At 38.9% G+C, this 144,179-nt stretch overlaps 1 long non-coding RNA gene across 1 annotated transcript; it reads left to right on the top strand.

The window, feature by feature from the left end:
- The first annotated feature begins 26,400 nt into the window (after positions 1-26,400).
- On the top strand, positions 26,401-110,234 carry LOC131580433 (uncharacterized). The gene is made up of 7 exons (XR_009277871.1): positions 26,401-26,450; positions 54,861-55,045; positions 57,109-57,181; positions 57,509-57,705; positions 72,677-72,771; positions 107,348-107,472; positions 109,555-110,234. It is a non-coding gene; the product is annotated as an uncharacterized LOC131580433 (long non-coding RNA).
- The last annotated feature ends 33,945 nt before the right edge of the window (positions 110,235-144,179 follow it).

Genomic DNA, 144,179 nt, shown 5'->3' with positions numbered 1-144,179 from the left:
ATGTTATTATTTGTATCACCAGTTCCTGCAGTCTAACTGGAGGCCTTAGGCAAGGTTTGCTCCAAAAGCCACATGGGGTTAAAAATTACCTGTGCATCTGAAATGAAACATGTTAATGTAACTCTTTTAGAAATAGAGCCAGGAAGATTGAAATACTGCAAGTTAGGCAGAGAGTGTGAATAAGGATAGAGATGTTGGAAAATGTCTTTTGCAAGGGATTAGAGAAGTGGGAGACCTGAATCTGGAGAGAAGCTTTTGTGGAGAAAGGAATTAAGTTCTACACCCACTCAGGTCTTATCTTAGAAGTGCTTAAAATGTTATTGCCTCTCAGAGCTTGTCAAACTAATTGTGGCTTCAGTTTGTGGTGTAGCTACTTTTATTTTGTGAGCTGGGAGATGTTTAAGGTGATTGAGAGTCCTATGGGAATCCCATGATGTACCATCTTTAGGCCATCAAATTCTCTTTAAAATTGCCCCATAGTATATAAATTATGTGGGACAGAACTTCCAGTTTTAGCATTTTTCAGCCTGCAAATTCTATTGCTTTTAAATTTTTTATTTTCATGATCGCATTCCAATGATACCCTTTATCCACACCCATGACCTGCTTCCTGCCCAAGGCAGAATGAAGAAATTGCTCAGGAAACTCATCTCTCTGAGTAAACCCTGTGGACTGTGTATGTACTACCTTATTTTTAAATACTATGAATGCAGATGTAAGAGTGTTTTATCGATTCTTAATCCCTCCCCAGCACACTGCTCTATTAATAACAAATGCAACAATATGTTATAAATACTCAGAACACCAATGTGTTAGCATAAAACCAGAAGTAAATTCCCATCCTTCACATAAAGTGAAAATCCCTAATAGTGGACTCTGCATTTTACTCACACTAAGAGCAATGAAGAACCAGACAAAATGTAAAGGTACTGCTGCGAGTAGCCAAAACATACAACATATTTTCATTTTGTGTTCAGAAAAGCTGATGTTTGAAAAGGTCCCTAAAGAAATTCTGCTTGGCTGGGAGTAACTTAAAAGAACCTGCTACAGTTTAGTACTGCACCTTGGATATAATGGTGTGTTTCAGGGTAGAAACCAATAGTTATGACTGTGTTAATAGGTTTATACTTCTTCCATCTCATGCTAAGATACAGAATTTATCCTCTAGCCACATAAATAAATGTCTATGAAATGAAAGCAGACAGATGGAGTTGCACCAAACATTATAGTTTCTAATTTTAAATAAGGATGACATGGTTAAATTTAAGAACATCATTTCTGTAAGTGGATGATATTGGACAATTGAAAGTGGGAACAATGAAATTCAGGGTAATGCAACGATGCAATGGCAAACAGGTTTGGGGATTTTGCATTCCTTTGCCTATCTGGTGTAAAATGTCATTTGTTTCCCAGTCGAAAATACTCAGCTATCTACACCTCCCTGCTTTTGGCTGAGACTTGTGTGTTTGGCTGTTACAGTGCTCTCACCACTGCACTACAGCAGTTCAGTTGCTGTGTATACAATGAATTAATCCAGAGTGGGAGCAGTGTAAGAACTGAGTCAGCCAAATGCAACTCCTACACTTTGCAGTGTCTTGGACACCTCACTGTTTTTCTCAGTATCTGATTCCCTGGGATGCCCGTTGATGGTCTGGTGGTTGTGCTGTAACTGTAGCCTCTTTCTGTGGTCCCTCTCATTTTTCTGAAGTACCCCTTTCTGAGGTACCACGCTTTCCAGAGATGCGTATTAACTTTAATGTGGTCACTGCATCACAGAATCAGCCAGGCTGGGAGGACCCACAGTGGGTGAATCTGGTCCTACCTCCTTGTTTAAGCAGGGTTATTCTAGAGCCTATGGCACAGGAATGTGTCCAGACAGTTCTTGAATATCTCCGGTGAGGAAGACTCCACACCCACTCTGGGCAATCTGTTCCAGTAGGCAGTCACCCACATATATACTAAAGAAATTCTTTCTTGCCTTCAGGTGGAACTCTTGTGCATCAGTTTCTGCCCACTGCCTCTTGTCCTATTGCTTGGCATCACTGAGAAGAAGGCTCCATCCTCTTTACACTCTCCCTTTAGCTAGTTTTATACATTGATAAGATCTCCTCTGCACTGGTGAATTGGTTGGTGGCAGCACACTTTCTGATTTTGTTTGCATGTAACAAGATCCTGGCAGTATGCTCAAGAGATGGCCATTACAGAAGTAGAGTATTGTTACATGTAAGTCCTTTAAATTTGAAGGTATTGTTTGATTTCCCTGGAATATGTAGTATGGGGATGATGACAGTGTTAGAATTTGATGGCCTAATATCTGGTGTGTTTAGTTTTTATTCGAAATTTACCCCTCTCTGTGGTGCACATGTACATTCTCCATCCAGATGCGATGTCATCATGACAAAACTTTGGAGCCTTTTCTGTTCTTTAGAAATAGATTAAACCCCTTTTTCATTCTTTAGGTTAATTTCCTTTTTACAGGAAGCACAAAGCTGTTGTTTATTAGAGGTTGTGTAAATAGATGGTAACATTTCACCTTCAAACCCAGGCCTACTGTTGTTGTGTTGCCAAGGTACCTAAAAACACCCAAGAGATGCCCAGCCTAATTCTGCTCTTACTGGTCATGGCACTGGCACTGATGGAGCAGTTTTAATATGAAACTGGAAACCTTAATATGAAACTGGTCCCTTTCCTGTGGTCCTCTGTGCAGTATTCAGATAGAAGGAGAAGGGAAGCAATTTGCTGCATTTTGTGTTTACTAAACAAGTGGAACAGATAGACTTGAGAGCTGTGGTTGAACCAAATGAGTCAAGGAAGGGCATTATTACTACTTTTCAGGCAATAGCACTCTATGTCCTTAAAGTTACATGAGTTGAAAACTCATTCCCATGGGCTAGAAATGTTCTCTACACTATAGTGTGTACCTGAATTGCTGTTGTATAAAAATGCTGCAATAGAGTTACAGGAGCTAAAGATCCCCTGTGTCAGGAATGAAATCCAAGAGGAAATATATAAATACAAATAATTCCAGTTGTAAGCACACTATTTAAATGGAAATCCAGGTTTAGTTTTATTTTGTGTCTGGCCACCATTATTACTATGGCAGTTTCTGCAGCTCAAACAGTATACTTTTAATACAACATGCATTAGTTGTTAGTGGAATACTCTTAAAGCACTATACAATTTTCTCTTCTTTTTTGAATAAGTATTTTAATGTAGAAGTAGACTGATTCATAGTACTGTTATGCCAGTTTGTTTAGGACAAGTTTAGTGAAGACAGCCTTTGACTCAAACCGTTTCTGATGATATGTGAATGAGAAAGTCATCTTCTCAAACAGAAGCTATTACATGGTAATCTTTGCAAGATACCGTAGCAAAGGCACAGATATACCCAGACAGTATTGTAGAAGCATTTCTGGACATACTTAATGTATACCAGCAATGTCTGGGACTGTACCAGGCTGAGATGTTTGTGAGTATCTTTGTTTTGAGAACCGATGTCCCTCTTCTCATAAACCAGCATCCCTAGCTAATCTAACTTTTCTAAAAAGGTTCATAAATCTGAGTCCTTAGAAGTCAGCTGGCAATACCATAAAGCATAATCTTTTATTACAAGCAGGATAAGACTGTTGAAATTAGTCTGTTTCATTGTTAGCTTTCTAGAAATTGCTTGCCTTTAGACCAATAAACTGTGTGAAAATGGATCTCTAGTCAAAAGGTATCTGTTAGAAAAGAAAAGGTGAATCTGAAATTTTGCAAAACTCACCAGTAATACAATAGCTTTCATTGGGTGATTATATATATCTATTTTAATGTGTTATCTACTATTTAATATGGATAATAGCCAAGGTCATGTCTCATATTCCTACTTCTAAATATCAGTCACTTGTAGATTTGACAATGGTTAGGAAAAGGGAATCCAGGTGTGAAATGACTAAAGACAGTGATTCACGTTTCTGAAATATTGGCTACCTGTAAGTAATTGCAGAATATGTGAATGCAACTGCATTTTTTGCCGTGGTGATAAAAATGTTTAAGGTAGTAGCTGGAAATGCATTTTATCTTCCTTTTGCCTTCCCAGAGCTTCCTGGATTTTAGGTTGGTGGTGTTTTGTTTTATTTTGTTTTTAAATTTATTTGGTTGGAGTTTTTTGGTGCTTTTGGGTTTGGGTTTTTTGTGGGGTAGTAGTAGTGGTAGTTTCTTGTTTGTGGATTTTTGGGACTTTTTTTCAGTTTTGTTTGTAGATAGTGTGGCTGTTTTGACTTAAAATTCTGTGTGGTTATCTAACTTGTTGCATTATGTTGACAGTGAATTGCTCTCCTGGGAAGGCTGGGATACAAATTTTCTGTTGATTGACTTCAGTGCAGTTGAGAATACGGGTCTGGTATGCAAAGGTCCATCACATACACAAAGCCAGCAGGAAAAAAGAGCATCACATGCCACCATGGTGTGATCATCTTTATGCTTCAGCTGGTCCAACTGGCATTGGCAGTTCTGTCCTCTAATTAATGGGGATAGAACTTGCTCCGTGTATCTCTTTATTCTTCACCCTGACTGGTATAAGTGAGACAGGCTGCCTTTTCAGTGCTGAAAGATCTTGTTTAGCAAGATTGTGTTGAAAAGTCATTGTGTAATTGTTACAGAAATGTAAGAGAATATTGGATCACTTGGATATTGTCAGAGACGGGAGATATCTGAATCTCCACATCCCACTCATAGGACTGTACCACACTGCCAACATTCGTAAGTTGGTCTCCTCCTTTTTCTCTTTATTTCCTGGGTCAGATGTAAGTTTCTGTCATTTGTCTCTTGTAACTTGTCTTTTGCACTTCATGATAGTTAGAGGAAAAAATTCTTTTACCTCCTGATGCTTCAAACAATGGAGGAGAAAGCAGCTATGTCACACTGACTACAGTCTGGCACCTCTCAGTTTATCATGTACCTTTTTTCAGTTCAGTAGTCTCTGATTCTGTATCTGGGTAGATGCAGCATTCATTTTATGCTTCCAAATGAGGGGAGATAATCTTTACAGTTTAGTCAAGGGATCCGTAGCAAGTGGCTTGGATTATCACTCTTTAATTTGTTCTCAACCTGTTAGTGTGTGTTGGTGATAGTCACTGATGGCTTTGACAAGCTGGCATCCATTGCTATTCAGCCTGATTGTGACATTTGAAAAGCAATACGAGATGTATATTTACCTTGCTCTCTCTATTTCTAGTATCACTACAAAGCGTTCACTGCTATAACATTTAGACTATCAGATAAACTACTCATTGCAATTTTTAAGCCCTTCGGGTGTGTAAAAGAAATAGCAAGAAAAGAAATTGAAGCCCAGCAATAATATGTGACAATAGTTACGATGACTTCACATATAAATACTTTCTTCTTTTAAGGACCCATAGATTGCATCAAGATGATAACTGTATAGTCTCCTAACTGTCTTTTGCACAGTTTAGACTGAACACCAAGAAAGAAAAAGCAGCACAGGGTTAATACTGAAATGGTCTTTTAAAAAAATTATCCTTCCCAAATTTGCCTGAGTCTATATTCTATTAATTTAACTATCTTAAAATGTTTTGTGATATGCGCCATGCTTCTAAACTGTGTAAAGGGAGATGCTCCCCCAGGCTTTCATGGAAATCATGTTTATAGTACATGCTTCTGTTTTCTTCTCATTCCCTTAAGCAGAAAGGCCCTCACTGGTACATTTTCATTGGCAAAAATGTATACATCATTTAAGTCATTACAGGTCGACTGCTCATTTGTTACAATAAACTATATCATCCTCGCTAGGAGGCCAAAGAGAGCCTGTAGCCATGAATATACATCTTCCTGGGGTAACTCAATTCAAAGCAGCAGCATGCCACAGTAAAGTATTACTTAATTTATACTGCTAATGTTTAACATTGATTCTGTGTGGGAAAATAAAGCCCAACACATTTTGAGAACCTACATCATTAAGGTTTAATAATTTAGACCTAGTTAATGTGATAATGAATTTACTGACAACTAAAGTGTGGTTTCAGTACTTACATTTCTAGAAATAGTGACTCTGAAACTAGGTTTTTTAGGCAGAAAATGTATATTGTAGGATCGCTTCTGTAATTTACCCGTCCTCACTCTCTTAAACCAAAGCAAAAAAAATTATCTTTAGGTATGTTTACTAACTAGTGGGAGGCAATGCTTCTTTCATTCTGTACATCTAGAAAACTGTGCACTACTAATAGGGTTTAATAGGGTACTTGTGTGTTAAAAAACTTCTTAATTGATGGAAGCTAATTAATGTTTTTAAAACATAGCAGAAAGAAAGTTGTTATTGTGGCCCCAAGTACAACACTTTGCTGCTGTGAGCTCCACCTGCACATGGGGAAAAGCAAACTTTCTGTTGCACATTTGCATCTCCCCACTGCCCAGTCCAAATCAGGGCTGCTACTATTAGGTTGGCCTGTATCACCACTGAAACTATTTGACAGAATGATATGTAGGTTATTTCCAAAGCTCTGGTAGAGGGTATTTATTTTTTAAATCTGACTTAATGCAGCCCCCCTGCCTCTCCCTCTGACCTTCCTATGTCGCTGTGCAGACTGCAGCCATCTTCTACTGCCCCTGTGGGTGTCTTATATCAATCAGACCTCCTTTCAAATGGCTAAAATAATGGGTGTCCTCCATGCGTCCGAATGTGTCAAGGCTTCCGCAATATAACTGGAAGCAGGAGTCAGGGGCACTCAGCACCTTGTGGGAGGTACTTACTCAGCAGCTTGCTGGATTTGGCCTTGTTACAGGATGTTTTTGAATACCCTTTGCATAGTCACCTTGGTTTTCTTATACAGCACTGCTATAGGGAAGACAAAGGGAAACTGAGCGTTCTGTAGTAGGGTTTTCCCAGACCTCTTTTCTCTCCATTTTGCTAGCAGTGACAGCAGTGAGTGTGTTTGGTGTTTGTGTTGAGGGGGGTGGGGACTGTGTGTTACTGCTCTTTCAAGTTTCTGTAACTCTTGGATCTGTGATAGTCCGTCGCTTACTTGAAGTTTATAGCTCAAAAGCCATTATTATGAATTGCCATGATGGGATGGCTGATGCCTGAGGGTGTATTAGATCAGATTAGTGAGAGCATGGATCCTCACACGGTTTCACAGGGATGCCTGTAGTTCTGGGTGCTGGTCAGAGAATTCGTGTCCATCCTCAAAGAATTTCCAGGGGCTCAAAGTAGTGTTATGTTTTCTGGTGCATCACAGATGTGAAATCAAGTTAATTAGATATTTGAGTATTCCAGTTTTGTCCAGGAGAGGGCAGTTCACATTTGTCCTTGACAGATGATTATTTCATTTCTTAAGAATGTTATTATTATTAGCAGTATGATTGATCAGGATTAGAAAAAATGCACTTAATTTCCTTGAACAATTTTGTATTTCTTCAGACATATTCCTGATTTCAGATTAGGAACAGAAGGTAGCACAGACATGTGCATTTGTTTCCCTGGTGGTTCTTTTAATTTGCACCCTGCACAAGTGATTTTGTCTCTTGACATGCATTTCATCACCATTTTTTTTCCACTCTTTGTGTAATTGCTATATTAAGGTTTTTATCTCTTGGTAGAAGACTGTCCTGTAATGTGTTCATTGTGATACAGGCTCATTCTTAGTTCATAAAGCAATATAAATAATAAGAATAAAATTTGAAAGGAGAACCGTAGTCTTGCAAAACAGCCTTTTCATGGGAGCCTTTTGTCTTTAAACTGTGGAGCGAGAGGCCAAATGGATGTACAGACTATTTAGATAGGTGTGATCACAGAATCATTAAGGCTGGAGGTCTTTAAGACTGTATTCAACCATTACCCTAACACTATGCAGTCCATCACTAAGCAGTGTTCCTGAGGGCCACATTTACACATTTTTAAATGCCTTTTCTGCTGCAGTCACTCATGATCTGGTTGTTACTATAGAACACTGGGTGATGAATATTGTTGGTAAAGAGGAACACAATGTTTGCTTTTCTTGTTTGGGTGCTTACTCTCCATAGGATGGTGACACTTATTTGATACTTGTAACACTCTATTTTGTTTATAAAAATGTAGTTTGCTTTTGAAGACCAAATTTATGTCTGTTATCACTGTATATTGGAATCTACATCTTTGAAGGCAATTCACCTTTGGAAGTAGACTGGTGTGGAAGAGTGGGGCTGTCAGATTCCTTGGTGGCTCTCTGAGATTGCTCCAGATGTTGCTGATGTGTGGCTAAATGAATTTTACCTTTTTTCCTGAATTTGCTTCCTGATACTGCTGACAGCTGTTTTGTGACTAGTTAAAAAGTGAGCCTGAGACATCTTGCTAGAACAGATCAAGTATCATTACCATGTACAGTATTTGAAAAGGAGAAAAATTATACATTTATTTCATCTAATTTTATATATGAGATGAATGTGCTTTTCATAATGTTACACAATGTAACCATAATAACACAGCCAAGATGGTAAATTCATTTTAATTCCACAGAATTCATAATTGGTGACATCACCAGTGGGAGCAATTGATCTCTGCTTTCCATTTGTTCTTGACTGTTTCCACTTCAGTGAATTAAAAGAATGGGGCTGTTGGGACCCCACCCTCTGCATGTTCATACAGCATATTATGCAAGAGCAATAGCCTTCAGAAAATTGCTCGTAATAGACAATGCATGCATTAAATAAAAAAGGCAATAGTCCCCAGCCTGACTCAATATTTTAATCCTTTTCAGGTTTTTATTATACCTGATGTCTTTTTGTTCTGTGGTAGAGCTAAGGAACAGGTGTAATTCAGTGTAGTTAAATTGCATTATTTGAAATTAATGAGTTCTGTGTTTATTCTTGTAAATTAATACAGTTTCTAATAAATCAGAAGAGAATATGCACTTCTCTGTGTTGGCCTGCATATTACCTCAGTGGGAATAATTAACATCTTGTGATAGAGAAGTCATATGTCAAATCTGAGAACTTATTACCAGCCTAGTGAAAATGATGTTTCTAGTGACCTATATTGTGACCTTATTGATGCAGTTAAGTTCACTCATTCAAGATGCTCAAATGAAGCCTTGTCACTTCACAGTCCACCCTGTTCTTCAGGAAAGGAATAATATTAATGTATTTAAGATAAAAATTAAAAATTAGAGGTAGCTAATGGGGTAGACATCAGCATGTAAGAGATTCCTATCAGCACTTTCGAAGTGTGTATAGTTATTACTCTTCTGCTTTTCCCCCCGTTTTTTTTTTTTTAAAGAGTAACCAAGGAAATAGTGTTCTTTAGGTTTTTCTGCTATAATTTAGGCTAGGTTAAACCATTATTATCTGAAGGAGTAAAAAACCAAAAGGTTAAGACATGTTACCAGTAATTCTCAGTGGGTAGCACAAGTTTCTTGTGCCCAACTCCTTCCTCTTCAAGGAGTGTCACCAAGTTGTTTTCAAGTCTCAAGCATTCAACTAATTATTTTGCCAGCAAAAATCACAAAAATTGTGTGTTTTGGGTCAAAAAAAATGAGAAAAAAGTACTTTTCTTGTGTCTTCTTTATTGTTCCCCTAGTTTCATTAGGACTGGGAATACTACTGAATTAGGTGAAGCATTTAAAAATTCCGTCTTTTGATAGAAGTCTGTAAATTCATTAAAGCAACTTTTGGTTATCGTGGTTGAATTTTGCCCTTTGCTAATGTTTATGTTGATCCTAGTTCTAGATGTTGCAGGGCACGGGAGATGGACTCTTTCCTCTTTAAAGTGAGATTAATGAGCAAATACTCTAAGAGTTTTCTCATACCAGAGGAGGCTGTGAGTAGGTTTCTGCCCCCTGTGCACATTGTGTTGAAGTCATCCAAACCTGAAAGACATGGCAAGTTTTAGGCTCCTGTGAAATAAGACAAAGGTCTTAATGGGGGAAAAAATAAAAGCTCAAAAATGTCTTCAGTGGTAATCAGCAGAGTGGTTAGTCATGCCCAATAAATTCTCATGTGGATAACATCACCTCTCTAAATGGAGACAAAAGTGCCTTTGCTTGAAGTTGCCCATGTACCGAGAGTGTCCTTTGCATAAAGCCACTTTTGAAAAGTCTCAATCCCACTAGATTCATATACATGGTACTGTCTGTTTTTAAATTGCAGACATTTTCCTTTCTTTTTTAACTACTTCTGATTTTAAAAAAAAGTAAATAAATGTATGGGAAGCCTAAGGGGATGACCCGATTGTACTTAGTGTGTCCTGCCTGGCAGAGTTTGCATGTGGTCTCACACAGGAGCCACAAGGTGAGGATGATGTTAGTTAAAATGTTTGTGTAGCAACTGAAAGAATAGATTCTTTTAGTAACAACTTTGTAACATACTTAAATACTTATTACAGTACATAGGAATGGAAAAACACTGTTTATCATTTTAACTGAACTGTTCACTTTAAGTGTTGATGCCCCCAAGGCTGGAAAGGTGCAGTCGCTTGTATCTACCCAACTGCTATGAGCAACTGTGTCTACTCTTGTTGATGGAAAACTGGGCAAGAAGAGGCCACAGTGAAAGAGTCTGAGCACTAAATAGTGGAAGATGTTTTCATAAGGGCTTTATGAGTTACATTCATGTGATCTCTGCTAATTTTGTATTTGGAGATAAAGTACTAATTAGTGTTTCCTTTTTTCATCCTCACTTTGATGCCTTGACTTTTTGTAAAGTTGGACTCACATTATTGTGCTTGCTGAGCTTTCTAAAATTTTCCTTCTAAAAATACCTAATTTTACAGTGATGCACATGGAAAAAACATTTTATTGGCGCTGTATTTCTGCTTGCAAAAAAGTCTTCAAGTATTGCTTTGTGCAATTTAATGGCAGCAGGCCATATTCCAATCTCAGTTATACAAGCTGAAATCCAGAGTAGTGCTACTGAAACCTGGAAATCTTCATTTCCTGTTATACAGCTGATTACTGGGTACTTTTGGTGTAATATATTGGTTACTTTTTTTTATTATCATAATTTCTTAAGCATCTACAATTGGTGTCTCCTTCTGGTTTCATAAATGGAAGCAAATGTATTTTAATTTTTTTTCTGATTTCCCTTTCAGAAGTCTTTTTTTTAAAGTGGCCTTGGTGCTCTTGTTACCATGGACATCCATTGAATTCTGTGTCTTTTAATGCTTAATTAATTTCTTCATGTAAAAAAAAATGCAATCTGTTTGGTATCATCAGCTGGACACTACAAGCACCAGGCTGCAATTAGATCATGATCAAATATCCTAAGCAGGTGGATTGTGGCCTTGATTCTTAGCAGTGGAAGTCAGCCAGCTTTCATCCTTCAGGTCTCTTTCCAGCTATTTTTGAGATGCAGAAATAATTGGAAAGACTCTTTAGAGAACCCTTCACTTTTCAGAGAACTATGTCTTAAAGATACCACTACAAATATCTTTTAAAGGTCTCAGTCTCACAGTTATCCTTTGACTGGTGTCCTGACATACAGGCTGTGCACCCTTTGTTGTTCTCCAGGACAAAGTGACATTCTTTGATGAGAAATCATATAACATCATGGCCTAAGTTTCTTTGGAAATCAAGAATACGTGTTCCTAGAGCTGGACTTGGTTGGGTTTCATCTGAAATGGTGAATTTTTGCTTTTGTTTTTTAAACATCTCCATGCTGTTTGCAAGCCATCAGATTTATGATGGTTTTTGCTTTGCTTAACCCAGCCCTAGAATGACTCCAGATCCCATGTGGTAGTCCCACTGACATTAGAGATGTCCTTCAGTGGCCCCATATTTCTTCAACTAGGCTCCACGTGTTTTATTCAAAGTCACTAACTGAGCATAAAACAGAACTCAGAACCTGTGACTCCTAATTGTCCTCTACTCTTCTTTTAACTGGAACACTGCTGTTAGGCATAATTCCTCTTCACTTCATAACAACTCATCCCCACTAGTTTTCTAGCTTAAGTCCCTGGAAAATAATGTGGAAGGAGAAATCCCTGCCTCTTTCTTTTTTTTCCCCCCTTCCCCATTCTTAAAGACTTCACAGTATTACATCTGCTTTTCCATATGTGAAAATGAAGTGTCTGAAAAATTCATGTAAGTTTTTGTTCGATCATTGGTTTTTCTTGATCCTACAGCTGGTGTGTTTAATACAAATCCTACATACCTTCTAGGCTGAGAAAAAATACCCCTTTTAGTCACTTTAAGAGTGAAGAACTAGCATTTCCTGGCTGAAAAAAGAAAACTTCTGCAGTTTCAATTAAAGGAATTACTGGGATTAGGAAGAAAAGGCCCACTTCTGAAATCAGCTTTAGCAGCATTTATGAGGATCAAGTGATCACTTCAAGTTTCTCATTCTTTTCTAACTGGCTGCTTCTCATGCTCTGAAAATGTTGTGCTATGTTTGTACTGAGAATGGAAAAACAGGTTCAGACTATAGATGGTTGATGAAATGAACCTGATTGACCATATAGCTGGGGGAATGTATGTGTGCCTTTTATCCTTTGCAGCTGCATACAATGGTGTTCACTGAATTTGTATGAGCTTCAAATTAACTTCTGTTATTTTAAATGTATTTTGATACAGGGAATAACTTTGATTTCAGAGCCAAGGCAACTCTCCAGTACCTGCATCTCTTGCTATAATGGCTGGCTTTACTCAGATCGGTGGAGTCAGCATCATTCCAGTAGACACTAAGTTAAAGTCACAAGTCAGTCTGGTTAGCACAGGAGACAGGGAAAATTGATTTCTCGGGCTACAAACTGATTCCTGTAAGACCAGCTCACATCTTTACTGTGTTAGGAAGTTCTAATGCTGACCTTCATCTTGCATGAGCTTGCCTCTTCAGCACTGTGCAACCTAATCCTCCTAGAAACAGAATGGATGTTTGTTTGGGATTTAAAAATCATGGCAGATAGGTCTGTTAAGACTTGCAGCTGTGATGAGATTCAACATGCATAAGAAATAATAATAAAAAACCCAAAACAAAAAATCCCACAGCAACAAAAACCCAACACCTCATTTTTGTTACACAGGCTGGTAGTCACCAGCTGGAGATTTTATTAAGCAAGGATTCTGTCTGACTTGTTTCTAGCTCATCCTTTTGTGCAATTTAAGGTGTTTCCATGTACATCTGTCCACCCCATTTCCCTTGTTAAAGGTTCCTGCTTCTACAGCAGTTTTGGCAGGCTGTTGTGTGTAACTGCATGTTATTTGTTCCATTAGACAATTGATACAACTAAATTCAAGTGCTGTGTTTTGGCTAAGATAGCAGAAAGGAGTTGTCTGAGATATGGGCATCTGCTCCCTGCTGCTGACCATTCTCCAGGGCTGGTGATGGGCCAGGTGGGCAGCAGCCTGTGACCCTGGAGCAACCAAAGCCAGGCTGAGTGCAGCTGGAGTCAGGCATGAGCACAGCTTGATGTGGCATTGGGCACTGTAAGATCACAAGGCAGCAGCCAGGGGCCCCCAGACCTGCTCAGAGGGGAAGCTGAGTAACCTCAGGTATCTGCTGTCCAGCCATTAGAGTCTCACTCACTGCTGTTATTCCCTGATGTATTCTAATTCACACCTCTCACTGGCTTAACATTGACCAGGATACCACATTTTCTGTCTCTGCCTTCCTTTAAAGAAAGATCGTGCATATTGTTTGTAAATTTATAGTAGGAAAGGAAATGTGTTTTCTTATACATATCACAAATATTAATGATGCAAACAATGCTTTAGTATAAGGTATTAAGAGAGAATTTTTAGAGGGGAAGGCAGATTTGTAAGCTAGGCATGCTAAAGATTTCCAGAAAGGGGTAATACGCTCCCCATGCACACATTTGTGTTTGTTGAACTTGTGTTGTCCTCATTCTTGTATTAATATTCCTGTGTATGGTTTCAGGAGTAAAAGTACAAGAGTGTAAGTACTTCTTTTTTATTTAAATAGTGATTTGCAACCCCAAGACCTCTTAAACTGCAGGTTGATGGATCTTAATTTAGTGACACTAACATGGCACTCCCAGAGAAACGTGTTGTGTAATGCTTTAATCATTAATTACGATCATTCATCATGCAGCCTTCCTTTTAATGTCCATTAGCATCATATGCCACTCACAAATGCTTGTAAGTGTATAAATATGCTGGTAATCCAGCTGAGTAGGTTTACATTAACTGTAAATAATCTTTCTGACCAGTTGGTTGGCCTTCCTGGCTGATGGAGTCATCTTATTTGTAGCATTAGCAAGGAGTCTGGGAAATGAGATACACAGAAAATATGTGCAGGTTTGTCTTAAAAGCTAGGACCAGCTGCTGCTTGGGGATACGTTGTGAAGTGTCAGCTTGGTTGTGCCAGCATGCGTCAACATCTTTTGAGACAAAAACCTGCCGTCTGTGATCCACACGGCAACAGTCTTGTAGACATTGCCTAGCACCAGTTTGACTTATTTGAAGCCAGTCCACTTAACACTGCAAAACTGTTTTTTAAAAGACCTAAACAAATGTAAGTGTAGAAAAACTGTTTGGAAAAACACCCCAAAACAACAAAACACAAAGAAACAAATGAAAATAGGTAAATGCAAAGAAGCATGAGGGGCCCTTTCCCACAGCAGCTTGTGAAAGTCAAATAAGCTTGTGCCCATGCCCATTCTTTTCTCATTTTCCTTATATAACCATTATATGGGCACACTCTGTCTTCCAGGAGCATAATGTGGCTTCAGGAATGACATTATGTTCTGTATTGCTGCATTAATGATTTATGTGAAACATGCAAATCAAAATACTACACTTGACTACATGTCATTAGGGAGCAGTTGAGAGAACCATGACAAACAAATGCAGAAGTATCAATTTTTGTTGTGTATATGAAACATTTAGTGTGAAAGGTTGATCACTTCCTGCTGACAATCGACTCCTCTTGAATTAGCACCAATGTGATTTTTGTCACACAGTTCAAAACTGGACAGCCTTAAGAAATAACTTTCCACTACATACAGCAGTGCTTTCATGTAGTCATGCAAGATGCATTTGCTGGTTGGAACTGAATTTGACAGCTCACCAGGCAGCAGGAAATTTTCAACACAGTTCTTACCCTACTATCTTAGTTGGTTAGATGGGAGCATGTTTGCTTGCTCCAGGATCTGCTGTGGGGTGCAGCTAACCACCAAAGGCTAGATCCTGATTTCTCATGTGAATACCCAAGGCTTTCTATAAGAAATGAACTTACAGAGCAATTTAAATTGCTTTATCGACCATGAATGTACCAGGAAAATTGTTTGGTTCTTTGTTTCCTTTAAAAGTACTCAGTTTTTGGTGATTGCCTGCTGGCATAAGGCTAGATTTTCACCCATCTGCAGTGCAGCAGCGATTTTCACTTGACAGAATCTCTAGAAGACAAACTGACATGTTGTCACCAACACTCACAAATATTTGAGCAGTTTGATGTTTTGCTTGCATGCTGAGCATCAGGTTTTACATGGAATTCCACTAACTATGGGTCTGTGTCTCTCAGCTAGTGTCAAATCCTGGCCATATTAAAGCTGATCACAGGACCTAGAGGGAAAAACTGTGTGAGAATATCAGCTCCATTGAATAAGGGTTGTGAGTTCATCAGAAATTCAAAAGTTGCATCAGATGGGTTCTCATTCTCATAAGCAAAGTTCTTTGGGTTTCCATAGCCCTGTTTTTAACATGGATAACACGAAGAGCAGGGTCACTCATATTTGACTCCTGAGGCACCTGTATCATGACCTGCTTGAAAGGAAATTTTTTTTTCTCAGATCAACTCATCAGAGATCTGAGCCCATCCCCACCATTATTTCTGTGCTCTCTTTTTTGCTTTTTTTCCCCCCTGTGATCTGATAGTGCAGCTGAATCCTGGGGAAGGAAGAGAACTGCTCTTCCACCAGGTGCAGAGAGGAGGTTGTGTAAACTTTTTCTGCCAGAGCAGAAAACTTGTATCTCCTGTTTCATTGATATGGTAACTGTTACTATAATTAGATTCACTGACAGGGGGGAAACACACGTAAGTTGTTTTTTTTTTCTTCAGCGCAGAACAGCACCTGGTGTCTTCACAGAAGGCAGCAGTTTGTTGGAGGTAGAAATGCTAATTTGTTGTTTTCAGCACAAGTGGGACACAGGAAAAGACATGCTCTTCCTGAGCAGCTTTGTTTGTTCTGGGATTTCTGCCACCTGTCATGCTATGTCCCCACTGCTGTAGATCCTCTGTCATACCCCCACTGCATTCAGAACACAGAACCTAGAGCAGGGGTATGACTCTAGAAAAACGGCAGTATGGCCATGGAAAAACTATTTTTTTTTTTCCTAGAAGAGTCCTGTGCAGTCTGTTGAATTGGTGACTTCCTGCTCACCACCACTGATGGAATGAACCCACTCCCTTCCCTGTATGTGGTAGTTATGCTACACTGAACTTGGTAAGGGAATTGTTTTCCTTGCTATGGACTATGGAGACTTCCAATTCAACCAAATGCACAGTGCCAAGGAGTCTAACCACAGTCCCAGGAGCAGTGTTAATTAGTCATTTAATTCAGGGGTAGAAAGGTCCAACAATGAATTATGATGGTATCCAAATTCTAGTTTTCCAGTTGAAAGTGTAAGTGGGACCATGGGACTGTGTCAACAATTACCTTAAGAAAGAAAAAAAACCTGGAGTGTTCAACAGATGTCCTGACTATCCCCTTTTGGGAGAGAGCAATCCTTCCGCTTCTCTTTAGCAGGCTCTGACTATTTGTTCATGCCTCTCTGGGGACTTATATAGTGGTTCTGGAAATATTTTAAAAGACATTTAAAAGGAGTTGACAAATGTTTGACCTGTTTCAGTGTCTATGAGCTGAGTTAAATTATGATGGTATCCTTTACGTGCAACCCAGAGGCCTGGAGTTGAAAGCTGGGGAGGACTGTAGGAATGTTAAACCCATTTCAGTGACAGTATCCAACATATGGTTTATCTGGTTGAACCATAAGAGTGAGGAAGCAGTGGAGTTATGTGAAAGCTTTGGGTACAACCAAACCTTCCCAATAAATATGCTGTAGCTGCCACTGGGTTCCTGCTGATTCAAATGTAATCTTCCCAGCCACCTGAATCTCTCTGCTTGCAGTTTCCAGAAGGGAATGGAGGCCCTATCTCTACATATAGGGGGAAAATATGATGCTACTGCATCAGGTACTCTTTTTTATATAATACTACCCTGCTTGTTAAAATTATATATATTAAAAAAACTCAACAAAAATTGGTTATTGGTTAGGCTGAGGTGATTGATGTGCTTTGTCCTTGGCATTCTTGGTTGGAAATCTCTCTTTTTTGTGGCAGCATATGTAACTAGTGCCAAACTCTCTTCACTTGCCTGGCAGATTTGTTTATCTACCTCTTGACTTGTTCATCTCACTGCATCTAGACTGTCTTTGGGTCTGTGTTATGCTAGCTCTTTAAATTGTTTCTCCTCCTCTGCCTGCCAGCTATTCTGGCAGGCAGCATTATCTACAAGTATGTACCTCCATGTCTGAAAGCTCTGTACTTTCTTCAGTGTATTGTCTGCTCTGTTTTGACTTCATCTCATGATTCCTCTAGTCAAGAGTGTTCCTGAGCCTGTGTCTCCCATTTCCTTTCTATTTTCACTCACAACTTCTCTTCAGTTGGAGCTACCACTCACTGATGAACTTGGGGACATCATGAATAACAGGGAAGTAAGTCTTGAACTGGTGGATTTCCACAGGAGAATGTCATCAGTTTGCACATTGGTTAACCATTCCTGTCCAGCGGAGGTTTCTTAATCTATTTAACTGCAACTTTTTGGAGGAAAAAAAATCTGGTATGTAGTTAAATTAAGCCTATCTTTGCCTGCTTTGGCTTTATTTGCCTTAGTTTATAAATTTCTTCTGTGTAAGTGGAAGAATAAACGTTGTGTTAGTCAAAGCCTGAGACAGGCTGCAGTTGCTCATTATAGGTACCCAAGTTAAATTTGCTCAAATATGACTACCTGCAGTTAATGTAATAAAATTATACTTAAACATCTAAGTCTCCTGAATTTTTGGAAGGTTTGAGCAGTTGTAACTCCAGGTAGACATGTTATGAAATCATCTAAGGAAATCGGAACACTTTTATTTAAGCCTCTTATAAGAACTGGGGTTTTTATATTTTACCTTTTCAGCTTTTTTGGATGTTTCCTGCTGTGTGTAGGTTTCAGTCTGTGTTAATAACAGGAAAAAAAGTCACCTCTTACCACAATTCTCTGCCCTTCTCAGAACAAAACCATAGAATAATATTTGCCATGTCTGAATTGTCTCAATGTGTTGTTTCACTTCTTTGTTTCTTCCCAACATGGAGAACTGTGACTGAAAAAAGTGAAATGCTGCAAGATCAACTTTAGCACTACACTGCTAATTAATCAGTGTCAAAGTTTCACATTGTTTAGGAGAGGATCAGAAGATTATTATCTGTGACTGACCTAAACTGTGAACCTTTCAGATATGCCCTCAAAATTAAAAGTTCCCTTTCCCTCTTGGAGGCATTGAGCAGTAGCTTTTCTGAGGTGTGCACTTTTCCTTCCTAATACTTGAAGTAAAGATTTCTAATGTGAAAAATATTTTTGTCTTTTTTTTCCCCCACTGCTTCAGCTGTAACAACACTGGATGTTTGCTTGGCTTGGGTGGGAAGGTGGAAAATTCTTCCAAAATTTAGAAACAGAGAGCTTTCTGATGTGTGCAGTAATCTTAAGGCAGTAAATTCTTTTTATTTGATTTTAAATGCATAATTTAGTATACAATATAAAAATGTATCCAAGGGGGAAATGAATTTTTTTTAATAACATGCTTCCCAAGGCGAGTGGCAAAACGTGTGTGTTGATGGGAAAGGGAGGGGATAAATTTATATCCTAAAGGCATGACTTGTGGTTTTGAATAAAATTGAGATTGGTGCTGCTGTTGGCTTAGTTTCTTCTAGGCAAAGATGGGTTATGCTGTTCGCAGGGAATTCAAACACAGGCAAATTGAGTTCACTCACAAGACTTTGATGCAGGGGTTTACTCCACAGTTTACACTACAGAAGTTATTGACTTCTCTGCAGCCCAGAAAGAAAATCTATAGACTGGAGATAACCTTCCTCTTCTCAAGAAAATTTTGTGGTCCTGTTTAGTCACTCTTGTGCATGAGGCACCCCTTTAGCACCAGCGAGGTTCAGGGCACAATTTGGGGTCATACAAGGGTGACAGCTATTTAGTTTTCAGTCTGTTGCTACACAGCGTTTCTTAGACCCTGATTCATATGACAGTGATTAGCACTTTTCTTCAACATTAAAGAGACTTATTAAGAAAAAAGAAGCTAAGTATTTGTTTAAAACCGTGTTTGTACATCTTTCTGTGAGGAATGAATTGCTTGTATTCTGTCCATCTGGCAGTCTGCAAGAGCTTTAGAGAGTATGTTGATTTTCTCACACTTTGGGTCAATTAAAACATAAGATTACAAGTGTTTGCTTTGATTTTTATAGATACATTTTTAACTCATGGTGCAACAACCTGAGATAGTCACATTGATTTCAATTTAAGATTTATTTATGCTAATTTAATCTGAATCAGCAAATGGACTCTTAATTTGAAAGCAAGTTCATAATACATTTGACCTGCATGTCTTCCATTCATAATGAATTAAAAAGATGTCCACAAAATGGCCTTGATTGCCTGAACTTAAAAGAAAAATCTGAAATCTAGACCTGTCTATAAAGTATATGTGCTTCTTTCTAGTGTCAGTCCTCCTTTCTTGCTTTTCTGATTGTTTCTATGCCATTCATCTTTTAATGGAGTAAAAATAATTTTAAAACTCACTGTTTGTATATATGAAACAAAAAGGAACTTCACTTTACTTCTCTTGTGCATGTGTGAGGGATAAAAATTACTGAAGTTGATTTCCACAGTGCATGCACCTTAAAGCTTGCAGTTTTGGAGAGGTTGGCAATCTGTAACACAGCTTTGTGTGCTGTCTCCAGTATGCACTGGAGTCAGGGAAAATTTCAGCCTGTGCGGATTTGCTCAGAACAGAATTGAGTAATGGGATGGCTTTTTCTAAAATGAGTTAAATACAGCTGCTTCTGGCATTATTGGTCCTGTTTCAGAATGCAAAATGTAAAATATAATGAACAAATGATGAAGATAAGGCCTGCCTCCGGGGAAATGGGGCTGGAGAGCTAGTGGAACCATGCCTGGTGTAAAGGTGATTTCCCCAGTGGTTAAAGCCCACACAGAGACACAGGAGGAATGAGCTGTGAGTCATGCTGCCTTCTAGCTACTCTAGCCTGCTAAATGCTCTCATAGGAGGCTACTGCAACTAGCTCAAGATGTGGCATTGCCTGGGGGACTCCAGCTTGCCTTAGGGACAGCTTCAGTCAGGTGAGGTTCTGGGCAGGTGGAGCCATCTCCTTCCCTCTGGTTGCCTTTGGCTGGTGCCAAACCCAGCCCACCAAGATGGGATTTGCAGCCAGCCTGCCCTTCCTTAGCTTCCTGCACTCTACAGCATGAGTGCATGTTCCTCCTAGTGTGAAGTAAATTAATCCATGGACTGATGTTCTGTAATACTAGAGCTGACTATTGGGTCCACCTGTGAAATAAGACTAAGGTTTTAATTCCTCCCCTTTTGCATTATTGGACTTTCTTATGGGTTTTGCAATATTGCTGCAGTGGTATTACTGACCAAAGGCCAGGTGTGTAACTTCAAACTGTGGTGCCTGGGTAGCCTGATATTGCAAATACCAACTTATATGAATTACATGAAATAAGGATTAACTTGTCTGCTATTTTCATTGGTTTGCGAAATGGCTCTTTTCCAAGCAGTTCTTCTCTTTAAAATAACATAAAATGTGTTTTGGGCCTAATCCTGTCTGTAGGGCTCTCTGAGCTTTCAAAGTTAGCCATAGCAGGTGAGGGGGAAGCAGAGCCTTGTAAAACCAGATGTCTGAATTATTTTCTTTAAGACACATTGAATGTACCTTTGCTGTTTTGTTCTGTGATGTCAGCTGATTGGTTTATGCTGAGCTGTAATGATATCTTATAGCCTAAATGCTCTAAACAGTGCATCAGATGATGTGCTTCAGCCAAAGAAGGCACCACCAGTCCTGCTCTGCTGCTGGTGCATTGTGGGAATCTCATCAGATGCTGCCATGTAAATGCTCCTCACAGGTGCCAGCAGAGGGTGATGTTGGACAGTAGGTTGTAAATCTGTGTTGTAGCACCTCGCACAATTATTTGCAGCCATTCCTCAGGTTTTCATCATTTTAATCCACCCTTTAGAGCTATTACTTAAATGATATAGACATGGGTGATATAATTAGAATGTGCTGTATCTGCCATTAATTTATAACATATGATAGGCTTATAGATGTCATAAAAGTGTATCTTGAGAATGCTGTGAACTCTATTTAACCCTGATGTTTCAGAAAAGTTTGATTTTTATGGCTGAAGTGTTTAATCACTGAAACAAGCTCTTTCCTTCTCCTAGAAAATATGCTTAAAATGAAAATTCAATTTTCTCTCCAGGCTTGATATTCTGGAATTGTATGCAAATAAATACCATGTTGTAACTTCAAGCATCAATGCAGCCATCCTGACCTGGATGTCAGGATGACATCCTTTGAGTTCCACTAGATCCAGAGATCCTTGAAGTTTAGGGACAGGAAATTAATTGATAAGATGAAAGTTAAATTTGTGCCTGTTGACCACATCCATGTTTTCCATACCATTGTCACTGAAAGCTGTATATTATGTGAAATACTCTCCATTTGTGTATTTGTCTCCCTCTTGTGGCTAAACAATTTTTTAGGCCTCGTATTTTGAAACAGCTGGTTTTATTCTTTAGCTGAGATTACTGAAGTGATTTTTCTATACCTACTTGTTTCTCATGGGTATTTTTCTCATGTGCTTTCAACAGATGTGTACACCAAACTGTCTCAATAGTGCCCATCTTATTTACTGCCTATATTTTGACATTCTCTAAAACATAAAATATTGAGTCAAGAGTTACTGGTTTTCCAAAGAGAACTGTATTTACTTTTAGAATATTCCATGGACCCACTTTCATCTGGTGACCCAAAATGCCAGCTAGTAAACAGAAGGAATGAACTAGGTACTCCTGCACGTGCTTTGTGAGGAGGGAAGTGCTGAGTTTTAGAAGGGTCAGGGGTTTGGTAGATTGCTCTGCTGGGCAAGGATGTCTGCACTAGTATGGCTCTTAAACAGAGTAAAGTAAGTTGGGAATAAAACAAGTAGCAGTTTACCATCTCTGCTCCTGCAGATTTTGTATAACTTGCTTCTGAGCTTCCAGAAAATATTTTGTGACACACTTCTAAATTAAAAGGCCAGTAAAGCTGTCATGTCCTTGGGAATGGAATCACCTAACCTGAGTGAAGAAGGCTTTTTAAAAGCTGTTTTCCTGTAAATTTCCAGTGAAATTGGGCAGAGAGGATGTGATTGCATATCAGACAAAATAATTTTATCTTAAAAATGCTATAGTGTCTTGCAGAAAAATCCCTAGCCAAAAGACATCTAAGGTTTTAATATGTAGCACTTTAATTTACTCATTCACGAGAAGTTAGTTTTCTCTTAGGTGCTGAAACCACCTTACAGCTGCTCTTCAGCAGTTTTACAGTACAAGTGTCCTGCTTTGTGCCTTACTTTATACCGCAATTGCTGGTGGCAAGTCTTTCCTTGAACTTCTAGCATAGCCCATGTTATTTGTATTTGAAGAGTTAGAGATGAATTGGAAAAATGTTGTCTCTTTCAGGCCATTTGCAGCAAATGGTTTTGAGAGACTAAATCCTCAACTCCAGATTTTCTGCAGTCAGAGACAGAAACAATTCAAAACCTTTTGGATGCTACCTGTGATGACTGACTGATGAGGGCCAGGTGAAAGGACTTTTTTCTTTTTTTTCCAAAGCTGAAAGGACTTTTCTACACTGTAAAAGCAGTTCCTAGCTTCTACACCTTGAAATTAATATGTTTGCCCTGAAAAAAGAAAAGATGTCTCAGTGTGTGTGAGGAGGTTGTCAGCTCAGCACTAAGCCACAGCCCTCAGAGGTGTGGACACATCTTAGTGAGGCTCCTCTCCAGTATGATATTATATACTGAAACTGTCCCCAGTTGGCTGTGATGCCCGTGTTTTCATTAGTTGTGCAGTCAGGCACTTGAATGCATTGAGATTATACTTAAATCCAAGGCTTTGGAGAGAAAATTGGGTCCAGTTCCAGCTGCAGTTGGCTCTTGTGTAAATGAAGAGCTGTACCAAACCTCAGACAACTGAACAACTCCCTGCTTTGCACTGGTAAATTCCTGGCAATGAAGTTCCCGTTTCATTTAGTGAAATAGCTCATATCTCTGCACTTATCATGCTCTGTTGCTAAACTACTCTGGTTTTCCCCTACACTCCGCAGTTCCTTTTAAAGTGCAGTATTACTCAAGCTCTACAACAGCAGACAAGACATTTAACAAAAAAAATCTGATTTTATTTGTCTTCCTATCAAATTCTCCTAAATCAGACTGTGACCAGACGCAGAGCGGAAGCACCCCAACCTTTTATAGTACTTGCTCTGTGAGATAGGGAGGAGGCAAACTCCAGCTCTAAATCTTCCTGGTTGCCGCCCTTGATGACAAGGAGAACAGGGTGCCAAAGTCTATTATGAGCTGAAAGGCCCCCAAGTGTTATTGTAAAGGGCTTCTGCAAACCCACCATACATTTTCATCTGAAGATTTTTAGGCTTGCACTGCATCGGTAAAAGAACTGGTGGAGTATTTGTAGTGTGTATCTGCCACATTTTATAATAAAGGGTTCTTTCTGAGCAGCTCTCTTTTTTAATTATATCTTAAAATGGTATTAAATGTTGGCTCTCTTCATGCCAATTGCTGTTTGGTTGTAGTCACTGCAAGAGCTCTTGCTTGTTGGTACATCAATTTTCTTTTCATCGATGCTTTGCTTTTATGTTCGGACGGGAATTTGAAAGCATATAGGCTGAAGCAGAAAATATTGCTGAGGCACATGGAATGATAAATTTCCCTTCTGATACAGGAGAGTCTAAGGAGGAATATATGTTTTGTTCCTTTTAAAAAGTTTTCCTTTCTAGATGATGTTTTGAAGCAGGAGGGGGGGAACAAATTTTTACTTTTATGTGGTGAGGAGAGGAGGGTGTATGTGTGGGTTTGTTTTTTCTGCCTCTTAAAGTCTACCTTAAAGTGGATATTTTATTACCTGCTTCTCCTGACTTACGTATATTGGTAATTGAAGGAGAGTGCTGAACTGCTGGCCTAGTGCATTATTTGTGTTTTCTGAGTCTCTGGGATCTTGAAGGAGGTGATTATCCCAACAACTGCCTCTTGGGAAATGCAAGGGGAGAGGGGAAATTGCCTGGTTGGGTAGATGGGCTCACCTCTGAAAGGTTATGAAGAGAACGAAATGCTGATGTATTGATACCTTGTGGACCCTTTCTTCCTAGCTTGACACAAAAAGGAGCTTTAAATTGAAAGAAGACTGCGCCACTGCAGAAAATAGTTCACATGTATTTCTGATCTTCTTGCCAGCCAGCCAACATTTGCTTCTATAAATCACTTCATTTTTTTTTGATGTGACTCCTTTTCATTCTTTCTACAGATGTGCAAGAGGGAATGTCATTTGCTGTAATCAGCTTATCTTGCTTAGCCTTTAAGGATGTTAATTTTGTAATATTTAATCTGAACATTGTACTAGGATCACTCTTATTGATGACCTTTTGCCTCCTTGACTAACATAGATATCACAAAAGCTGCAGTGGAGACCTGTAACTCAGGGATGATAGCTTCTAATGGAGATTATAAAAGAGCTAATACATTTCTTGGTATATTTGGTGTTTCTGAGAGTGTCCTTCACAACATATTCAGTAATTTGCAGCCCAGTACCATTTGTTTTTCAGCTTGAATTATGAACTCATAATATGCCTTCAATCACAGAAACATTTTGGATTTATTTATATTTTTTAAGGTGTATGATTTAGTGGTTTTTACTTATTTTTGAGTATGGACAGTAAATTAAATAAATTCAGTTTGTTCTGAATTTAAGCAGGCTTGGTATGTGCACTGTAATAAAGTCTGCATCAGGATTTAGGTTTTAGGATTTAGGATTTTTTTACTTTAGATCTTTACTTGAAGGAGTCAAATCTTTGATACTTTAGTCAACAGTTTTAATTTACACTTGTGTTTTACCCTCTCCTGTCCCACTCAGGTGTGTGCCATGAAGTGTAGCCTATAACTTCATTTTGTTCAGATGCTTTGTTCTCTTGCCCCCTCCTGTGTGTTTGATTGCCCACTACTACACTTTCAGGAGGAGGTATGACCCCACTTAAGATGCTTCAACAGCCTGGTAGGCAGAACAGTCTCCTGGGGCAAGGTGTGGGTCTCAGCCCTGGGCTCTGACTGTGCTTTAGTGCAGCTATTGTATAAGCAGCTCTTTCAGGTGCTTGTGCTCAGGGTGGAAGGAAAGTGATGCCCAAGAGCCTTAGAGGTGAGATGATTTCTCCCTGGACCCCTGCTCCACTTAAAACACACATCTATGCTTCCTACTAGAGTGCAGTTGCAGGCCATTATCAGACTCAGGATGTGCATAAGTGTGTCACCTTGTGCTTTTGTCCTTATCCTCAAGACTTTACACCTCAAAGTCAAATGACAGTCCCCTCAAAACTGTGGGCTCAAATATATGAGTAAAAAAATATAGGACAAGGAAGGTGAAAGGAGGAAGAGACATGTCTTTTAAAAGGACATGATATTCCTATTTATTCAGAGAGACATGCATGTAGTCAAGATGTAGAGAAAACAATTTCCATATTATCACAGGGGCAGCCTCTAAACCACAACATTCAGGAATAATTACAAAGTTCAATGTCAGCTGTAGAAAAAACTTATTTTGACAGGTCATGCATTTAAACCAATATAGATTAAACTTTTTTCTTCCTCATGTATATTCTATAACTGAGGACATTTTAGAAAGGGGGTGTAGGGGTGTGTGAAGTATGATGGACCATAATGCATCTTAGGATTTCAGTAACTGATGATGAAAACAAATGTGATTGATGGAGTTACATGTCAACTGTAAGGCAGACTCTAAAGCACCTGCTGTAATTTGCTTGGAGACAGCCAGCTACAATGGACCTTGATCACATCTTGATAGCAGGTGGCCAGGAGTGAAGAAAACAGAAAGGTTTTTTTTTTTCCTCTTTTAAACAGCCCCCATTTATTCACAATTTTGTGCCTGGAATGGCTTTCATGTAAATAATTTCAGTATTTATTTCAGTTCAAGTTGATTAACAAGTTTACTGATTTTAAGGGCACACTTGACATTTAGCTGCAAAAATATGAGAAGCATGTTAAGTGCTGGTTGCTTGTTTCCATTAGCCCTCAGGAACACTGTAGGGATCTTGACGCTTTTTAGTGAAGTCAGTGTTTAGTGAGGACTACTTCCAGCAGAAAATGTTCTCTGGACTCTCAGCTGAGCAATTGTGTAAGATAAGTTGTTTTGTACATCTAATTTTAATAGAATCAATGGAGCTGTATATTTTAGAGTAAGGTAGGATTTGTCCAATTTGGTACCTGCAGTTACTTCTGCCCATCTTACATAAAAGCAGATTAAACACTTCCTAGAGTCCAGTAGATAGCTGTGAAACAATACAGTGATAAAGATGCTTTGAGGAAAAAGGAATCTTATTTTCTCCTTTAAATGCCTCCAAATTAAAAGAATACATTCCTACCTGTCATAAATGAAACCCAAAATCCTCTTGACTATTCCTACTTTATCTGTGGCACATTTTAAATTAGTTGTAAAACTTAAGGCTTTCAAGATTTCATCTCTGGTTTCTTGATACAGTTTGCTTAATGTCACCAAGAATTAGTGCTTCTTACACTGTGCAATTTGCATTGTAACTTTTTTGCAAATAAATTTAATTGTGAGGAATGGAAAGGGTTAAGAAAATTTGTGGGCTTATGGTAGAACAGAGAAATATAAGAAGTATTTGATTAGGATTTACAGGGGCTTCAGTGTGAAATATCTCCTTTGTTCTGATATTTTCCAGGTTTTAAATACTTCTCTAAAATGAGTACGTTGCAGCTGATGTGTATAATATTGGACTTGGTGCAAGCTTGCATCAGCAGAGAAGCTTTTTCTTTCATTTGTTGGCACTTTTTAATGATTCCAGTAATGTGTGAACTTTTGTGGCCAACAGCTGAAAATTTTTGGGAAGAAAAATACTTTGTCAGGTAATGAATGATTTTCCATTTCCGAAATAAAAAGGATATTTGAGACCTGTCATCCCTCTTCTCTCAGCTGTGAACCTCCACACAATACTGGGGTTTATTTAAAGCAGCATCAGTGCTGGGCCCTCTGCAGCCAGGTGCCAGTGACACCACACAGCAGCAGGGGCAGCAGCAATGCCTGCAGGCTGCACTGAGCCCTCCACTCAGTGTGTAACTTCTCTCACAGGACCAGGATGCTCTCCCAGCTTCTGGAGTCTGTCCTACATGTACCACAAAGTAGATGAGCTGTGTGAGGAAAAGGGGCTCCTTTATCTTAATCGTTTCCTTTGTGTGTTGTTATTATGGCATTACAATCTGTTTACAATTATAAAGTGTCATTTTTCCTCTATAAGACCCCACTTTATATAGCGTGTAGGGGTGAACGTGCAATATGGTATAATTCCATTTCTAGAAGTAGCTGTAAAACTGGTGTGTCCTGTCTCCAAGTGCTGATATAGAAACCTAAGTAATGGTCTCCTGTGCCTTGCTCTGGGTTTTGGATTTTTTTTCATGTTGTGTAAAGGTGTTAGCTATAAATCAGTAAGAACTATGGAAGCCAAAAGTGCACTACTGATTTACAGATAACTGCTTCCCAGGGCAAACTGGAAAGTAAATTGGCCTCCCAGCCTAAATCATCACCTCCCAGTAAATTTTGACAAGTGTGATAGGCAGTTTCTACGTGTTGCAACTCTGTTACTAACTCTACTACCAAAACTGCTTTTCTTGTATACAATTAGTATATACACATATGCCACTAATATACAGTTTGTGTACCAAAATCAATATATATATATATGGGAAAAATTATTCATATCACTGTAAAATAATTTGCTTAATAGTTGAGTATCGATATTGACATACAGTTCATACAGGAATTGATTGTATTTCAGGGTGAGGATGCAAACATTCCGAAAGCTTTCTAACTGTTTTCTCTTTGTTACTTGTAAAGTTCTCGTTGATTTGTGATTTAAATAATTCTGAAATCATTTAAATTATTAAATTACTCTTTTGAGCTTAGTCTAAATTTTGAATATGAGGATTTCAGAGTTTGGTTTAAAAAATTTGAGGGTAAGATGAGTGATGGAGAAGCAACCCTGCCATAGATTTGATGTGTGACCTTTGACTTTTCTGAACTTAAGTATTGTAAAATGTGAAATGGAACATTATCCATAGGTGTCCAGTGGCTCTGATATAAAATGTGACAAAGCTGAAGTATCCTTATCTGCATACTAGTTTTGTACACTTGCTGTAATATTCTTCTGAATTGTATTCTCTCTGAAGTCATATATACAATCAATTTTTATTTTCTTTGTCTTATTTTCTGATTTCAGATTGTTTTTATTTGTTACTTTGTATTAGCTTTTACTCCTTATAAATAATAGCATGCCAAGTTCTCATTCCATCCCAAAATGTCTCTGCTCTAGAAAGTATTTTACTACAAAGATACTATGCAAACTAGGAAAGTTCATTTGTAATGATGGTGGAGTGTAAGTGCTGGAGACTCAAACTGGTATTTAAGGCACACCAACATGTCAACAGAAGTGGCTCTAAATGGGTGACTTGGAGCATAAGGCAATACATTGTCAGGAAAGTATGGTCCTCTGTGATTAGTGATGGGCTTTTAATTAGTGGAGATTCCAGACAAGCCTGTTGTCATTATTGTGTGTCCAGCTGGATACAGTTTCAGACCATTCCTGCGGGGTCATGCCTTTCTTAAAAAGAAATTTAAATGAGTATGTGTCTTTTGCTATTACTTTTTCTAAAGATCTCCCTGGATCATGGCTTTGCTCAAGTGGAGAGTTTCAAGCACTATTTTTGGGGTGCCCTGGTCGATAAGCAGGGAGGCAGGACACAGACTTGGTGTGAGGTGTGGATCTGCGTGGCCAATTGAACCTGGCTCCCAAGTTTGTAGCTTACCCATATGAAAAGTGCCTGCAATGTGCTAGAAACCCATGTCAGGTTGATTTAACACAGAGAACAACCATAATGAACACTCGAAAAGCAAGAATGGGATCAAGCCAAATGTAGTGATATTTGGAAAGTATACACAGTCTAAAGCTGTGTAAAGTATCAAAGTTTCCATCCTGGTTCTGGGACAATAGGGCTGTGTTGCAGTCCCTGCCATCCATCAATCTTTTTGCCTTTCCTGAAAAGGAAATTTGCACTTCAACCACCTATAACGAGAGATAAAGTTACAATTCAGCCTATTGCTCTGTCGGTGTGGCTATGGCACTGTGCATTCATTCACTGACCACAGCTGGCCAGTTGTGTCCTGCTGGTGTGCTGCAGTCCCTCTAACTGGCTGTGATTTAAGTTTCTTAAATATGAAAGGAAAAATGCTAAAGTGTAGTATAAAATATATTACTTTCACAGTAGAAGACCTAGCTCTTCTTAGTGTATGTCTCACATGTATGCCAGTGTCTAGTCACAACAACTGTATGTTTTATAGAGTGAATTATTTATCCACAGATTGTGTTTTCAATATAAATATTTCTGTTTCCTATTCAGCTCCACAGTTGTTTGTGGTCTACTGTTCTTTGTGATGCCACTTGGCCAAAGATGTTTTGCTCACTATATAACTTCATGTGGAACAGATGAATGAACCACATCTATGACAAGTCAGTTGGTGTTTTTGTGGGAGCACTAATGTAAAGAGATGCTTTGTACAATAATTGGAAGTAGGAGAAACAGACGTGAGGCTGTCTCCAGCACGGATGGTATTTAGCTTCCTGCTAAGTTAATAGTCTGTCTGTGTAAGGGACTTGAGCCATTCCTTTATGTCCTATTGTTTTTCTCTTCTCTGTCATTTCTCTTGCTCTCATTTAGTCACCTAGTTAAATTAAGGATTAGCTATCAAAGTAAATTGTGTTTCCCTTCCAGAGTCCCTTCTATTTGCGTCTCCCATGCCCTACAAATGTAATCTGATGTTGCTTCCTGGTGTGTATTTCCATGCACTCTCACCTTCTTTCTATACTTAATGCGTCTACAGTATTTGCTTTACCAGGGAAATCCATCTTCCACGCTCACTTGTACCTGCAGAGGAAAAGGGATAGTGGTCATGCTTGTGTGTCCTTGTAACATTGACTTCACCTTTCCATTAAACTCTTCTAGGTACTGAAGATATGTATTGGCAACATTTAGCTCTCCTACCAGTGTCTCTTTCAAGAATCCCTTTTTTAAATTCAAATTTTTTAAGTTCACATGCACTTGCTGTAGGTGGGTATGGCATGTTTATAGTTTGATTTCTCCTGCTCTCTTCTTTGCTACATCTTGGTTTCATTCTACGACTCCTTCCTGACTCTTACTTCCACCTCTCTCCTAGGTTATACTTCCTTGTCTCTCCCTCTGGATTTCATTTGTATTCCATGGTTACCAAAGACAGGAGAAATAACAGCTTAGTGAGGTTAATAATGCCATAAAAAGGACAAATGTCCTGGTGTGCAGGAGGAGGGAGGTGTTTAAAGCTGCCTTCCTATAAGAAAGGCAGCTGGTATAAGAGGCATGTTGTATTGTCAGTTCAATCCTGTGTGATGCTGTAGACTTTAGCTTGTGCTTAAGCTCAACTCTGCTCCTTTTCTTTTTACATGTCTTATTGTCATTGCCAGAACAAATTTCTTAGACCAAACAGCCAATTATCAGTTCTGCAATCCTCCTAAACTCCTGCTTAGCTTTTCACAGACAGCATCTCCGTAAGATTTCTGCAGTTCTGGCATTGAATCAATACTTTTTATGAGTGCTCCCATTCCAGATGGATCCACTGAAGGAAAATGCTTCTTGAGATTTAAGATTATTACTCTTGAATATCAGGTGCTACTTGTACCTGAAGAGAAAGGATTGCTCTTTTCCTCATTTACATGTAGTTCATTCTGGGGTAGGTAAGTTTATCTCACATTAAAACTATTCAGTGGAATCAATGTGCAGATTCCAAACATCTGTGTCCCTGACAACGGCACACTGGTGTATCTTTCCTTGGATTGATGGCATCCTGAGGGCAGGAGAAAATGATGTTTATGATATAAACTAAACAACAGCCTTTGAAGCGATTGTTCAGAAAGAACTGCAGGAAAAAGAAGAGGGAGGAAGCCCCAAGTGTAGTATATGAAAAGAATCTGGGGTTTTCAGAAAGCACAGTTGCTACCCTGCCCCTTCACTCATCAATAATTACAATATTTTCTTCTCTGCAAGATTAAGTGCACCCCAGTAAAAGAACAGAGTAAGATCACAAATGTAAGCCCACCATTGTCCTTTCTTTCTGGCTGCCTGCTATGTCAGTGAAGTCAGGGCAACTGTGTATTAAGAAGCACATTGGTAATCCTGAGATCAGGACCCCACTTTACATTGCAAGTTTTAGCAAGTCCTAATCTGGAATATAAAATATGTCAACCTTTGAAATGCCTTGTAAGTCATAACACAAAAATGCAACATTCTTGTGATGGAAGACGGTGTATTTTGCCTCTTGCTGACTTGCAAGGCACTGCTTAACCTGTTAGGTGTATTATAACCAACTCTTTTTTTTTTTTTTTTTCCTCCAAATATATGTATTTGTATGGTAAAATTTGATACACAACTGGGCTAAATGAACTTAAGCTATGGCTTATGTGTATGGTATGCAAGTGTGGTGCATAGACCTTGAGATATCAGAATAAAGCATCTCCCTTCTCTGGTTTTAGGTGACTTTTATTTTGAAGAAGAGAGATACATTTTGCATCAATATTTGATTTTTCACAGTGATGTGTCACCATAATTTTCCTTAACAACAACGTAAGGATGCAGATTTCTGTCTTGGTGGGTTGCTCTACGTGCAGAGTTGCTTCCTAATGTTATCCTGTCTTTAATCCGCCAACCCTGACAGGGAAACATCACATTCCTTTTATCTGTCAGAATGAAATCCTCTTCTCTGAAGAGCTCCTGGATTTCAATTTTAGAAGAAAAGATAAAAGCAAAAACAAAGTGGGGGTAGTAATCCAGACCTTTTCTGACTAGGATTATCGATTACCCAGTCAAATATTAGATAAGATAATTTGACTTTTGTCATTGAGATGGCATTGCCAAAGCCATTGGTATCAAAATGATTTCTTTTAAGTGCCAGAACTGTAGTGGATGAAAGAATTTCCCCCAATGATATTCTGCCTCTGGTTGTTCTGGACTCTAATTTTCATTTCAGATGAATCACTATGCTAGCACTGCCATGTGACAGCATACTTGCATTCCTCAGGAACAGTTTGCATCCCTTGTTTTGAAAGGAAAAAGCACTTCAGTGTTTTTGAGTGTATTGTAAACATCAGAAAACTGGAACAATTTAATTTCATTCCTCCACTACTTCTGGAAAGGTAAATAGTAAAAAAATTATAGAGTTCTGTGTTATTACATGCCAAATTACTATAATTCTATAATAAATTAGGTCTGTGGATACAAACTCCAAGCGTGTGCAATTTGAACATACTTCCTAAATACCTTTGTGGAGATTCTTCTTCTTCACTTTGGAAATATAGTGTCAGCATCTGAAAAGGCTCTCTGTAAGTAATTGGATTCTGAAATCACTTCAGCTGGTTATTGCACTTGCTCTGTTTGAGGTGGTGTACCTCCTTCAGCTAGCAAAATTTTCCCCCTACCCCTCCCTCTTCAATACTGTTGTTGGTCTTTGTTTTGTAGGAGTGTGGAGGCATACACTCAGCAAGTTTGTCATGCTTTGTATTTTTATCATCTGCTCAGCTTACCATACAAAATTAAAGATTTTACTCACACAATCAAAATGTGCTCTCATAAATAAACCTTAGGCTGAAGTGATGCTCTAGAGACAGTGGGGTTTGGATGTTTATAATTGGAAGCAGAATCAGCTTCTTGACTTTCTATAACTTGCAGTGACTCCACGTCAGAAGCAGTTAACATGGACTTTATGTAGAGATCCAACATGTGTGCACGCCCTCTAATGAAAAATTCTTCATAGACTCGTACAAGTAGAAGCCGAATTTGACTGTGACTTGTTCAGTATGTAAATAAAAAACAAAGATGTGGCTAACATTCTGGAGGGTAACATAGCATGCTTTATTTTGAAGCTGTGAAATCCAGCCTTACATCTGACATTTGTTACTGCTGGGACGAGAACACTCCGTTCAGGACACATGTGCAGCCACAGCTCAGGAATACCACATGCATGGTGGGGAGCCCATCGGGTTTTAAACTCCTCCTGCTGAAGAGTGAGTATCCTTCACTGCTTCTAGTATTTGCAGAAGCTAAGTCTCACCACTTCAAGCCTTGCATTCCCCTCTGGTGCTGGAAAATGTGAGAGGGATGGAGATTTCAGGTAGTAAATGTCTCATTTACAAGCTCCCCTTTTATACACCTGTTTTATTTCTATTTTACATTGATTCTGAATTAAAAGAACCTAAACAGACCCCAAAAATAGAAGCAGCACCCTTTTTCTATGTGTGTCACTCCACTCCCAGCATAGAGATTGAACAGTAGAACTGCACTTACAAATACTGTAAAACTAAATATCTTTTAGGCTGAAGTAGAATTGAGAGGATTTTGGTGCCTGTGTTCCCTGAGTAAGACTATCTTGGATAGAATTTTATAAGATTTCTTCTTTGGGATTGCATCCCACACCCAACTGTTAAACTGTATTGGGCCCAAATAAAATTTTAAAACAGTTAACATGGAAATAATTGTACTGGACAACAGAAATCTGACATTTACTTTACTATGGTTAGATTGTACTTTTCAGTTTGTTTATCTTCTTCTCTGTCAGCTTGGATATAACTCCTGCAGTAGTAATATTAGAAGAAACTAATCAGTTTATGTTCTATTACTGCTATATTGTTTCATATTGGTGTTATGCTATTTTTGTTATTATATGTTATATGGCTATGCATTTATATATCTATATTTTCTGTTATTATAATTGTTTATATTCTATTATTGTTGCACTTTAAAATATCATAAATTGATATTTTTCCTTATGTTGCTGATTTTTAATTCCTGGAGTTCATATACCAGCAGCTCAGGCTTCATTTCTACCTGTTGGGAAATCTGCCTTTTGCAAAGTGGATCACCTTGAACATCTCTAGAAATTCATACCAGAGACATGCTAGCTGTGCGCCATTTGCCCCTTAGTAATCTTTAATTTTAAAGCATCTTGAAGTCTTTACACTCACTAATAATTCAAGCCTCATGGCACACGATATAAATTGAGAATTACAAAGTTATTCTGCAGAACTGTCCCTCTTACATTCTTGATGTATTTTATCCCATAGAAATCCCACTTTGGTCTTTGCAGTGGAGTCTCTCCAACACCACTTCATCTCACTCTAAATTACTCTTCATTCTTGTAAGGTTTGTCAGAACCTTTATCATCGCTTTACATCACTGGGTAAATTTTAGGAATCACATTGTGTTATTAGGATGAGAGTCCTGAAAGACAACCAGCTGATAGCAGGGAACCAAATAGCACAGGTAATGGCAAACAGTGCAGTAACATTATAGATCTTTTTATTTGTAGCTCTGGGTATGTTCTGGAGCCTCCAGATCTTTCCACAGATTTTTATAGGGTATTCCCTTCACAATAAATGCTTCTTGCATTGTCACACTTAAAAGCATTTGGCAGAAAATTTAGTGATGTCTAATAACTGTACAATTAAACTCCTTTTGTACTTTAGGATGATGTCTCTTTTATACAGAGTGTGTTGAAAGGTATGGTGATCATTCTTCTCTTACTCAATTACCTTTATCTTCAAAATCTTCAGTTTTCTTTTTCAGAGCTTCAAAATTGGTAGTATAAAATCCATATCCTAATCAGACTAGATAATTATGCCTGCAGAGACCTATTCAGGGTTAGCTGTTTGTACACGACTGAGTCTGCACTGAAGCAGGGATGAATCTGCACATAATGGTTCACCCAAACAAAAGCACAGTATTACTGGGAAATGTTTAATTCAAATGTAGCAATCCATAGCACATCAAAGGTTGATTTAGAGTAAGAGGTATTGGTGAGGCCTTTGGAAGCTAGCTAATACCAAAGAACTTCAAATCTGAAAATTTCAGAATTAATTCTGGCATCTGTCTTGAAAGGAGAAGACAGCAGGAGTCATCCAAGGATAATCATAGCTAGATTTATCATTTGCTTTGAGTGCTTGGATAGGTGACCTTGAGGGGAAAAGGTTCTAGTCACGCTGTCTCTGAAGTGTGCCAACATGCACCAAGTGTTTGCTGCTGCTTAGGACTCCTCAAGCACCTTTGAATCTGCTGTCCCTACTTGTACATGCCCATTTGTCTCAGTCAATATTCATGCATCATTTCCTGTCACATGTTCTCTTGGGCTTCTCTAACAAGTCTGTCAGGACCATCATCTTTCTTTTAAAATGTGTTCTGGTACTGGCTTAACACAACAATGCAGAGATTTTAAGGGTAACATGATTTGCAATTGCACTTCTGTAAAATCTCTAGAGTGGCTCCTAGAAACCAGTCAAAAAGCATGTCCATTTTCTCACTTCAACAATCACTTTAAATAGGATCAGCTTCCATGGAACTATTTCAGTGGTAAGTTGGCCCCACACTAACTTGTGTGGGTGCCTTATCTGTTTAGGGAAAAGAGTGTTTTCCCTCCACAGGATCCTATGAGACCAGCGTTCAGCAGTCAAGTATGGGTAGAGCTTGAAAGGAACAATTTGTCTTTGGTTGACCTGCCATGCAAGAGGCTGTCAGGGAGAAAAACTTGTATAGCACAAATTATGCCCTTTTCAGCATCAAAAAGCGTTCTGACCAACTGAAAGAAACCTTCATAAAAATGGCAGAATAATTCCCTGTAAAAAAAAATTAGCCTACATGTTTAATTCAAAACAGATTATCATTTCTGCAATATTTTATTTTTTAAAAATATTGTCTAAATATCTTGAAGAGCTGTTTATTCACTGACATCCATGTTGTCTGTTCATAGGGACCTTTTCCCCTATATTTGATAAGATTTATGTAAGAAAAATAAGTGGAAACTAAGTAAAAAGTGAAAGGGAATGGCTAGTAATGGTACTATAGCCTATAGGCTTCACTGCTCAGATAAGAGCTCTCATTTTTGCACAGTCTTGTTGACATTCATATTTGCAAGCCCATGGGTACTGGAAAAAACCTCATCTGTACAAATACAGCACCCTGTCTTGCACTTCCTGACAAAAACATCCACTGAAAAGACCTGCCAGCTGCAAATGTGGGTCAGACTTCAGTCAGCATCCAGCCCAAGGATAATACAACATTATCTTTATCTGAGACTTTTCCACACTGGTGCTATTTTATAACAGGAATTTCCCTCACAGCTTGGCCAGCTGAAGACAGTTAGTAATACCTGTGCTATTCTATTCCAATGCAGACTTCTTTAGATAGTAGACAGCCTAGAGATTCAATGCATTAATTTAATCAAAAATTATAATTTACTACTTTGTTTATATGTTTCAGTAAGAACATCTTTTATTATTATAATTCTTGTATTAGAAATACTTTATGAAAAGCCTTAGGTGGTTGCTTTGTGCCTTTTCACTCCAGGTGCAAGGCTGTATATTTTAATAGGAAGCCTCAAGACCATTTTTCTGGTCTATGTTTTTCCATACTTCCAACACTTCATCTGTGCTGCATGCACTGCTGACCTGCTTGAAGGTTTCAATAGTGATCTCTCATCAATCACTGAAAGAAACAAGATTACTGGGTCTAAAATTCAGAGTAAATCTTGTCAAAAACATTTAATCTTATCTGGCAATCTCTGCATTTTAGAGTGCTGCTTTGAAACAATGTGTTGGGAAGAGTGCAGGGCAATTTCTGAAAAGTAGCTACTATAAAATATATTGGAACCATATATTGGTTGAGGGTGCTGAATGAGTAGTGGAGGCAAAGTAGGAAAAGAATGTCAGTATTTTAAGTGTGTGGCTGTTAAGAAGGTGCAGGTGTATGTGCCTGTGTTCAAGCCTGTATCTTGGTGTGTATCGTCCTGTGGGGCTTTGTCACCCACGAGTAATGTCAGTGATGGATGCAGTGCTGTGGTCACAGCTGCCTCATCCCCTAACTCCTCATTTCTTTCATCTCTCTCCAGACTACCTGAGCTAGAATAGATCTTTAGAATGGATCTGCATCCATCCCTTACAAATATGTCAAAGGTGACTAAAATGGTTCACCAGTCTCTGTTTTCCTACAGAAACTTTCTATGTCTGAATAAATGGCTGCATAATAATAATTTCAACCAATATTAGCTACAGTCCAGGGAACAAAATTTGTGTTGTGAACTTCAGCATAATTTCCCAATGCCTGCAGACTGAGCAAATATTGCTGTAATTGCTTTACAGAATAAGCTGAAATAGAGGTAATTGAAGCAGTTTGCTTGGGGTTATCATGAAAGGAGCTTGTGGGCATGGGCAGAAATTTACCATATCTCCCTTTCTTTTGCACATATTGTGACTGCAAAGCTGCAAATTAAGGAAATTCCCACCTGGCCTGATACATGTGTGACTGAGACTTAAACCTAATTCTCTCATTCTCTTGAACAAGCAGATGTTATATGAGATTAAATGTGGAGGGGAAGTCTTGATGCTGGCGATTGAAATTATTTGATGAAACTTAATCTATTTCAGTGGCAGGATGTAAGTGGGCCCTTCACACTCAAAATGACCCAAGTCAGCCTAGAAAGCATCCACTTGTCACAAGGATGTTACCTTCTGGCTGGGGCTGTATGTCTGAGCCTGTTTCTGTCAGGTGCCAACCTCTGCTAGCTATGAACTCGTGCTTTCTCCTCCCCATCTGCATCTCAGCTGTGCCTGTCCCTTGCATCTTTCACTTCCATCCAGTTGGTTTTTTCAGTCTCTTTCTGCCTTTCCGTTCGTTTCCTCCCTGTGAATGTTCCCTCCTCCTAACTGCACGTTCACACAGGAAAAGAAAACCATAAATCTATTGTGATATTTGAGGTCAATGTATACTTTATGTTGGAGAAACTTCCAAAAGTGCCTCTTCCTGTCTCCTTTTTCATCTCTATAATAAGTAGCTGGTAGAATCTGCAACGATGGTCATAATAGATAGTATCTTCTATTATCCATTGTTTCAAAGCAAAAAATTGGGTTGTTAACCTGTGAAAAGTAACATTACAGTTGCTTCAATCCTTTCTAGTTATATCACTAAAGTGGGTTCTAATGAATTGATGCATTACAAATAATTTTGAGTAGCTGGAAAAATGACATTTATTTGAAAATGGTGAAGGTTTTTATTTCTTTTCTTGTGCATTCCCTGAAAGCTCTAGTTTTTAAAAACTAATTACTTTGTAATGCATCTAGCCTTGAATATAAGTTGAGATCAGTGATACTAAAATTCAAATGTAAGATGTGCTTAATCAGCATCCAAAAATGCATGGTACTTTTGTGAAACCCCTACTCAGTTCTGAAGAGAAGCCTTTCCACCTTTTTTTTTGAGTGGACTCCGATTTCAGTCTTTCACTGAGGATGTGAAATATATATGATTGTTTTACCTCCCATTATTTGTAAACAGAGACTCAAGATGCAAAACTGTAAATTGGAAGAATCCTACATTTAATTATTTGAAGCCATTTGATCTTTATCTTTTGAGTGCGTGCCAAATTCATTTTTTCTTCTCCTACTCTGTGTATGTAACACATAATGTTGCAACCTAAAGTTTAGCTGCTTTGTTCCTTTTTACTTCATAACCTTTTATAGGGCTTTGCAAATTAAATTTGGTGATTAAAACAGACAAGTTTCTTTAACACAAATTATAGCCTATCTTAGAATGCATGATCTGTTTCACAGCCATTACTGTGACTAAGTGGGTTGTGTGGCAGGAGACTCAAGGCTCTAGCTTAATAAATCATTGCCCGCTTGGTCAGTTTTAGGCATGAAAGAACAAAAGCATAATATAATTTCTGGTTCAACTAAAGGATTATCAAGAAAGATTTGTGAGTTGTGTGCAACCCCCTAACCTTCTGGGAAAGAAGGTATTCTAAGACTCTCTTATCTTCCCATGAATAAATAAAACACCCTTGCCAATTAAAAATCCTTTATTGATAACCTGCAGATTTATTTTGTGCTATAGCTGGAACGTGGTACCACCAGACAAAGCTGAATGCCATGGTGTAGATCTCCCAGAGGGAGGCAAGAAATGTGTCAAAGAGCCTGTGCTTGCTTTGTGAATGGGAGGTTTTGGAAACTGTGCACAACTTCTCCATCTGGATGGCCTGCAGTAGACTGTGAAACCAACTTAGTAAGGAAGCAAATAAGCAACTTACAGAAGCTCTAATAAACATTCAGCTGAGTGATCTAGGGTTTCAAAAATGCAAAACATATATGCACAATTGAAGAAAATAGAAGAAAATAGAAGTTAAATTAGGATCTTGAATGCATGCAGGGGAATGAGGATGGTTTAATCATAGATGAATGAAGTTTAACTTATTTAAATGTCACTCTGTGTCTCTCCTTCTAATTGTACCATATGGTATCACCTAATAAGAGCCAAGTGCAGATGCCAGTTACATCACAGTATGATATATTATAAAGCAATCAAATTTGAAGTGAAGATTTATGATGGAGCTCTTCTTTGTTAAAATCAAGCAAACAAAAAAGCCATCTGATCCATTATGGTCACTGAATAGACCTCTGCCTTAAAGCTCCTGTTCCAAAGATGTTCCTTGGTGTGCATCCTCCATCCCTAGGAAGCCTCATATGGGGTTAAGAGCTGAGGGAAGGTTTCCAGAGGTTAGGCCTACCCTTTGTGCTATGGCCAAAATTCTTTGCTCAGGAAGAACAAAGTGGCAATATCCTGAGGGGCTGTATGTACCCTGCTGGTGTGCAGCTGATGGAGCTGGCATGCCTGATATGCTGATGCTTCTGGTAACGTGCTTAGGAGGCCCAGTCTGAGATTGTCATCAATTTTCTCTCCCCTACTCAGACAACTATTGCTACATGTTAAGGAGGTGGAAAAGACTACTTATTAATTTAATTACACCCTGTGTAACCTCAGGTAGAGAGTCTTGTTTTGGGCACTAGGTTTGGACATGTGACTGTGAATATTTTTGAGGAGATACTTAATCACAAAATCCCAAAAAGTGATGGAGAATCCTTCGCCTACTTTTATGTCTGGATAGTATTATGTGGTTCTAGAAAACTTAGACAAACTTGAAACTTAAATTGGGTGCCAGTAAGCTTCCTTAGCCTGCCTGTGTACACGTCATCATTAAAAATGAATAACTCGATCAGTAATGTAATGTTTTTTCCTTCATTGTCTTCTCATTATTTACATCCAGAATTCACAGCTGCATTTCAGTCAGTCACAGTAACTCCTCAGAAACTGCAAAACTGTCATTTCTTTCCCTGCTTTGTTACAGGACAGGCAGTGAAATTCAAATGGTTTTTATTTTACTTTTTTTTTAAGTGAGGAAAAATCAGCATAGCTCTCTGTTTATTTCCTTTCTAATGTCTCCAAATGATTAGCAAATCCTTTAGAAATACCACAAATAATGATAAAACATTGGCATTTGTTCCTGTGTTCAGAGAGAAGGCATTATAGTTGATGTTAATTTGCTTGAGATGGTATAAAACTCAAAATAACATGGTAACACTCTTGGTTTAAGAAATTGCTGCTTGGGAAAAATTTACAATAAGTTTGAATTTGAGTGATCTATTCAGCCAATTGAAGAATCAGTCTTTTAAAAAAAGCTAATCTGATATTATTTGAAACAATCTATCATTCAATATCAGAGCAATATCCTGCTGGAACACCAGGAGCACATCAGCATTCATCTGCAAACAGGATTCAAACAGTAATTTCTGCTGTTGCCAGTTAGGGAAGCTTTAAAATAACAGTCACCAGGAATAATCTGCAGGTGAAGAAATTGCAACACATGTGCTTTCTGACTGTAATTTGACCTGTGTGCAAGCATGTAAATCTCCTATTATTCCCAAACTGAATAATCCTTGGATAAAACCAAAGCCATCAGGCGGAAATAATAGTCAGAAGTATGTAGCACTGACAGTACACAGAGCTCACTCTTCTTCTCTGGCTTTTGTTGCACGGCTTGCTGAGCGAGGGGTGAAATAAAACAGTTCCATGCGAGTGTGTGAATCTTCAAGTACAACAGAATGAGCTGTCCAGACTAAAAATACAGGGAAAGATGAAACAGGAAGAAGATTAGGGTGGATGTACAGGGTCTGAGACAACACAGCAACAATGCTTTTCTCCTGCTGAAGAGAAGTGTATGGGTTTGATCAGATGGGTTAAGCTCTGAACTGAGTGATTCCTAGTTCCTCCTCACGTCTGCCTTTGGGACCAGGATATTCACAAAGTATTTTGTTACAAAAGTAAAGCAGTGCCCAGGCAAACTCATGCCATACGTGACATGAAACAGATCCTCCCAAGTGGAACACAGCATACATTTTCCTTTCAAATTTACCCCCAAAGAATTTTCATTGTTCCTAATAATTTAATCCAGGTTCCCTCCTCTCTCTGCATGTTATTTACAGAAGTAGCTCAATGTACAAACTCATTTGTCTACTTTCTTTAGCTGTTAAAAATTTTCTGGGAAATGATTGGAGAAAGTTAAGCAGAATCATTGTTCAGATTTGAGTCTGCCTCCTGAGACTACCCTCTCTGTGAAAATTGTCATGGTTTTTCTGATACCTCTCTCTGTGGAGAGAGTCTGCTGTTGTGCTTTTGTTGCCTGGCCTATCCAGGCTTCTTGTAGACAATGGAGACAGAAATTTTTCCAGAGGGGAAAAATCAAAGCATCTTTATGACACACCTCTTGTAAATAGTCCTCTCCAGAGACTGGTCTCTTCCATTTATTATAGGTGAAATTATTTTTATATATAAAACTTGTTTTGAAGCAGCAGTCCTGTATCCCAAGGAGATTTTTGCATAGCCAATGCAACCTTTTAGGTTTATTCTCTTGTAAGATGATTTAGCTGCATTTTGTCAGCTCTAGCTGGGGTTGTTTCTGGGAATGGGTGTAAACAGTCCAAAAAACCACACAGAGTTCTGCCAGGTAGGGTTGCCTGTTGGAAATCTCTTATTAGGCTGTAAGGTGATGAGTGTTTGAAAAAGCCCCAGTGGCCTATTGCAGTGGGGAACCCCTGGAACAGCTGTATCACATGAGAAGTTGTTGATCCACAATTAGAAGTGTTTGGTCTGTCCTTCTGTGGGGCTGTACCATTCTTTTGGATGAAAGGAGGCTTGCTGCCTGAAGAAGGTCCTGGTTAAAGAACATATGCTTGACAGCTGAGTTGTACCTGATAATCCTGATGAAGGCACTAGCTTATCAAGAGGAAAAGCTTCAGGATGGGGCCTAAGGTAAGAAAAGGACATTATTAGCATTGATATTTTTAACAAGAGGGGAGCTGCCTGTTTCATGATGGCAAATTCTGATTAAATTACTTGTCTCTGATTTTTGATGCGACTGGAGGACATGTCTGAGTATCAATGCAATCATGCTGTCTCCCAGACTACAATGATTCCACATTGGGCAGAACTATGGTTTGTGGTTACCTCAGCAGATTCCTGGCCTTGCAGTTGAAATGGGTTTGGGCAACTTGTGACCGTGTGGGCCCTTGCCTTCCCATGCAGAAGGCATGCACAATGCTCCTGTGGATGTTGTATTTTTAAGCTGCCTGGATGCTGTGCCTGCTGTATCCAACTAGGAAAACAGAGTCCTTGTGCTGTGACACCTGTATAACGAGCATTGTTCTGACTGACTGGCTTCTCCCATCCAGTTCATTTCAAGCATCTCCGGTAAAGAAATTTTCCTCTCATCACCCTGATGCTGTCACACCCACACCCTAATTGGATCCCCTAACCATCAGCTACCATGTCACCCTTATTACCACAGCGATCCTCCATCTAGACTCTCCATGTTTTCCACCCAGTCCATTCCCCATCCACTGCTCTGTCCCCTCCCTCTAAATATCCTGTCTGTATACATAACTTAAAAATTTCAGCTGTTCTGTCACCAAAATTGAAGCAACCTCATATACCATTTTAAGATTGAGGCAACAAATTCTTCAAGAGAAGGAGGTAATTTGTATACTTTGAGAAAATCCATGAATTTTGGGTTAGTCTGGGAAGTTTTACTAACAAGAGTAAATGTGTCAGTGGCATCTCATTGAGTATCTCCTCTCAAAACTCAGATTTTCTGCTATGTGTGTACTTTCTAAGTTTCTGCTGTTTGCAACCACCACATATTAAATTCAATAATGTTTTGTTTTCTAAAGGACAATTTGTTTCCAGAATTAAAGTGCCATTTTAAAATCCATTGATAGAAACTTGGTTCTTGGGAAAAAAAGAACATGACAATGATGCTTAAAGTACCTTTCTTTCTGATAGATCAACAGTGGATTTTTTTTTTTTTCTTGGAAGATACTACTCTGAATTATTCCTCTTTTACCTATTTCTCTTCCAGATGATTCTAGTTTCAAAATTACACACCAGTCCTTTCTGTACACATCACACAACTAGATCATTTAAATTAACTGTGGCATGCTTGTCATTAGAACTGAAAGTGTGCTGAGTTCCATGCCTCTGCATTACCATAAATTGTTTGAGACCTCTTTGCAAGGCTTGTTAAAATTGTTTTGAGGGATGTTTCCCACTGTTTGGTCTGGTTTTGGTCAGTATCTCTGTCATGGATAAGTACATTTTATTTTCTCTACACAGATGTTTTATCTGTCACATACAATGCCAATCAGATTAGGTAATTCCAGGTGATCTTGTCAGTTTGTTCTATGTAAGTCTTTGCAGGACAGGCAACCAGTATGGATGTAGTGCAGGAAATTCATTTGTCTTCTGTTCATTTTCATACTTAGCTGTCACAGAAAATCATTTCTCACAATACCATATGTGCTAGACCCATTATCCTGCTCTATGCTATACCACATGTATTTTATGTCAACTGATGCTTGGTTTTCACATTTTAGATTAAGAGGAGTGACTCCATAACATGTTCTGAAGGTGTTTATCAAATTCACAGATCCTGTCACACTATGTCCTAAGGAAATTTTAAAAATCACTGTTGGTGTGCAGTCTGAGGCTGGAAATTACTATTTAAAACCGTTATTTTAACAGTAGTTTGTTCATTTTAGGAGGAAAAGGAAGTCTGTAAAGTATGAAAAAAAAGTTCTTCCTCTCTTATAGTGTCATGTGGTCTTGGTCTAATTCTTTGGAAAGTGTTTTAGGAAGAGAGAGCACCTGCAGTTGACATTAACTTGAACTGCACATAAGCTAGATGTTTAAGGGCAAGACTTGACACACTACCTGTAGAAATGACAGTAAGATTATCTCAGGTGTTAGCTTTCACAGTCTGTCACAATTTTTTAAGTGACATTCAGCCAGCTCAGATTCCTGCACAGGTGTTAATCTCACTGGGTGACTCTTCTGTGAATAGAGATTCTGACTGATCATGTGATTCAATGAGAGTCACAGAACCAGGCCCTAAGACAGTAATGTTTTCAGCTTCCAGTGGTTATCTTTATACCATGTGCCTCTGTGGTTGGGGTGTTTTTTGACCTTCAAATCATGTGTTAAAAAACCCACTTCGTTCCTGAGTACTGCTTGGGGCACAGATATCCTGAGTTCCTACTTGAATTTTTCTATTGCAATGGCAATTAAAGATAATTAAGATGGGGGGAGAAATCTTAGACTCAGTATGGTTTCTATTCATGATCTTTAACATTTGCACTGAATGAACTACCTGTCTTTGAAAGATGAGCTTGTTTTCCTTTAGCATAGTCCTATGATGTCACCTGAGCAGGAGAGCAGAGTTCAAGTGTCCTATCAGTCTGCAAGCTTGCAGACGTGGTCTGGGTGTCCTTGAGTACCTTAGGAAATCATATTTTCCTACTCTTTCCCCAGTCTTGAAGCACTTCTGTTTAGGATGATCACTCCATTTAGTGCCAGAACATAGAATTCTGATTGCTGAGGTTTATGTCAATCAGGACTGATTGCTTAAAGCCAGGAATAAATCCAAGATTTTATCCATATGCAAGCAGCCTTTCTGTGTGGTCTGCTCAGCCCTAGTAAATTGATTAACTTTCCAAACCTTTCTTTGCAAGAAAGAAGATCAGCTTTTTCTCCTTCCCTCCATCCTCAAAAATAATGTTCTTTACAGCATGAGAAGTTGTCGTGTATAATGGAGACACTAGATGCATGCCATGAGTTCTGGGTGGACTTATGGCAGGGAGAAGAAAATATATCAAAAGCTGTTGTAGAGAGAATAGACCAACTTATCTATTTATTTGTTTTTTTATAGAGGAAGCATTCTAACAATTTATTTTACAAGACCTGCGAGTCCTACTGGTAAATATGAGTTTTATTACCCAATGTGGGAACATAGGTGTCATTTTAGCAAACTGACCAGGCCACATCTCTAGTAAAATAGCAAATGGTATGGATTACAGGAGGCCTTGTGACTGGATATTGCTTAGCAACTACACGTGTTTAGATCACAGGCCTGGTGAGGTAATTCATGCTGGGGATGAATAGGTAGCATCTGACCACATAACACACACCCTGTTCAAAACAACTAACCCTTTCACTGCCTTCTGGCAGCACCCTTCTCTTTCTCTATTCTTATCTTTATAAAGCACTGGTCGAGGATGAGAAATGTAACCTTTTGATAATTTGGAGAACGCTGAAGTTCTTTCCTCTACAAAAGTTTGTTCAGATTGAATTTCTGGTCTCTGTTGTCTGGCTAAAATTGCACAGGAAATGTCACAGTCAAGAGTCAATGTTGCTGTAGGAATTTTCACTTTTTCCTTTCATATAGTACCCACTACATTTGAGTCCCTAATTGCCAGACATACCCATATCACCCATATGTCACAAAGAAGGTACCCTTGGTATGGAAAGGCATGTTTGTGGTAAGTTTTGTGGTAAGTTTTCTCATGATGCATTTTTTTCTGTGGTTTGAAACTTTCATGAATTTGTCAGTACGTTCTTATCTAGAGCTGAACGTTATGTAGAAGTCCTAAAGGACTTAACAAAGACTATTCAGTGGTTTGTTGAAGACTACTGCAAGGATATAACCACATCCCCAGAATGGAGCATTATGTATGTTTGCAGTGACTTCTGGAAGAGGATATTGCCCAAACACTGTGTGAATCTGCTTTTGCCCCAGGATGGAGATGTGTGTGGTTTGTTCTTAAAAAAATGAACAAATAAAATGATAAATACCTGATCCCCTCACCAGTTTGTGTTCTTTCAAAATCTACTTGTATTTTCCTTGCTCTTGTCAGAGAAGTAAAACTACATTTTTAAAAACAAAATTGCAACCATTCATCCCTATCTAAGAAAAGTGATGTTACTTAGTCCATCATCTCTATTAATAAACTTGATCTAAGTGCGATGGGCATCCTTGGTGTCCCCTGTTTTGGAGCATTCTGAGTGCCTCAAGGCTGAGGTACTTAAGTGTGAAGGTTATGACTTTCTCAAGCACTGATTTCACTTGCAAATCAGGAACAGTCCCAATTAATAAATAGGTCTTTCAGAACAGACAAACAAATTGTATGTTGTGGTCTGGCAGGGATTTTGAATTTGAATACCCTTCCCTTCCCCTCTATCCCTTTGCTAGGAAATTGTTGAAAAGTAATTTTAATTGCCTAAAATTTCATTATTAAGCCCAGTTTTCACAGTTGGCACTGCCCGCATGCACAAAACTACACTAATATGGTTCTGAGATGGTAAACTTATAATTTCTTTATCTCTCACAAATTAAAAAACCCAGCATTAAGAGAGATTCTCCTCAGGCCATGCTTTTTAAAGGGATTCTTATTTAAATTGTAAGAAGAAAATTGTAAACCAAATATAATAATGAAAAGTTGTAAAAATCACATTTTACACCTGAAATTTGTAGCTTTGTTTGGAATTTGAAACTATCAACTAAAACATTTCTGATTACATGAAGTGCATGAAGTGTTAACTAAACTAGCAGCTCACATTGCCATATATGTGAGCAAACTGCTGAAATGAGAGCTCAGAGACCTTCTCACTGTGTCCAGAGACAGGTTCAGACTCTGCCTGTTTTAACTCAGTAAAAAGTGTTATTGTCTTCAATGTCTACACTTAATTAATGTTCTTGATCTATGATGATCACATTTAAAATCTCATTTATGAAACAAAGCAATATGTGTGTGAGTTTGTGTGAGAAGCATCTGGAGTTGAGCTCATCAGCAACTGTTGAGAGAACAGTATCTTGCTCTTCAAATACTGTCCATCATTTCAGATCTTACTGTCGTCCCAAGCCAACCTGTGACACCACTGAAGAAATAAAGATAGGAAGGAGAAAGATAGTTTTTTCAATGTCCTAAAGAAAACGTGCTGGAATTGGAGCCCATCTCCACTGAGTCTTGCTTTTTTTTCTTGATCAAAAGGTTGCTCTACCTCTCCATTGGCATCCAGTGTGTATTTCAGCTGACCCTCTGTTCTGTGGGGCACCCTTTGTTTCAGATCTAAATTTAACTCTGTTTCATACACAGCTTGGCTTTTCATGCTGCTGTTATAATAAATTATAAATCTGAGAGGCTGATTCACCCAACAGTAAAAACTGTTATGATTACAGCCTGGGAACATGATACTGTTTTAGAAACTGAGATTTTTTTATTTTTATTTTTTTAATTCAGGAGAGCCTTAAATCCTTTTCTCTGTGATCAATCCCAGCACCTGAACAGCTTTGCATAACTGCTGAAACAAATTAGTACTGCCAAGCTGGTTTGGTATCTAGAGGTTGTGGAGTCAGGGTTGTCTGAAATGTAAAATGCAGATGGACCCCAAGGTTTTTTCCTTATTAGCATGATTTTTTAATGTTTTTTTAATTGATATTTTATGGCCAGGAAGGTGAATTGTTTAGGGGAAGAAGAAAAGCTTACCCAAATCAATCTGTGTAAGACCCTGCTGATTGTCTATGTGCATCTTGAATCAGTAAAAGTTGAACGTATTCTTTCTCTCTATTGCCTGCAAAAACATCTCTGCATCCCCTGAAGGGTTTATGCCTGCACAAAACGATTAAAATCCCTTTCTCCCTTTCAACCAGCCACAACCCATGGGTAGGATCTAGTGGAATGGAGTCTTCATTTATAGCCCTCACAGTTCGCACCCTCCATGCGGATACAGGGCTTGTGTGTGGAATCTCAGCTGTGCTGCCTGATTCAGCCCCTAGTCTCCACTTCTCCAATGTGAGCTGCACCTTAATCTGAAATGTGCCTTGTTCAAGGGCTGTTAGTTTGTTGGCCCTCAAATCTCATCTGTGAGAGCTTGTTCTTAGGAGTAAATAACATCTGTTCTCCTCCTTTCCATCAAGGCCAGTCCCATAGCCTTTTGCAAGTAACTTTCAGCAGTCCTTCAGAGTTGAACAGCCTTGTCAATAAACATTCTGGGGAGGAGTTCAGTAGGTTATTGATTTTCCCATAATATGGACTTGTTTGTCTTGATAATGGAAGAATATTGCTGCAGTTTACTCAGGAGGTCTGTATGAAAAGATTGGTACAAAAGTCCCGAATGTTTGGGATGAAATTAGCATGTAGCAATGACTTCAGGACTGTTGGCTGCTTTACTGTTGCATCGAGTTGCTTGGTGAGTCTCTGTTTATCTCCATTTCTTTGTGTTTATTCCTTTACTGGCTTTTACTTTACCATCTTTTTTCACAGGAAACTCTGCATGTGCATTCAAATAATAGTGTAACATAAAATGGGTCTCCAAGAAATACATATTTTTACATGCTACATATAAATGATACATCAAAGAGGCAGGCATCATCCCAGCCTAGGTCTTTCCAAATAATCCAGTGTTTGGATTGGTGTGGGGTGGCTGGGAAGGTTGTGTGTTTTTAGGTAAAACAAAGTAAATTTTGAATCTGATGGAAAGTGTTGTGCTGGAGACTGGTGCTAGTCCTATCAGCCTCTTGGCTGATGGATATAGGCCTCATTTGGAGGCCTTTTCTCTAGATGTATTTCATAACATGATAGTAGCAACACACTTTAACTTGAACTAATTTAAAAACTAATTAAAAAGATTTAATTAATCTTTTCCAAAACACCTTATTGAAAAATCAGTTGATCTGTGGAAAGGGAGCCAGCCAGAGACAGTGCTGAAACTATGCTTTTGATCTGAATACCCACCTAATGCAAAGGTCAGACACAGACTGCATCTGGCTGCCATCCTTTGAATGAACAATTTCAATCCTGTTCCATGTCCCCATACACTCTTGCAGGGAAAATACAGAGTTAGGTTTAAGTCTTAAATTATTATCTTCTTCAAATACAAATTCTAGGTAACATACTCTGCTAACTATGTGTTAGAAAATGGAAGGAAGGGAGAGAACAGTTCATTCACTGTGGGGCTTTGTTTGTTTGATAATGGTAGCTTATCCAGGTGCAGTGTTAGCAATAATTTTCAATTTGATTGAATAATTGGGAAAGGAATACATTTCCCCATTCACCCAAAGTCCATTAGCAGCAAGGGGAGGCTAGCTGCTTCTCCACAAAACATGCAGGTGTTGCTCCTATTCTGACTGCTATAAATTGTACGTGTGAGGATGGGGTTTCAGGAATTGAGTGGTGTGATGGAGCAGGCAAAACAATCAGAATAAATCTATGGGAGGATCCTTCCCTTTTTTTTGGACTGAGGAATACATGAAGTGAATACCTAGTATGATGTCAATTGGGATCAAAACTTCCAAATGGCATCTCCAGTAGTAGACTGGTTTAAAGGGAAGTGTACAAGGAAATAGTAGAGGCACAGAAGAGATGATAGCTTCTGAGGCTCATTGGGGAAGATGAAATGACAGGAGGACAAGGGCATGCCATCAAGTGGTCTAAGTGCCAAACTGTTTAGGTTTTCAAAAACCCATTTGGCTGTCACCCAGCACTGAGGACATTGATGTTAGTGTTGTCAAATGACCAAAAATGCTGCTTGGTGTTGAGATTGCTGACCCGTTCTGGGCCTTGCTTTAATCTAAGCCCACCCAGACTCACAGATTAAATGCTCAAGTGCACATTCACTGGGCTATCACCAACAGGCTCTGTCAGAAGACCAGTTCCATGTGTAGGACCTAAAACTCAGGCTGATGGATTAGAGCAGAGCACATACTCTTCTAGGTTATATTAGAAAAGACCACAGCTCTTAGCCCTTCCTCATTTCTGAAAAGTGAGTTTCAAGCCACATATGTTCAAGACTCTAAGTTTTAAATGCAAGTTACGAAGGTCAGGGTCTGGGAAGATATATATTCTAAATTGTAAAGAGGGATGGGAAGTCAGAAGACAGAGGTTCCTCTGAACTCCCTGTTGGCAAGCTTTATTTGCTCCCTTTTGAGGGTGCTGGCTTTAGGTACCTATTTTTGGTTTCCTTACTCTCTCCACATTCTGTGAACAGGCATTATAACAAATAATAGAATGCCAGCATCCTTCACAGGCAAATCTGGCTTGCTGAGTACTTCAGAACACATTTTCCCTTCCAACATAAACAGAGGCAGATTTACTCCCTTCAGCTGTGATTTTTACCTCATAACACCCTTAGTGCAGTAGGAAATGGGTGACCTGGCTGTAAATTAAGGTCAGAATTGCTGCATGTGTACACATGGTTTCTACCATCAGATAAATGCACAGATAAACATGTGATAGCTATTTTAATCAATCATGCCCTGGGAGCTTTGCCCACTGTGTTCCCAAGAACAGGGCGCAAGATGCAGCACTCTAAACAAATTCCACACGTTGCAGCAAGTGACCCTTTACCAAAACCGGGGCTGCGAAAAACTGTAATTTCCTTATTAGAATCACATGTCATCACCTTGCCAGCTACATTCTTGAATGCTCCTCAGCTCTTTTTTTGCACTGGCTTCCCACAAATACTGCACATAAAACCGGGGTGACTCACAGCGTCCTTCTATGTCAAACAATTCTCCGAAAAGGCTGTGCTGGAGTCATTTGATGCCGTGTTTGCTAGTGCCCTGGAGGCCTCCAGGCAATCCCCAAGTCAGTTGAGTTCATGTTACCAGAGATAAGTAGTTGGCACTCAGACTACATGCCTGCACAATTTTGACTTCTTTTCAGTCATAAAGTCATTTTCCAATTTATGTGGAAATCACATATTGCTCACCAAATACAGGAAATGGGTCACATTGCAGACAATATTCTCCAGGTGTCCTATGGTCAGGTCTGATTGGGGACTCATTCAGAAGTTCCTTTTGGCTTTGTTTCTTCCTAGCTGAGCTATTTGCAGCAAGCAGTGTTTGTGTTTGGCAGATAACCATATTACAAATGTGAGTAAACACTAATTATTTACAAGATAGATAATTGCCCAGGGGAGCAATGATCACCAGGTTCCTTGATTTCCCATTTTCTTCTTCTGTCTCCTCAAAATTTGGATTTTTGCCCTGTGAAAGAAAATTTCTCAGTTAAAAAGTGGAAAACCATAAGAGGCTCAGGGAAGAAACAGTTTCTGGACAGCACCCTCAGGGAAGTGTTTTCAAAACTTTGAGGACTATATTAAAGTTGGAACTGTGCAGAGTGGGATTTTTACTTTTTTACCTTGCATCTAAGTTTACATAGTTGCCTTCATGTTTTTAGGAAGTATTGCTTCAAAGGAGCCCTGAAACTCCCTTTAGATGATGGATTGGAGCTCTCCAAAACATAGATCTCCAGCAGGACTGCTGAAAAAGGCAGTGAACTATCTGAATAACAAGCCTTTATTTACTCAGGTCCTGTTAATCTCAGCTGACTCCCAAGTGATTAGCAGGGTGTCTGCTGGAGGAAGCTGTGGTGCTCCACATGCAGTTGGCCTTGTCTGCATTTCCAAGGCATGATCAAGTGGCTTTTTCCTGGGCCCCAGAGGACTGCATGCTCTGCCTCAGCATGAGGAGGCAGAACAAGATCATCCAAGAGAATGTACATGTCAGTTGTCTCCAGGATGGGAGATGAAGTTATGCTATCCAGATGAACTCTATCTCATTATTGACAACTGAGTGAGCATTCGTTAATGTTTAAATGAAACTGAAGCTGCAGTTGTTTAAACTCATTCTGTGTAAAAGTTGCAGTGAAGCCATGAGTCTTTTATCTCTGATTTTTTTTTTATTGATAATAAGAGAAGCTTTATATTCTTAGAATTCACATTTTGAGCAGCAACATATTACAACTTCATTGGAGGTTAGTTTGGTCATAGAGAGAGACAATTTTTAGGAGTGTATCTGAAAACTGAAGGTGGGACTTTGAAGAGCATTTTTAGACCTGGAAATTGGAGCTCAGCAGATGGAAGGCTGTGATCCCAGAAAAGTAAAAATCCTCTTTGCAGAAGAAAGAAAAGTTTTAACTTTTGCCTGTTTCTGTTTGGATTCGAGGAAGAGTACAGACTGATCATTAAATCCTATATATCATATATATTCCAAGCCAAATATATCCAGTTGCATGACTGGTCTTTACTGTCTGGTGGCTGTACCAGCACCTACAGTGGTCACCAGTGTATTTTTGTGCCATTTCATTTGTGCACTGCAGCCCGCTTGTATGGACACGAGGCTGCAATATCAGCTTTTTAGGCTTTCAGAAAATGAAGAAAAATGTCCTAGGGATGGAATAGGAACTCACAACAGGAACACAACTTCAAGCTTGGAATCAACTCAGTACCAGAGCAGCTCAAGACATAAGAACAATGGAAAAGGGAAAAAATTTTATAGGCAGATTGCTGTGCTGTAATAGCTACTGCCTGCCTGGAAGCCCAGCCATTGTTTTGGAGCCACTTTAGCTCACTGCCTGTAATGTCAGTAAAGACAGCCCAGAGGTTGGTGAAATCCTCTATCACATTAAGTTTCCATGTTTCTCATGGTGATGTCAAGCGAGAATTCAAAGAGGAAGTCGATTAACCTGTTATTATACTGGTACAAGAAATGAGTGTGATCTTTCTAGTGCACCCAAAATAATCCTTATCTTTGAAAATGAGTTACTGTGTACATTCATGCTCAAGGGCAGCTCTGAGAGTACATGAGCTGGAATGAAAGAGCCATCATGCATCTCCCCTTCCTGTTAAGGAGATTGAGTTCTGTTCTGAGCCAGAACAGCTTGCATAAGAACATAAATCCAAATTATGGAAGTTAATTCAATAATGGTTGTGTGTCTAGGCAGGCTTTGAGAATGCCCATGTCAGATATATAAGGACTCTGCAGAAATTTTGGATTTGTTAATACCAGAAATTTTGAGTCTACTGTCCTTGTGCTCATTAAAATGAGGCCACTACAACAGGCTAGCAGTACTTCACAATAAGCAAAATTGTTTTATAATAATGAACACAGTTCCTCTGTGTCAGTGTCCTTTTGTCTATAAATAGCCATATTTTGCATCCTGCCTTTTGCCCTTTAAAAAAACCAAACAGACAAACCACAAACAACAAACCTCCCCCTCCCCCAGCCAGCCAAGCCCCAAAGCATCAATGGAGCACAAAGAAGCTCCTCTGTGCCAGCTAACCAGCTAGTTTGGTGTAGCATAAGGTGCAGGAGAGGAATGAATGTGACTTGTTGTGACTGATTAAGAGGGGCAAGAAAGGAGCATGGGGAACAATGAGTGCATGCTGTGTGGAGTGTGCATAGTCCTGGAAAGTAAGAGAGTGAAATGCTGCTGAAATATTGATAGGGTGGATAGGATCTGGAATGATTGACGGCATGTGTGTGTGTCTTGGCAAGTTTAATTGGATTTGTTGGGGTAGAGGGTGGAAGAATGTGGTGCATTTCCTTTTATGGGTTTCTTTTTTTCAGCCTGTTCTTTTCTTTCCTATAGAATTGACATTCAATGCATATACTTTTCATTGTCTGCATAGAAAACCTGGTCTTTATTCCCCTAAATTTTAAGGTTGAGGGAGCTGTGTAGAGGGGATGAAAAGAGATGTAAAACAGCTTTCATTGCTTTTTATTTACTACTTGTCTTCACTCTTCAGTGAGCAGTCATGCCTAGTAAGAATGGTGACTTGGAGAGGAAAGAAAAAAATAAAGTATGTAATTGAATGGTGGCTAAATGAATTTCAGTATTATGATTCCCATTGTAACAGGAATTCTTCTATGAGGACTTCTGTGTACGCTGTACTGAGTATTACTTTGTTTTTCTTTTTGGCTTATCATCAGTAACCAGTTTCCTATCATCCTGTCACAAGATGGGAAACTGGGGCTCTATACACAAAGGTCTTAGTGAGTGATGAAGTCCAGATCCCCCAAAATGCTGATCACCCCAGTGCCCATTCAGCCTTTTAACTTTTGCTGAAACAAGTAGGTTCCTGTGGAGAGCTGCCTTAGTTGCTTTGATGCTCAAAGCCTGGATTTCCAACAAGTTTCCAGCCACAATGTATGTGGGTTTTCTCTGCAAGGCTGTCTTTTAGCCTTCTGTTCTCCCTCATGCCTTTCTGCAGCACAAGTATACTGTGCTTTTAAGCAGAACTGTTGAATCATCTGTTCTCTCCCCAAGTGTGACTTCCCATTCTGGTATAAACCAATAGTTCCTCTGATGTCAAAATCACTCTTGATTGCTTATTTTTGTTAAGTTGGGATTTTTTAAATGGGTTTTGGTTTGTTTTCTGTTGTTTTACAGGGCTTTTTTTGGTTTGGGTTGTTGTTTTTTTTTTGTCATGGATTTTGGTGTTGTAGGTCAGAGAGCTGATGCTGAGGATGACAGCTTCCAAGGTGTCTCAAAGTGAGAACCCCAATAGCTGCTCCTGGGCTCAGTGGGAGAGAAGCCTGGTCTGAGTGTGAGTGAAGGAGCAGTGAATCCAGGAGGCTTCCCTTGAGTGGTGAAGATGGACAACTACTGACAGAGGACACTGCAACAAAAGGTAAAAATTTTCACTTGTTCCTGTTCTGAGTTCAGTGTGACTCACTAGCCAAAGACTTGGTAATCCCTTCTCAAACTTGTGATTTTTCCAAGCCCTTGGGCATATACTTCAGAGCTTTTGTTTCTTCCCTTCTTTCTGCTTCACTCTGCCCCATGAGCAAGCTTAACAGTCTGTGAAAACCAATGGGCTGGTAGTTATAAGGAGGGGGGACTTAATGACATGTTCAGTCATCTCTGAAGAGATGAAGCCAAACATGTGTCTGGTAGCAGGATATTTTTGGAGCTGTTTGTCTATTTTCAAATAACAAGTTTAATGTAATAATGTCATTACACAGCTCTAAATTCAAGGATGTGTTTTCACTGGAACACAATAGAAGCTAAGCTATCAGTCAGATAGCTCATTTTCATTGCAGTAACAGCCAGTTTCAGTGCCAGAAGTATTTCTGAATTTTGCGCTTTAACTTACTTAAGGCTGCTTTTGGTGTGAGATAAATGTGTCTTCCTGAGAACAATTAAAGACTTCTGGGGAAAAAAGAGGCAAAATAAAGGAGAACAGTCTTCTTTGTTTGTTTGATCTGATTTGTTTTTATTAGTGTGTAAGCTAAATTCAATTTCTGAGTAATATTGTTGATGCAAAAAACCACACATCATTTTTCTGCTCTGGATGTTGTACCTCCTTTCTTATGAAAAACCTGCATTTCAGGGAAAAAAACCCAAACAGCAAAGGTATCATTCATGAAGAGTCAACCAATGTCTTTATTGCTTCAGAAATCAGCAAACATCTATCTCTGCTTGCTGCAAATTTTCTCCCATTGCACCAAATGTTAACTCTTTAATCTTAGCACCCTCTGCTGTGGACAGCTATAACAACATCATGCTGAATTATTCTTGGTTTATAATTTGTGTATTTATTTTGGACCAAAGGGTCCACAAATGCAATGCAACTTCTATCAATGGAACTGCATGAATATGATATGAAAAATGTATTTGTTTTCTTGTGTTAATCTGGCAGGTAACTTTCTTTTCAATTGTTTACTGAAGAAAAGATGTGTGGAATACAAACAAAAAGCCCTAAATTCTTGTAGATTAGAGAGGATCCCAAAGCATAATCTTAACCTTTGCAAAAGAGAGGTGTAGGTGAGCAACCTTGCTTCAATCTGGAGATCAGCTGAGTTCATAAGAAAAAGCCTTTATTTACCACATGCACTGACCATATCACATCTACCTCTGTCGATACCACTTCCAAAATGTCAAAATAGATAAGAAGGGAAGAGTGAGTATGACATATCTGGGGTGCATGGCCACAGTATCACCAGCTGGACAAAAGAGGTGTCTGTCCTGCTCTGCTCCGCATTCATGCGGCCTCACCTTGAGTCCTGGGTGTGTGTATATGGGTGTATATTGATATAATATAGGTATATATGGATATATATGGGTATATATGGAGATATATATATATATATATATGGATATATATATATATATAAAGTCCAGTATAAAAACCCTATTATTGAGACCCAAAGGAGGGCCACAAGAATGCTGAAGTGTCTGGAGGTGAAGCTGTAAGAGAAGTATTTCAGGTCAGGTCAGTTCAGCCTGGACAAGAGGAGACTGAGGGAAGATCTCAGTGCAGCTACAACTTCCTCAGGAGGGGAAGAGGAGGGGCAGGCACTGATTTCTTCACTCTGGAGAGCAGTGATAGGATTTGAGGAAATAGTGTGAAGCTGAGGCAGGGGAGGTTCATAAAAGTTTCTTCACCAGAGGGTGGTTGGACACTGGAAGAGCTCCCCAGGACAGTGGTCACAGCACCAAGACAGACAGAAATCAAAGAGTGTTTGGACAATGCTCTCAGATTCCTGGTGTGACTCTTGGGGTGTCCTGTGCAGGGCCAGGAGTTGGACTTGATGATCCTGATAGGTCCCTTCCAACTCAGCATATTCTATGTTTCTATGACATCAGCCTAATTTATAATAATAATAAAAAAAAGCATTTTAATTATACTTTAAAATCAAAGTTTGTTACTGTATTTTTCTACTAACGAGTTCAATTTTTTTAATCTCTCAGTAACAGGAGAGGATTACATTTGATTTTAGCAGAGTACAGTGTGAAAACTGAGCGAATAAACTATTTCTAGAAGGTAAGTTGAGAATGACAAATTCTTTCACATTTGATTACAGACAGAAAATATTTTTCCTCCTTCATGAAGCTTTTTGCCCTATATCCTCAGTAGGAAACACTGCTTCCAGTGGACCTTTCTTCTTTCTTCTCCTTCATCTCACATTTCGAACCTTTCTCCAGCTCTTGTGAGGCTTGGATGCCAACCTGATGGCTTTCCCAGAAGGATACTTTTGAAAAGTGCAGTAATTTCAGAATACACATAAGCAGTTCTCTGTACTTTAAGTGTCTTCCTTTAAATGATTAAGTATTTGATATCAACCCTCCCTTCATATTTTCTGTTTTCTAGAAAGCAGCATGTGTAACAGCAATAAGAGTAAGAATCAGTCTTGCCCTTCTTACTCCAACTCCATCTGCTGATCACTCATATGAGAGTTCTAACATCAGAGCTGCTTCCGAGCATTGTTGAAGATGTGGAACAGTGAAATCTTTTTTGTCAAGCCTCCAAGACCAAATAGCACCAGAGATGAAATTTTGAATATGTTGGTAATACTGCTCTATTGATCTCAAAACACTTTACAAACATTAACTAATTAAGCTTTAAAACAACAAAATAAGTTTGCATTAATGACACCCATTTAGCAGATGAAGAAGTGGAGGTAAACAAAGGGTAAGTGAAATGTCCAGTCAAGTGATGAATGAAGGTCAGAGGAAGGTCTCCTGTTTTCTATTTGTTCCGCTTTTATTGTGATCTCATTGAAAAAAATTTTGCAGTGGAGCTTGCAGCCATTTCAGTTTGAAACATTTGGACATTTTATCACAATCTTGAGCTTTTCTTACAAGAATCAAGGTAATATAAAAGCTCATAAAAGTAATAAGCGTTTTTAGGCTCTCTGGTCCAGCTTTGATTTTCAAAAGGCAATTTCTTATAGTGGAATGGGGCCAGCAGTGGTTGTGGGGTTTTCTGTGTTGTGAGCCTTTTTTTCTCATTTGTGTTTTTCTGGTGGTGCTAGATGGACAGAAAAGTGCCTTAACCTTCAAAATGGGAGTCCCTTCATGTGGGCTTTACACTGATGTCATGCATCTATCCCACCCTTCCTATGGGAGGACTAAGGCCTTCTCAAGGGACTGCTCTGCTCTGGTGAGCACAGCCAGTCTGTGAGCCTCAGGGGCTCTTACAGAGTAGAATGGCTTAGAGTCAGTGGAGCAACCCTGGATTAAAATCAGTGTTAAAAAGTGGGGGATCAGGCACACAGTAAGTGAATCATACACAGCAGTGCTGACCTGCACAGAGAATGATGGCTTAGAACAGATTCCTTGGAGACCTTAGGTTATCCTTGGAAAGGGAGGCCTCAAAGCCAAGCCTTATACTTTCTTAATGGGTTTCATTAGGAAGAAATAAAAGGAACTGGAAAAAAAGAAAATGTAACTTAAAAGGGAACAGCTTCGGTACAGTCTAAAATTTGTTCCATTTTTCAATAAAAGAAGCCAATGCTGCCTTGAAATTCATGTCCCTTCAAAGTTCAAGGAGGCCTGTATTGTTGGCCTGCTCAGTCAGAACGCTCCAGCCACTTATTGTATGTGGAATGCACTCCAGGGAGTGACTGAAAAAATATGATTTAGTGAAAGCTTGTACCCAAAACACATCATTGGCCTCTGATCTCTGAACATTTAAATATTTCAAGCTTACAAGCGGACGCTGTCACGAGGACAGACCCTGATCCCTAGCTGATTCTAGAACATCTGTTGAGGCATTTACCAAGTTAATAGATTAGCTATGAGAATCAGGCAGGTGTTTTTCACCAAAGCCAGAAAACATCAAAATCAGATTGCCCTCCAAGTCTTTCAGCACAGGCAATCGAGTTAGAATGACTCATAGAGTCTAACAGATAATAAAACACACATAACATTTGCTTTAAGGTACAGGTGGGGATATTTTGTACTGCACTTAGGAGAAAGAAAAACTAACTCTATTTGGGAATAGAGTAATTGAATACAGATGGGAGGAGGCAAATGAAAGAATTTAGCAAATATCTCAGTGGAATAGCTAATGGGAACGAGACAGAATAGGAAATTAAAAATTATTCGAAGCAGATGGACCATTCTTTGAGTTTTTTAAAATTTATTAGGGCTGCGAAAAAAATGTGTCTGTTTATTTTCCACGGCCATGAAATTAATGACTTGGTGAGTTGTGCTTGTGCAATTTTATGACTGCCATGTCATTTGTCATAATTTGGGTTCTGTTTGATATGGATTTATGAATATTTCCTCCCCCCAGCATGATTTATGGGTGTTGGTCATATGTGAATTAGACTGTCACCTTTAGTATGAAAAAGTACAAATGACAGATTATAAAAAAAAAAGTGCTCAAGTCGTTAGTGGTGGAAAGCAGAGTTCACGATTCCCTGCTCTGCTTCTTCATTGGAAGTTTTTGTTTGGAGCTGACGATTAAATGTTTGGACTTGAGTCAAGCATATGGAAACATTGAGAGGGCTTGAATAGATCTGAACTCATCTGAACTTCACCTGTGAAACTCAGCTTGAGTCATCCTTTCCTTATATTATGCATTGAAAATAAAAAATCTGTATGCTACTTGCTGTAGGAACAACTGATTTACTGTACCAGAGCAGCAAGTTGGCCTTGAAAATTTGCTGTCCTGCTTCCAGTAGTGGCTAGCTGTGGTGAAGCCTTCATGAAAAGTGGAAATAATCTTACACAGTATGTTCAGTTACGCAGCACTGCATAGTTGAAAGAGTGAAATGAAAGGACATATGAAACAGGCTGGATTCCTGTAATAATAATAGTATTCTAGGTTTAGATCCAAAGCACTAACTTTTATACTAGCTGTTATCACTTCCATGAAAACTACTACTCTTTGCTCTTTGTTTTGCAATGTGTAGCAACAGCATGCACGAATTTAGGACAGGAGAAGAAGCACAGTTGCTCCTGGATTTGAGCCACGTGACTTCAAGCATAAAACTATGGCACCTAAGTTAGTACCTAATCACCCAAGGCTCCCCCATTGATGCTGGAAAGTGACATGCACCTCCAGAGGCTAATTCAGCCCACGTGTCTTCATCCATTGACTACGCAGACAGAGAAAATATGAATACCCCTTCCTCATTTAGTTGCCCAGTTTGGTCTAGAAATTCATGTGGGAGGAATTAGAGGCCAGCATGGGATACAGCTTTCAAAAGAAGAAACAATACACCTTGCGTGTCAACAAGGCATTTCCAAGCATCTTGCATCCTGAGCTAGCGTTTCCTTTATGAGGGATACAGATTCTACAGTTCTTAGACAACTGTATGCTGAAGCCCATTTACTGAGGCCCAGACAGCACTGCTTTTCCAGTGGGAGGCTGATAATTCTTACTGAGTATCTCTGCACTTGTGGAGAAAGGATGGTTACTTTACAGGGAACCACCAGGGCAGTCTTTGCATGGCTTTCTAGCACCTATTACCTCTAAAGCTGACTGAGGTCCTCTTTTTTTTTGGTTGGTTATTTTAATAGTCTAGCAAGAGCCTGCATTAGCAGGTCATGTCTGCTGTTGTGATGGTAGCTGAGATGCTTCACATGGTGATATGCAGCTGCACAGAACTGGACAACCTTGCAAAAATAAACCTGGATCATTTGTATTTGAATTAAAGTCCAGTAATCGTAGAATCATAGAATAATTTAGGTTGGAAAATACCTTTAAGATCACTGAGTCCACCATTGTTACATTGATTACCCATCAGGAAACCTGCACAACTTTTGGAGAAAGCTTGGCTCGTCAATTGTGGTATATTGATATGCACCAGAAATATTTTATTTGCTTTGGCTGATGAAGCTTGTATTCGTCTAGCACATCTAATCAACCTATTCCTACACTCCACAGTTACTTTCACAGAGTAAAAGTAGCTGGTCTTTAAGTTGACTTGCAGATCCAAAGGGCAAATTTTTCAGAAGATAGAAAACTGAAAAAATTTCAGTTTCAGTCAAGTTAAATATTTTGTTTAAATGAAAATAAAATGTGCTGTTTAGGACTTACTTATGTTAAATAAGTTTTTTCCTTATTTGAAAAATTATTCTGAACAAGCTCTTTATGAATCTTCTTTTTCAGAAATATTTTTTTTAAATTACCAGAAGTCAATAATTTCAATTCTTTTCCAATATTCCGGGTTGTTTTTTTTCTGCCTATATGGAAATTAGGAAAATGAAGCAAATTTGCAGAACCTTTCAACAAGCCTGCATTTATGCCCTCCATTTTTTTTTATTTTTTTTTTTTTTTGTCAAAACATTGAGTCTAGATTAATTCTCTTAGTTACTTTTCTATTTTCTCACTCACTGGATGGATTGTCTTGTAAATTTTGCATTATGTTTCACCATATTTTGAAGTCAGTGAAACACAAAATCCTTTTCTGTAAAAACAGTTATACTAGGTTTGGGGTGGAAAGAGGAGAATATGAGCTGTTGGATAACAGTAGTGTTCTCACTGAGCTTAGATTGAAGCTGTTTTGCTGTATCTGGCACTTAAAAGGCCAACCTGCTCCTACCCTGTTACCATAAAGAAATTTGCCAGGAAGGCAGGTGTCTAACTATACAGGCAATCAGATTACAGAGCAAAGTAATCATGATTTCCGATTTTCAGCATAGGTTGCCACATTAGCACATGTACTTTGGAAGAGAGGGAGAAGTAATCACAGCAAGATAAGGACAAGGGTGGAGATCATTTGAACCAGTACAGTTATAATAGGGTAGTAAATTTTATGTAGCTTTTATTAAACCATTTTGTTTCTTTTATACTAAAAATAGGGTAAAGCTATCTGAAAATGAGAAAATTCCCGAGTTTGCTTTCATTTGTTTTTAAGAGTTACTGAAACGTAGCAGTGTGTTTCTTGGGAGGCACCATTTGCACACACATGTCTGCAGCTCTGAGCGAGTCACAGCTGCAGAGTTTCTTTAAGGCATGCATGCTTGGCTTTGACATGTTGAGATTTATGGTGAGATTTAAGTTCTTGTACCAATGGTGACGTTTCCTGAATAGTTTTCATCCAGATGGTCTCCAAGAGGATAAGGTTTAACAAGATTTATTCACTGAGAGGGGGCAATGTGAATTAAAATTACAAGGGGTACTGTATATACACTAATTCTTTGCCATTCACTGCCTCGTGAAATGTAGAAAATCCTTGCTCTTCATTCCCCCCAAACGAAGTTAAATGGAGTTGCTTCTTTCAACATACTGTTCCACTCTGAGCAGATTAGGGCTCTGGCAAACAAGTGCTATTAATTTTGCTGGGGTGGAGGAAGGGGTTACTGCCCTTAATGTCTACCCTGCCACTTTGCCACAGACTTCCACCTTACTAGTGGAGGCAGCAGATGTAAGCAAGTGCCAGTTTATCAATTGTTACAGTTTGCAGACCATTGGCAGTTAAAATTAATGTGCTGGCTCAGAGCTCTATGGGTGAAGGCTGGACCATATCGCTTTCTGATGGCTCTGTTTCAGCTTCTGGTGGGGGACTGCTGCAGACAGCTGGGAGAGGTAGCCTCTTAAGCCATTATCACTAAATCCAGCACAAGCTCTCTGAGTGAGCTCCAAGTCTTCAGCCTTTGAGAGCCATTAGGGCTGCTTGCACTATTTGGGGTCCTGAGGCTGTATTTTCAATGGGTTACTTAAAATGAGTGGAGCACCAACAGTTTGTGCAGGCTGAGTATCTAGGCATGCTAGTTCAGGTTATGATTGCTGAACCTAGATTTTCTGGAAAATTATACATATTATAAACAAAAGAATTGATGTCATTTCATACTAAAACGTTGTAGGTTTTTATAAGGCTATTGACTCACAGTGAAACAATTCAGCATGTGCTTAACTGCTGCAAGGTAAGTATCTTTATTGAAGGAAACTAATAGGTAATGATACCATGCTTAAAGCTAAACCATTTATAAGCATTTTGTTGGACAGAGTTTTATTGTTCAGGTTTTTCTTTTAAAAATACTGTGAAGTGACTATGGAAGCTATAGAATTAGAGGCTTATTAAAGTTCTACTTAAAAAGAAGTTAAGTCAAGGTATTAGAGATCAGTGTCTTTTACCCATTTGCCATTTTCCTTGTTTGCAGGCTGAGTTTTGTCCCCATATCTAGAAGCATTGGAAGTATCTTATCTGTTAACAATTTAGCTTCTTTCGCAGGATCGAGACATTTCAGTTTGAATATCATATCAAACCAAAACTTGAATGACAGAAGGCAACAAGTTCATCCTAGAGGAGCATTTATAGGAAGACAGAATGTCCTGCTTGATAACAAGAAAAAAATAATTGACAGCATATTTCCTTTACCACTTTGAGCATGTTCAAGGTTGGCAGGGTTTTTTATTATTTTACTTTTGTATCACATATTATTTGCGGAAATATATTTCATTCATTGCCGGTTGCCAGTTGGGCTCTAACATAAGAGCTTCACAATCAATGATTGGTCTTGAGTCCTTCAGTGTCTGATTTGTCAATTTGTGATTCTTTTATTTTTGAAAGGTAGCTACTCAGTGTTTCATAAAATTGTCTGCACTTCATATTGTATCAATTTCAGCAGTTGGAAGTACAGGTACTGAAAACTCACTAATTGCTTTTATAAAAATGGGCTGGTGAACAATACATTTTTAAAACAACAGGAAAATAAAAAGGGAAAGCACTTTGTGATTGTTCTTTATGTCTAAGAGTGGACAGTCTGCGTAAGATGTAAAAGAGTTAGTAATTGTAATGAAATAGACCTCACTCTATTGTAGCAAGTTAAAAATGTGCCTCTTGCCACAGAGCTTGCGTTAATATTGTTTGAGAGAAGTAGCATCAATGCACTGTAATAGACTTTTATTAATAGGCCAGAACAGTCATCAGTCTCTGGGTTGGTGTGATAGCTGAATACAGTGAACATGAGCATCTTGACAAGCAAGTAGCGAAATCTATCAATCACTTTTAGCATGAAGATGCTGTGATAATTTGGTTTACACTGATAATAAAATATGGATAAATAAAGAGTTCAAAGCCATGGAAAATGTAGGGTCCATAGTGAATATCCTATGAAATATAAAAGAGGGCATCACCATAAATTCATCTAGCTGTGTAGACTGAGATCATTATTCTCCTGACCCATCTTGCTATTTTTAGAATAAAATTCGTGCATTTTTCAATCAGCACTGTTCAATGGTAAAATCACTCCAAGGCTTAAAGCCTAGGTTGGATTCTTTTCCTGCTGTGCTCATGTGCAAGGATGTTCAGTGTCTTTCCTGTTGATGGTGCTGATGCCCTTGGCACAGAAGTGTGGTGGCAATATTTAGTTTGTGCTAGTCACTTTTTCTTTCCAGTGTTGGCCAGATAAAGATTGGGGTGTGCTCTGCTTCCTTTCATGCTGCTCTGTGTGGGAGGTTGGCTCCATTTATTTCAGTGGAGTTACTATAAGTTTACGGTTTAAGGAAATACAAACTTCCTGGTCTAGTGGCTTCTGGTGTTAATGAGTCAAAGTCTCCTGGACTGAGAAATTATCTTTCATGTGACTTCTGGGGAAAAATAGTCTTGATTTTTTTTTTTTTTTTTTTCTGTTCTAGGGTATTGTCACAGGCATGACAAGCCTTGTGTAGTGGGAATCCATTGCATTTACATCAAGTTTCAATCTCTTTGTAATTGCAGGTTAATCTATACTTTAGCATAAGGAACAACATGGCCTAGTCTGTCACTAACCTGTCCCACACTAGATGGCACCTAATTATTTTTTATTATTTTAAGAAAATTAGTAAATTAATTTCCCGCAGAAGTGATAGTTTGTCGGTGCACTGAACTGATGTCTTTGTGCTCGACTGTGGCACAGCCTGCCCAGGCAGCAGCAGAGAAGGCTTCTCCTGCCAGTGTGCCTCCACCCTGGCCTGTAGTGGGGGAGAGGTAACTTTGCTTCCTATGCTTCATTTAATTCTTGGCGCTGTCTGCTGAGAATGGCAACGGAGTTGCCAGTTGTGGCATGCAGTTTTATTGCTGGGAACTGAGCCAGAACCACCAATCCATTTTGCACAGACAGTGAACAGCAATGGTAAATACTTCTTCTTCATTACTAACCTAAGATGGATTTGAACTGAAGATTTGGAGGTGAAAGACTGTCTCCCATTCCTTAATCCCCTTAACATTTTAGTCTGCCTCGTAAAATTTTCTAAAACTAAATGTAAATCTTGTATATAAAATGAAATCCAGAGGAGAAAAGAAAATCCAGAGTGAAGACTGAGACTGTTTTCTTCTTCAGCAAGCTTCTTTGCTAGTAATGACCCTGGAAAATTGTTCTCTGATTATTCTCTTGAGAGATTACTCTAATTTCTTGCTGCTGTAGATGGCCATATGATCAATTGTCATCAGTTACTGCCTGACGATGGGTCATTACTTACCGGTGCATACTTGGGGGAAAAACACATGCGACTTCCATTAGGAGGCAGAGTGCACCTACATCAAATATGAAGTATACACTAAGTTCTTATTAATAACATTTCAAGACTGTCCTCCTAAAATTCCTACCATAGAAGCTGCCTTCATAGTGGAAGAACTGAAACTATGAAAGATTTGCAGCTTACAGCCAGGCAAATGAGTAGTCCCCTAAGTAAAAGATCTGATTTTCAGCTGAGCATTTCAATAACAGATCAGTTTTATTGAGAAAGAAAAGCAAAGCTCATACTTGTCTGCTCTTCGCTTCAGGACTTCCTTCCTAGCTTAATTAATTAAATTAAATTAAGGTACAGCCAGTATAAATATTTCCTTCTTGTTCCATTTAAAAGTTTAGAATGCATGTATTGCACTATGGAAAATGCTGCATCTCATGGGTACTGTATTGGCCAGGAAGTTTAAATATCTTCAAGGATATGGAGATTATTTCAGTGAAATTTTAAAATATATTTCTTTAATATTTGCTAAACTTCCTAGCAGAAATTCAAATCAAACACGCCTTCAGCTGAGTAAACTACTGAGAACTGAACAATGTAAAGCAAGCACAGTCCTGCTGTGCTGAGTGGCCTTTTGAATGGATTCTGCAAGGGCAACAGCTTTCCTATAAAGGTGAAGACAGTTTCTGTCTAAATCACAGGGATTTTCATTTAGGCTTTCAAAGTAGACCAAAAGGAAGAAAGTTAGAAAAAGGTGAAATTGGAAGAAGCAGCTGATTTTTTTGTCCCAGTAAATGGAGAGCATTGAAATATTGAGAGAAAGGTTTGCCTGAGATTTAGTCTCATCTAGTCATGTTGCTGTGTGCACCCATCTGGCACTGAATGATGCTGGGTCTGGTGCATGCTGTTGTAAACTAATAGATATGCAAGTGTTTTGGGAGTAGGATTGGTTTTCATGTTTCCCCCCACTTCCCCAAAATCCCATGTGTGGAAGACCTCTTAAGAAGAAGTCTTAAAGGAAACAAAGGAAAAAAAAAAAGGCTCATCCTCTGAGTAGTGCTTATTTTTACCTTTTGTGCAAACTGCAACTGAAGGCACTGGTGAGTAATCACAAGCACAGATTTTTATTCATGAAGAAACCAAGGACTATGTAGAAGTGTGCAGGTTACTGGAACAACTTTTTTAGAAAAGTTATTTGAAATGACTAGCAGACTGCTTAGTTTTAACTGCCTCAAAGTCAGCTTTGAAATTCTGTAGGCATGGAATGGAGTGGTCAGTTCAGCCCTCACACTCCTCATGGATGCAGGTGATACCAAGCTTCAGTGTAGAGAAAAGGCTGGAGTTCAGAAGCTTTCAATTGACTAGCTTGGGTTGACTTCAGTCGCTGAGCTGTGACAGTCTGAGTCCTCCTGCTGGAGCCTGCACTGCTCTCAGGATTTGAGCTACCTGGTTTAAGCTACTTGGAGTATGTATCCACCTCTGGATTACAAGGGAGTTATTACAAGAGAGTGAATCAAAACTGCAAACATTTTGCTTGAAGTATTTGTCAGTTCTGGCCTGCTTTCTCATCATGAATGGGCCCTGGATGGTTACTTGTAATATACTGTTTAACACTGGAATGTACATTTTGGGAAAAGATCTCTTTGGGAAATATCATGGTTTCTCTACACCTTCCAAATTCCATTCCCTGTGCTCATTAATATATATTTATTATGTTGCTTGGGTTCAGATGGGGAATTTTACAAAGGAATTTTGAGCCACAGTTCCATTGAAATATAGAGAGAGCTCAGTACCCCCTTCACTTATGTTATAAAACTGTAGGTAAAGTTTTCAGACAGTTCAATTTGAAGTCACTTAGGGCTATGTAGATGCCAGGTGGAATTACCAAGGGTTCCCAAGATGGTCAAAGGTCTGATGTCCACTGAAAGACAAGTAGGATTTAGGATCTTCTCTTTAACCTCCAGTCATTATATTATTTCTTCAGACAATGAAGCGTGTTTATAAATTGCCCCTCCAGCTTACCCACCCCATTGCCCAGTGGCGACTGAAACAGGACTGCAGTTGCCATTGCACGTTCCTCTCTGGCACCATCTAGTGATTCCAGAACCATGCTTCCAAGCACTGCTCTTTCCTACTGCTGAACAAGATGTGCTCTCCTTTGGCAATAGCTTAAAATTCAGATCAGAGCAGATGTCGCTCTCATGAAAAGAACTCACCTTAGAGCAATGGCTGCAAAGCCTTTTGGGAGAAAGCTTTGTACTATGGCTCTTGTACTAACAGTTTAGATTCGCAATTCAAGGTGCAAAACTGCCAAAGCACATAAAAAATAAAGTGAAGATCTTGTTATAGATATTTTGTTACAGTAAGAATCAGGAATGGGTAATGTGTCTGTTTTAAGACTGTCATAGTCTTTGAGCGTCTTTTCTAGTCCTAATAAAATGGCTGAGAATGAAATGAGCATACTTAAATTATAGAATGATTCAAGGCATCATGTTGTTAATAATGTAGAGAAATGAGATATAAAAGCTTTTACTCAAGCATACCCTAAAGCAAATTTAAGTAGAGCACACAGCTATGATGCTGATTGTTTTCACAGGTGTTGGCACCATATGAATTAAATGAAGAAAAAAAATGGTGAAACATTTATGACTCATTAGAATTATGTGGTTTTTTATCCTGTCCTAACAACTGAAAAAAGGTGTAATTTACATTTGCAGCCAAATGGCGTGAAGTAACATTATACTTTACCGACATGAAAAGAGGAGACTTCCAGATGACTACTATTCTGAACTTCTCTAGTTCTCAAATCCTGGATTTTCAGTTTCTCATGTGGACTTTTGAGAGCAAATATTATTGCCTCATTAAAACAAACAAACAAAAAAAGAAATCGGAAAGGAATATGGTAACTTAAAATCTATAGAACATATGGTTCCAAGGAATTAAGGCCCATTTGCTGGATGCAACACCTTTACAATCAGAATATTTTTCCTTTTCATCAAGAATACACTTGATAGATCCAAAGAGACCCATATCCATGTTTGGTTTCTTGGGTTTTTTTTTAAGAAACTCTTTTTCCTCCTTTCCTTTCCCCTTTAATTCTTCTCCCTTTTTTTTTTTTTTTTTTTTAAATCAGAAATGTTTTGTTGTAGATCTTTTGTAGTTTGTTGTACATCTTAAATATTTACATGAAGGAGATATTCTGACAGGCTCATCTATTGCAGGAAATCAACAAATAAACAAATCCATGTCTACAGTATTTTACATCTTGGTTTCCTGAGCTCCTAAGTGTTTATTTTTCCTATTGTAAAAACCTGCATTGAAATACATTCAAAATGGAGTTCACATGGCAGCTTTCAGGCAACATCTAGTGTTTTAACAAAGCCATAATAATAACCTCAGCTTCCCATACACTGTGTAGTTGGCTGGAAAAGAAAGCAGCTGATTTATCAGAGCCTCCATGCTGTAGATGAGTCTTCAGAAAAAGAACATGTCGTACTTTGCAACTGAGATGTTTTGCAAACACCTAATAAACCAGAAAAAGAAAGTTTTATTGGGCTTTATGAGCACATTTTTCTCCTTTCACCAGAGCACCAAACCCAGTTTGTAATCCTACTTTCATTTATTTCATTCTCCGCTGAAATTTCTCATAGCAGAAACTCGCACAATTTTGGCTGCCTGATTTGCATCTCATGGCATACAGTATCTCTTTAGGAGGTGAACTATTAAAAATACATTAGCCTGGTGTGGATGGTAATGGGCCAAATGCTGCCGGTTTTGAAGGCAATCTGGGAAGCCTCATGCTCTCTCTCTCCTCCTTGATAGCTGTGCAAGCAAGTTGTTTGCTTTTTTTGTCCTTGGACTTTCCAAGTTCTAGCAGCAGATGTAGGTGAGATTATTGTTCTTCTCAAAGCCTGAATTGAGAAAAGCACTTTTCTTCCCTTCCAAGCTTGCTCTAATCTTTAATGTTACCCTTATTTCTGTTCTGCCAGAACTGTGTCCTATTAGCATCCAAAAATGTTACACATAACTTTGGCTTGCTTACAGAAGATGATCCAACCACTAACATTTGCCTTCTGTAGCTGAATGCTGAAAGAAAAAATAATCCACATTTGAAATGTGAGACTTTGCTGCTGTCAGTTTCTGGAGTTGATTATTAGGACTGTGATTTTTATCTACTCACTTGTACAGTAATTAAAAGCAATTCCCTCATCAGTTATCATCCTGCGAAGCCAGCTTTTAAGCAGTGCTTGATGTACAGTTTATTAACCTAAGCCCATGTTGAGGGAAAGGTGACATAGTTTAAAAAGTAAGAATGAACACATCTGCTCTGAAACAAAGACCTGAATGTAAAATAGATGCTTACTGTTAAACCAGAAAAAATGGCAATGTGATTTTAATTGGAGAAGTAGGAGTAATTACCTGGCTTGGGCCAGGTGTACCCTTCCATTCTGTCCACTCCCATCTGTGTCTTTTTTACATGGATTATTTTCTGTGGGGATATATCTTGTCATGATGGGGTAGGTGATTAAAGAATTAAGAAGGAAATCAGGGAGTCAATATCTTGCATGCTGAAGAGGAAGAGCTATTCAGCTGCCTGACAACCTTTGCCACACCTTCTAGCAGGCATTGATGAACATATATGATTATCAGTGTCAGTTCCAATTCAAAGATATTTGATATTAACTGGATACTGTGCCTCTAGTTGCCAATGTTGTAACTTCGGGCATCTTTATTCCAGGAAAGAAATGTAAAATAATATGCAAAAAAAGTGTATGATATTTATCTGTAATAACTTTTCTTAGTGGGTGCTGGAGACAAGACATTAGGGTGAATGAAGGCAGACTGAGAGTGAGCTTAACTATGGATCTATCCCACTGGACTTCTCTTGACTACTGAAAATGATCGACATGGAATCAAGTATTAGAAAGCAAAGGCACTGAGAGAAGAAAACTGAAAGTGGAGCACAAGTCCCTAAAGCATTATATGCACCTAAAGCACCAGTGTGGGGATGCCTGAGAAAGGGGAGCAGAAACAGCTCTGGATGTAAAGATGCAGACTGCACTGTTTACTGATGGAGTTCTAGTGTATCCAGAAAGGGGAAACAATGAGGTGAAAATCTGCTACTGACTCTGTTCCTCCAAATACTTTCATTCAAAGCAGTCTTACAAAACAGCAAGGTGTGTGACAGGCAGGAAAACGATGTGCAACCCATGGTCAGCCAAGAGAAAGCAGTAAGTGCCACAGACTGTTGTGCCCACCCCCAGGAAATGAATGAAGAACTGCATGGATTTTGTTTTAAATGGAGCTGAACAGTAATCCCAGGAGATTTAAGAGCTGACATCATGCAGTGGATACATATTTCACACCTGGGGATAGAGACATGCCTGAGATGAGCCAGGAAATGTATCTGCAGGCCAGGCATGAATACCCAGTTGAAAGCATACATGGAACAGTGCAAGCTGTGCAAAGAACACAGTGATTGACAAGAAATACCTCATGGAATTCAGACCTAGGAAAAGCTCAGAACAAACTTGTTAATTTCTAATGAAAGAAACTTTATGGGACACTAGATTAATAACCACTAATAATACCCATATAATAATAACTTTTGAAAGATGCACAGACAAGAACAATGATCAGAAAACTGAAGGTACAGATTTTTGGCTGTGGAATAACTCACTGGCTGGGACTGAGTAAGAGGCTCCTGATACTCTTCATTTAAGCATTTGAAGAATGTGGTATCTTGAAATACTTCTTCATAAGATTTATGTTTCTGAAGATATGCAACAGGATAGGACTATGGCATCAGCCTTGGCAGCAGCCAGGAAACTGGCAGTGTTAGATAGATAAGGGTGTTTGGCCTAGTTATTTTGAACCTCTTAAATGCTAAATGTTCCGATGGTTTAAATAGAGACGTACTCAGACTTTGGCCTTGCAGTCTAGGTAAGTTTGTCTACTAAAGCCTGAGGCAAAACCAATCAATATTTTTTCTTTAAAATTCTTAGGCAAGCACTAAGCAAGCACAAAGCTCTGAAATCCCAGAGGTTACTGAATGCAGAAAGGTGCATACAAAATTAGCCATTAGGTTATTATGAAAAGTAACAAAAAATAGTACTGGGTGCAGGATGTGAAATGAATAGAACAAGCAGGAAAAATGAAACTCCAGAAACCATGCTGTGACTTGAGTTGAAGATAGCACAGGTGATCATAGTTTGTTAGGCTAATGTAAGCAAGAACAAAAGCATGTGAATTGTGCAATCTTCACAGAGGATCAGTATGGCCAAACTTTCTGAGTGCCTAAATAATAGTAGAAAACAGGGAAGTTGGACAGTACAGAGCAAAGCTGGTGGCTTCCTTGTTGGCATTTGGTGTTGTTTCAGCTATTGCAGATGTCTGCCTGGCATCCATTTACTACCATGGTGGAGTGTCAGTCTGCTTTAGGCCCTGCGTCATCTCTGCTATTCCTGTGCAGATATCCTGGATGCCTTACAGCCTTCTCAAATGGCACTGGGCACCTGTGCATTGGACAGGAATCCTGGCCTTTGCTTTGGGAAGCAGCACGTTCCTGAAGGGCCACAGCAGTGTGCTCATGGCCACAGCCAAGCATGGCAGCAGTGAGCAAGCTGGACACACCTTTGAACAGAATAATTATCTTCAGCTTGTGTCGCTTAAGGCTGGCTGTGGGCTGAGCCCTACTGCTTCCTGCCTTGGCTGAGAATGAATCACCTGTGGGGTGCTGCATTTCCCAGAGCAGATGGGAGCTGTTCAGAGTCAGAAATTATGGAAAGGGATACAATGTGTAACAGCTCCCTTTGGGCAGGAGAGATGGGAGAGGGGGATAGGTAGGTCTCTTCAGCCAAGGAGAGGCTATCACAGATGAGGATGCTTAAGGAAGATACTTTAACAGTCAGGTGTCCATGTGAAATACCTAGAGGAGAAAGCAATTAAAAGAGCTCAAGTTGATTAAAAAAAAAGTTGAAGAAAATGCAGTCAGTCTGAGAATAAACTTAATCACCAAGGTGCCCTTGAAGTTTATCAGACCACCTAGAGGTGCAATATCCTAGACAGGCAATGAGTTTTCAGAAATATCCTTAATCTAATCTTTTTTTTTTTTATTATTTTTCCCTACCCTAGGACGATTGAAGTGTTTTGGTTTGGTTTGGTTGGAAGACTGTACTAGCTTGCCAGAGGGAATTCAGAGGAAACTAGAATACTTTCCCAAAGAGAAGGTAAGGCCCAGCCACACCTTGCAACATCAAATCTTTAATCATGTACCTGCCTGTATAACAGCAGCAATATTCAGTGTTTCTGTAACATCATTCATGCAAGAATTTCAAAGCACTTCATAAGCACTAATTAATCAAACCTCACAAACCCTCAGCAAGCAGCAACTTTGCCCACCAATGAAGCGTAATCAACTCTAAAATGGAACATGATGGCAGTTTGATATCTCATAACATGATGCAACAGGTCAAGGCAAGCAGAACAGGAGCAATTGAGGGCACTTGGGAAGCACCGATCCTTAACCATCTTTGCAGATACAGTGCTTCACTAGACATGCTTTGTGGAAATATTTGGTAAAACAGTTTTGGGAAAAAAGCAATCTATGTATTGCACATGAAAGAACAGTTTGAAATATATAATAGAAATTTTAAAAATCTTCATAGATCTCCTAATGCTAAAGGCAAATATGTGCACTTTGTAGGGGCAATGTGTCAGAATGCTTTCCACTCGTTTTGGGACCTTTGTTTCCATCCCTCCAACCAGTGGCACTTGGAGTCCTAGAGATCATGTAATTAGCCACTCTGATGTACTTCTTGACCCCCAGGCACTGATACCTGAGGCTCCCCAGGGAAAGAAGGAAGCTGTGTCTGAGACTGCAGGCTGCACCTTCAGCTCCTCTATGTTTTGAGGGACCACACAGCACATTTTACCCCCCAAGATGTGTCTCTCAAAGCTGTTATCCCCAGCTACAAAACCTTCTCCAGCGCAGAAGCCACAGGGCCTAAATTAGTGCCTTCTCTTGGCCCAGCCAAAGCTCTCAATGTTCCAGTTGAGAACATTGAGAGAAATGTTGGGCTGGCTCAGTTTCTTTATATTTCTGCCAATACAATCTTGAGGGGCAGACAAATTCAGAGTATATTAGTATGTCCCTTACTAATGCTCTGAGTATTTATCTTCCCAATTAAGCATATGTTGAACAACCTTCAGCTTTTACTGTCTGTAGGCAAAACATCACTGTATTTTAGGTCTTCTGCCTCATCACTTCTCATCTCTTTTGGAAGCAAATGGGATATTGGTTTTGGGTTTTTTGGATTTTTTTTTTTTTTTTTTTACATCATGCAATAAAATTATATTGTACTTGTATGAAATAATGTGCAAACCATTAAGTAAGATAATGAAATGCTGGAAGTTAAAACAATAAGTTTGAATGATTTAAACCTTGCCACATTTTTAAATGTACAATATGTTTGCAAGAATGAAATTGGTCTTTGGGGCTGAATTAATAGTACAGATATCCAGCCCATTTTGGAAAGAACAAGTAATACCTAGGAACATAATTTAAACCAGTCTTGTAATTAGCTGGTCATTTCACATTTTGAGAATTCTGGTCTCATTGTTTGGCTTTATAAGTGACTCATATAGTTGTCTTTGAATTTTACATGATATATTTAAAAAACACAGCAAGATCCACCAAACTATTTGGATGAAAATCTTTCCTTTGGCAGAAGAGTGAAAAGTAAATAGTTTGGATGGATTATGTAGTATACTTCCCATTAATATGCCTTTGCAACTTATTTATAAACCAAAGATCTGGAAGCTCCTTTAACCATACATTCAGGTAGCCATAATTCTCCCTGACTTCATTTCCTGACCATTAAGCAACAAACTATTTTCAGTCAAAACTCATCTCACTGTACATTTTGCTAAATAAGGGATATTACTGTAAATGTAAAAAGGTGACTTTGTTTGTGAGTATGGTAGAAACTGTTGAATCAGAAGCTCTATTACAGAAATTCAGTCAAACTTTTGCAGGACTAAATTGAGATCCTGGGAGGACTGTACATTTCCTTGGGACTTGCCTTCTATCTGTAGCACACCATATGAAAAAATTCCTGCCTATCACATGGGGTCAACAACGTACTGTGCTGAAACTGAGATGGAAATCAGACCTGTTTTAAGGCTGTTCTCAGTCACCTTCTTAACACCCTTATGAAATAATTTTGGTTCCCTGGAACTGGGGAGAAAGCCTTTCCTAATCACAGTTCCCTTATAACTTCACTTGTAGCAGGTTAGTAAGTGATAAGCTGCAGAGGAAGGCATTGTAAAGCTGTCATGTGGGGGCTTTTATTTTTGTCTTCTAAATCAAGCATTCTGCAAACAGAACACGAGGTTCAGATACTTCATTAAACTGACTTTTTGTACATTTCAGTCTTGCTGATGGATAGCAGCTACTACAGGAGGTCACAATCTGGCCCCAAATTTGACTTCTATGCAATAAAGTAAGGATTCTTTAGTAGGCTGAATTATATCATTATTATCAGCACATCTGGAAATGCAACACCTCGGTGAAATAATTTGTAGGGAGATTCTAGATTGTGAATCATGATGCTGCATGGTGAAATTTTGGCTGAAGTAGCTGTCATTTAAAAGATTTTTGTGAATGCATAGATATCAGTCCTCTAACTAGCCCTTTTTTACCAACCTAAAAATTAAGAAATTATTCTTTCATATATTTACCTTTCTTTAATCTCTTGACTTTACAACTTGATTGAAATGTAGACTATTTATGGATTTGATACAATAAAAAAAGACATTGTGTCTATCCACATACATATACTAGAAATTAAAAGTTGAGGGGTGAGAAATGAAAAATTCATAGCCTTGGATGTTGAGAAAGTCAGACCTGCTGTCTCCCCTTGAAGTCACCTAGGTGAGGCATTTTGACATAATGGAAGCATCAATGAACTGCTCTTGATTAAAAGTTTGACAGGTTGACACTATCCCCCTGAACAGGAAGACCGGGGTTGAAAGAAAATTTTAATACAAACAGAATTTCATTAATACCACAGTTTGCTATAATGGGGGTCTTTTTTCCCCCCACTGTTATTTTTGCTTAGATGGTGTCATTACCTTTTAAAGGGGAAAGACACTGTGGTTAAGCTTTGTCTCAGAAACTATGTCATACTAATGGAACAGGAGCTTTCAAGTAAAATATGAAACAAACTGTCTGGAATTGTTCTGATTCTCCAGGCACAAACAAAACCAGTTTTAATAGGGTGGTTCCTTTAAGTGCAGGCTCTAGTCATTGAGCCAATCTTTATTTTGTACAGAGAGTACAGAAATTCATTAAACAGTATAAAATAATTGATATAAGCGGAATATCAGAATGACCTAACATCTATCAGGATCCAAAAATATAGCCTCACTTCACTTTATTTACCTTTTGAGAGCTTTTTTTCTCTAATGTGGTAACTGTTAGACTCTATCTGCTCTGCTCAGTGTTAGGGCTGTCATGATGAAAGTGCATAAACAATATAAATAATAGTTTTTGGCACATGAAAGGAGCTCTGAGTGGATTGTTCTTTTGGAATTTAACCATCACTATTTTTGTTTGACTTTCAGGGATTTTTTATTATTATTTTTCATGTTTAACCCAAAAATTCTTATAATCTTAAATTGATTATTTGAAAAAACATCATGCTTTTAACATATACAATACAATTTAATATTTATAGCTTGATGCCACACAATTCTTATAAAATTTAGTAAATATTTATTAAATCAGACTTGTTTTTAAAGACTTATAGTTTTGTAACCACTCTCTAGAACTAATATTCTTTGAAGCAGAATGTCAGGCTGCACAAGTCAGCTTCTATATTGTATTTCCAGTCCTTGTCTGTAGTGATCCTTCTTGACTTCTTTTCACTGCTGAATAGTTAAATAGTTTAAGCTCTTTCAGATCCTTGATATTATCAGGTTATATAACCTCCCACTCCATTCCCATTCATCATCTCTGCAGTGTAATATTTGCACATGGATTTTTTACATCTTATTTGAGATTTGCAGAGACCCTTAAAGCAATTGGTTAAACCCACAATATCTCTCTTTGTGATGCATTTTTAATTTCTCATTTAGAGGCAACTTAATTGAATTACTGTGAGCTTACAGTCAGTATTTTCCTGATATCATTTAATTGTAAGTGTTGAGTTTTTAGATGCAGAGCTTGAGGCATATTTACCACCTTAATTGCAGACTCGGTCTAACTCTTATTTTGAAGATGATGAGTGTTGAAGTACTGACTCACAGTGGAAAGCAGGCAGTATGCATCTTCTCAGTTTGGAAACCTAAAACTAAGCCATCTAAATCAATGAACTTGATACAATTATATAAACAGCTTATCCAGTCACCAACAGAGTCAGTAATAGAACTTGGGCATCTGCTTCACATTTTCTTGTTCTCCAACCATGCTATTTCTCTCTCCTTAAAGCATCAGTGACAAATTAAGTAAAAACGGGCATGTGAGGAGTATGGGGAAGAGAATGTTGAAAACAAAGCCATTCAGAGCATTTTATCCTTTCTATCCAAGTCAATGGCAGGTGTTCTATGTCCTATTACAGCCCTGATAGCATGTTATGTTGCATCATTTCAGCATACTTGCTCTCAGACTGGATGACTAAATGTTAGTTCAGATAGCAGTTATCCAATCCAAATGATCCACAGTTGGATGGCAGCAGGTGAACAGGAGAGTGTCCATTTCAGAAGCCTGCCCTGCCTGTCCATACATGGAAGGCTACAGATACTCCAGATTTTGTTACTAGAAAGGAGCAGATATAAACTAGGAAATATTTTCATGTGATTTTACAGTTCTTTCATGATTGATTAGGAGTCTACACATGATGGAGAAGAAAGCTCTTCAGAATAAATATGAACAGTTCTGATTATCCATCTTTCTATTTATTGACACAAAATAGACAATGTGTTATAAGCAAAAAAATATTCCACTGTATTAAGAATAATTTCTTTGCTAAAACACCCATTAAATCAGTCTCTTGACATATTCCCCAGCAAGTTAAACTGATTGTGATTGGCTCTGAGTGAAATGGAAATGAGAAAATTCCAATAAACATGTGAACATAGAAACTGATTTTCAACCCACTCTAAACACAGGTTGGCTGAAGACATTATTTGTATAGGCCAGTAAGTGAGAAGCTGAAGTGCATCTGAATGTAAAAGCCAAAATCAATTTGATTTTAAATTATTTTCAGCTGATTTTAAAAAGCAATGGTGCAGAACTTATGTGTAAGGTTAAAAGGCATCAATTTTGTTCCTTACAGACTAAAGCAAGCTTATTTTTTTCCTTTATTTAATTTGCTATTTCTTTTTATCCCACTACTGTTTTCAAGGTCCTGTATATCACTTTACCAGTTTTAGCTGGAATTATCAGACCAACAATGCAAAGCACTTATACACAAAACTGAACACCAGATGGGCCTCCATGAATATTATATTATTCATGGCCAATGAATTAGAGATGCCTTAAAAAAGAAGAAATCTAGTCTGCTGTGGCATGTCCTCAGCTTTATTCTAGCTGCAGGTTTCTTTTGCCCGTATGCATGGAGCAACCCAATGGACTCAAAGTCAAAATCCCTTTGGAAATAGCAAGAGCTCTTCATGTTGAATTCAGTAAGCTGCTGGTCAGGCTGTGGTTGCCATTCATTTACTGACCAAAATGATTGTGTGATACAGGAGCCATAATGAGTCTGAAGAAATCTGGACTCAAATTTTGTCCTTGTTTGCCTAGTCTTGGCAATCTTGGGAAAAACATTTCTTTCTCTCTTTTTTTCCTAAACTATGTGAGAAAAAGAAGTCCTTAATTTTTCCTCTTTTGTTACCTGGCAATCTAGACTTTACCTTTTTAGTCCAGAGAATTTATTTTTATTGCATGTGGAGCAGCAGCAACCCCTACTTCTCCCATTGGAAGACCAGGGTTTAGCCTCTTACAGTACTTGGAATGTTGCAGTGCTAATTAGCTTGGAATTTCAGAAATACTTTGCTCAGTAACAAGGAAATGTAAGATACAACAGCTCCTCAGATTGGATGGACAGACAGTGGCCAGAAAATTCAAATTGCTTGAAATGACTGCTGTTTGTGCTTTGGGAAAATTCTCCTCAATACAGATATGGTAAGGACCCAGAACAGAGGTCAAACACAATTTTAATTTATGCAGAGAGTTATTCTACAATGGAGCTTGGAAGAATTTAGAGGAATTTAAACTGGAGCAAAATAGAGCTTGTTGAAACCTTCACAAATATCCACGATTAAGAATGGCGACAAATGCGTCTGGGCTATTAATTATAAAATCCTATAGCAGGAGGGATTAAAAAAAAACTATAATCCATTTTTTTGGGAGTATTTGAAACAAGGAGTAAACAAGCTGTTTTCTGAGCCTTCTTTACATCACCATAAATTGAAGTAGAATTTTCTTCAGAAATTAGACTGTGTAAGTGTCCTGAGGTCATTTGCATTCTCTCTTTCAGTCTCTCTCCGTATTCCAATCCTTATGGCTTCCTACATTATGATTTACTTTTCTGTTTGTATTTATAAGGGGATTTTATCACTAATGTTTTTGCACAACGTAATTAAAAATCAGCTTCCTTACTGGGTGCAAGGACTCTGAAGTCAGTTCCCCATGTTTGATAGATTCCTTGCAAAGCAATATGGTAAATACCACATGTGAGAAGAGATTATGAACATGGCCTTCAGAAAACATAAAGTTAAACTCTTGTTTAATTTTTTTTCAGTGAAAGTGCTTAGGTTTTCAGCACTTGGAACTGACTTATGTATCTGATGTCCTGAAATCTCAGACAGTGCCCTTATCCCTTCACTTCCGTTTAATGATTCTTTATAGCATAAAATGTCAATTTTCCAATCTAGATATTTACTGATTGTGTGCTTTTTACTACATTTTAAATTATTCCTTATTTTTAAAGCTTCTGTCTCTTCAATAGTAAAAATTTAGTGATATAACTGGACTACTAAAATGGCCATTTAGATAATCCAACTTCTTTACAGTCATACAATTGTATCAGTTCCTGCATAATTTCCTTTCTGAAAACATTCAAACTATTTTGAAAAAATATTTGCCAAGCAGAATTTTCTCAAGAATTTGGTGCAAAATCTTGTATTGGTTTAAATATTCTATGTAATTTGTGCACTTGTATGTTTGTGTGACAAAATGTTGCTATTAAGTTGGTGAGGAGTTATAGGTGTACCTACACAGATTCACAATTGCAAAATTTTCTGGGATAGTACTGAGTATGAAGTGGATGATATGAATCTATAACAGGTTAACATCTTGAAAATTATACCTTGCCCTTGACTCAAAAGGACACTACATACAGAATTTAGAAGGGGTAAAAGCAGTGAGCCAATTTCTGGAAAGATTTCCAGATAAGAAGAGGCTAAGTAAATGAGCTTACAAATAGAGGTGTGAAGGCTGCATAATTCCTATTGATAGAATCTTAAATTTTATGAAGAAGCAATAAGGAATGTTTCATCTCTATTTCTTAAAATTGCTAATAATGCTTAAACCAATGGAAGTGTTTTTCCACATAAAAATACTAATAAACTGCAAAACTCTAAAGTATGCTATAAAATCCAAAGTATAAATAGATTAAGAAAGCAGTTAGCTAGACTTGTGAAAGGTACTCTTATCCTTACAATTAAAAGGATAAGATACAAATTCTTTGCCACTGAAAATAATTTTTTGATACAGTCTCAGCTCAGGAAGTCTGGAAGAGCTGAGTTACAGGATACACACCATGGAAAGGAGCTCTCTGTGTCATACAATGCTGACGAATTGCTTTTCCAGAAGTTTTGGGGTTGTGTTTTTTATTCCACCATGAAATTTGATGGAAGATAGGAAAATCCTACTTGTTTCACTAATTTAAACCTGTCACTAATTTAAACAGCCACTCCGTATCAACATCAAGTACAGTTTCTGTCATTTCCGAGTTTGCTGGAAATGCACTCTTTCACTCAGGTACATAGCAACTTTGTTCCTGTTCACATTTCATACCCCAGATAATGCCTTGTGTATACTATAACACAAATGTGGAGCCCACAACAAGTACTAGAAGAAATGGATCCAGTCACATGGGCAAAATTTTGAGCTTGTCTCCCAGTAGCATATGCATGCACCTACACGCAGCTGTGAAACAGAGAAGAATGTCTAACCTGAGGCCTACACTCACACTAAAAATACCAGAGTTTAGCCCTGAACTGTTTTCATCTCAATCAGGGATTGAAATCCACAGTAAGACCTAACATCCCAGAATCTGAATCATCCATCTTATGTTGAGAAGCATGTTACGACCAGTGATGATTTTTTTTTCCCCCCAAGAGCTAATCTGGCACATAAAGGATGAGAACATTAGACATTTGCTTCTTTTTATTGCAAAGTAGTAGCTGTTTCTTGACAGGACAAAAGTTGAGTCTCTCTCAGGAGGATTGCACTACCAGTGTCCTTTGCTTATTGTTATCTGGGATTGTCTCAACAATGCAGAGCCTGCTGTTATCCATTACTTTCGCTTCTCACAGAGCTGCTCTGGATTAGCCAGGAAAATCTCTGGCTGCTTAGCATTTTGCATGCTACCAACAGAAAGAGTCAGTCCCTACAAGCCACTCACCTTGACAGAGACAGCTGCACAATTTTTCCAAGTAGTGCTTTTATTAGAGTTTGACTGTTACTGGAAGTGCTGACTGAGCCCATGGCTAGAACTCCCCATGGATTCACAGTGTGTTGCACATTTCAAGAAAGGAGAACTTGGAGGTTTTATTATCATTTGTGCATGAACCAGCACTGTCAGAGTCTAGACATGCTTGATGAACCACCAGACTTCCATTGTGCCAGGAGGCTGTGAATGGAGTTGCTGCATGGCAGAGAATGGTGAATGAAGCCATTAAACACTTTTTTTTTTTCTTTCTCTCTCTTGTTGGGTCTTCTAAATGTAAAAAAGTCAACCATTTAAGGCTGACTCCCCCTTCCCCAGTCCACACAGAACCATTCCATTTAGCCCAGCCACTTTAGGGGAATATTTCATTCTACTACCTACAGCAGCAAGAATGCATGAAAAGTTGAGCTTGTTTCATTGGGGAGAGAAGGGCAGAGCTCATCCACCAAAAGGTGATCAGCGACCACCACTTCATCTTTAAGTGGCCATTACTGTATGCAAACACCTGTAGAGCTAAAATCACCTGAAAGTTGTTGCCTCCTGAGTTTGGGCCTTTGAATGGTGGGTGAGGGGAAAAGTTTGGGTGCATAAATAAGTTGAAAAAATCCTCACTGTCAAATGAAATGTTCCTCTGCTTTATCACCATTATTTTTAGTGAGATTTTGCATTATGGTACCTTGAGTTTTAAATTAAATGTCAAATATAATTTGGCACTACAAAGAATGAATTATGTGACTGCCCTTAGAGAAAATCAGAAGGCTTAGCTCTGTGAGTTAAATTGGTATCTGCCTTATGCTGAGCTGATGTGGGCTAATTGATTAGGATCTGACAGGATACCATATTGCAAATTCAGCACAATCTCTTCCATTAAAAAAAAATAGACCTAAGGTACCTTTAGGGAAAAGCAAAAGATCTTCCGTAAAACAGAATGGGGAGAGCAAAAGAGTGTCTTCAAGGGCTCTCTTTTGCACTGATAGGTTAGATTCCCCAGAAGCCCACACTTCTTAAGGGTACAATATGGATGTTAATATGCCCCAGGTCACTTTGGAAGCAGGTTTGCAATCAAATTTCAGGTTCTTCTGGCCTAATTTTAAAGAGCAGCAAAATATTTTCTCAGTTAGCTGACTAAATCTATCTCCATAAGAACTAAGATGACAAAGTGCCACTTTAGATCATTAAAGAAAGGCAATACATTTTAATCAGCTATTACATAGGAAGGACAAGCCAAGTGCTATAGCAGTGGGTCATTTTATAAATTCAGTGCTTGTGGCCCTCTCCCTTTCAAAATGCATGATGTTATTTCCTGGAAACATCAGTCTTAAAAAACTATTGTCAAGTAAACATGCCTTGTGTTTCTCACAGCCTTCATGTCTGTGTAGTCTGGGTTTAATTTTCTGTTAAGTACGGGTAGTGTGGGGGGGGAGGACTAAGTCTGAAGTTCTAATGTAGTCAGGCTGGAATCTGTCACTCAGCTTATTGCATGTTGATGACTCAGTGCAGTTTCAGCTGTAAGCAGACCATGATTTATGGACACCAAGTGAACTCCTGCGGCAAAAACCAGCCATGAGATCAGAGCAGCAATAGGGCCCTTTTTTGGCAGGAGACAGCGCCTGCATTTTTCTCATTCATGCCAAACTGCTTTGCACGGCAATTAGCTCTGTCCTCATTTAGTCTCCAGTCCCAAAGGGTAATGAAAGTCATATATCATCTTCAAGGCTGCTAATTATCCAGCTCAGTTACAGGTAGGCTTTGTAACTGTGAGAAGGGTCTGTCTGCTTGATATTTATTGCTCTTCTAATAAGCAAGCAAAGGAGAAACGGGGGGAGCTTTCTTGAAAGCTTGCCCATACCCCTTGCCTCAGATCCTTGACATACCTTCGGCAAATGCTCAAGTCAAAGGGGAAATGTCTTCATTCCACATATCCATTTTTCATGCTGTAACTAAACATTCAGCAAGAACAGAGCAAGTGCTTGAAACATGAGAGAACATACATTTGGAGTGAGCCTGTCTCTATTTGTTTGCTTGTGGAAAGACAATCCTCTGAATAAACAGACATGAAAACAGGAAGGGCAATAGGGAGGAACGAGGAACTTCTTTCTCCTCTTCCACTCCTTTCTCCTCCCAGCCTTTCAGCCCACACCACAGCATCATCTTGGGAAAATGGTGGGGTTAGAGAACTGTGTTTGTTTTACTGAAGATATACCAGAGGAACTTGATATTTCAACCCTCTTACCATCAGCCCTGAAATACAGTAAAATTAAAATCTCTGTTCAGAGTTCAGGCCTTGCCTATCTGTAAAAGGCTGAACCAGATGCTTGACAATTTCAGTTGTTTTGGAAGCTGGTATTAAGAGTCAGGTCTTGCAACTAGGAGCCATCTTCTGCTGTAGTCAAAAATCAACAGTCCAAGTAGCTGAGTCCTTACTGTGCTAAGAAATTAACTTCAACTTGTATGAAATCCTTGTAACTTTTCAAAAGTTTAGATTAGCTTTTGACTTATTTGTTTCATTTGTATTTTACATCTTCATTTCATACTTATTTTCATCAGTAAGCCTGAAAACCGCAAGGTCCAAGACTAAACAGTCTGTTGCTGTGTGAGTTCAGAGGCATCCCCAAATCCTGTCGGCCAGTGAAGGAGTTGCCAGATGTCGTCTCTAAATGCCCAGTAAAGTTTTATGCTTCATATGAAAAGCTTACAGAAAAGGTTCCTCCAATACTTCACATCAGCTGAGTGCCTTTTTGGCACTGGTGGCAGTGGCTGCTGAGGAAAAGCTACTGTGCTTATGCAGGAAAGCAATTTTGCAAGCTCCAGCCCAGGGCACAGCAGTGCACACTTTGTGCAGCTGACCTGTGTGTGCAGCATGCACAGAGTGACACTGAATCTCAAGGCGTGAAATCTGATCTCTTTGCTATTACCAAGACTCACACTTACTACAGGCTCCATTGTCTCAAAAATCCTTATGACAACCTTGTTGTGTAGAAAGGCAATTGTCAAAGCAAGCACCTCAACGGAGCTGGGGCAGAAGCAGTGGGCAAAGTTCAGCAAATAAAGAGCTTTGGCTGGCACTGACCTGTGGCTGGAGGTAAAATGAGCAGGAGGAGCAGAGATGCTGCTCAGCATTTGTGCACCACGAGAGCAGCATGTGACTGTACTGATAGAAGGCAGAGAAGATGAGGACCTATTCTCACAGAGGAGACAGTGCTGCAAGGTGTGCAGCTCTTTGGGTGGGAGCTGAACTGCAGCACGGTGGGAGATCTGCAGCTTTTCAAGGCTTTGAACTGCAGTGTGGCATTGGGAGGGGCCCAGCACTGCTCTGGTGCCTCTGGGTATCTCTGCTGGACACATCCAGGCCTGACTTTCATTTCAGTCAGCAGCAGGAAAGCAATTATAAGGTGGGGATTTGAATGAAGGAGAGGAAGTTCCTTATTCTTTTTTACATCTCCTCTGTATCTTTGCTGGTGTAAAAAATGGAGGATCAACTTTTATGATCAAGTGTGATTTCATTTCCACTGCATTGAGAATGGCAGAACATTTTGCGTGGTTCTCTTCTTGGCCTGGAGGAAACACTAGAAAACTGGATGGGATCCAAGCAGTTCAGATACCAGGACTCAGAGGAGCATTGGCAAAGGAGTGGGTGCTCATCTGTCGTGCATTGGCAGGTTCCCTTGAACTCAGTAGTACTCATCTGATTTATACCAGTCACAGAGGTGCCCTGCAAACCTTGAGTTATTTGTCTACACTGTCTTTGCCAAGTTTCCAAACCTGTTGACTTGAACTTTCAGCAGTTGCATTCCAAGTGCTCTCACCCCACCCTTCCTGGCAATAGGTATCCACGTAGCTCTGTGTGATGGCCGTGGGAACTGCTGCTGTATATCCTACTGCAGAACAGAGCACTGGTGTCTGGATCCTGCTGTCTTGCAGAGTCAAGGCTTGAGGCACTGTGCCACTGGTGCTGAGTGAAAAGGGCAGTGAGATGGATAGAAGTCATTCAGAATCAGAGTGGTGGTCTATCTAATCTGGGATCTTGACACTGAAAATAGCTAGTGCTAACTGCTGTAGAGGAAACTGCCTCATTTTCTCTTATTATTTAATCCTTCCGATATGAAGCAACCCTTTTTTCTCAACAGTAAGAATATCTGTTCCTAAAAAAAGAATTTGACTTTGCACTACCCATTCTGTAGTCCCCAAACTTGTCTTTTTACAGATCTCAAAGTTTTTCTGCTGTCTTTTTTTGTATTTAGCAGACAGTGGGGGAATGGATAAAAAATATTTAAGGCTTTCTCCAAATTCTGCTGAAGCTGCTAGTGTATTGCCTTTTCCATTCCACCATTTGGTTTAGATCTGCCTCTTAATCCACCTTTTCATGTAATGCTAATTAGCATGACACCAATAATCAGTATCGTTTTGGAAGCAGTATCTTCTGAGATGAAGATGAAAGTAATGAAAAATGAATGTTCAAGCCTCACAGTTCCCTGTCCATAGCGCTTCTCTTCCAAATTAATTTAATTTTGTTTAATTTAAATTTCTTGTCTGATCTCTTGAAACGAACATTTGTCTGACATATCTCTTTCCATTTGTATTACCAATGACCATGGTCTCATAAAGGCAGGTATGCCAAATACTTACTATGTATCAACAATTTGATTCATTGTTGTGCAGCAAATAACACAGGAATCTGCTGTTCCTTTCTTCACCAAAAAGGGGTGATACTTGGGTGTAGTTTTATATCAGCTGTGGCTAATCTATTTCTAAACTCCAAAAAGGTGGTGAAAGGGTGTCTGTCCCCAGTCCTTGTGTTGTGTCAGCAGCAGCACTCATCCAGCTGTACAACTGCACTGGGGACCGGATCTGGCTGTCTGCTGAGGATGCATCTCTGGGTGCTGACACAAAGCGTGGAGGACAGACAGGTGAGCTAGGGAAGAGTTGTCTCTTGCAGTAGTATTTCAGAGTTCAACTAGATGAAGCTGGTGATAAAATCACACCTTTACTGTAGCTGCATCTCTACTCTTTCTACCTAGGCCCCAGTTTGTTAGGTGATTCCTCCAGCAAGTGGAAAGAAAAAAAGAAACATACTTTATGTATTTAGAAATGTGCAGGATAAAAAGACCAAATCTATTGAAAAGATTAAAGTCTTTCCTCTAAATACTTTTGTATAAAGTATACTCCTGATAAACCAGAATGGTGCTGCTGTAAATGGAAACTAAAAGACTATTGGTAGTAGTGTGCTTTGGATCTGCCACATACAGGGATTTTCTGAAAAGCTAAGCTGAGGGAGTATTCCTAAGGAGAAGTTTAATTTGAAAATAGGCTGTCAGGAGAGCCTGAGAAAGATATAACAATCAAAAGTCTTTGATCACATTATACCTCAAAACTCTCATCCTTGCTGCATGGACTTTACACAATATTCAACAGTTCTCCAAGCACCTAACCACAGCCTAAAAAGAAATTTGCTGTCAGATAATTTTACAGTTTCCTTTCAGGTGAAGCAGAAAAAACAGGAAAAGATTGGAGAAAATTCTATTTGGACAATTAAACTGTGGATTTTCAAAATTGTTCTCGAGTGTGAGCGAAGTGCCGTGGGAACCTTGCTCTGCATGTTTCTTGTGGCAAACTGTTGTGATAAGCCTCCATGAACATCTTGGGCTGCAAGAGAGCTCCAGACAGCTCCTGAGGACTTTGTTTTGGGAGGGGTGACCCTGGCTGACTCCCCTCCCAGCTGCTGTTGCACGGGGGTGTTTTTCCCCTTCTTAACTGTGCTTTCCCAGAGGCCACAGGCATTGCTGCTCATGGGCAGCAGTGGGTCTGTGCTGGGGCCAGCTGGCACTGGCTCTGTCAGACATACGGGAATCTTCTGGCAGCCTCTCACAGAAGCCACTCCTGTAGCCTCCCCCACTGTCAGAACCTTGCCATGCAACCCCAATACATCCTTAATCAGCGCTGCATAAAAAATCACTTAAAGGATTCAGGTATTCAGGTTTGGGTTTTTGACTAAAATGTTTCTGTTTATAAAATTGGCAGGAAGGAATAGACATGGTGTGCATTTTGTCATCCTTTAAATTTTAGTTTCATGGATAAATGACTAAAAAATGGGCTGTACAAATCACCAATATATGTGGTGAGGGAAACATGCAAAAGAGCTTTGAAGTATGAGGTACAGGACATGAGAGTATTACTTTTTATGATTGAAGTTTTGTTTTCTAACATACATTTCTATGCTCAACAGTTAATGCATTGCTTCTCTTCCTTTTGTACCAGGCAATCATTAAAAATCTGACCAGCTGCAATTGGGAAGACATCAATCAGATCTCATTTGGTAGATCTTAAGCTCATTGTCAGGGCTACCAAACCTTTGGCATATGTATGTGCAGAAGGGTTGGGAAGGGATGTTTTATCCAATCTCTTCTTATGTAGGCTGTTCTGTACATGATCTTGCATTATGATCATCTCTCTAATATCATGTATGTGTCATTCCATTTTAGGAAAGAACAAGCAAAAATGCACTGTGGGTATAGAATAAAACAGGCCAAAGTTTTCAGTGTTACTTAGCTCTTTTGAAAATTTGTTCTTTGCTCCATAAAGAAGTCTTGATGAGATGAGAGAGAACTCATCTCTTCTCCTGATGAACTCAGGCCTTTCTCTAGAGTGTCCTTTTAGGACAGAGGGCTCTATGATTAGTGTCTGCATCTTGAAGATGTTGACTACATAAGTATTCTGGAAAAATTTTAAAAACTATTTGATATTGGTTTGAAATGTTATGTAAAATCTTCACAGGTAGCACAGAACAAAAGTAGCTTGGTGGCAGTACTACTGTGGAGATATACAGAAGCACCCTTTTATGGGAAGCAACCAAGTAACCTTTGTGAGCTCTCATGAGAATTCAATAAGCAATAGACAGTAGCTGGATCAAATCAGCTAATTAATGGGTTTAATCTATGTTCATCTTTTAGCACTGAGTTTTTAAGGAAATAATGGAAGGTTCTTTCTCAAATTAAATATTATGCATCTCATTCACATAAATTGCCTTTATTTGTGGCTCTCTTCCTAAATCTGAGGATTGCCATCCCTGGGCTTCTGCACTGCAACTCAGAGAGTCCTGGGCCCACCCCCTGTGCCTTTCCTGCTTTGGGGACACTGGCAGAATAAAGGTGGTGAGTAAAGAACAAATGTGTTCTTGCTGTTTAAGAAAGCTTCCTGAATAGGCACGATTTTCTTTCTAGTAAGTAGGGAGTTCTTTCATAATTGCTCTTCTGTTTTGCTCCAATTGTTTGAGGTTATTCCTATCAAGAATCATAGTGAATCTGTACCTGGTAACACCACAAAAATAAGTGTGGCCATGCATAATTCTTACCTAATTATGTTTCTAGGCTATATCTTATTACGATTAATTAACACGCTTTTTGGGCAGGAAGGAAAATGTTTTATAGAATAATGCAGTAAGCAAACTACCAACATACCAACATTTAGTGAACCATCACTGGAAGTGGTTGTTTTCAGATTCAAAAATTATCACACTAAGTAATTATTTTCAGAAGGAGTCCTTTTATTCCTATCTTGCTTCATATAGCTGGACTCATACTTATATGGTTTTCAGTCTTCAAGTCAAGACAACCATCCAGTTGCTCTTACTCAAATGGAAAGAGATTTTCTTTTATGTCCATTGCAGTATTTGCTCATTCTAGGCTATTTAAATATCATTGCTAAACAAGCAAGAGAACACCTCTTCCTCTAGTTGGTCCTGCAAGCAGTACCACACTATTTTATCCCAGTTTTTGGCTGGCTGCAAGGAGCAGAGTTTGGTGTATCCAGGAGTCCCAATGTCTCTGCAGTACAGTGACTAGCGCCTCAGTTCGGGCAGGGCTCAGTTATGGCTTGTGGTAGATCCCCCGTCCAAGAAGAGATCAAGAATTCTATGAGCTCTTTCTCTTCATGGCTTCCTGAGTGCACTCCTACCTCACTGATTTCTGCTTCCCCATCTCCTGATGCCTCATTTATATCTGTGTCCTAGCTGAGACTCATTGGCAGAGAGAAACAATCAGAGCTTGTCTTTCAGCTTTCCACATACTTCCCAAGGGTCTATATGCCTTGAAGGCAAAAAACCTTTTGTGCGTATTGCCAATACAGATATTTTCATCCTGTTTATGGATACATCAACACTGAAAGTGCTGAGACACACAAGCTGGTGCAGCATGAGAAAGTCTGGAACAAAGAATGGTGGGAAGGACAGCGGATGTATCCATGCTTGTTTTCTAGAACACTGCATAGTCAAAGGAACAGCATGTGTGCAAACACAGTCAAATGGCCTCTAGATCTGAGCTCTTATCTCTTCACACCATCACATAGACTAACCATTCAATCTGCATACCGGAGTCAGACTCTCAAGTCCTCAGTAAGAGAAAATTCTCATTGGAGTCTGGCAGAAGGAACATATCATTTTGTTCAAAAACACTGAATATGCAGTAGCAGCTGTGAGTTGTCAAATCCAGCATAGGATTATACCCCACATCATATGCTTCAGCACTTTATACAGACTATGTTTAAATTAATTTTTAATTAGCTCATTATACAGATAGAAGATCTGCTCATCTCAAGTTTTATAACCACAACTTTGCCTGCAGGTCTCTCTATCAGACAGTTGGATGATGGCAGCACCCAACTTCAGCTGGAAGTGCTCAAACCCCGCAGCAATGAGACTAATATTAAAAGCCCTGATAGTATCAGGCACCACACTCCATTATATCACAACTGCAATTCCATCTTCATGCCCAGTCTTCTTAAAAAGAGCTTGTGGAGAGCAGGGCCTCATGACAGCTGGAAAACCTACATGCCACAGAGAGCCAAAGATATCTGACTGTGCATAATGGTGCTACCCATAACCTTGGCATAGGTTTTGATGATGAAGTGCAAGGTAAGCCCACCCAAAGTGATTCATATGAACTGTTGGTCTGGAGATCTCAAACCACAGATCTCCCTCTTCTGGCTGGAGAAGATTTTCTAGATATACATGCCTGATGAAATGTGATGGCACCAGTTGCCTGTAATAGTATTATTTGGAAATACCTTCTCTGTTCCAAATCTGTTTCCTATCATGAGATACACTGCAGATGTATGTAGCTTGAAACATGAATAGAAGTGGTTGACAAAATACTAACTTTACAGACCTGGAATTAGGGTACTTCTAAATCCATTTGTTTAGGTTTGTACAGGAAATGTGTAGCACAGTGAGGGACAGGCCCCAGACCACTTAAGATCCAAGTATTGTGCTTAACCAGAGATCAGCCTTATCTCCCTAGAATCTTTGTGGTAGCAGTTGCTTCATTAAATGTTTTTAGTTTCATTAACATATTCTCCTTGGAGCTTTCAAACTATCCCAGTGTAAAAAGCTGACCACGGTTGTAATGAGATGATTATTCAGAGAATTTGTTTTCTCTTTTTTTTTTTTTTCCCTTCCATTTGCTATCATGAATGCCCTCAGAGAAGTAATTTCCATTACATCAGGAGGTGGACATCTTATATACTTCAGGATGACTTTTTAAGGATAGCCACACTGCAGGAGACTGGCTTCACACTCATTAGACAGAAGCAAAGGCTGTCAGCTTGACACAGACTGTAAACTTGACTCAAAAATTCTTGTGAAAGTGTATGATTTGTTCTTTATGCTGCAGCAAATCTTTACAGAAGGATATTCAATCTCAATTTGGTTTCTATGAAATCCTGTTCTTGGCCCATGTGTAAACATACTACACTTCAGTGCTGAGAGGCGATCCAGCTGCAAAGACTCCTTAAGCTATTGTCCAGCCATTCACACCTCTGGAATTTCATAATAAATTGAATCAACTGAATGTGTGGGGGGTTAGACAATGAACAGATCTGAATGAGTGGTGAAACCAGTGACTCATCTTAGCTTCTAATTTCATTCCTGTACAGATTGTTTATCTAGGAAGAACAGGGCAGGGAATGTGTGAAGATATACGTGCTGTTTATTTAGAGCTGTAGTAGAATGTTAATTCCTAACTTGAAGCTCCACTCTGAAGCAGAGATAGAGAGCAACTGATTTGCTATGGGGCTATAATGAATTTATTTATTTTAATGACATTTCTTGTCCTTTATGTGTAGCAAAAGATAGTGACTTTCTTCAAAGCCCATCTGTTTGAGATCCTTCATTGCTATTGATTTCCATTCAACTCCTTCCAGTTTCTCTATGAGTTAATAGCATTCAAGGGCCAAAGCCTAGCGATATATTTGCTGTAGTTTTATCAGTGCTGTACAAAGCCTCATCTCTTCTCTAGTTCCTGATTGTGGTGAGCCCAAGGATGGAAAACTAAGCAGCACTGAAGAATTTCAATATCCTATTTCACTGCAAACTCACATTAAATTTGCTATTCTCTTTGAAGTCAGGAGAAAAGCCCTGACTGACATCAACTGAGTATCTGGTTCTGTGTTTCTGACAACATTACTGCTTGTCTGGTGTAGCAGTCCCTGTGGCCGCTGAGAGTGAAAGGTAGCTGAGGCAGTTTCTCAGAGGCTGGGAATACTGAGAGCCCAGATAATTCACCCTCTAACTAGCCTGGCATCCCCCTTGCCTGTTCCTTTCAACTTGTGCTATTAGTGCCACTGCCACTGTGTCATGAATCTGTGCTGAATTGTAAGTAAGAATACAAACGAGGGCATGGAGGTCACTGTTGGGCATGAAAGGGGGAGTAAGCAAATATTTTGCTTGCCCAAGAGTGGGAATATTCTCAATGAACCTGGTTATTTCTCTGAATATAGATGTTGCAGAGGATTTTCTGAAAGAGACAGGCATCCTACCTTCAAAAACATCTCGTGCCTGATCTTTCAAAACCCTTTGTAATGAGCCTTTGCCAGTTATATGTTGCTGAGCAGAAAGGCTGAGAGGATTATTTCAGCTGTGGCAATCAGTTTACACCTTGAACCACAAGATTGGATTACTTTTGGTATTTAATTTTAAAATATGTCCCCCAGATGTAAAGTACCTTTGCATGTTTCCCGGATGAAATTAGTTTTGTTATTTCCTGCTCTTATTTTTAAGCTTTTCAGGTTCTCTGTGTTATTTCTCTGTCTTCACTTATGTTTGCAACACTTCCTAATTTAGCATCTTCTGCAAATTTAATTACTATATCAACTTTTTATATCACCTGATTAGTGGTTTTAAAATATTACTGAATATCACTTGAGTTTAACATAGTCTCTGCAAATTTCCCAAGGGGCAGTTCCCTCAAATCATTTGTTCTTGAGGGTTTGCGCATGGTTAGTGTATATGACACTGTGGATGTACTTAAGACTACTCAGCAGAAATTGCTGACGTCAATTAATGCTTTCTTTGCTCTGAAAATCTTCATCTACAGACATCCCAAAGGTGTGAAACAGCATAATTAGGGCATAGGGACATGGTAGTGCAATAGCAGATGTGAGTTTTCTACAGGAAACATCTAGGAAAAGTGAATTTAAAGCTGTCACAAACATGCTTCGTGTCATGAAAAAATAAAGACTGCAATGAGCAAAGAAGATTCAGATATTCCAAGCAAGCCTGATAGTTTTTTTAAGGATCAGGTCCAGTGAAAGCAGTAGTAAAGAAAGAGGTGCTTTCTTTGTAGGCAGTGCTTTGTAGTGCTCTAAAAATGGTGTTGAATTTGATTTATAAATGGGAACCAGGGAGCTGAGAAAGAAAATCAGGGAAAGAGGAAAAATACCTGAGATGGCCATTTCAAAAAAATGGAGTATGAAAGTTGTGAGACCAAAAAAATACCAAAAGGGATGTGCTAATGTAGCTGAGGCAGCAGATGACTGATGTATGAACTCTGAGCAGTAGAATAAAGAAAAGGCTGAATTTTTAGTTTTTAGGCCCAGTTTTATGCTACCATCTAAACAAATGTAGTTGAATATTTCAGGTGACTTTCCATTAAATTATTTACTAATGTCTAATGTATCATACATAGTATATATATATATATATATATATATATTTTATTTCAGCTGTATGGCAGTTTAGCAAGAGTCTAACAAATTCCTTATGTAACCTCTTAGTGCTTCACGCAGCCTCATGGTTCTTGGAGATTATTTTTTCCTGTGCCTGTTTGACTTTGTGGAGATTCCTTACTGGGCTAGCACATGTCTTTGAATTGCTTGTTCTTCTTTACCTTTTGCAATTGCCTACATTCTTAATACAGAAGAAAGAACATAATGAGATACTTTGTTTACTGTGTTTCTTTTTAGACAATTTACACATTCCTCTTACATTTGAAGAGGAATTTTTTATTTAGTGATTTTTATAATGTTATTCAATTGCTGTAGTGGATTGTATTTTTCAATTACTGCCACTTTCTATTTTAGATACTTTATTTGGCTTATTGTGAACCCAGTGCTAGCTGCTGAGCGAAAGCAAAGAAAGTGTGGGCTTTTTCCCAGTGCATTTGCAGCTTATTGACAGCTGTTGTGCTGCTCTGGTGCTTGAAACTGATAACATTGTATTTTAAGCATTTTTAGTGTTCTAAAACAGTCTTCATCACACTGTAAATTTTAATGAATATGCTTTGGCAGAATGAAGCTGGAGAGGTTAGTTGAGTTTCCTGATCATGGTTTTTTTAACTAAAACCTAGTTTACAAGACCACAGAAAAGCGATGGTCAGATAATATTTAAACCAGAAATGTCACTGTTCTACAAGAGATTGTCATGATGCTCAGAGCTTTTTGTGGGGTATATGCAAGATTTACATAATCAAACTTCAGCAATCAAGCATGCATGTGTGAGCTAGGTGCAGGCTCCTCATATACTGAATTAAAAGAGGTAGGAACCCACTTCTTCACTGTCCTCTGGAAGTTCCCCTTTCTCTTAAAACCTGCTGGCTGAGGGACCTCTAGGAACTAGGTATCACTCCCATTGTGCAGCCACACTGCTGTCTTCAAGCAGGGATCTGCACAGGCAGTGTCTCAGTAGTGAACAGTTATGTGGGTTTTTTTAAGAGTTATAGCACTAAATCTAGGACAGTTGTCCACATGTGAAATCACAGCTATGCTTAGGAACCAGTGTCATTGTGAGGGGCTGCAGGCAAAGGTGATCAGCTGGTCATTTATGCAGAAGGGAGTCTGGATTGAAGTGGGTCAGATCAGGAGCTCATCTGTAAATGAAAGCCCTGCCTTCACCAGGCTACACTCTAGTGGAAAAAAAAAAAAAAGGCTCAGCACACTTCTCTGGTAACCTCACTTATTAGGCAATTTTAATATAGCTGTAATAAGCTCCCTTCAAGCCAGACCTTAGATAAGGCCTTAGAAATGCTCAGCTGCCATGTGGCTTGTAACAAATATCACAAAGTATTGATTTATTCCATAACCACTCCCTGCCATGTGTTATGTAAATAACGATGTTTGATAGAGTGTGTGGTTCTCTGTGCTGTAATGCAGAGGTCTTGGGAAGGTCTTGAGTCAAAAGATGAAAAGCCAACTGTCTCCAGTTGTCCTCAGGATGTGTGCATGACACTGCAGCTGCATACACATGCACCAAGCCCTTCTCTTTTGAGTGCATTTTATAATCATGATTGTATTATTATATCTGGTTCTGCTCTGGCTGGGTATAATATTCTAATTACATAGCTTTGAATTTTCTCAAATTGTTGCTATCTTTTAACACTGTTAGTAACTTTCTACTGGTAAAACTAAATCCACAGTGCTTTCATTGCATATGCTTATATCTCTACAGATTTAGGTTAGAAAAAACCCATGCAGTCTGAAAACACCACTAATTGTACTTCAGCTTGTATGTTGCAGAGCAGCCTCATTCTGTTTTCCCACAGCCAAGAGAAGGCCTCAAGGCCAAAATGTCACCTCAGATTTCTTTTGATCTCAACTTATATTTTATTAACCCTTTTAACTTCACTGAGGGTGTGCAAGGAAACATGTATATTCCCTTTCATATAAACCCAGCATTGTCCTTACATCTTGCGTGCAAATGTATGGACAGTTTTTCATACAAAGGATTATTTAGATGTAATCTATATGCCTTGTGAGTTACAGATAAGAAGGGGTGGGCAGCATTTATTCTGCAATGTTTATGATTTATTTGCCTTTTATTTTCTCTCTTTAACTCCATCCAAAATATTTCTGAGAGTCTTAGTGAAATATAATACTAGAAGCCTTTAATGGCACCTTTTCATCTCACAATTGCAGAGTGCTTTTCAGGGCTTAATTAAATTTTACAGCGTGCCTTTCAGGTGAATGAAATTTGAATGCATCCGTTCCTGTTTGTGAGGAAACTGAGGCAGGGAGTGGTGATTAGCTCAAGGCTGTGAGCCAAACAAAATGTCAGAGTAAGAATTATGGCCCAAGAGATTAGGAGATTTGATAATTTCAGCAAAATTTGGTTCTTAAAAATTGCATCAGGCAGACAACACAGATGATGGCTGCCTGAATGGCAGAGGAGCCAAATAGCTTCCCCAGACTCTTCCTTTCCTTAGCCTTTGTGATGACTAGTGCTTTATGCCTCAGTCCAGTTTTGGCCCCACCACTCTTTGGGCACGCCAGATGCTTGCTCAGTCATCCAGTATGATCAGGAGAAAAGGAGAGAGTGGCTACACTCTACCTCTGCATCTTCTCACCAAATGGTCCAGGCCTTTCACCCCTTTCAACTGAGATGCCTCTTAGGGTAGGATCTGAATGCGTCCACCCCCTCCTACAGCCATGGTCTTCTACAAGATAAGCTGCAATGTTTGTGAAAGGCCTGAAGCTCTTTGCCTGGTGGTCAAGGGTGAACTCTTCATCCATCTCCTCACTGGAAAGTATGGAAAGCAGCCTGACCTCTCCTGTGGGTAAGCAAGTAGAAGGGAAGAAAGCTGCTGGGGCAGGAGTGTCCATTCATTCTGCACATGTATCTTATGAAGTTCCTCTATGGATTCTGTCAGCAGCAGTTACTACCCAAACATGGTTACATGATGCTGTAGGATAGGCCATAAAGCATGATATGGGAATGGGTCAGGATAGTGGGAATATATTATTTTTGCGCCCTCAGTGTTCATAGGTCAGAAATCATGCTTGCTTTGGCCAGAGACTGACTGCAAGGGGAAAAGAGCTCCATGAGTGTAGTTCCCCCACTGTGCTACTATCTGCAGAGGAAGGGAATTATCCAGCCTGTCTGGCAGGCCTAGAACTCATGTATGCTGCAATTTAAAAAGTGGGGTGTGGCCACTTCTTTGAAGGTGTGTGAAAAAAGACTGAAATCAAGCATGTGAGAGATCCCACAGATACAGTACACAGGCTGAGAGCACCCTTTCCTTTGTACCAGATATCATGGTGAGAAAAGGTCATCTGGCTGTGACACAGGCCCAAAACAAACAGATTGGTGTTTTTAATGAGCTAAAGAATCAGTCTTTGGGAAATTCATTCCCTCAGTAGAGAAGCCAAAGATTGAATGGTGTCTGTCTGTCAGACACTAGTCTCAGATCCAGATCTCGCTGCCTGGTTCTGCTAGAGCCTCAGCCAGCAGTGGGCAAGCACAACCACATCTGGCCATTCCAAAGCCTGAGCAGGGCATAGCAACCACAATGTCTGACTCCAGATCCTCCACATAGGGTATGGAATGTGGTACACAGTATGTTTCCAGGGTGCTGTGACAGTCAGTCAGTAGCCACTATGCAGGTAGAGTGAAGGCAAAGAGAAGTTTTCTATCTCCGTTGTTGTCAGCTCAATGTTTTAAAAGTACTTAACTGGGAGTGAAATGACTCCTCTTTGTTCTGCAGAGGCCAATCTTCCATTGCTGTATTATGAAAAAGGCATTGCATGGTTTGTGTTTTTATCAGAAGAGTATGAGCAGAGTACAGATGAGGTCAGGCTACTGCTGAACAGGTTTTGCCACTTACTGTTGATCATCTTTCTAATAACTTTCTTTTCTCCTTCATGTCGATCTCTTCTAATAGTGAAGTCAACAGCTGTGGCCACATGCACAGGACATGCACAGGACATGCTTTGACAGCAGCAGGACTCAGCTGAGAGACTCTGGAATATATCATTTCAGTAGGATTATCTGGGTCTATAGATGCCTCTTCTATAACTGTATTGAAGGTTGAAGGCATGGTGTGTTGTTCTTTTCATCTTCTTTCCACTACATGAGCATAGCACAGGGATCTTAAAGTGTGTGTAGGAAAATGGACCTTGGGGAAGGACTTTACTTCAGGGTTAGAAACACAGGTTTTTTTTAAATTTACAGGTGCTTGGTTGTGTGTAAATTTGTTTCACTACCCAAATTTCACATCAAAGTATTTGAGCTGTGCTGTACATGATGAGAGCAAGAGTGCATGTTTGTCATTGCATAAGTGAAACAGAAATTTGTGTGGGAACAGGGAGACAGAGACCTGAACACAACACACCGTAAATGATTTGCTGCTAATTCAGTGATAGAAAGTTTTGGGTTTTTTACAATATTGATATTTCTCCAGATGAAATCCTCTGCAACAAATGCCATTTTGAACCTATTTTCTATTTCACAAGGGTGCTTAGGCTCCTTTGAAACCTCTCTGTGGTCTTGAGTTATCAACTTGGGAGATTCCAGGCCACCAGGATGGAGTGCAGAAAGCGCCCAGAAGCCTAATTCGCCTCACACAGAGCACAAACAGTACCATTGACCCCACTGCTTGAATGCCTCTGCTGTCAGAAGAGAGCCATGGCAAGAAGTCAGTCATGTATATCAAGAGGAATTTCTGCTGATCCCACACTGGGGAGAGCAAGAGAAATTCTCTGAGTGGAGAGAGTGTCCTCAAGATCAGGATCATTCCTGCCCTTCAGTGAGAATGATTCCAAGGGGTTGTTAAAAGTGTTTAGTTTTCAGGAAGATCAGCTGCACCTTTCATTTGTCCTTTGAAGATTATTTTTGCTCTGTAAAGGGTTTTTAAAAATGGCAAAACAGTACAGACATGGACAAAAAAAAAGAAAACACAAGGTTATGGGAAGAAGAGATTCTATCTATTTTATTGAATGATCCTGGAATACAGTAACAAGGGGACAGTTGTGTGCTTAATCATCTCACTCTTACAAGTGGAAACGATGCTTGACAACAGAATGTACTGATATGAATGTAAGAGTAGGGGAAAGGGAAAAAACCTAAGGAACAAAATAAGCATAATATGTAAACAATATTCTTCTAGGAGTATTTGTAGTGACAGATGCTTTGGTAGATAGGGCAAAAAATATATTCCTTTCTCCTAAAGGGAAATAGGTGGAAGTCCATCAAATAAACTTTGTCCTGGCATATTTTATTTTTGCATGGAGGAAAAGGAAAAGATCGTTTTTGATGTCAGATTTTTTTTTCTACTGTTTTTTCCCCTCTCTGCCATACCAGAAAAAAAGATCAGGGAAGATAAGCCAGGCAAAAGAAGAAAAAGAAAAGGAGGTGGGGAGGGGGGAAAAAAAAAAGGTTACTCTGAGTATCAGAGAGGGGGCTAATTGTCAAGGTTATATCTCCACAGATGATTGATGTGAGGCTGGGTTTTTCTGTCAGCCTGTCACAAAGCAGGAATGTTTAATGTTCTCATTATTGGTTACGCTGTTGTGTATATTTCTCTGTCAGCACTGCGGACCCATCTGAACTGCCAAGGCACTTCAAAGCCCTGCAGGTCATTTATCATCCTCCTGACGCTGCGAATGTTCAGCCTCAGCTGAGTGCCAGGGATTTGTTATGACTTGAGAGCCAGCTGACAGACAGGTCTGCTGCAAAAAGGATTCCTTTTTGTCACACTGCGAAAACATCAATGTTCCTATAATGGCCTACAACTGTCAAAGGGGACTGCCACCTGACAGTTGTGTGGTCTCACTAATTTGCAGCCCGGTGACTTGTTTCCTTGAGTTTAGATTCAGTTACGGTGTCACATGCAAACAGGTCACCATCTGTCGTCCTGTGCCAGGGGGCACATGGTAGGGGGTGGAGAGGGAGAGAGAGCGAGAGAGAGAAGGAGGAAACGATGAAGTGGCAAACTGGGGATGGGGGAGAGGCAAAGGGAAAATAAAAACGGCCATGCAAATCAAAGCTGCATCTTTATTTTAAATTCCTGTTTTCTGAGTGTTTCTAGCCTACCACAATGTGAATCTCTGAAAGTTGTGTTGAAAACTGAGGCAGGGAAAGAAAGGACCTTGCAAAGAGCCAGAGCTGGGAGGGGCGAGGGCTGGGGAGAGGGAAAGAGGGGGGGGAAGAGAGAGAGAGAGAGAGAGAGAGAGAGAGAAATATCAGGGCTTTGTTTCCTTTCCCAGGCCATGACATGATTAATCGTTTTCTTCTGATCTAATTTTGGAACATGAAAAACAGCACATTTGTCTTGAAGAAAAATGATGTGCCGTACTGCGCAGATGGAAATTTCGAGCAATGAAAAAGATTAAAGTGAAATTCCACTCCTTAGACCTAATCATGAGTTGTAGATTATTCTGTCGTTCTAACCAGATGGTAGGCTTGATTCCACAACCCCCTTCTTATATTAATGAATACTAGACTGTTATATTTGACTTAGGTAAGTGAAATGTCTATCAAGCCTAATGGACTGCCAGCCAGCATAACACATGTTGTACCACTGAGGGTCCTTGCTGCATTTTTCATGTTTTATACTAATGTAGAACATTTTGTTTCCTACTGTTTTCCATCATTGTCACTGTTTGCTAAATATTTTCACATGTAGGGGGAAAAAAAAGTAAAAAACTTGTGTCCAGAGCTAATTTCCTCACGTTGGTCACAGCTATAATTCTACAAGTAAAACAGTCACCCGAAGCAATGCATACAAGAACTCAATAGTAACTTGATTAAGTTCCCAGTCAACAAGACTGCACTAGGCTGTATGTTAACAAACCTAATTATAGGCAGCATGGTGATAAATTGTGCAGGGTGCATGTAGCACATCTCTGAGGTCATGTCTAGAAAAGAAGTTTTGCCCCAGGGGACAGGGATGGGGTGTCATTTCTAAATAAAGTAAATGCAGGTTCACTGATGTTTCCCATTGGGTTGCCTTCCGTTTTCTGACAAATGTTTTTCTAGCAAGGGTGTCCCAAGAGATCCTTGCGAGAACGGAAGAGTGGAGGAGGAGAGGAATGAGAGGCTGGGGGATTCTCTTTAACCTTTCCGAGTGTGCAGTCCAGTGACCGCCACATAGCTTCAACTGTGCTTGGACTTGTCAGAGCCATGGGCACTGCTGATCATATGTTGGGATGGGTGCCACCCCTCGTGCTTACAAACCATGTTACCATTTTCAGCATTTAGCTGAACAAAATGGTACTTGTCACATACATTGGATGTGAGAGTGGGATGGAATCTCTTCCTTGTATGTGAAGTTAAAGGTAAAAATCTCTGGTTTCTCCTGTCAAAAAAATAACTGCTAGGCCTTTGTGCCTGAGTGGTGCCCCTGGTCCTGTCGGGGAGCATGCTCCCAGGTAGAGGAAGCGTGCATGCACGGTGCTAATTTTAGACATTGAAAGAATCAACAGGATGCATGGATCAAGTTACTCTCTGACTAGGAAAGAACAAGTCCAGAAACTTGAGTAAGCAGTCAAGAGTTGTCCAAATCAGGACTTACTGAAGTATGATAGGTACAATAAAGTTATAAAAGCTCATTTAGGCTGAACAAAGAAAAGCAAAGCACCAAAGTACAACTCCTAACTGAAAAACTAGGAAATCTACTTGTGAAGTCTTTTTGATAATGGAATGAATTTAAAGCTTACATCATTGCTTTAGGAATTTTATTCTCACTGTTTTCAAACAGTTTCTTCAGAGTCCTGAACTCTGACAGACATGCCTTTCTCAGTGAAGTTACCATTGATTTTAACTGCTGAATGAGGGCTCTCAGACTGTGCCATGGAATAAACTCCAAATTGCCCTCAAGTGTGAGTACTCTGCACTTGGGACCCTCATTGTTGATGATTTTCCCTTTATCTCACACACATAACATTTTTTGAAGGAATGAAGTGAGGAAGGCCTAAGCAGAATGCTTATTGTATCTTGCCCACACTAAAAGCAAACAAACTGGAAGTCTGAAAACAGTATGTCTTAAAACACTCTTCTTTGTAATTAATTTTAATTAGCTTTTTTTTTATTTGTACAGATTGGCTCTATCTGAGAACATAAGCTAAAATACCAAAATGCTTTCACCACATTTCTTTTATGGTTGGATTTAGATTCTGTCTTGGCCCTCCCTAAAGCTTGCTCTCAGATAAAAAATTTTCATTCATGTGAATTCCTATGCAAAATATTGCATGGCAGATTTTTTTCAATTAATTTAGAGCAAAATTCACACTTAGTCCTTTATACTGCTCTCAGTAAACTCAGGGTAAGTTACCTCTTTAGAACAGTCTGTACAGATTACTAGCCTGTGTAGTTCCTAAACTCTGGGGAAAACTGGCTTTTTGCAGTGCTGCTTCTCTTCTGTGCATGGCATGTGGAGCTGACTTGGCAGTGAAGGGAAAGTAATTTGTTCCTGACAAGGGCCAGTTGCAGACTATTTCTTCACTGGAAGAAAGTGACAATCAAGCAGGAAATTGTGACTACAGTTCCTTATTTGAACTGATCCTTCTTAGGAGCTAGTAGACATATCTTAACTTAGCCTTTAGCTTGTTTTCCTCAGTCTTACAGCTTGGCTTCCCATGAAATGTCAAGAACCTCGAATTCCTGCAGTGTTTACAGTTTGGCCTGTGGAATTTGCAGAGTGTCACAGATTACAATTTGCTCAGAGTGTCACAGATTTACAATTATACTGTGAAGGTAACACAGGAGAGGAAGGCATTCATCTTCCCAGTAGCATTTCCCTGGTTGGGAAATGGCTGCAGTTTTGGGAGAGGAGTTTGACCTACTGAGGAAGAGAGTAGCACATCTGGAAGGGAGAACAAATTGTCTGTTGCTGTTGCATCCTTGCTAAGCCAACTTGTTTCTAAGTGCAGGGACAGATGGATGGATAGAATGCTATGTTATAGCATTCTATGAGCTATAGGGAAGCCTCAGAAAGCATTTGTCTTCCTGGAAGAGTGTATTACAGCCTTTCTGGTCTGCAGTGGGTTATCACCCTGCTGTAGCTTTGATCGATGGCAAGTGATGGCAGCAGGAAATAAAGGTCCACTCTCTGCTCAGGAACACTGCCTAGGAGGGCAGGACCCTGACTGGATGGACCATCTCTATGGGTTTGGAAGCAGGTAGGTAATACAGCAAGGTCAGCAAGATGTTTGCCAGTGTTTGTGCATCCAAACTCTGCATAAGCGCTCAGAGCTGGGGTGCTTGTACCCATGGATCCATCAATTTGTCCACAGAGGGCTGACAGCTCTGGAACCTGATGTCAGATTTCAGCAATCCATGGGTCTTAGCATTTTGTGTAGGATATCTTTGCCTTCTGTGGCAGATGCCTTCCTAATATTCTAGGCCAACCAAAGACAGATTTGCACGCTACCTGCACCCACCCTACCCTTCAACACCTGCTGCCTGTTTTACTTCAGAGAAAATGACTCTATTCATCTTTCTGACATGAGGCTCAGATCATCAGATGCCACAGCCATTCCTCCCCTGGGCGAAGTGTCTCCCTCTGGTGGGCCTGGGGGTGAGGGAGGAAGGAACAAATTCTTTTTCATCTGAACGGCAAAGCCATCACTTAGAGTAGTTGTCATGTGAGAGGTGACAAGTCTCTTTTCCTCTACTGTTTATTTCCATTTTACGCCTACTCCAAACTTCCAGTTCTCCATTCATTCTTCTTGCTTTTGTAGCCTGTAACTTTCTTCAGTTTCTTTTCTTTCAGATGTGCTCAAGACACAGCACAAGTTGATATAATCTAATACAAACTTCCCTGTTTGCTCTATCATAAAATGTAGTGCCTTGTGTGTTCATTCCCCTCCTGTCATCAAGTGCCAGCTTCAGCAGGACTTAGTACTCCAGGTTCTTCCTGCTGTCATTTTCACTTCTCCCCAAGGACTAAACATTTAAAACCTGAGAAATGCTAACTGAGATCCTAAGTAACACTTGAACCATGCTGATCTTGGGTAAACAATTCCCAGAGTGTTACCATTCCTGATGTTGAAAGAGCAGATCAGTGAAAGAAAAGAATGTGCATACAAATTCTTGATAATTGGGCAGCCAGCTAATTTCTAAATATTGAAAGATTCCCTTAGAAGACATTAATTTTGTTTAAATTTAAAATGACACACAGGCTGGAGAAGGGGCCTACCATTTACTCATTTAAGACTTTTACTCATTTAAGACTTTTAATAGGAGTTAATGGTTTAAGGCTCAATTTATAAAGTGGAATACTGGGTACTTTTTTTTGTGTGTATTTCTTATGTAAATATTTACGTATTTAAAATTTGCTTCATTCAACTGATTTTTGCAGTCTTCAGAGCAGACAAGTAAGAGGAAAGATTGCCCGTCACCATTTGAGCAGAACTTTTTTTGTACTAACACCTGCCTATGGGAGGTTATATCAGGTGCTGAAGAAAAACCTGATCTTTTGTTGGCCAAATGCCAGCCTTTCAGCATAAGAGCAGGTATATATTTTTATTAAAGGTAAAGCAGCAATATTTCTTGCTAAAACAAGGCTTTAGGCTCCGATCTCTTCCCAAAGTATAGGCTGGGTTGTATGAGGCCCTGCCTGGCTTGAGGAGCTTGGTGAGGCTCACCTGAGGCCCTGTCCCACAGCCCCTGCCTGCATGTCCAGGCGCACTCAGCCTTGGGCTGTGTGCTAAGCCAAGCTGCAGGTGTTCCTGTGCCACCCATTCATTGCTCTGCCTTGCTGACTGGCTTTCTGAGGTGGACTCCAGACCTGTCCTGAAAGGTAACTTTGTCTCCTCTCTGTATCCTGGGTGTGCCTGACAGCTGCATCACAAACCCATTTCAGACTCCTCCCTTGATTCCTGGAAGGATGCTGCCATTGACTCTTCATCTCACCTGGTCTGGGACTGTCAGTGGACTCTATTACAACCACCAGCCTGGTCCAGTTCAGGCAACGTGGGGCTTCATTCAAGTTACCTTCATTTCCCAGCTGCTTCTCTCCTTGGAGAAGCCCTGCTCCTTCTGCTCCCTGATGAGTGGCCCCACTTAGGACTCATGTGTGCACCGCAGCAGGAGAGCTCCCAGGCAGCCTGCCTTTAGGCGAGGTCTGGCCTTTCTATGGCCCTGCTCCATGTTCCTTGCTCAGGAAAAGCACTGTCTGCTTGAACACCTCACTTCTACATGAGCATGGTACCAAGGGGCTGAAGAAGAACTCTGTTCCTGATTCTACTTGGTTTTAAAAGCAGTTCCTGCCTCAACATGGAATCATTTTGTTTTCAGTTGTCACAGAATACTTTAACTTGCTGTGTGACTTTGTGCAGATTCAAAATGGCTTCCTGTCCCCATTTGTTAGTGGAAGGGATAGAGTTTCCCTGGTGCCGTGCCAAATTCGTATAGAATTTCAAATGTTCTTCTGGATGAGATGCTGTGTTCTGTAATGCTCAAGGAAAGCGTAATGTGTTTGAGGTTATATATAAATACACTGGTATATGAAGAAAAAACCCACAGGATTTTAAAATGAAACAGTTGAACATCTAGCCTGTTTCTAGCAGTTTCTGCTGTTTTCTAGAAGAATACACACAGAAAATTCATACCAAATTCCTAAGTAAATCTGATAGAAGAATACTTGAAAGGCTTCAGCATTATTGCTGACTAGCTAACATGAGCTGCTAATAGTAGATGACTGTGGTGAAATACTCATGTTTCCTTAGTCCGGCTTCTTCCTCTTTCTGGGATGTTGGTTCTGAGAGCACCTATAAGCCAATGGTTTTACCACATTGCTAAAATTAATTTCCAGATTGGTGTAAAATTAATTGCAGAATTCTATTTTTATGGAGAAGAGTTGATACTGGAAATAAGTAAATTTTCCCTACCTCTATCCTATGACATGAATGTTTATAAACTCTAATCCAGGTTGGTGTCAAGGCAAGAAAATATAGGTCAAAACTGTGATTTACATAATCAACAATACAATTGAAATACTAAGTTCTTATTAATCTATATGTGAATTAGTTACCTAAATTCACATATCCTTTCAAAAATATACCAGTGTTCTACTATTCATTTTGTCACGTTTGTATATAGAGACAGATTTTGTAAAACTGCTTTCATAAATGAAACCCTAAATGTATATTACTAAAAAATTAGAAGCTGAACTGATTAGATTTCCTGTGGTGGAATTACATTATCAAACAAAACACAGATTTTGAAATGCAATACCCCAAAAGAAATACAGTTGACTGAAAATTCCCATAATGAGAAATCCATGAGCCTAAATATTTTGTGTTCCTGATTTTCTCACTTCCTCAGGTTAATGTTTCTTCAACATGTTTCCAGTTCTTTCCTTTTTTTTTCTTCAGCTGAATTGGTTGTTGTACTTTCAAGGGTGATGATTTGCAAATGATGATTTCCAGCCTACTGTGTTCTATGTATGGTAGAATGTCCATCAAGTTGCCTCTAGGTGACATTAGTAGTGCAATCATTCAAAATGCAGCCTGACAGCATTTCAATCAATTCACTTTTCAACACTAGACATCAAATATACATTGCAAACCCAGCACCTGCTCTACTTGTAGTGTGACATCAAATATGTTCGCCTCAGGTCCTAAGACAGAGGCTGTCTCTTGAACTGCTACATTAAGGAGTGACTTTGGCAATGATACTCTTGGAGATTAACACTTCACCAAAACTGGCTCTCGACCTACAATACAGTATAATCCCTTTACTCCTTGTGTTTCTCTCTCAACACAGCCCACAGGAGCTCTGTGTCTGCTAGATGAGTCAGCCACAGAGCCCAGCTCTTAACCTCATCCTGCAGAGCTTCACATTTACAGCAAAGGTGTGAGCAGAATGACAGCCATGCATTTATAAAAACTTGTCCCAGGTCTGAGCTCCTTGAAGTTAGCTTCCTCCTTTTTGCAACAACTGCATTGCAGTACTCCTTGAGGTGGCAAATTTTGCAACTCTACATGAGGTCTTGGTGGTTGTATCAAGACCTGCTCTTTTAAAAGAGCAAAGGAAGCACTTAGGATAATATCCAGCTCTTGTCATATTGATCTTGAGATTAAGAGGCTTGACTACTGCCATGCCAGGACTTTGTCTTTTGCTTGGATTCAAAAACAGGCCAGTTGGTGGTGTCCTTGAAAGTTCTCAGTATACTTCTGTACTTTGGGCTGAGGTAAGGTCTATTCCTTGACCTACAACAACCTGTACTGTGTATACTGAATCTTCTGAGTCAGATCCATAATTCCCTTTAAATGAGAGGACATCTAACGATCATCAAACACTGTGAAGGTGCTTAACAAAGTAGGCAGGTGGTGAGTGTGCCCAGGATTTCAAGTTCAGAGAAATAAAAAGGGCATGCCAGCATTCATAAACCTTAGAACAGTGTGAATCCCTTTCCTTTTGTTCTGTTTGCTAATTAGTCTTTGCTGCTGATGGCATGAATCAGATAAAACAGTACTGTAAAGGCATTGTCAGCTGGTCATAATATTGGCATGGGCAAGGGCATGCAGGCCAGCGTGTGACTCAGGCACAGTTTGAGCCTTCTGAGGCGACCCTAGGAGACAGGAGTGGGGATCCAGGTGTGATAGGTTTAGAAAAAAAGAGTTTTGGTGTGGCCTATTTACCACACACCTTGCCACCATTCCTACTAGGGCGGTAGTAGACGTGATCTTTTTTGCCTAGAGGGACAATGGCTGGTCCAGTCCTGATTGAATTCCAGGTACTAGGCAGGATGGTGCTGATCACATAATCACCTCAGTCCTAGAGTCAGGGATTGCAGCTTTGTGTTTCCTATGCAGGACAGCATCTCCCTCTCAGTGTGCACAGTGAGAAGATGACCAGCTGGCATCACCATTAGCTCTGAGCTCACAGCAGGCAGGACATTTGTATCCCCTCACCCTGCAGGAATCACCTGCAATCACATTCCTGGAGCTCCACAGAGCACACTGCCTTGCTCATTGTTGCCACTCTTGCTGAGAGATGCTCCACATCAGGAATGTGAGCGCAGCAGGAGATATACATCCCAAGTGGCACAGAAGATGTTAATGTAGTACCCAATAACCTTCACAGACGAAGCAAACAGCTGAGTTGAAAAAGCTGTCATAAATATTTGCGTGGCATCCCTAGCAAAGTTAATGGAGGAAGAGGGATGCTGTCTTAGAAGATGAAGCAGTATATGGACAGACTTCAGAAAGGTAGGAAATTTTATAGGGGTGGGAGAGATTATTCAGAGCTACTAAGTCAGTATGGAGAGATGATTTTGTTGTTTAGGAGTGACTGAATCTCTTCCCAGTGGAAATGTGTGGCTCTGGAGATAGTCTGGATGCTGGTAAACCCCGGGTTAGGGCAAGGTCCTCCCTGCAGGCCTGCTCATTCTGCTGGTGTCCTTTGGGACATTCAGCTGCTTGATGCAGTTCCATCCTGCAGGCTCACAGATGGTAAAAGGACTCAAGTCAGACTGAATACTTGCTAGGGACACAGATGTGCTCTGAAGATTGCTTTGGTATTTATGTGAAACAACTGCTTTTTATTAAGTGTTGAAACTAATAATAAATTATTATAAATTATATTAGTGTATTAAATTGTTGACATAGCCCCAACACAAATATTTCTTAGGAAAGTGAATAAACATATAAAGCTACATTACTTTATAAATGAATTCATTAGTATTTATTACAATTGCAATCAATTATTAAGCATTATGATGACTTGCTTGGAGACTGGATTTTTTTTTTTTTGCTTTTTGTTATTATCAATAATTTTAATTACCAGCTTTAAGTACTGGTTATTTCCCACACATATCCCAGTGCACTAATTTTTATACAGCATTTAAAATGCACAGTGTTCTTGGTTTGGGTAGCTTTGTAGTACACCACAGATTGCTGAAAATAATTTCCTAGTTGTTAAGTGCAAATAGAAGCTCTGGGTGTGCCTCTATCAATTTTGACCTAGCTTGGGAGAGCTGGTTTATACTGTACAGTAAGAAATTTATTTCTCCAAAGTTTTATGCATCATATCCAAAATGCCAAGAGGCCAGGTTTGGCCATGTAACTGATTTTTATGTCTTTCATGCCATTAAACAAGAGATTGTATACTCAAAAGCTTGCTGCCCTTACACACAATTTATCTAACAACACATAATATCTAGAACAGGTTGCCCAGAGAGGTTGTGGATGCCCCATCCCTGGAAGCATTCAAGGCCAGGTTGGATGGGGCTCTGAGCAGCCTGGCATAGTGGAAGATGTCCCTGTCCACAGTAGAGGATTTAGAACTGGAAGACCTTAAAGGTCACTTTCAACCCAAACCATTGTATGATTATTGCCTCAAGAGTGTCTGTAGATTGTGATGGTCTCACTGTTGGACCTGTAATTATTTCTGATGCTGACTTGGCTGGCCCTACTACACTCTTATAGATGTCCAATAATCAGACTTATCACAAAGTATTCAGACAGTCTATTTTCAAGTATCTTAATTTGTCAAACGGATGCATAACCTGAATATATTTTTTTGACTTGTCATCACATCCTTAAATTTGTTCTCATGTTCTTTGCCCTCAAGCCTCCTCTAGCACTTCTACACTCTGATCTCTCAGGTTGTTACTTCCAATTCCTTAGCTACCTGGCTGATGTGTTGTGCTTGGGACACACAAACTCTAACACAGATATAAGCATTTTCACTTCTCAATTGCCCCACTTAACTTTGTGTGTGGTATCCCAGTAGAAATGGGGATGTCTGGGCAGCTGTACCCCTGGCCCCACCCTACTTTACCCTCTTCTAAGGTACTGCAGCAACCCCTGAACTCTAGTTGCCCCTACAGCCTTCCACAGGTCCTCTGCTGATAGGAGCTGTGGCAGCTGGGTGTTGCCATCCCTTCAGTGCTCAGGTAATCAGCCTATGTCGTGTAGCCACAGTGAATGAAGGCATTAGCGAGGACACCTGAACTGATTTGATGCTGATACTCAGCTGTTGAACCAATCATCAGACAATAAAAGCAGTGAGGTGGATTAAGAAAGTATTTTGCATATTACTTGGGAGCAATGGCATTGTCTGTGCATGGTAGGGTTGCTTTATAGTACCTTGTAAAATGTTTTATGCTAGAGCAAAGCATAGTTATTCTAGCTTTACTAGAAGTAGTTAAATTTTTACACATTCCTAATAATTTCAGTGCTACTAAATGAATAGATTGTGGATGTGTTTGCCTATCTGGAGGGAGTAAAGTGAGGGTGTCATAACTGAGCTCATTTTAGGTTGCTCATTTATTTTTCTTGTATTTTCAGCACAGAGAAATAAATGAATTCCTCATGGAAGGTGCTTTATGGAGAACTCCTTTTTATCTTCACGAGTCCTGGAGAAACAGCAGTGGCCTCCAATGCCTTACTTCACCCCTAAGCTGATTCCCTGCATGTGTCTCTCGCATAAGGAGCTCTGTTTGATTGCTCTCCTTTTCTGTGGAGATCACCTGAGCTGAGTGTTTACTTCACAGGGGTGTTCCCTCCCTTAATTTTTCACTTGTTCAGAGTGGTTAGTCATTGAGTAGGTACAACCAGGTCAGCAGACACAGATCTACAAATGTTGATGGTATGACAGCTTTTATTACCAATAAGTGTGCAATTTTACTGATGGTTCCTGAACAATCATTTTAAGTTGAAGTGTTTTCTAACCAGCAATATAACAATTTGCCTGGAATTTGCTATATAAAGTTATGTATGATAAATATGCCTTGATTCAGCAGAAATATAATTTTATGAAATCAGTTTTTGTCATGCTTTTAGTCCTGATGAATTTATAGTAGTATTTTCCCTCTAGGAGGACTTGACTGAAATCTTTTGCCTTTCATTATAACAATTAAATTTCTTTTACACATTTTAACCAGTAATTTGTTGCAAAGCACTTTGATATGCTCTGCTCAGATGGAAGACATTATAGAAGGATTTTATTGCTTTCAAAACGAAGTGAATGCTTAAAAACATAAATAATAATTCAAATTTAGAAATAGCTTGGCTCTAGCTGTCTTTATGTTCTTGCTCAATGCAACACTGTGTGAAAGACTTGGTCAGAAATCTGGAACCCTGCTGTGCTAGAAGCTGTATTGACACTGGACAAAAAGGTAGCACTGTTATGAAGTGCTTTCAGTCTTCCCACAAACACTTATGCAATTAAATTGGAGGCTCCATTTGTTTGCTTGTTTTAGTGCTTGCTCTGGCTTTTTTGTTTTTTTCTTTCATGAATGATAATGAAAATTTGTATTGACTGCACATGTTTTAACTACCTAGAATATATGTAGGCAACACATGAAGACTTTTTCCACTGAAGTTAAGGGAAAACTTTCTCTTTTCTGCAGTGATTCCTTTGATTTACTTTATTTTCTTAACACTTGTACAAAAAATATGTAAAGCTGAATGAGGGTGAATGCCACTGATGCATGACTAAAAGTATACTTCAAGAGAGACATGGTCATCCTCAACCTCTTCTAAACAGCCTTGACCTGACCTTCAAAAACAGAGCTACAGAATGTGGCATTTTCAAATAAGGAAAAAAGTTGTGGCTGTTTCACTGTTAGTACTTACGTTGTGTGGTTAATTGTTCTGCAACATTGGAGGCAAAATTAGAAAACCAAAGTCATCGGTGATAAGAAAGCAACAGAAGCCACAAACCTGACACTTGAGGAAATTTATAGCAGGGAACTGACACAGAAGAGTGAAACATATTCATGGTGCTGGGGTCAATCTCATTCACTGTGTCTTGGCCCAAGCTATGTTTCCACCTGTTGCTTTCTGTGCCTGTGAATTCCCTAAAACTGCCCTAAATATGAAACAAATCTGTTTTGGTCTGCAAGCAGTATTTCAATTTTTTAGGCTTGGGGATACTTGTTCTGCTTATTAAATGTGTGCTTTAGGTGAATTCATACAGATGGCGAGATAGGGCAAGAAGATTTATGTTGAGATTTATTGAGGGAGCCTATTTTTCCCCTCCTGGCTGACATCAATAGGGTTGTGTGGTCTATTCACTTTGTCACAAAGTGCACCCTGAGAAAGTACGGAGAGGGCCCTGATTGCAGTCCTGCCTTCAAACAGGTCACAACTCCATTGTTTTGGAACAATAGAGGTTTTATAAACAAAGTCTAACTAGAAAGATTGTGAGTTATGACACTACAAAGAGCCTTGCTGAAAGCAAAACAAGGCAAAGAAGAAACAGGGTAAGGCATAGAAAAGTGCTTATAAACACTAAGTTAAATCCCAGGTCTTGAGCAATATATTGATTCTGGAGGAACTGTGCTACCTTACAGAATGCTGAGGTTGTTTACACCACACAGTGTATATGCTGCATAATTACAGCAAAAATAAATGCATAGACACACAAGTACTTAAAAATCTGGTTACTACCGGCTTCAAAGCAGTTGTTTGCATGTTTCAAGTTAGGCATAAACTTAGGCTTCCTGTTGGGGACCTGAAAGAGGCTGTGGATGATGACCTCTCCCTGCATTGTCTGTTGCAGTCATCCCGTGGTCCCTTAAGTTACTATTTCCAATGGCCACCTGTTGCCTTTCATCATAAATTTAGCTCTACTGCTGTAACCTCTCCCCTTGGCAAGGCCTGTGCCTACTCATGTGGAAATATTTTTGCAATACTGGAACTTACTCTTTTCAACCATGACTGTCTTTTCACTTTACAACATGCAGTACCTGGTGTAACAGGTGCCCTCTGCATGTAGAGAAATGCAAGTGAGTAATAGGTAGAACAAGTGAAAGATGCTCTGAGAAATCCCGAACATGATAGGAAGCCTCTTGAATTCAAGCAGCCCATGTGTTGAAGGTGTTCAGACTTGTATATGTGTGAAATTAAAATTAAGTCAACTATGATAATTTGGTTAATTTAGCTTTGTGCACAAATATTTAAGCAGTCTTTTTATCTAGGTATTATTCAATAGAGAGGAAATTATTAGCATTTCAATCCATCCCATCCAAAGCAAGAAACTTTCCCTCTTTGGTAGTAGCCTAGAAACACTTTTTTTCCCCTTCCCTCTTGGAACTGTAGGTATCTGAAAAAATAAGCCCATATTACTTTGTTGTATGAGCTGCTAAAGTCTCTAATTTTGGTTGCTAGTGCCCAGAGGACAAGTAATCAGTTCTTAAGCTAATCAGCCTTATGTTGTAGTGCATCAGTTTGATGAGGTTTGTGTTAAAAATCTGGCAAAGGAATTTGAAACCTTTCTGTTTTACTGGAATGTAATGCTTTTCCATGTGAAGATCAATTTAACAAGCAGAATTAATCCAAGACTCAGAGGAGAGAAGAAGGGGGCCATGGTAGAAGGTATTGAAACTCCCTGTGTACTAAACTTCCACCTCTATAGCTACGGCAAGTGATTATTACCAAATAAAGGGTTCAGCATGTATTCCAGTAAAGCAGGTGGTCAGAGTGTTAGGCAGTAACAATTTAGGAACTGCCACTTTTCTGCTCTCTTTTTAAATGCATCTATAAAGAACATCCAAGAAGGCTGTGTGCAACTTTTTAGAAGCATTATAATGAACTTGCTCTCATTTGTTAATAAGGGCATAGTGGAAGATTAAAAGTATCTTCCTGCTGTTTTGCTTTTTAACTAAATTTTAAATGTTGTTGAATAAGATTTGTTAGTATATGATGTCTGCTTACTCCAAGTGTGAAGCAAGTATTTAGATAAAAAGCAGGTAACTAGGACAGGACTGGAAATTAATTATACAGGAAAACACTGCAGTTCAAGTTTCTAGTAGGTGAAGCCCAGTCTTTTGGAATTACATTAGTTCCAATGAGCATGTTTTTACCACAAAACCAGATGCCAGAATTTCTGCACCAGGCCTGTTTGAGGTGGGGAATGGAGGCTGTCCAGGTTTATCAAGCTGAATTTTGCATTCTACAGCCCTAATCAGTCTAAAGCTAATTAGCAGCCTCTACACAAGAAGGCCACAAGTCATTAATCATAGAAGATGAGAGCAGTCAGCCCCCCATCCTTGACATTTCAAGAAAAGTTTTCTCTTGCACTCCTTTTTTTGTGATGGGGCTTCAAAAGTCGCAAGATTGCTTTTCACAGTCAATAGTGTGTGAAGTAGAAGCCATGTCTTGATGTGACAGACAAGGGACCACTGTTCAAAGACCTATTGGACTCTTTTTTATTTCTTTTTCCCCCCTCCCCCTCTCTAAATGCTGTCCTCTAATAGAATGGAGTCAACTGATGACTTTATTTGCTTTGAGTTGAAGCATAGTTCAGCTGGGAATAAAAAAAAGTTTTAACAAGTATGATTTTTGTTAGAGCAAAATTCAAGATTTTTACAAAGCTGCTTAGTTCTTTTTAAAAGTTACAATCCTTTCTTATGCGCAGCTAATGAGGAATGAAAGTCCTTTCACATGCCTAATACAGTTTAGTACAGTGTGTCTTGAAATCCAATGCTAACAGCTGCAGGCTAAGCACTAGGAAACCCTTGCAGGAAAAAAATACTACATTTCTTGAGGCTGTTCATCAAACTTCTTACAAATAACTTGGAGATGTAAATTTAAATAATAGTTTTGTTGTCTTTAATGATGCTGAGAATTAGACAGTGTGTTATATTTTATTCTCTGGGCAGAAGATGTGTAATTCTATCTGTATTACTCCCACAATAAGGGATGGGTGGTGTCTGTATGCCTGATGCATGTCTAGCAGGTCTTACTGCAAGCTGTCCATAGCATGTCCTTGCACCTGTTGATAGCATCACTGTTCCAGGCTCAGATGTTTAATACTATATTATGGCCATTTCAGAGCTTCTGGCTGGGACAGCTGGGTAAAGGAGGTGTTTTTTATCAGTAACAAATATGTACATACAGTGTTCTTTTGTTAATCATTGAATTTTCACTATGAGCAAAATTTTGTTGAAGGATAGGTTTCAGAAATATTTCTTGAAGACCTAAATGTCTCTCTCAAGGCCTCTTTTTTTATCCTATTGAGCTATGTGGACTTAGTTGGTTTACTTAAGCAATTGGAGTAACATTCAGAGCAGGTAATAGGCTTTTGTCTGTAAAGCTCTCCAGGTGTTCCTTGTTCTATTACCAGGCACAATACCAAACTCAACATCCATCTCTGTACCTGCAGTTGTCCACTGCAGACTGGGAATGGCTTTTTAGAAGGTGTTAACTCAAGCAGCAAAGCTGTATGGTGACAAAGCACTGCACAGCACTGCCAGCAGCAGAGCCATGCTCACTCCTTGCCTTCCAGTTCTCTGTTTCTGAAATGTGACCCCAGTGACATTCCAGTTTGCACCAAGATTTCTGTGCTGGCCTAAGTGGGCCTGGCAATTAAGCATCCCTAAAAGAAAACAGCACCATGTAGAAACTTGAGAAAAAAATGGTATGAACACTGAAAGAGCCATTAAATTCCTCCTGTGATATCACTGAAACTACGCATACTTTGAAAAATTCCCCTAATATATCTTTAAACCATAGACCATAGCACTGGTTATGGTCTAGAGTATCAACTCTTACATTTCAATAAGAGGTCATTTTCTTTCTTTTTGTCTCTAATACTGCTGGGGGGTGGTGGGTGGACTATGACATGCATCTACAGAAAAATGTTTGTAGTGAAATCACATTAAGGATTTGACTAAGCTCACACAAGCAGAGTTAAGACTGATATTCTGTCATTACCTCAGCTCATTACATCTTGTGGTTTTGTTACTAGTGTAGTCTGTAAGATCACCCGCTGCCTGGAGAATCCTGTTCTACCTGGAAACAAAGGGAAGTGTTATGTTGTAGCTTTACCTCTGAAATTTTCTTGCTTTGCCAACTTTCCTCGGTGTTACCATAAAACAGTTCTTGGTGACTTATATGTATTAATGGCATTAATTAAACTATCAGCACAGCTGAATGGGAGAAAATGCGTCTTCTGAACTTGTTTCTTGAATAGGAGTAAATGCCTCATTAATCTTAAGCATCAGCCCAAGAACACTGTGTTTGTTAGATAGAATAATAAATGACTTTACAGGAAATACACAATAGCAGATGCTGGAATGCATCCATTCATTAGTCACTGTGCATAAATATCCCCTTATTTCCATGAAGAGACATTTAATGGAGGGCCAGTCTGACAAACATGTGCAAGTTTTCACTCACTCACTGAGAAAACGGAAGGGAGAAAATGTCATACAAATTTGCCTGCTGAACACAAAGTATCACATACCTTAGGTGTGCTTTTTCTGCACCTTTCCCGTCTTTTGTCAGATTGAAATGTGAATTAACAAAGGCAAAACTGTTAGACAGGTTTTGGAAGCCCATAAGGCATTACAGTTATTTCTGCTTCTTGGTTGCAAAGTCTGTCACTGCTGTGTCATTTGGAGGCAATCACCATCTTTACTCAAAGCCCAGTTGAGTGTCTGGTGAAGTCGAAGGAAGGCATTTTGCTTCAGAATCTTACAAGAAAATATTGTTGGGTTTGTTTTTAATCATTGTTCCCAAGATACTAAGAAACAAGCAAACAAGCCTATTTCAGTGAATAATAGTGAAAAATAATAGTAGAAAAAAAAAATAGTTGTCCCCCTCCCACAGCCCTTGCTGTCTGTTAGCTTTTGTAACCATAAATGTATTTCCTAGTTTTGTAAAGTAACTGAGCCAATGAAACACCTCTGCAAACAGGTACATCTACAATTATTCAAAAGAAAATTGTGTCTTCATATTGTTTTGCTTTCTTCTCCACATAATTGGTCAGAACTACTGTTTTTCTCAGATTGTTGATTCTCTGAGATTGTTGATTCAATGCATGAGCATGTTAGATGTGTTACAGGAATGCCTAAATAATTTGCTTGGTATGTGCAATTGTTCCTCAATGCACACCACGATGAAATTTAACTAAAGGGTCATATTATAGCACAGTTGTTCTTAGAACACATTAACAGTGTTTGGATGTCATTGTGTGTTTGAAATCTGTTTCTAAGCCTAAACTGACCACAACTAGGAAACCTGTATTTATGAAACAAATTCTTAAATTCTGGTGATTGCTGTGTGTACCAAAGGTATCAATGTCCTATGCCAGCAGCCATTCCCATCAAGAAATCTTCCATCTAAGCATGCAGATGCCTTGTGCCCATGGATTCTTCACAGGTGCCACAGTGTTTCTCTCTAGAATACTAATCAGAGTGCTTGGCTTGGGGCCTGCACAGACTCAGCCTCATACTATAAGGAAGGACAAAGTTTAGTTTCTTATCCTGGAAGTTTCTGAATAAGTATGGATTTGAAAAAGTTCTATGCATGATTTGGTGAATCTTCTCATCTGAATTGAGAGCTTGGCAATGCTTTCTAGTATTGTTAAATCAAATGCTTTGGACCAAAATTTCAAGCTGGGTATTGTGGTAACTTGGGTGGTTATTTTTCTACTGGCCTAAATTTGCAGTCTTTGCTCATAAGTCCTACTTGCATGAACGAACATCAGTTTGCTTACAAAATTAGAGCCATAGATCAACAGTGAATTACAAACAAAGTTGAGGGAGGGAGAGTTTTGTTTCAAAGTAATATATAATGATAATAGCAGCCTAAATTTTCAGAAGTGACCAGTGAGTTTTGAAATAGAAAGTACCAGTCAGCTTACTGTTTCTGCACATCTGTCATCTGACAACTAGCCCCACTTCAGCTCATCACAAAAATTACTGTTAGGCTAATAGCTCACTAATAATGACAGAAAATATTAGTACTTTATGAAGTGTGATGCAAATATAAGTTTCTAATGAATTTTTCACCACTGAAGATCCTAGAAGAACTAAAGAATTTTCCCTTTTGTAATTGTAAGATTTCCTTCTGAGGTGCCTGATCTTACCTGAGGTAAGATTACCTTCTGCGGTATCATCATATAAATGATACATTTTTTTCTGCATTATACTCCTGGTATGGTTTCATGTGTGAACACAAATCCATGGTACACCAGTACCAGGATTTGTGTTCACATCCTTCAAAAATCCATTCCACTCATGTACTACAATTATTTTTCTATCCTAGGAGCAGCTACATCCCTGTGGCCAGCAGAAGCCCTTTCAATATATACAACATTAAACTGAATTGTACTGTATATAACCAACTTAACATTGATTAGACAGGTATGCAGGTAATAAAACGTGGCACTGCCCTTTCCTCCCAAGAGGTCATCCTGCACAATGGTAGTGGGTCCTTTCCACTGTTGATCCTAACAGGTCAAATGTACCTGGAGTGAGAGAACTCCTGTTGGAAGATAAAGGCAGAGTCATTCTTTACAACTGGAATGTCGGGTGGGAATCCTCTGGACTCCATCTGGAACAGTTTTGACCAAACAAAGGCCCCAGATCTGCTTGCAGTGCAGTCAGTGGGAATACTGCCACAGCATTCCTTGGGAGCAACATTAGGCTTCGATTATGGTCACAGCAAGAGAGTAGTATATGTACAGCTGCCAAAAAATATTAACAAATAATGCTAAAAAAGTTTGTGCCTGCTTTCATTTCTTTTTGCTTTTCTTTAAGGCAACTAGCAGAAAACATTTTCCTCTGTCAGGAATGAGAATTAAAATAAAGGTTTGCTGCCCAATCTCAATCTGCTTCCCAAGACAGGTCAGAAAATTCATGGCTTTCAAAGTGCTCTGAGTCACTGTGTCCTCTTGCAAACACAGGATTGTGCAAGGGCCTTGACAACTGCTGGTGCTGTCCCCAGCCCTCTGGGTGAAGCCCAGATTTGCTGATTGTAGCCTGCCTTGCCCTTTCCCCCTCTTCACCACAGGATCTACCCTGAGGCCACCTGAGATTTTCTTTTACAGACAGGTATGCTGCTGGAGTGAGCTCAGCAAAATGATGTTACAAGGTGTGGAGAGCAGGGGCCAGACTGTGGCCCAGAGTCTCTAAAGGGCCAAAGAGCACTGGCACCTTATGGAGCGCCTTTTCCCACCACAGACACTCTCCTTATGAATTTGATGCATCTGCTCTGTATCCTGTGTGTTAGCTCTGCCTGATCCTTTTTTTTTATTGGTATTTCACAGCACATGTGCTCAGAACCACATTCTGCTGCTGTAATCTTTGATTAACTAGCTTTGCAAATCAGAATCACCTCAATTTGGGAGGAGAAGACAGAATTGTTGGTGCTCAGTTCTTTCTTGCCTGAAACAATAAATATTTAGGCAGACTAGAACTTTTTGATTATTGAAAGAACTAGAAGTTAAACAAAAATTGTACAGTGGGAAGAATAAACTGCAGAAGAGTTTCCTTAAAACACAGTGTGGACAGATTAGTTCCATTAAATTAAGGGAAAAATTGCATCAGTTATGCTGTATTGCTTCCTACAATTATGTTTTATTTAGAGACACTGAAGTTATGTTCCTGAGGTCAACAGGTTTTTGTATCGTTAATTTTGATGGAAGTACAGTAATACTTTAAAATACTTTTTAAAAATTATTTTTTTTAAAAAAAATTAAATACTTTTGTCTAGAGGCTTCCATAAATATTCCTTTCCTGTGAAGCCTTTTAGAAAGACTATAACAGATTTTCCTCTCCTGAAAGAATGAATTCAAGGCCATCAGAGATGTCTCTGTCAATTTTCTAGCTGTATAATCCGGTCTTTAATGCTGACCACAGTGTGAATGCTGAAGCCTTGAGTCTGGAGTGTTTTGCATTTTGTCTCATGATGTTTCTTCCATAGGCTCCAAAGGAGAAATCTTTCTCAAAGTGAAAAATGTGAAAGTATGGTGCTGCTAGTCTAAAGGCAGGTCAGAATAATCAGTAGGGTATGAGAAATTGAAGGCCAAAAGCCAAAATGAATGCTACCTGTTCTTATGATTGAAAATGTTTTGTATAGATAATGGTGAAAACTTAAGCATATAAATAGCTGCTGACAACAAGGAACTCATTGTAACTAGATTAAGTGTCTTAGGTTTCTAATTCTGTAAAGACTATTCAGAAGCATATAAAAATTAGTGAGTAATTCTATACTGATCAGTATCTTTGCCTCATATCAATCTAGGGAAGTAAATGTAAAACCAAATTGTTCTGACTTGCAGATCCACTGTTTGCAGTTGCAAAGTGTGGCACAAACATCAGAGCAATTTAGAACAAAGCTGCAGTGTCCTTACGTCTTAGATGATTCACTCTAGCTACTCAAGTCACCAGTAGATTGTGTTGGATGTAGAAATCAGTGAATTTCATTTCATGACTTTTAGAAATACCTTTCCAACCCCACAAAGTGGAGATGGGTACATGCTTACTCACCCCCGCCTTCTTTGTGCTTACAGAGGCAAGTATTTGCCGTCTCTTAACTGATCTGTCAGCTGTCTTTAAAGCAAACATCAGGGTACTATGAAACACAGAAACCAAAAAAAATGCTTGGGGTAATGAAGGGAGAGAGAAGAGCCTCAACTGAGCTCTTTGGCCTAGGCTGGTTGCTAGGGTGCTGTAGGATATAAGGATCTGTGGTGTCTGAGGACCTCAAAGAGAACATAGTTGTACAATCCCTACACACTCAGCTTCAGATCAAGTAGGTGAGACAGACTGTGGTAGGGGTGTATCTAGATGCACTTGAAGGAGGACTCCTACCCTCTACTTGTGGCTCTTCAGTGACTCATTACATGGCTCATAAAAAAAGGGTATGACACTGTGGTTTTGATCTTTATGTATAAGCAAATATGCATTCACTTTGCATATTTGTTTTGCATAGGCAATTGGCACACAGGATTAGCTGTGGTGTGCTCTTGCAAAGAAACACACAAAGAATTGCAGCTGTGCATGGCATGGTATCAGTGGCAGGCACTACATAATTTGCATGCAGAGTGCTGACACTTTGATCTCGGTGTGCTGTGCTTTACATCTTGATCCCACCTCTGCTTTTAAGTGCACATCTATCAGTCTAGTTGTGCTGGCTGTCAAGCAGTGGGTGAGCCATGCTCTTGCTGTGTCTGTCCACCTTCTAGAGCTAAACCCTCCCACTTCTGCCCTAGGAGTTCAAGGACTGACACAATTCACACCTCTGACATGAAATTATGAAAGATGAGGCACTCTGCTTCCACATCTCCCCACTCCCCACTCATGCAGCACAGAAGCACAAATTAAGCCTGTGACTGAGTCACATTTTGACTTGAATTCAGCAAAGCACTCACTTGGGCTTGCTTTTAAGCATGTGGGTAATCTGCTGCTGTTGAGCAACTTAAACACACCATCTTTAGGGGGCACTAAGGATGTGTTTGGATACTGAAATGAGTTCTTTGGGGTTTTTTAAATAAATTCATGCCTAGCTATAAGTACAAACAAATGTTATTGTACATGGTTAACAATGCTCTAGCTGGAATTGCTTATCCTTGCATCTGTACATCAGAGTGTAATTTTAATTAGAGTTTAATTATCTTTTCATTTATTTTCTTCAGCAAGTAAATTTATACCTTGCTGTAAGTTTTCTTGGGAGAATAAATTAAAATAACATTACTAATGTTATATTTTTCCTAATTTGTGTATCTACACTTATTTATCTGTGTTTTTTTATTAGTCATAATGAAGCATGTTTGGAGAAATTGTGCAACTAATCTATGTACAGAAGAAAACAATGTTAAACAATATCATTATAATAATGAGAGGCTGTTTCTGATTTACTGAATAGAAATAATATAAATTTGTGATTAGGTTTTTTAATATCTTTTAAAAATTATTTTCAGGGACAGTTGCCCACATAATAAGCATTTAAGTAAAAAAGAATTCTGAATCTGACCCTGGAAATGAAATTGTTCAAAAATTATATTGAGAATATTTTGTTCCAAATTCACATGTTGATACAACCTAATGTCAACCTAATTTTTAATTATTTAATAATTTATTATGGAAATTAATCTCTTCTGGAAGATATTTGTGGGAAGAAGTTTGATATGAGCATCTTTACAAACTTAGGGAAGTCGATTGTCTAAATTTTTTATTGGAGTGAGTTACTTCTTAGACATAATTCCATATCCTAAATAACTTAAAAATTTTGTATTTCTGCTGCAATATCTTGAGTCTGAATAAATGGTTTAAAATCATTCATCAGTTTATGAGAAGTGGAAAACCAGTATGAGCCTCACTGTGTACAGCAGAAGCCCCAAGCACAGGGCAACAAGGGACAATGAATTTAGGCAAAGTGACCAATCATTGTGATGACTAAATTTCTGTATGCTTTTCTTAAAATGTCTTAAGAAGTCATTTTATCTTTACTGGACATGGACAAACTTTTTCTGCATCTTTTTTCATTTTTTCCTATTCTATTAATTATTTCAAAGCTTTGCTTAGACAGCATCCAGATCACAGTCAGCAATTCTTTTGTGCTACTTCTGTTCTGTAGTTGTGAGTTACTTTGCACGCCAATCAGCTGGCCCTCACTCCTCTGAAGCATCTAAAAGCTTTCAAGACATATTCTTCAGTTGTTCTTCAATTTTCATAGATTTTTGGATGGATACTAATGTTGTACAGAGTCTTCTGAGATGCACATCACACAGAGAATGATAAAAAAACTGTCTACTCCACCCTCCTTTAGTTTCCATATTATAAAAATATTCTCTTGGGTTTTATTTTTTTCCCTCTTTCTCCTTTAAGTCTTTCTTGCAGCTCCAAAGTATCAAGCCTTGCTGCAGAGTTAGTATGTAATTTTCTACTTTACTTCCCATATGGTAAAGTGCCTTTCATTGAGACATGACAGGTAGTCTCAGATTCTGCAGAAGTCTTTGCAGAAGTCACAGGATTCTTGTTGTGGGTGTCTAATGGTGGACCAGGTACTGAGAGATTAGAGGTGCTATGAGGTGCCAGGGATGAAAGCCAATTGTTACGATTGCTTTCCTGCAGACTGTTCTTAGACCAGAGGATGTCACTGTGTTGAGTAATGTGGCTTGGAACAGGGAAAACCTTGTTAGGAAGGTTAGAACCAACCCAGCAAGGTGCATAGTTAGTATTTACCAGAATTGTGTTTTCTGTTCTGCATGACCAGAAGGTGATGGTAGCAGGGGTGATGAACCCTGCCTTGTAATTTCAGAACTCTGTTAGAGTCCTTCTTTGACTAAATTCCATGTTATATTCCTCCAGGCACTCACAATGTTGACTATGAAATAAGTATGTTGCAATAATAACCTTACACTTAACAAGAGCCTGTGTCTTCTATAAGTGGCAAAGTATTCTTTCTATTTCTCAACTTGATGGAGCCATTATGCTTTAAGTCTCTTCAGAATAGTGTAACACAGAGCAGAAACTGGCTAAACCAGGTTTACAGAACTTTTGCAAATGTTTTAAATATTTTCCCTTTCTAAGCCACACAAGTCTCGCCTGAGGCACCATTCCTAAAATAAAATTAGGCTTCTGAAAGATTTATTGGCTGCTTTTGGAATTCAGTGTAGTTGTCTTCTGCTTGTTCACATAATGAAGCAGTTGTGAAACTCTGACTCAGGGGTGAACTAAGCCCTCTTCAAAATGGGGACAAATGAGAATATGTGGTCGCACATGTAACTTCACCATAGAACTGTCTCTGTATGCAGTACAGAGTGGGCTAGAGAAGGGCTTTGTACAGCATTCCCAGCTGCTTGCTCTATCCACTCCTCCTGTATTTGCTGGGGGGCCTGCTATAGTCAACAGGTACTCATGAAACAACTGATGCTATATATGGAGTGACAAAAGCAAGTGGAAGTGGGTCTGTGTGGTCCCTAATGATGGCTGCCCTGTCCCCTGACACAGCTTGTTCTTGCCTGTAGTGACATTCTGATCTTTCTTATTTAATTGCCCCTGTGTTGGCTGTGGTTCGTAGTAGGGGGTGATTAGAGAACCATGTGTCCCTGCTGTGCTAAACAGTCTTGTCTTAAGTGAAGTGTACCCAGTGCATTGCATTCAGTGTTGTATGTGTCGCATACGAAAGGACTGCAGCAGCATTTGAAGCCGTTTCAGTTGATTGGAGCTAAAAGACCAGAACTTCCTGCTGCTACTGCCACTCCCAACTCCATGCAATTTCAATGGGCTGTTTTGCTGAAATCAGCCCCCCTCTGGGTTGTTTACTCATCAAAACTGGTTTTGCGATATAGGGGCCATCAAATGCATTTCTAAACATGGAATAAGCTTCAAACTACATCCAGGAAAGGGTGTGTATTTGTGCATGCTGCCTAAGATGCTTTTTCAGTGAAGTCTTTCAATAAATACTCGAAAAGTGTTGGTATTTTCCTGAGCAGTGCTTGCTGTAAGATTGATTAGATTCAGGTGGCTTAAAGGAAGTAAAACTGTTTCTACGCTGCACCTAATTCTTTTCCTTTGTCTTCCTGTGCAAACACAAATAACTAATGCAGGCAAACAGTAAATTGCAGTGAGCGGTGGAAGTGCTAAATGGTAGCAACACTTAAAACATTGCTGAAATTCAAAAGAGCAGCTGTTAGACATTTAAACCTATCATTCTCCTCAGAACATACATCAAATTTACTTCATAGCACTGTCATAAAAATGTATGAGAATGTAAATGCTTGAGTGACCCATTAATCTTTTGAGTAGTAAACATAAAATCTTCTTAACCCCAGTGATGATATAACCATACTTTATTTTGAATGAAGGCTTTATCATAGAAGTGAAGATGTTCTGTGTCTTTCTGTGATATATAAATAAGACCAAATTAATATTAAAGTCTGATGTCTATGAAAAGTGTGCCATTATATTGATTGCAATATGAAGATATATGTAGTGAACAAAGCTACACTCAATTTCTGATGAGCACAGAAAATCTAATAATAAATACACAAAGAGTATAAGCTCGTTATTCATTGATGGCAGTCACCAGTCTGATGCTGTTATCATTATTATTTACTAACTAACTCAATAATGAGTGTTTGTTCTTACAGAATTGTCCATAAAACCTTCCTTTTTATGTATGTCAAATGATAAACCTGCCTTCTAAGCTGTCTTTGTGGTGAAAAGATACCCTTAAATATTGAAAGTGCTGGTTGCTCACTTCCATGCATAGGCCTGTCAGTTTGTCTTAAGCAAGCAAACCTGCCATTTACATCATGGTGAATTCTGCTTGAATACAGAGTAGAAAAAAACAACCTGGTTTTAAGTTGTGTACACTACTATTTGATTTATTCCAATCCTTCTGTGTTCCTTCCACTGCCTTTTGAAACCATGTTTGAAAAAACATTCTGACTAGCCTTTAAAGGGAAAAGGTACTGCTCATGAACAACAAACTGCTTTTGTTGAAGAGCTAGATTTAGCCTTGATAGAAGTAGGAGAAATTTCATTAAACTTCTGAAGTTGTCCAGTTCAAAGCACTGTGCCCACAGGGTAAAAAACTGTGAGAGTTGGAAAACTTCTATTAAATAATCAGTTTCATCTTCCCATCCAGCCAGGATTGTTTCCAGCAGTACACTGAGATTTCTTAAGCAATGGGACTTCGTGTGTGGGGAACTTAATTTATTCATAAGTCATTTGAAACGTGTCCAACTAAGCATGGGAAAACTTATGTCCATCAATTCCTAATGATATTTGGAGATGGAGGTGATTCCAACAGAGAACAAAAGAAAGATGGAAGGATAAAAAGGATAAACCAGTAGTTTAACAGAGTCAGATAAGCTGTATTGGTTTAACTAGAGATGCAAACTAGCTACCAAGCTACATACTACAGGACAGGCATGATAAATTATAAAAAATAAATAATATTTTCTAATACAAATAAATTTCTACTTTTGAAGGACACCATATCATGTTAACTTTCAATTTGAGACAAATTTTCTCTTGCTGAACAACAAATGACAAGGAGTAGGGGCCTTGATGATAAGTTAAAAAGATTATCTGAATTTGAAAACCTTACCTTAAAGATAAGTTGCAAAACTCAAGTTATGGGACAGAAGCAATACAACAGAAAGTAGTCAGCGCAGACTTTCATGTACTTTGGGACCCCCCTTCTAATAAGGTCTTTAAGGTTAAATAGAAATATCATTGGCATGTTTGATGTGTGTAGTAGTCTGTCCTGCCATCTTTCTTGATATTTGTATTTAGAATACCTTATTACTGCTGCAGAGGTTTGGAGGAAAGGGTTGGATGAAGGAAAATTGTTGAGGAGGGGTGGTGTTGTGGAAAGTGGGTTGGGTAGCACACCGCATACTCTTCACCAGCTCAACCAGAGGCATCGGAGGCCAGGCTTACTGTACATGCACTTGTACAGAAGCACAAAGTCTTACAAAATCAGGTCCCAGCAAATTAGAATTATCTGGGGTGGGTAAAAGGCTATTCAGTGCAGTGGTGAAAAGGTAAGTGAGAAAACGAGTTTTTCTGCTAGGTTCCTCAAATCTTCCCACACCCTAGACTTCCTCTTCTATTTCACAGTCTGAGAGAAAACGGAAAAAACTTCTTCCCATGCAATACACTCTTCTTTTGCCACAGCTTGGAATGTTGTTGCTCCCAGCAACAAATTCAAAACAAATAATACTTTTCTTTATCTGGGGGCAGCAAAATCAGTTTTGCCTACAGAACTCTTACAAAACAAAATTTCATTCTTCACTATTACACTCATTACTTTCATAAAATCAGAGTTCGGATAGTTCTGAGTTGACTCATGTTTTTTCAAATGGCTCCTCTTACTCTGTTTTACACCATGTGCTTAATTTGGGTGAGAAATTGGGAAAACGTGGTTACATGTTGTGCTGAGTATACATAGAAAGTATATGGAGTGTTGAACAAATAGCATTGTTATAAGACAAGTTTTATAGAAGAATAGCTGCTCATTTTGGCTTTGTCTTCCCAGAAGTGTTCAGTATATTTGATGGTATTGCAGTATTCATGATGGATGTAACTACATTCCTGGGGAAATTCCCACAGATCTTTCACTTTTTGAATACGCTTGTATGACTCATAGCACCTGCAGGATATGGCTAGAGATATTAGAACACCTGCCAGTGAGGTTAGGGACAACTTGAACATACTTGAAGAGGTACTGTGAGGTCTAAGCCAGAACTATAAATAAGATGTCTCTGAGATTAAGACTGCAGTACATGAAGGAAATGCAAAAGACGGAGCCTTAACACAGGACAGGTTCTAGAGGTAGCAATGCTGACACAGGCATTGAAGAGGAGGAGCAGTTCTGCCTTCTATTTATCAATTTTTTCCTTCCCATAAAAGTTTCTTGCTGGTTGATGGTGCTTGAAAGCTCAAGCAAAAATATTGCTCTAACTGGAAAGACACTCAGGAGTTCAACAGCATATTCATTAACCAAGCGCAAAGAACTGTAGATAACAAAATAGATCTGACCCAACAAGCCCTTGCTAAGATCATATTAATAAATGACAAAGCTGTCTGAATTTTGATATCAATCTTTCACACACGCTGTAATTGAGACTGAGGTTTGATAGCCAGTGTATTCATGAACTTCCACCTGGGCATGTCAGAGCTTGCATGGTCTGTGCAGACTTTTGTGATATGTGTTTATTGAAGGCTTACATATTCTTCTGTTGCTTATCGAAAAGACAACTCTAATTTAGAGTTCATGAGCAATGGTACTTAAAAATGTGCAGCTCTTAAAATAAATGCTTTCAGTACTGTTGTGTCATGCTGGGAAGAATTCCCTCTTGGTGGCAGTGCAAGTGTAGAGACGTATGCCTGATGCTTCCTGCTGCGTCCAGGCTCATGTCGCTGCACATTATTTCTTCAAGCAATGTCTGAACTCTGCTTTGAAAGATGGCTCTGTGGCTCTTTCCGTCCGCCCACTTCACAATGGAAGATCTCTCTTCAAGAGCTAAAAGTTGCCTCCTCTTTCCATTGTGAAATCAGACAGTTGTCCTACACTAATGCATGTGTGAATGTGGGATCAGTTTAATGCACACAGCCCTGTCAAAATGTCACTGCAGCTGTGCACAGTTATCCTTCTCTTGGGCGCTCTTCCCAAAGTGGGAAAGTCTCTCATGGTATCTTGTCCCTTGCTGAAGCCACAGAGTCAGCATTGCTGAGCAGTGTCTAGGGCAGTGCACAGAGCTGGAGTGGTCATTCTGGGCATCCTGCCTCATAACTGTGCTTGAATAAGGCAAGTGAATAGGGAAGAGCTTTTGTTACGTTTTGTTTTTAAATTACAGCAGGATTTGTTTGAGCTTAGAAAAGACAGAACATCATTGACATAAAGATACTATCTAAGATACCTCCTTGGACATCCAAGTCTGCATAAAAATGCAGATGTTTCTCTTAGCTATGCATTTTCAGTATAGTTCTGATTTTCTGTTTATTTTTTGATTACCGCGAGCAAGCCACACCAACGCAGACAAAAACCCAGATGGTCCATAGCATTATAGAGAAGAAAGGAAACCTTTTTCTCACTCCTGCATTTGTGTTTTTCATTCCCATATTGCAGGAAGGAGCTGACTTTACTTGCCCATTTCTTTCACTAGTTAATACAGAAAGTTCTTGTGAATGTATTAACTGCCTTGAAGCTCTTGTTAAATACTACTCCATGGCACACTTCAAAACTACTGTGACTCTCTGTTGAGTATCAGTTCCTTTTTTTTTTTCTTTCAGACATTTTCATTTTGCTTATGGGTTTTTGCTTCTTTTCTAGTCACCTTTTAGAGTTATTCAAGACAATGAGCTAGTAGAATATTTAATTAGATATAGGGAATGTTTCTTGAAAGCAGGGAAGCCTGTAAACATGAAAATTTAGATCAGAAAACTGAACCTTAAGCATTACACCTGTCTAGTCAGGAAATAAAAGACTTATTTAAAGTTTGAATTAAAAATTGCTCTCAGCTCAATTTCTCTCTCTTATCATATCTTTTACTATGGAATACTTTGAAACAAACTGTTTAAGACCAATAACTCTGCAGAAAGTACATAGTTGGAAAATGTGAATTACAATTAGAGAAAATCACTATCTGCTGGTGTGCAATTTGCTAGAATACAAAACAAAGAGAGATTAAATACATTGAATATGTAACCTGTTATGAATTATTTGTCCATTACAAATTGATGCCCTGCTCTTCTCATGGATCTGAGTCATACAGTATTTATAATTTTGTCTTTCTTTGCAGTTTATTAATATTAATTTTTTTCCCATTTCTCCTTACTTGCAAATCCCTCTTTTTCAAATTATACAACATCCATAGCTAGTTAGAAATATTTGTCACTTGAGAATATAACATAAAGATATTTGAAAAGTGAAATTGGAGAACAATTGCTGATTATGTCACTGATGCTGCAAAATTTAGAAATGTTCATCTGAAATATAAATTTACAAGAAAATGTATTGTAAGGAATAAAATAGCTTACCAAAATAATAAAGCTTCTCATACCTACCAATCACCTGAAGAAGTTCCTGTTTATGAATAGGAACACATTTTTAAATTAGCCTTCACTCTTGTTTGTAGGCAATGTACAGGGCTACTGTGCCATGTGAAGGTAACTCTATCCATCTGTACAATTCATATTCTCTCTGTATGGGATAAATGTTTTTTTATGGTCTGGAGAGATTAGAATATGCTTAGAGATCAGTTCTATAGGCTTCTTCTCATAAAAAAACCAAGCCCCAAACCTAAAAAGGGGTGACTCTTGCCCAAATGTATCTTTCAAATTGTTAAGGTTGAGCCTTTCAAAATCCCATTCTAAAATGAGAGGATATCATAGCTAATTTGACCATCACTGAAAAATGTGCTCATAGCTTGAAGCCAAAAGGTGCTTTTTTTTTTTTCCATTGGCAACCAAGAATGACACCAAGCATACACTTGAAAAAAAAGAAAGATGTTAGAAATATCTTAATTTTCTACCAGCATTTTCTAACCACCATTGCATCAGAATTACAGCCGGGTATGTTGTTCCCAAATTCTTCTGACCAGATTTGTCTGATCAACCTCTTCCAAGGAAATTGGATCCTCTGTAGTGAGAACTTAAAATTCCCTGCTCATATTAAGGCTAGTTCACTTAATGATTTAAGACAATTTTTATAAAATTGATTTGATTGCTGTCCAGAAGATCCACACGAAGTCTATATTCTGCTGGTCCTGAACTCATAAGTGAATCTAATTCCATATATGAGAGTCTTGCCAGAAAGTCAGAATCAGATTTAAAAGTGAAGGTACAGACAGAGCTCTTGGGACCATGGTGTGAGAAGGATCAGGGATGCACTCTGTTGATTCAGATGGAGCAGCAGGTAAAGTTTGCAGGTCTGAAAGCTTCTAGATGTGTAGGCACCAATTTTCATGGCATTTGCATGCTAAATTAAACTGGTGTTATGTTAGTAAAAGATCCTTGGTCATTTTCACTTCTTCTAGTTTGTTATATGTGGCTATTAATGGAAAGCAGGTCTTGGAATCAACCTGCAAAAAAGTGATGTTGCACCTTCAAGAGTTCCAAACCACGCCAATGCTCATTGCTGTTGCTCTGAGTGCTTAGTCACTCTGTTCCTGTACAGTCACTGAACAGCCTCACTGTGTACTAAATGCCTATTTAATTTGTTGTGTGCCTGGCATACAGAAATTCTGGAAAATCATTTGCAAGGTAGGATCTGAGCCATCAGCTGACTCCACTGGGACACAACTCCTTAACTTTTTGATGTATGTACAGATAAAAGTCCTTCCATGAGCAATTGTTTCCAAGCATAGAGGTGTATGAGGGAATCATTTCTCACAGTAATGACAAAACACAGTCCCTTGTGAGCTAGCTAACCCTTATATGTTCACTATATAAGGTGCAATTATTTTCAGCTAAAACTTAATGGGGAATCTGGGGTACATGCAGTGTAATTCCTCAGACTGGAATTTGCTCAGAACTTTTTGCAAGAGCACAGTGGAATTGGCAGCCATCACATTTGTCAGGATGTCAGCTGTGCAAGATGGCATCCCTTTAACAGGTACTAGTTTAATAGTGGACACATTTATTAGGGTTTATTAGCAATTCAGAAGGGGAAAATGCTTTTAAATTAATAGCTCTAATCACTTGCTACAGCCTGCCTTTTCTTTAGAATGTTCCTAATAAACATATTGACCCAATCCTCCCCTAGGTGTAAATTCTCCAAACACAGCAATGGCTCAGAGAGCCATCAGTTGTGATTTGACCTGTATTTGTCAGTGCAGTGTCTCAGTGCACTGGGACTAAAAAGGAAAGGAATGAATACTAATATTTCGGTATCATGGAAAAGCCTGCCTGTCCTGCTTCTTCTTTCAAGATACATGTATTATGAAGAGATGTGGTGATAGGCAGCAGAATCTCTGAACCTGCAGCTGAGCCACTGTTACGGTTTTGCTGTTGTTTTGTTGATGACTTGTAAAAGTCTATTAGCTGAAAGTGTGCACCCCTTCTGGAGGGAATGGCAACAAAAGTGAGGGGATTTTTATTTGACTTCTACAGAGATATATACACCAAAATGTATACTTTATTAGACCACACAAAATCTTAAGGCAATTAAACTCTTGGAAGTAATGTTGAATCTTTAACAGAAGTAAATTTGGTCTATTTTGTTCTTGGAAGATTTTGGAAGTTACTTCTGCTAAACAGTCATCCCCAAAAACAACTAGACATTTAGTCCTTATGACTGTGAAAATGCCCATGAATGGACTACTTGTGTTGAGCTCATAGTAAAAATTATGTAATAGAGGGACTTATATTTTAAAATAAACTTTGAGGATTTTAGTTTTGTTACCATCTGCTGCATTTATGGTCACCGTATCCCTCTACTCTAGGACTATGACTAAGGACATCCTAAAAATTATGGCTTTGGCCAGGGAATAGTTCCTCAGTTAGTCCTCTTCTGCTTCAAGCCAACCATTAGTGCAGCAAAATTTGGATTAAAATCAATTTCAACAAAATGGATGCCAATTGGTTGAGTGTGGAAAATTTAGAAGTCCAGTCTGAAGTCTCATATACCATCTCTGACAAAAAGCTTCTTTTGCCCCTTCTCCTTCAAATTATAATATGACTCTGGAAAAGAACTTTTCTCCACCCGCCTCACCCACCTATATTGCACAGAACTAGATGAAGGCGAGACCAAAGTGTTTGGGAGTGAATATCTGGCATAAATAGAAAAACATTACACAGTTATCATATAAACAGGCTTCATACTTTCTGATCCAAGGAATCTGGTGCTCTCAGTGAAATCAGTGAATGAGTACAGGATTACTGGTTAGTACAATATCTCACTTAGCATTTGTAACCACAAATTGATTCACCTGTCTCAAAATTTTTTCTCCTTTTTTGTTCATCCTCACTGTGCTGGACGATCGATGATTTACTGTAATCATAGACCTGTATCATAAATCAGAAAATGGGTGTTGTCAAAAACAGCTGGAAAAATGCATCTGTGTTGTCCTACAGTCCTGTACCCTTTGTCTGTTAATTTCTTTGTTGTAGACCTAAGCCTCATCGTTCATTTGCTGCTTAAAGATACAAGCGTCTTCTCTGAGTGGTACAGAGAAATTAATTGGCTTGAAAAATAGACCTTCACTTTATTATTTGCAGTCACAGAAGTGACAGTTGTGTCACCACCATCCACATCACTCTGTTCTACCAGATAAATGGTAAATTGTAATTGTATTTTCTATTCTAGCCTTTTCCAGAAGAGGTGAATATGATGATAAAATAAAAATTTGATTAAAATATCCCAAGGCTGTGAGACCAAAAAACCTGTGTACCTGGTTTGCCAAAGTGAAAGGCAGAGACATCTCTTCCGGCAAAATAAAAGCATTAAAATGTCTGGAATCAATTGAACTTCTCTATATTATATAGGCAGTGAAGCAGCATACAGGAAATGTGCTGAATCACTTGCTGTCCCTTAATATACCACTATATAAAAGGTCTTAGCCCAGACTCGGTGGTGTCTTCGTTTAAGAGGCAAGCAATTAGCTTAAAGGAAAACTGTAAAGCATGTCTTTCCTATTCCACATTTGTACATTACTATATATTCAGGCTGATAGAAAGAACCTGACTCAATTCATTTGCATTTAGGGGTTATATAGCATATTAATGCTGAGAACAATTCAGCAAATCAGTGCAAGGAGAAAGGATAAACAGATTTGTCTTCCCTTACATGGTGATTTGCTAGAAAGTTCTATGATGTGGCTTTTAAGATCGCAGTGCAAATAAAACCCTGACATGTTACACCTCTACACTGTATACATAAATTAATTTTTTCTTCAATAAACATATAAAAATAACAATCACACCTGACTGATTTGCTACTAGCAATGGTATTCTTTTTCAGTATTTCCCTTTTCTGCCTTCATGTTACCTCCTTAACAACTGTGCTGGTGCCTCTGCTTCTCTCAGAGGACTGCAAGAAAAATGTAAGTGGAAGACTAGAAAGAGCACCTTTGATTGTTATTCCTTCTTGCCTCAGCAGCTACACTGTAGTAATGCAGTGATTATTAGCAATTTATTAATGATTCTGGAAGGCTAACTGGAGATACCTTAAAGCAGAAACTTCTGAGCTCTTTGTTCAGAAAGGAACACCCAGATTCACAGCTGATTTTTCAAAACTTAACCTAGGTCTTGCTGTAAGAGTTTGAGATTATATGCTCACGTTTGTGTGGCTTTGAGGTGATTGTGTTGTAGACTGCTCATAACTATCCTGCCTTTTTTCTTTCCTGAAATCCACACTACCAGTAAAGAAAACAATGGAAATTCAAACTGAAATTGTTTGTGCTCATGATGTAGGGAAATTAATTAACCTCTATAGCTTTCAAGCACAAGATGGAATAAACCTCTTGTGATCCTGAGAAATGCATAAAAGTGCATAAACTTGTGTGTATTTCTCTTTTAAGCTCTTTAATATCTGTTTCAGAATTAAGCACTAGTTTCAACAAGTTCACCTTAATCATTCATCAGGAAATAGAAAATGAAAGAGCTCTCATTCCCAGAATAAAGGGGCAGAGAAAGAGCACACACATAAGTGAACTTCATTTGAGTTCGTACACCCAGAAAACTGCAAGTTTAATGTATCACTTAGCAGAGGTTAATGCTAACTGTCATTGGAATGAGCTGATGAATCAATGATGAATATAGTCAGTGCTTGCAAATTAAATTCCATGGCAAAATACAAATAAACTGAAGGACTTTGTAAGTTAGTCAAATTTGATTTTCTCATCAGGAAAAAAGCCCAAACCAGAATAAGATGGAAGTGGGCTTCTAACTGTTTTTCAGTATAGTCCAGCTTTTCTCCCATTTTTATTACAAGTTCAAAATATAAGTGCAATACAATTTATCTCAATATACTTCATATTTTAAAGCAAAACAGTATGTTCAAAAGAGTAAATAGAACCAAATTTTCTTTCATTGATATATAAATAAGATTCCACCTCTTAGTTAATTTATATGGTAGACAGGTTTATAACTGCTAAGTTAGCATCATGTTTTACAACAATTATTTCAAAAAGTCTTACAGGAGTATGCAGTAAATTTAAGTGCTTTCTAAAGCTGTCTTCAAAGGTTCTCACTCCCTATCAGATATTCAATAAATCCTGTGTTGCAATAGTGAGTGCTTACATCATGCCAAAGACTATTTTAATTGTTCAATTTAGATAGTAAATGCCAGGTGAACATTGATTTTTATTTTTTATGGTTTTATTCATTACACCTTTTAGCCTTTTTTTTACTGAAGTTATTTCATTTACTAGACAAACTTAGTTTACTGATATTGAAAATACATGTAAGCCTGATGGTTCTGGTCTCATTCTCAAGAAAAACAGTCAAATTTGTTGCTCAGTTACATAATCAACAACATCTGTATCACTTTTCTAAGATTTAGAATACTAGGTAGTTAGTTTGAATAATTTTGTAATTCTTATGAATAAAATATAGGGAAGAATTAGTCATGCTAAGTAATGGAGGACACTGCAGATAAAAATTTCCTGTAGCCCCTGATGTTTGATGAGAGTTCCCTGGTGCACCATACTTCTAATACCAGCCTGCAAGAGTGTCCCTGAATCCTAAAAGTGCAGTAAGCAGAGACTTCAGTCAGATGGTATTCTAGGTATCTCATAGCCTGAGTTTTCTACCTAGAACATGAGACACAGAAATAATCTAGGTGGGCTTTCACCAAATTCAAAACGTAAAGAAACATCAAACTAATACTGGGCTGTTTCAGAGATTGTTCTCACAACTGGCAGCTAGTGAGTCTGGTATACTGTATTTCTGTGAGAAGAAATCTCCATTCCATCTTGCACTTCCCAAACTTAAGAACAACTGCATGTATTCTGGGGGCATTTTTGTCACAATGAGGTGAGAGAGACATATCACAGCATATGCCTTTTCTTCCTCATTTTCACTTCCTTCTCTACTGCAAAGTAATAGGCCTTTCTTGTTGTTAAAATAATCGTTATCTCAGCAACATCACAGGTTGTGTGTGCATGAACAACAGGCTTTTCTTCTGTTCCTCTGTTGAAAATAAATGCAACAGTTTGCTTTATTCAGAATATTTTCTGTATGGTTTTGCTTGTTCTTTATTTTCATCTCTACTTACTAGAAGTTCTGGGCCATGAAGCCTAAATAAGGGCACTACCACCTCAGTGAGATTCTGGCAACCACAGGAGGAACCACAGCACAGCAACTAATTGTGCCTTCTCAGTCAATACCGGTGTTACTCAAGGATCCATTTAAACTGATGTTCTCTTTCTTTCCCTTTAAAGGAAGAAAAGGTTTCCACTCACCTGGAAATCCTCAGTCACCATAGAAATAGTGCTTGTATGTCCTAGAGAGCACTGGGACATAAAGGGGCTGCTTCCATGTACAGAGTGAGGCTCCCAGGCGCAGCTATGGGGAGCTCTGGTGATGGCAGGGAAGAACTTCTCCCTCTGAGTTATTCTCTTATAAACTTTCACTCAAAGAAAGAAAACACAAGTAGGGATATATTAAATATTATATTTCTATAAAAGGCCTGATCTAAGGACCAGTGGAATCAGTGGGAATCTTTCCAATAATTCTTGTATGTTTTGAATCATACTATAAATGCTTTCAGCCAGGAATGTGTCTCTGAAGCGGATCCTACAGATGATCCAGGGTCATCAAGACAACTTGCTTCAGTGAAAAATTATGTGAGGGCCTAGAACACTTTGATGTCCTTGTCATTAACTTTTACTCCACACAGACAAACCTTTTACCTTATGAATGACATGAGAAAAATATTACCCTGGAGAATAAGGATTGAGAGGATAGAATTTAAACAGATTTGTTTTCCTGTCATGAATTACTGTATTGTTCTGGCTGTGCATGATCCAGACTTTGGTGTGCAGCTGTCACTGAGAACCTTTCCCTGTCCATTCTCCTTAGTTAGTTGTGAGGCTTTTTACAGTCCTAGAACTTACAGTCCTGAGTGTGTACTTGGGCTACACTCTCTAATACAATTTACTCTTTCAGTTACTATATTGCTGTATGAGAAACAGCAGTGAATGAACATGAAACTGTCTATTAGGTAGGATCAAAAGCACTGTGCATCATCAGGAAATAAGGTAAGAATGAAATGAAAACATTTCTTAGGGGCAGATAAAATGGCTTTCAGACATTTCACACAGTAATCCACTCAACCTGCACCGTGACTACTGGAACCTCTGCAGTGTGGTTTGATAGGTTAAAGTAACAAGAACACTGATAGATATTTCTATCGTTATTTAGGTTACTTAAATTGTTTTACCTCAGGAAGAATTCTTAATCCCTCAGATTCTGAATACAATATAATAAAGCATAACTTAAGTTCTGCTGGGAAAATGCCTACCCTGATACCTATAAAATCTCATACATTAATGTTCCCATATATTTCTAAGGCAAATGTAAGCAAAATAATCCATTAGTATTCAAAGAGGGAAATGTAATTAGAAATAAAAATGTAAGATAACCACATCCACCTTCCCAGAAAGAGATTTACATTAAAGAACAAGATGAAAATGTTTGCTCTTAAAGATTTTTACTAGGTAATTTCTAACAGGGCAGATGTCTCCTCCTCTTGTCTCGCACAGCTGTCCCAAACCAAGTAAGGGCTATATTTATCTTCAGTTCTGAATTTCTGAATTTGTGTTGTCATCCAGAGTTCTTCTAAGATAAAATACATCATCATTTACTCTATTAGAAAATAAATGTATGGATGTATTATGGAATTTGCATTCCATTACCTTGGTTTGCATGCCATAAAACATTTATTACACCCTTGGGCTACAGTCTTAATAATGACTGGGTGAAATGCACTAATGTGGTCTTGGCCTTGCTATAGAACAGAAGATTAATGCTCTTTGATGTCACCCAGCTAATAGTTGTGCTCGCCAATTTGTCCCTTCAAAAGACATTACAGTTCCACAGACAATCCCTGTAAGACTAAAGCTAGCAAAAAAAAATGTTCAAACTAAACCACAAGCTGAAGTGCAGTTAACCAAATAAGCATTACATTAGATTTTCATCTCTAAAAATAAATGTATGCAAGCATCTTTCAGTAAAGGAAGAAAGATCTTCCATGTTTTATTTCACCCACTCCTTTTCTGATTATACCCTGCTGACATCAAGTTTTAAAAAAGCCATCAATATTTTCTGATATTTTATGGCAGTTACAAAATAACATTTTAGTTAAGCTCCTGAAAAGCATATATCAATACTTTCTACAGTCCCAAGCCTCTCAGAATCCTCTCATGTAATAAATTTCACTGCCTATGATAAAACTATTGAATTTTTGCATACCTGCTCCTCTTTTGTCCCTTTAACCTTAAGAGGTAACTGTGAGATTTTTAAACTTTTTTTACATAATGCATAGCTAATGTTTGTGTAGCTTATAAAGAACCCCAAAACACTTAATGCAATTAAACCAGAGTATCAGTATTCCAGAAAAATTTGCAATCTTGTCAATGTTAATGAATTGAGCTGTGGATCAATATTTGGATGACAAACATTGAGGAAGAGCTGTAAGGAAGAGCCTTGTGCACCTCCCTGAGCCCCTGTCCCAGTAGCTGAGGGAATGATCCTAAATTGAGAAAGAGCTGGCGTGGTTCACATCTGATGTAAATCAGCATTGTAATTTTGAAAGCAGTGCATTGCACTGACAATGACTTACACCAGCTGAGTGTTTTGACAAGACTGTATTATTTGTCACACTGTCAGTGTTCCAGTCTGGAGATCTAGCACCATGCCCATCTGAATTTTCCAAGTAGTTTTAACACAGGATTTATCTCTGGCTGCAATTTCATATTTTGACTAAAATGGTTTTGGAATGTCCTTTCCAACTGAAAACTCTTTGCTGGTGTTTCCAACTGGAGACCATTGTGCTTCTGAGGTGAAGGAAGCCTGTATCAGTTTGAAGCAAAGCTGTTCGTAATCATGGAATGTAAAGCACTACGTATATAATCAGCATGTGCTATATTGAAATCCTTTCAAAGCTCTAGATATTGACTGACAGGCTATCCAACAGCATGCTTATATAGCATAAAAATTTTGAAAAGCAAAAACACTAAACCAGTGTTCATAAAGTAATCCTTTGCAAGCAGTTGTGATTAACATAGCAGATGAGCCAAAGAGAACATATTTTTCTTTTTTCTTTCATATGGCAAGAGAAAGCACAGTCTGCTTTAAAAATCCCAGTGCACAGGGGATGGAGCAACACAAAGAGGAAACTAGGACTCTACAGTAAATTTTGATAAATAGACTGTAAAAAAAGAGTGAGAAATTGATGTTTGTTGAATAACAAATGGAAGTTGTCTCTTTGTAAGTAAAGTATAGCCTTGCCAACCTAACAATGGTCCTGAAAATAACAAGGAAATAATACTGATTGTAATTTTTTCCAGCACCTATTCTGAAAAAAAAAGTTTTAACACTCCTCTAACTACGTGGCAGGTCTTACATTTCTGTTTGTGTATATCATACATATGGATACATAGATGTGGAATATCATTGGCTTTATGAATGGATATACAGAATCACTGGATATATGATTATGGAAAATCAAGTGTTAGTAGTAGGAATAGATATCCTAGTACATGAGATAGTATATTTATTTAGATTATTAGTTTTAAAGGAATGCCTTTACAAATCTCCAAAGACTTGCGGAGAACTTTAATCACTTTGTATGAATAAGCATTTCTGTTCTAAGTTTTGTGTTTCAAAGGTACTATCTTCACTTCAAACCCCAAAGACTGAGGTAAAATATAACAGGATGAGCCATATAGATTTGGAGACCTAATATGGGGAATAATACAAGGTTTAGTTAAACAGTAGGGAAGTTTCATATCTAAATGCCAAGGATTTTTAGTTATCTGTGTAGAACTACTTTCCTCTCTCATTTTCAAAGTGCCAAATCACCTGTAATGATCACAAGACATTTGAATGGCAGTCTTAGAAAAGCCTCTACCAGCACTGGTCTGTGCAATACCATAGCACATTTATTTCAAAGCCAATTTCAAACAAATTGCAAGTGCCACTTCTTCTGCCTGGTTGGATCTGTGATTTAAATCTCTCATTTAAGTCCTAGTTAAACCTGCATCTCCTCCACTTGAGCTCTGGTGAACTCAGGGTGTGGTGTCTGTGTTTGGAAGCTGCTGAGCTGTCTCTGTCTGCCTGCCAGATAACTGTTGTAGGGATAAGATATTCCACTTCCAGGTACAAGGTAGGCTGATCTCTTCATGTTTTCATCCCATACAAGCAGCATATCTTTCTTGGCAACTGTATTTATGCTGGATTCTGGCTGTGTTTCTATTTTCCCTTTGGCTGACAGGCAAGTCAGAAATTCTGCTGGTGTGCACTTTGCCTAGCAATACCTGGTTGTAGAGCCCAAAACACAGGGGCCAGGCCTGTTCTGCTCTTTTCTGCAAACCTTTCCTGGCTTGGCAGCCAGATGTGACTGCTGTTCGCTTGAGCTTGCCATATCACACTGTGATGGTGTGGCTCAGAATCACCAAACATCTGCCCCACCAAAAATCAGAAGCTGATAATTGCTTTCATCCCAGAGCTTGGTGGGTAACACACATTATCACTGTCAACAGGAGACAATCGCTGACTCCTCTCTCACCTTGCACAGGCACCTTTTACAAGCAGTAACATACCTCTGCAAGACCAAGTTTAACCATTAGAACACTACCAGTAACCCAGCTTAAGATCTTGAATCATGAAGTGCCAGAACAGAAAACAGAATGTTGCTTGGTAGCTCCTACCTCCTTAGGACTTCTGTATACGTCTCTAGAGGATTTTTCATTACGACTTGTTTCTCTAAATCAGAAAACAGAGCATCTAAAATGTTCTTACCTTTTCTCCCAACACCAAAAACTGTATGTTATGGTTAGTCCTTACAGTTATTTCCATTAGACTCCTGCTACTCAGCAAGAAAGATACTTGTTTACCTCTTAAATTTTTCATTCACTGAATGGCCACAGAGTCTACTTCAAAACTATCACTGAATTTTCTTTTTCGTCTTTCTATTTTTTTTTTTTTCAGTTATACATACAGAATTCTGTCAGAGTAAAAAGAAAAGAGGTAGAATTTTCCAAGATGTGCATGTTGAGACATCTACAGCCTTGACTTCCCTCCATCTTTGGCTTTTTAATGAAAGGATTTAAATTTCAAAGTAAAAGTTGATACCAAGTACAGTTTGAATTGGCCAGTGTTTCATGTTGATCACTTGTAGCTCAACATGAATAACACAGCTGGTGATTCTCTCTAAAGTTTTAAAGTGACTTGTTCAGCATCATAAAAAAATTCAATGGCAGAAGAAAGATAAATTTCAGTTCTTCACAGTGGAGTTCAGTGGTGTTAGCCATAACTGCTTTTTTTTCACCTTTTAACTAGAGTAAGAGGTAAAGTAAGAATTTTACCCCACACCAGGTTCATTGGACTGACGTGGCCACAGCATCCAGTCTGTGCTCTGAGTATTCCAGTAGTTTTATGGCATAAATAGTAGCTTCCTGGTGTACATGACAAAGGAACAAAAATAAGGCTTATATGGCTAGTTTGGTTCTTGTTACCTAAATCTTGACTGATTGTTCCACACTTAAAGCAAGCAATACCTAAAGCATAACTGCCAGCTTATTTTGAAAGGATTTTAGATTATTAGATTTATGCACAGACAACTAGCATTTAAATTGTCAAGTAGTTGCCAAAGAAGGGCTATTGACCTCTCTCTGTATTAGTCGTTAGAAGGGAATCACACACAAACTTCATTTAGGAGTTTCACAGACAGCTGCTGACAGGAGGAGAGACTGAGATCCAATATTAGGCTTAGTTTTCAGGATGTGAGCTGCAGGAGGAAGCTCCTCTGCTCCTGTGAAACTAGCCACTTGGTCATGCCTTTATACCCCTGCTCCTTCCACAATTCAATCTCCTCTGTCTTCCACCTCCCATTCTGAGCCCACAGCAGCTGTAGAGAAATCACTGCTTATTATTTGTGCTCAGGTCAGAAGCAGGTGTCTGTGCTGATAGCCTGGGTGGCCCTTCTGGCACAAAAGGCATGAGGGAGGTGTGGGATAGAGGTTATACTTTGCTCAGTGAGCAGAAACTGAACCCAGTGGCTGTTCTGGAAACATGCGCTTCATAATCCTGTTTTGCTTATGTCCCAGAGGTGAAAAACAGTATGTCCACTGTAATTGTATGGTCTAATATGATGTACAGGGATGGCACAGTACAGCTTTCAATGTTAAATTCCTACATCTCATCTTTAGAGTCTGCTGCTATTTCTTAGTGAGATTTGAAGTACCTGGTCTTAAAATCCTCTTGCTTACACTTTCTCACTATGGTGCCACTGGCCTGTAGGATTTGAAATCTCTTGCTTTAGCTTGACCAACTGCAATGATTTCGGTAAATAATTGTTTAAAAAAAACATATGTTTCATTAAAAAAAATAATTTCACTTATATACTGCCATTTTTAACACATTTAACATAAAGTGTTGTGCTGTTGAGGAATTAGTTCTTTTCTGTCATACTTCCAAGTCACTAATGTAAATCAGTTAATCAAATTTTTAAAAATTGCATTTATATTACAGGATTTACTGTATCCTAGAATAAGGACATGCTTTGCATGAGAAAACATCCGTCCAACATTCAATTTTAGCTTGAAAACAGGAAATTCTAACAGAAGTATGGCTTACTCAACTTTTTCTGCTTGGGCTATCTGAAGGAAAGTACTACAGTTCTTATAGCATCACTCAATATGGAAATAGTAGCCTGTTACCCATTCCTAGCCAGTAATGATCCTCTATGATCACTAAGCTTGCTTTTCAGTGCAAGTGCTGACTGATATACTTGACCAGTATGTGAATAGTAGCACCACTGTTTAAACCAGGGCTGGGGGAGGAAATCTGTTTGTCGAATGCCTGTGTTTGACACAGCTTTTAGTTTAGTAGCCATTGAGTTCAAGAAGCCTTCTGCATGTTGAAAAAGTTGAAAAGGGGCAAATAAAACCATATTTGCTCTATGGCTGTCTTCTACTAATAAATTCCTGGATACTGGAATCACTGCTGGCAGGTCAGTGTGTGTCTTGCTTGCAGACCTGCAGTTAGCCCCCTTTTCCATGTGGTAGGTGACTTTCTGTGTACTTTGCAGATCATAATGTTAAAATTTAATGGGCAGATTCTGAGAAAGTGTGAGTGTTTTTAGGAGAGATATATATCAAAGGTCTTTGGCGTTTTTTAATTCTTCTGAACAGAATTTGGGGATACCTATTAGTTACCTTTTTTCTAAAGACAGATAGCAGTTACCCAGTGTGGTTTTTAAAATGCAATGGCTCATTAACCAAGCATTCAGCACTTTTCTATAGAATTATAAGACATGGGTTACCTCTAGCAGGTGTTCAAGATATACATCCCAAAATTCATCTTCTGCAATGGATAACAGCTGGTACAGCTGCCTTATATCACTCTTGTGGTAAGTATGACAGAAATCAAATTCAGGAATTGAAGAAGAGGGATTTTGCTACAAGGCACAAGTGCATGCAGTTAATTTAATTATTTCAGGAAGTTATGGATACTTCGTTCATTTCAGACCAAAATGCATAATGGTTATATCTTTCAAATGCTTTTTGTACAACTAATTAAAGACGTTCTTGGCTTGCCCGGGTACCTGGTAGGAATGGTATGGTTGATCTTTGCTGAGGCAATTCTTTTCCTTCCAATAAATCTTAATGTTGGGGGATGGTTTTTTTAATAGGCCTTTTGTTATAGAAAACTCTACAGGATGGTGTTCTGTGCAGCTCTTTTATTTGTTATGTATGCAAGAACATTTGAGACTCTAAGTGGACTTATTAATGTGCAGGTGACACCCAGGTGTCTTTCTCTCCTATCACACTGGAAGGTTTAGGCTTTTCATTCTTGTAGAATCAGACTGTTTGGGGGGCTAAAAGGCAAGTTGGACAGACCTCAGCTGAGCCAGAGTGGAATTTGTGTGGATGGGGGGATGTTCCTGACGATGACTGCTGACAGGGCAAATGTTCTGTCTGTTCTAAAGAAGCATGATCACATTTCTATTTTCATCTGGCAGAGCCAGTATGTTATTCTGACTTTTTGTAACTCTTTCAGTGTTATCAACTTCCTTACCCAGGACATTGAAAGAAAACTAGAACACTGATACCTCAAACCACCATCTGTGACAGCCTGTGATCTCATGGCAGGCTTTTCGTTCTATTCTAAAGTCTTGTAGAAGAGGGCATCCAGGGAAACCTAAAAGTTTTCATAGTGGATATCATCTTCTAAATCATTTAGATAAAAAGGGAAACTTAAATGAAAAGTAAATCCATCACCTAAACAAAAATTAAAATATTTTGGATCTGTAAGACCTTAAGCTCTGTCCATATTGCAGTGAGGAAGGCTGAAAACTGCTGGAAGCATAAAAAATCATTGTTAAATATATCTCAGTTCTCAAATTGACTCTTATTTGGGATATGTAGTCAATTTTGAGCAAGTTAGACTTAACCTCTACTGTAGTCTGTGAAGAGCTAGTGATTGAGAAAAGCTGGCATGCCCATATGCTTTTATTGGTGCAAGCATATATAGAGCCATAAGCAATGTGTTCATATATATTAAAAATCAAGAAAGGCATTGCTAGAGTTCAAGGAAAAGCATGACAGAACAAGAAGCCCTTTTCCTGCCTGGCACGTTCCTCCATTGCAAATAATCAGCTGATGATATGTGCAACAAAGAAAGAATCACTGCATGAAAAACTGCAGCCTCCCCCAGTTATTGCTTTCCTCACACTTCCTGCCAGAACAAGGGAATAGAAAGCTTTCAATTTGATGTTGATGTTATTTCCTTGAATGGTTTTGTTAAAGTGCTGAACGTACAGTTTGTTTGCTAGCAACCTTTGGATTTACGAGTTGCCAGTCCTGGAGACGTTACTGTTTGTCATGCATTTTCCTCCTGATTTCCCTTCTTTATCCTCCTGCCTTCAAACCTTTTTAAAGTCTTTGCCCTGCTGATACTTGCTCTGATGCTAACTGGTAGTAATAGAGTGCTGTGCAGCTGTGGCACTGTGGCTTCCCTGGATAATGCTGACCACAGACTTAGCAGCATGTGCCAGCTCAGCACATCTTGATAACTCATAATCCCTACCATAGGTTTTTATAGTTTGTCTGGTCTACTGTAAATCTCTAACTCACTGTCACCAACAGAGCTCTTGACCTGATTCATAGGCACCAGGAATTAAGCTCCTGTCACACTCAGTTAGAAGATGACAATATTTATGATGTGATATTATGCAAACAGAAATAGATGCTCTTGAATATATTGTGCCGTAGAACAGCACCAAAGGTCATGTTATTATTTTGAAGCTTGTTAATTAAGCAAAGTAACTAAAAAGAAGGAGAAAAAAAAATCTAAGAAAAGAACAAAACCCAAACCTTTGTACTAGCCATCACATCAAAGTACAGGCAGGTTATCTGATCTTTTCTACTATCACATCTGAAATTTGGGATAATCTTGTGCACATTACATTACAGTGTACATTACTGAAAAGAAATAGTTCTGTGGAGTTTTTTCTCCCCTCTGTCTCACTGTGAATACATAAGATAGTCTTCA

This window comes from Poecile atricapillus, chromosome 6 (genome assembly GCF_030490865.1).
Source record: "Poecile atricapillus isolate bPoeAtr1 chromosome 6, bPoeAtr1.hap1, whole genome shotgun sequence".
Taxonomy (NCBI): domain Eukaryota; kingdom Metazoa; phylum Chordata; class Aves; order Passeriformes; family Paridae; genus Poecile; species Poecile atricapillus.
Note: the sequence above shows the minus strand (reverse complement) of the source record. Positions and strands in the feature narration are given on the sequence as shown.